General features: G+C 40.1%; 1 protein-coding gene across 1 annotated transcript; it reads right to left on the reverse strand.

Annotated features, from left to right (window-relative positions):
* Positions 1–56,137: 56,137 nt before the first annotated feature.
* On the reverse strand, positions 56,138–87,844 carry ZDBF2 (zinc finger DBF-type containing 2). Its single transcript, XM_045560259.1, has 4 exons — positions 87,830–87,844; positions 75,954–76,059; positions 71,479–71,606; positions 56,138–65,048 (listed from the first exon to the last, which is right to left on the reverse strand). The coding sequence occupies exons 2-4, from the start codon at positions 76,005–76,007 to the stop codon at positions 58,085–58,087; spliced, it is 7,146 nt and encodes a 2,381-aa protein (XP_045416215.1). The 5' UTR covers positions 76,008–76,059; positions 87,830–87,844; the 3' UTR covers positions 56,138–58,084.
* Between the last annotated feature and the right edge of the window lie 56,335 nt (positions 87,845–144,179).

A 144,179-nucleotide genomic window follows, 5' to 3' on the forward strand; every position in this document is an offset into this window, starting at 1 on the left:
AAAGAAGGAGAAAAATAAGAACAAACTAAACCCAAAGCTAGCGGAGGAAAAAAGTAATAAAGATTAGGGAGGAGGCTGGCTCACGCCCGTAATCCTAGCACTCTGGGAGGCCAAGGTGGATGGATCATTTGAGCTCAAGAATTCAAGACCAGCCTGGGCAAGAATGAGACCCCATCTCTGCTAAAAAAAAAATATAAAGAAATTATATGGAAAACTAAAAATATATATAGAAAAAATTAACTGGGCATAGTGGCGCATGCGTGTAGTCCCAGCTACTCGGGAGGCTGAGGCAGGAGGATCCCTTGAGCCCAGGAGTTTGAGGTTGCTGTGAGCTAGGCTGACACCACGGCACTCTAGCCCGGGCAACAGAGTGAGACTCTGTCTCAGGAAAAAAAAAAAAAAAAAAGATTAGGGAAGAGATAAATTGAATAGAGAATAAAAATATAAAAGAGAAAATCCAATAACCCAAAAGTTGGTTCTTTGAAAAAAATCAAAACTCACAAAGCTTTAGCTAGATGGACTAAGAAAAAAAAAAGACTCGAATTACAAAAATCAGAAATGAAAGTGGGGAGGAGGAAGATGGCGGAGTGGAGGTGACCTCCTGGATTTGTGCTCCCAGAGAGGAAGGCGTGGATCTCCACCTGCCACAACGCTAGAGGATTGCTTCTCCACAGGAACGGCGGTGTGAACCCACGGAGAATCACCGTGGGACACGGGGAACAGGAAAAAACAGAGGCGAGTGAGAAATCAGACCGAGATAATTTGGAGAGTGCCGGACGGAAAACAGACAGCGGAGTGCGGGACGGCCGTGCCTGCCTCACCGGCGAGTGGGGCGGGTTCGGCCCCACAGCAGAGCGGCTTGATCTCCCCACTGACCCCCACATCCACTCGGTCAGGGATCTGGCTGAAATTGGTGCAGAATCACCGCGGGAGACGTGGAGCTCCGAGGACAGGTGACATAGGCGGGAGAGAGCTTGGACTCGGGCGGGTCTCCGTGGTGCCCTATCTCTGAAAGGGACAGACGCGGACCTGCACCGAGGCGAGGGGCCGCGAGCGTGAAATATTAAAGCGGGACATTTTTGCTTTTTTTTTTTTTTTTTTTTTTTCTTTCCCGTACGGCAGCTCTCCGGCTGGGGAGCCGCTGCGGGCCCTGGCGCCTGCCGAGCTCTGAACGCTCTCGCGTGGTCGCCATCTCGGTTCCCACAGCTAAGCGGAAAGGACCTTGGACTCTGGCAGGCCTCTGCGGTGCCAGTACCCTATCTCTTAAAGGGACAGACGCGGACCGGCACCGAGGCGAGGGGCCGCGAGCGTGAAATATTAAAGCGGGACATTTTTGCTTTCCTCTTCCCGTACGGCAGCTCTCTGGCTGGGGAGCCGCTGTGGGCCCTGGCGCCTGCCGAGCTCTGAACACTTTCCCCTGGCGCCGGCGACCGACAGACGCGCGGTGGCCATCTCGGTTCCCACAGCTAAGCGGAAAGGACCTTGAACTCTGGCAGGCCTCCGCGGTGCCGGAGCCCTATCTCTTAAAGGAACAGACGCGGACCTGCACCGAGGCGAGGGGCCCCGAGCCTGAAATATTAAAGTGGGATTTTTTTTTTTTTTTTTTTTTTCTTTTTTTTCTTTTTATCTCTCTCTTTCTTTCTTTCTTTCTTTCTCTTTTCTTTCTTGTTTTCTCTTTCCTCTTCTTGTTATTCATATTGTTTCTCTCCTTTTTTTTTTTCTTTTCTTTTTTCCTTTCTTTTTCTTTTCTTCTTTCCGGTGTCCCTCCAGCCCAGGAGCTACTGTAAACTCCTGAGTGCTCCAGACCCCCAGCTGTGATTCCTATCGGACCCTGAAAATTACCCCCCAGTGCCAGTGATCTGCGGGGGGGCAGGAACAATTGTGCGGGCCAAGGTCTAATTGCTGCAGAGCCATAGGGTGCCAGGCGACTCCTCAGGAGGCTCCATCCCCTGATCCATAGACCCTCTCCAGGTCCCCTTCCCAGGTGCGAACACTGAGTGCTTCCCCAGACGCAAGAGTGTGGAGCCTGGACCTTGGGAACACTGGGACAGTGTAGACCTTTGCCCGTGGGAGCTGCAGCAGCTGGGGCACTGAGGGAGTGAGGGCACCGCCTCCTCCGCCGAGCCAGTGTCTTTCCTGCTGAAGGAGACAGAAACCACACATCCAGAGGAAGAACCAAAAAGCCAGGGGGAGGGAAAAAAAAAAAAAAAAAGAGAGAGGGAGAAGAGGCTTTCTGCTTGCAAATCGTGTGAATCCTGCCTACTAACTGAAAGTCCGCAACACAATGATTTAACTTGCCAAACTGGTCTTAGGTCAAGCCAACCCTCTGGGGGTGGACCCATCAGAAGCAGTCCCCCAACTGAGATAGAAAAAAGAAACTCTAAACAGCACACAACAGTCTCCCCCTATAGATAAAGGAAGCAACATTCCTAGACTGTTCCATAGCCTAAGAACAGAGTACAAGACGTGCTGTTAACTAGACTAAAGCTGTGAGAAAAGATCTAACGATAGAGCCAGATGGGAAGGGCTCAGCGGAAAAATATGGGGAGCACAAAAAACCAAACGGAAACCTCGCCCCCAAAGAGAAATACCAACTCTCCTCCAATTGGCACAAGCCAGTTTCAGAATACCAATATGTTACCAGAAGAATTTCAGTCTTGGGTTATGAATAAGCTGAATGATATACAAGAAAAAATTGATATCCACCGCAAAGAAACCGCAAAAAAATTCCAGGATTTGGAAGAAAAATTCACTAAAGAAATAGACGTATTGAAAAAAAACCAAACTGAACTCCTAGAAATGAGGGATTTATTCAGGGAGCTACAAAACACAGTGGAAAGTCTCAAGAACAGGGTAGATCAAATAGAAGACAGAATCTCAGAAATCGAAGATAACTCTTTCCAATTAAATAAGACAGTCACAGAGATAGAGCAAAGAAATAAGAAAAAAGACCAGAGTCTTCAAGAAATGTGGGATTATGTGAAGAAACCTAACGTGAGAGTTATAGGCATCCCTGAAGGTGAAGAAGATAATAAGCAAGGGCTGGATAAACTATTTGAAGACATAATAGAAGAAAATTTCCCAGGCCTTGCTAAAACTTTAGATATACAGGTTCAAGAAGCTCAAAGAACCCCTGGTAGATTCATAGCAAATAGGAAAACACCACGCCACGTAGTCGTCAGACTGACCAAAATATCCACTAAAGAGACCCTTCTTCGAGCTGTAAGGAGAAAGAAACAAGTAACATACAAAGGGAGGCCCATTAGAATTACGCCAGATTTCTCAACTGAAACTTTACAAGCAAGAAGAAGTTGGGGCCCCATTCTCACTCTTCTGAAACAGAATAATGCCCAGCCTAGAATCTTGTACCCAGCTAAGCTAAGCTTTCTATATGAAGGAGAAATTAAGACATTCTCAGATAAACAAGGACTGAGGGAATTCACCAAGACAAGGCCACCCCTCCAAGAAGTACTCAAAAGAGAGTTACACATGGATCATCACAACAAAGACCCACGAATGTAAAACCACCCAAGAGCTAAAGATCAAATTCTAGCCACCACAATGGCTCAAGAGAGAAAACATAGCAATGAAGTTCTACCCAATAAGATAAACAGAAATCTATCCCAATTATCAGTTCTCTCACTAAATGTCAATGGCCTGAATTCCCCACTCAAGAGACATAGACTGGGCCAATGGATAAAAAAACACAAACCAAGTGTCTGCTGCCTTCAGGAAACTCACTTAACCGGCAAAGATGCATTTAGACTGAAAATAAAAGGATGGAACCTGATATTTCAAGCAAATGGTAGCCAAAAGAAAGCTGGTGTGGCAGTTTTAATTTCCAATAACTTAGTCTTCAAACCAACAAAAGTAATAAAAGACAAAGACGGTTACTACATACTGGTGAAAGGCACAATTCAACAAGAAGACATAACCATACTTAATATATATGCACCCAATCTAGGTGCACCCAGATTCATAAAGCAAATCCTACTCGATCTAAATCAAATCATAGGCAACAACACCTTAATAGTTGGAGATTTTAATACCCCACTGACAGCACAGGACAGATCCTCCAAGCAGAAAATAAGTAAAGACATAGTAGACTTAAACAGAATGCTAGAACAAATGGGCCTGACTGACATCTACAGGACATTCTACCCGAAAACCACTGAATATACATTCTTCTCATCAGCTCACGGGACATTCTCTAAGATTGACCATATCCTAGGTCATAAAGCAAGTCTTAAAAAAATTAAAAAAATAGAAATCATACCCTGCATCTTCTCAGATCACAATGGAATAAAAATAATAATGAACCTTAACAGGAACTCTCATTCCTACGCAAAGTCATGGAAGCTAAACAACCTTCTCCTGAATAACAATTTTGTAAAGGAAGAAATTAAGTCAGAAATCAAAACATTCTTTGAATTAAATGACAAAGGTGACACAACTTATCAAAATCTATGGGATGCAGCTAAAGCAGTCCTGAGGGGAAAATTCATTTCCATAAATGCCTATTTCAAAAAGACAGACAATTTACAACTAGACAACTTAATGAATAGACTCAAAGAGCTGGAGAAAGAAGAACAGACTGACCCCAAACCCAGCAGAAGGCGAGAAATTATTAAGATCAAATCAGAATTAAATGAAAAAGACAACAAAAATACTATAAGGGAAATTAATAAAACAAAAAGTTGGTTCTTTGAAAAGATAAATAAAATAGACACACCACTGGCTAGACTAACCAAGAGCAGAAAAGAAAAATCTTTAATAACTTCCATCAGGAACATGAAAGGAGAAATCACAACCGAAGCCACAGAGATACGTGACATTATCTATGAATATTACAAAAATCTTTATGCACACAAATTGGAGAATGAGGAGGAAATGGACAAATTTTTAGAATCACACAGCCTTCCCAAGCTCAATCAGGAAGAAATAGAATTCCTGAATAGACCAATATCAACAACTGAAATTGAAACAGCAATAAAAAACCTTCCCAAAAAGAAAAGCCCTGGTCCAGATGGGTTCACACCTGAATTTTACCATACATACAAAGATGAACTGGTGCCCATCCTACATAAACTATTCTTCAATATTGAGAAGGATGGAATTCTCCCCAACACATTCTACCACGCCAATATTACATTAATACCAAAACCAGGAAAGGATGCAACAAAAAAAGAAAACTACAGACCAATTTCTCTCATGAACGTAGACGCAAAAATCCTCAATAAAATCCTAGCAAATCGTATCCAAGTGCTGATTAAAAAAATAATTCATCATGACCAAGTAGGCTTCATCCCAGAGATGCAGGGGTGGTTTAACATACGAAAATCTATAAATGTAATTAACCACGTAAATAGAAGCAAAAATAAAGACCATATGATCCTCTCAATAGATGCAGAAAAAGCATTTGACAAAATTCAACACCCTTTTATGATAAAAACACTTAACAACATAGGCATAAATGGGACCTACCTAAAAATAATACAAGCCATATATGACAAACCCACAGCCAACATCATACTGAATGGGGAAAAACTGAAAGCATTCCCACTCAGAACTGGAACCAGACAAGGCTGCCCACTGTCCCCATTACTTTTCAACATAGTATTGGAAGTCCTTGCGAGAGCTATCAGACAAGAGAGCAGAATCAAAGGTGTCCAAATAGGGACAGAAGAGATCAAACTCTCACTCTTTGCTGATGACATGATGTTGTATCTGGAAAACCCCAAGGACTCAACCAAGAGACTCCTGGAATTAATTAACGAATTCAGTAATGTCTCAGGTTACAAAGTCAATACACACAAATCAGAGGCATTCATATATGCCAATACCATTCAATCGGAGAACCAAATTAAGGACTCAATACCTTTCAAAATAGCAACAAAGAAAATAAAATATCTAGGAATATATTTAACTAAAGAGGTAAAGGACCTCTATAAAGAGAACTATGAAACGCTAAGGAAGGAAATTGCAGAACACGTAAATAAGTGGAAATCCATACCATGCTCATGGATTGGAAGAATTAACATCGTTAAAATGTCTATACTACCCAAAGTAATCTATAGATTCAATGCAATTCCTATTAAAATACCAACATCATTTTTCACAGATTTAGAAAAAATAATTATACACTTTGTATGGAATCAGAGAAGACCCCGTATAGCAAAAGCAATCTTAAGCAATAAAAACAAAATGGGAGGTATTGATTTGCCAGACTTCAAACTATACTACAAAGCTGTGGTTCTTAAAACTGCTTGGTATTGGCACAAGGGCAGGGACACAGACCAGTGGAACAGAACAGAAAACCCAAATATAAAATCATCCTCATATAACTATCTAATCTTTGACAAAATAGACAAAAACATACTCTGGGGACAAGAGTCCCTATTCAATAAATGGTGCTGGGAAAACTGGATAGCCACATGTAGAAGACTGAAACAGGACCCACAGATTTCACCTCTCACAAAAATTAAATCACGGTGGATAACAGATTTAAACCTTAAATGGGAAACAATTAGAATTCTAGAAGAAAATGTAGGAAAGACTCTTACAGACATTGGTCTAGGCAAAGAATTTATGAAGAAAACCCCTAAGGCAATCGCAGCAACAACAAAAATAAACGACTGGGACCTGATTAAATTAAAAAGCTTCTGCACAGCCAAAGAAATAGTCATGAAAATAAACAGACAGCCTACAGAATGGGAAAAAATTTTCGCATACTACACATCAGATAAAAGACTGATAACAAGAATCTATTTAGAACTCAGGAAAATCAGCAGGAAAAAATCAAACAATCCTATCAAAAAATGGGCAAAGGACATGAATAGAAATTTTTCAAAAGAAGACATAAGAATGGCCAAAAAACATATCAAAAAATGCTCAACATCCCTAATCATCAGGGAAATGCAAATCAAAACCACAATGAGATACCACTTAACTCCGGTGAGAATGGCCTTTATCAAAAAATCCCAAAACAACACATGTTGGCGTGGATGCGGAGAGACAGGAACACTCATACACTGCTGGTGGGAATGCAAACTAGTGCAACCCCTATGGAAAGCAATATGGAGATACCTTAAACAGATTCAAGTAGACCTACCATTTGATCCAGCAATCCCATTATTGGGCATATACCCAGAAGAACAAAAGTCATTCTTTAACAAAAACACCTGTACCCGAATGTTTATAGCAGCACAATTTACAATCGCAAGGATGTGGAAACAACCCAAGTGCCCATCAATCCACGAATGGATTAGTAAACTGTGGTATATGTATACCATGGAGTACTACTCAGCTATAAGAAATAACAATGATACGACATCTCTTTGGTTCTCCTGGAGAGAGCTGGAACCCATTATACTAAGTGAAGTATCCAAAGAATGGAAAAACAAGCATCACATGTACTCACCAGAAAACTGGTTTCCCTGATCATCACCTAAATGTACATCAGGGAAGGATACCAATTGGATATCAGACTGGGATGGGGGGTGGGGGGAGGGGATGGGTGTATGCCTACATGATGAGTGCGTTGCACACCCTCTGGGGAATGGTCATGCTTGAAGGTGCAGACCCGGGGAGGTGGGGGGGGGGAGGGGATGGAGGTATGACTACATGATGAGTGCCAGGTGCACTGTCGGGAGAATGAGAACGGACGCGCTTGGGACTCTGACTCGGGGGGATGGGTGGGACATGGAAAATGTATATAACCTAAACTTATGTACCCCCATGATGAGCTGAAATAAAAAAAATATATATAAAAAAAAAAAAAAAAAAAAAAAAAAAAATCAATGGCAGTTTATTCAGCCAAAGCTGAGGACATGCCTGGGAAAAATATGACAAACAGACTGTGGCTGTTTTTTTCCAAAGGGTGAAGAACAGGAATTGATAGTAGGAAACTGTGTGTGTGTGATGAATTGTTTTAGAAAAAAAATGTGCCCTCTTTGATTCTAACTGATGCTATTTACTTCTGTGACTGTGCTTGCTTTTAGTTGTTTGATAAATATAGTCAATCAGAATGAAAAACAGGTGTAAGAGCAAGGGCAACTCCATGATAGGCTAGGCTTCCTGGATGTGAGAAGCTAACAGCCTGGTTCTGCTTCTGTATATATGGCTTGCTGGCTTGGCGCTTAGCTTAAGTGGAGCCATGACAGGCTTCACTAAAGTTAAGGAAAACAAGGCCCCGGGGGGTAACCGCAAGTTACTACCTGATAAAGGGCTGGAGAGTCCCGGGGCCTCCAACCAACTAATCAGATAAAAAGGGCAAGGCATGATCAGCGCATGAACAGCTTGTGCAGGGCGTGTGTTCCCACTATCGCTTGTAACCAAAAACTAGAAGGTACGCAACAACAGTCCCCCGGCACGGGCCCTCCCCTTCCCCGAAATGACGCCGATGACCACCGGAGGATCCTGAGACTTGGAGCCAACCAATCAGGAGTTAATGTGACCATAACACCGACCAATGAGGAGCCGACACCGTCAGCCAGTCTTGAAGAAACAAACTGAGGGAAGGAGGGGGGATGGTGTGCACAACATATGTAGCCCACTAAAAAGTATAAAAGCTTAGTTTTACCCCAGGGCGGGGTCCTGGTTTGTAAGAGGCCACTGCGTCGGTGCTCTGGGACTTGGACCCTAGCTCGAGCTAGCCAATAAACTCCTTTGCCTTTTTGCAAAAAAAAAAAAAAAAAAAAAAAAAAAAAAAAAAAAAGAAATGAAAGTGGGAACATCACTACTGACTCTAGAGAAATAATAATGATTATAAGAGAGAGTACTATGAACAATTATATGCCAACAAATTGGATAAGCTAAATAAGATGGGCAAATTCTTAAAAACACAAAACTTCTCAAGACTGAATCATAATGAAATAGAAAATCTGAATAGCTCTGTAACTAGTAAGCATATTGAATCTAAAATCTTCAGACAAAGAAAAGCCCTGGACCTGATGGCTTCACCGGTGAATTCTACCAATTATTGAGGAAAAAAACAAAAACATCAATCCTTCTCAAATTATTACAAAAAGTTTAAAAGGAGGGAACGCTCTCTAACTGATTCTGTGAAACCAGCATTACCTTGATAAGAAAGTCAGACAATGACACTACAAAAACCAAAACTCAGTTCAATATTCCTTATGAATATTGATGCAAAAATCCTCAACAAAATACTAGCAAAACCAAATTCAGCAGCATATTAAAAGATAATATACTATGAACAAGTGGGATTTATTCCTGAAATAAATACAAGGATAGTTCAACATATGAAAACTGATCCATGTAAGATACTACATTCACAGAATGAAGGATAAAAACCATATGATCATCTCAACTGATGCAGAAAGAGCATTTGACAAAATTCAACACCTTTCATGATAAAAAAAAAGAACACTAAACAAATTAGGAGTAGAAAGAGACTTCCTCAGCATAATAAAAACCATATATGAAAAACTCACAGCAAAGACCATACTTAATGGTGAAAGACTGAAAGCTTTTCCTCTAAGATCAAGCACCAGGCAAGGAATGCCCTCTTTCACTACTTCTATTCAACATAGTACTAGAAATTCTAGCCACAGTAAATAGGCAAGAAAAAGAAATAAAAGGCACCCAAATTAGAAAGGAGGAGGTCAAATTATCGATGTCCACAGATGACAGTAATCCTTAATACCAGTGCTGTGCCAAGCCATACTGGAATATATGGCAAAAAGAAATATCAGTAATACTGAGCCTATCTTTATTTTAAAATTTGATATTTTGTTCATCATTAATTTTTTTTCAAGACTGAGTCTCGCTGTTGCCCAGCCTAGTCTTGAACTCCTGGGCTCAAACAACCCTCCCACCTCAGCCTCTTGAGTAGCTGGGATTACATGCCACTGCACCTGGCTTCATCATTGATTTTTTTGCATTAATTTTGGGTTTTTTATTTAGGTTTTTAAAATTTTTTTAATTGTTATTTATTTTTTTATTTCAAAATATTTTGGGGGTACAAATGTATTTGTTACATGGACAGCTTTTATAATGCTTGAGTCAGGGCTATCAGTGTGTCCATCACCCAAATAGTGTTCATTGTACCTGTTAGGTAGGTTTTTGCCCCTCCTCTCCTCCTCCCTCCCCTCTGCTTAATTTCCAATAACTTTTTTTTTCCTCTGTGCCCACGTGTGCCCATCAATTAGTTTCAACATATTAGAGAGACTATGTGCTCTACTGCAAATTAGTACAACCTCTATGGAAAACAGCATGGAGATTTCTGAAAGAACTAAAAGTAGACCTACCATTCGATCCAGCAATCCCACTGCTGGGTATCTACCCAAAGGAAAAGAAGTCATTTTATCAAAAAGACACCTGCACTCGAATTGCTAAGATTTGGAATCAACCCAAGTGCCCATCAATTCATGAGTGGATTAACAAAATGTGGTACATGTATATCACGGAGTAGTACTCAGCCACAAAAAACAGAATTAGTGTCTTTTGCAGCAATTTGAATGGAACTGGAGACCATTATCCTAAGTGAAGTATCTCAAGAATGGATTTTTGCATGAATATTGATTTCTTTTGATTGCTGAGTTTTTTAGTGCTTCCTTAAATTTTTCAACTGCAGTGAGTACCCCACATGCTTTACCCTAGTCTGAGTCTTATTTAGTACTCAGCAAGTTTCTGGTAAGTAATCTTAGTCATACCTGAAAATTATGCCATTTGCTTATAAGAATGAAAGGAAAAATCTTACCTCTGTGGATCATTTTCCAATCCATCTGGAGGCTCTTCCCCATCTAGAGCATTTGCACTTGCTGGTCCTTAAGCCTGGATTACTCTTCGCATCTTCACATGGTTGGCTGCCTCTCATCCATCTCAAACCAAGTGTCTTAGAGAAACTTTCACCAAACCACTTCTTCTGAAATAGGTCTCCTTTATTATTTTAAACCAGGAATCCTATCTGTTTATTTTACAGCACATAAAAATTGTATTTATTTACTTGTTTGCTGACTTCTCCTTTTTTTTTTTTTTTTTGAGACAGAGTCTCACTCTGTTGCCCAGGCTAGAGTGCCATGGCATCAGCCTTGCTCACAGCAACCTCAAACTCCTGGGCTCAAGCGATCCTCCTGCCTCAGCCTCCTGAGTAGCTGGGACTACAGGCATGCGCCACCAGGCCCGGCTAATTTTTTTTCCTATATATATTTTTAGCTGTCCAAATCATTTCTTTCTATTTTTAGTAGAGACAGGGTCTCGCTCTTGCTCAGGCTGGTCTTGAACTCCCGACCTCGAGCAACCCTCCTGCCTCAGCCTCCAGAGTGCTAGGATTACAGGCATGAGCCACCACGCCCGGCCAGTTTGCTGACTTCTTTATCAAGTGTTCCCCGCATTATTCTATAAGTTCCATGAGGTCAGGGCTCTGTCTTATTCACCATTGTGTCACCATCACCTAACAGAGGGCCTAGCACACAGTAGATTCTCAATATATATTCACTGAATGGACGTAGAAGGTAAGGGAACTTAGAAACGCCCAGATTAGTTGGAGACCTTCACGCGCAAGAAGCTTTTGTTCTGTTTCCTGTTGAACATCTGGAATGCCACCACCTGATCATTTACCCACCATCCACCAGAGACACCAGCTCTTCAAAGTTAATCAAGTGTTGAGTATGGTTTGGGAGATGTGCCCTGCATGGGATTCAGGTACAGTTGAAAGCCTGGTGGGGGTTTACAGAAGAAATTGCTGATCAGAGAAGAAGCTGCATGAGGAGGAGAGTTCTTGGGCCAGGGCCAAATGGAAGTCATAGCCAGACCTCAAGGAGTTTCCACGGTGTCTGGCAGGACTAGGGTGAGGCCCATTCGGCCAGGGAAACCACTGGGTCCTGATCAAGCCAGGGAGGCCAGAACACAAATCACATCAGGCAATGGCCTTAGCCTTGGATGCTTTCAGGCCTGGCTGCAACCAGGTGGACAACTGATACCACTAAGGAGCCAGAAGACACTGTGTGAACACAAGGACTGCCCATCTCCCAGTGCTACAAGGTTACATAAGCAAATACACCAAGACACACTTTGTCAAATGCTCTTTCTACATCAATTGAGATGATCATATGGGGAGAAAGGAGGCATAAAAACTAAGAAGTCAAAGATCAAAAAGACTATTTCAATCATCAGACTGGGCCAAATTTGTTTTTTGTTTGTTGTTTTTTTGTTTTTCTTCTCCTTTGCAGGAATTTGTAAAGAAGACCACTTCAGTTTCAGAGAACTACAGAACCTACATTTTCCCGACAGATTCAAGTGACAGTGTAAGAGCACTGAAAGATTTCACAGCAAGTGAATAAAACAATCCTGGTGGCCTGTGGTTTGGGAAACCAAACCAGAAACCGTGGGTCTGTGTGGCTTATTTGACGACTACTTGCTACTGCCTTATTGTCCAGTCTTAGAATGACTGGCTTATAGACCACCAGACCTGGGACAAACCTTAGTACTGATGTGTTTCACCCTTCCTCATTTGACAAATGAAGAAACGGACCTTATAATTTGTTCATCCCAGTTTGGCTCCTTCAAGAAGCCATCCCTGCCTCAGCAAGACATGCCAGAACGTAGGAGAAAGAAAAGCTCCGCCAGGTTACGTGGCTGCCCTCTGGCCTGCCCTGCACCCCGTCCCCGCTGCGGGCTCTCAGTCTCTGTTAATTCTTCCTCCAGACCCTCCATCTGGTGCATGACAAGGCAGCATCTCCCTCTTCAGTGTGTTCTGACTGCAAAGCCTGCTCCCTTTCTAAGCAGTTGCTCTCGTTTCAGCTCTGCGGTGACGTGATCTTATGAGTGGCTTTCTCGGTAATCTTCCTCCTGGTTTGACCTGGCCTTCAGGACCTCACACCCGTATATTGACCACTAAGCCACATTCGCAGGTCTGTCCTGACCTTAGCAATAAGACTAACTATCTTTTTTATTTTTATGCGTCTTGATCTCTTTGACTAGATAATAAATTTCTTAAAACAAGCATTATTAATCTTTCTATTCTTCCCCCATACTACCTAATGTAGTTCCTGATGACAAAAATGTTAATTAATTGATTTAAATTACTCCCTGACCACCAATATAACTCCCACATTATATTCTGAGTGAGCAGAGTAGGCAGCTGCTGGCTTGATATAAATTTAGAGTTTAGGAAAGCTCTCCCAGCCCAAGGACTATTTCTCTCTGCCAGGAGACCTAAAATAACCACATTACTCACTCCTTCGAGGCAAGGCCTTGAAAACTCTTGTTAAAATGCAAATGTCATCTGGGAGGGATAAATTGAAGCTATCAATACCTATTAATAACATAGAATATCATTAGCTTAGCAGGGAATAAGAAAGATCTAGACGATAGAAGGGCAGACTTAAGTCAGTTCAAAAATTTAGGACCTGGTGAAACCAAAAACAGCATTTTGGCAATAGGTGGATGTGTATTGAAAGGGACAAGGAAAACTTGTGTCTTGTTCTCAGAAAACTCAAATGAGATGATAGCAAAAAAGCACCTGGTATAGCATGGAAAAAAAAAGATTATTAATAATAATAACAGCTATTTTTTTTTAGGCGAGATCTTGCTATGTTGTCCAGGGTGGGGTGCTGTGGCCATTCACAGGCACCATCACGGCACATTGCAGCCTCAAACTCCTGGACTCCAGCGATCCTCATTCCTCAGCCTCCAGAATAGCTGGAACCACAGGCCCATGCCACCATGCCAGAATGACACTATCTATGCCAGATCTAGGTGCTTTGTATGTATTGCCTCACTTTTCATTTCTTCACCTATGAGATGGGTATAAGTGTTATTTCTCACTTTCAGGTGAAGAAACCAAGGTATAGAGAGACATTAAGTGATTTATCCAGTGTTGCAAAACTAATAAGGGGTAGAGCTGGAATTTGGAACAAGCTGTCTGGTCCTAAGGTCTCTCTGATGACCCTCCATGCCACAGGATCACTGTGTTTAATTGCTGCTTTCATTACTATGGTTCTGATTTTAATAACAGAAAGGGGCTGTTCACTCATCTCAGCCTCACTCGCCTACATTCTATTCGTCTCCCAGTCCTGAAGATTCTGTCTCCCAGTATGTCTGTTCCTTTCCATTTTCCTACAACCTAGCTCAAGTTTTCTAAGAAGTATTCACTGTATGCCAGGCACCATGATATCTTATCTCATTTAAGCTTTAGCTAAAGTGCTAATAATTTCTACATGAAGAAACTGAGGCACAGTAAGGTCAGTTACTTCTCTCAACCCCCAAAGTCACTCTGTAGGTATGAGCTCTGGGATTTGAACCCACAAAGGCTCATTCCAGAGCCCTTATTCATATTTCCCGCGTGATCTAACTACCTGGCTACCCTAAGAGTTTCCTATCAGCCCTCCCTTTCGCTGGTCTTTGCCCCACCCCTCTCCCCACATCACCAGTAATAAAGTCTACTTTCTCCCCGTTGACTCCTCATCTGTCATTCAAGGCTGTGGGTGCTGAGACACCCACCTCATGCTGCTGCAGCCCTATGAACCTGCAGAAAAGCCACTGATACTTTTGACTACATTGAATACGAAAAGATAAACATTTGAGTGAAGGAATATAAGGTCACAAACAGTTCAACAAGCAAAGAGAAACCTAGGGAAAATAAGTATGGCATATGTGACCAATTTTCTTAATTTGCAAAGAGCTCTTAGAGATATGTCCCCAGAAATAGAAAAATATTGACATAGGATATACACAGACAATTCAGAGGCTTAAACCCAACGAAAAATGTTTGTACTTCATCATAATTAAGGAAATGCTGTTTGAAACCACAATGATACTATTTCTTACCTCTTATATTGGACAAAATTTTTAAGATTAATACTTAGTCTTGGAGGACTTTTATAGACCTTTATAGTTCAGAAGATAAATTGGTGCAGCTTTTTTGTAGGGCAATTTGAGAGTATCTACCAAAGTATAAAATGCACTTACCATTTGACTCAACATTTCTGTTACAAAAAAAGTTCTCTATGGACATAGTCAATTAAAGTAGGATATCTGTCCAAAGATGTTCACTGTAGCATTTTTTGATAAGAAACCGCAATTACTGATAAAGTGGATCATAGAAAGTATATTGTGGTATGATGAATACATTTCCGAAGTTATCTATGCTAAACTGTGATGGTCTCCAAATTGGGTGATAATCACTAAGAAAATATTAGATGTAATATTTAATATATATTTATATATTTTAACTCATCCTTTTAAGATCTATTTTTATGTCTGCTTAAAAATGCACATAATAGGTCCAAGTAGTGGTGTATGTATATAATTTATAAATAAATAAATATACATATATTAGAGTTAAGTGACAAAAAAATGTTTGCTGTTGGGAATGCAACAACTCAAATTGGTGCTGGAGACTGGTGAACCCAAATGTGCAGGATAAAGATCCAACGCCATAGCATGCTATACAAGGCCCTTAGCTTTCAGTTACCTTAATTCTCCTGACTCCTTTCCCACTCCTTTTCCTCCTCACCAACACAATGCAGCCTATGGCCCAGGAAACCAACTGACATGGATTTTTACTTGTGTATGTTGGGAGACGCTCTCATGGGTCTCCTGTGCTGCTACATGTCTTGCTGGGTATGCTAGGAATGCAAGGCCTCGACTGATGTTCACCAGGGCTTTTCCTCAGGGTCGCGTCTGCAGCAAGCAACCTTCAGGGATGAGGCCATGCCGCCCTCTGGGACAAAAAGCAAGGATATGGGGCCTCACTCAGAACCCTAGAATTGGTATGAAGATTATTTTCAGTTGAAAACATTTGAGATTCAACAGATGCAGAAAGAAGCCTTCTCAGAGTGTCACTTATCTGACTAAAAGCAACAATTTCTGGGAAATGAGGCTACCATAATTCCTTCTTTGGGGTGAGTTTTACTCCCAGAATAAAAGGCTGAGAACAAATCTACCATAAATACCCTTTCCAGGAGACTTTTATGGCCGTGAAAGACACAGAAAAGACCACTAGCACTGGTATAAACAAACTTTATCACAGACTTTCTTATTTTCCATTTGTTCCCCAGAAACCTATTTGTTCTTACCATGGAAGCCCTTTCTCCTACTAAGTTAGGAAAGTGTACCTCTAACATTAACCATTCAGTGAGCTAGCTACTTCTTTTGTTAGTGCCACTATGAATGCAAATAAATCTTCTTTTCTCCTATTAATCTATCTTTTATAGGTTTAGTTTGCAGGCCTCCATTTTCTAACCTTAAGAGGGTAGAGGAAAGGTTTTCCTCCCTGCCAATGCTCACACTGCCTGCCGTGCTGTAAGCAATATAGTCCTTTGTATCTTACCCAGGAGTCCTTGTCTTCTGCCAACATCCATGAAACCGTAACAGGCTAAGTAATTAGTTTGTAAGTAGAGTAAAATCCAATCCCAGGCCCAACAATGGAGCCTCTTCCACACTTCTGCTACATTGCCCACACATTCCCTTCCCTTGAAATATCTTTCCTTAAGTCTTCTTTGTTTCTTCTTTTTGACTTTCTTTTATAGATATAACAGCTTTTTTAATTTCATTTTTTTCCTACTGACTTCAAAATTATACTTTATATATTTATTCTCTCATTAGTTACCCTTAGGTTATGCATATGTGTCCAACCTGAAAAAAATAGTTTAATCAATATCTCCTTACTTGTCCCAAACTACGAAGACTTCACAGTGCTTTAACACAAACCATATATCTTCTTTTTCCATATTATGGTTGTCCTTTATTCTAATTTCACCTCATTTTAATTTTCCTCTCCTTTCATTCATTTTTTAGTTGTTTTTTGTTCTGTTTTTGCTAAAGACAATTATTCAGATTCACCACATGCTTACCAATTGTTTTGCTCATCATTGCTTCTTGCATCCAAGCCTTCCTTCTAGGTTTGATTCCTTTCTTATGCTGAAGTATATCCTTTACTAGTTCTTTCGGCAATGAGCTGTGAGTGGTAAATGCTTTTGGCCATTTTATTCAAAATATCTTATTTTACCCACACTCTTCAGAGATTGCTAGCAAATGTTTTTCAATCTTTAGTATCCATAAAAATAATCTGGGGAGTTCATCAAATGAAGATTCCTGGATCCCTTTGAGATTCTACTTTAGCAATAGGGTGGGACAGGAATCTACCTTTTCAATTAGAACGTAAAGTGACCCTGATGTAACTATACAAAGGCTATCCTTTGAGAAGAAACAGGGCTGTAGACAGAGGGTAGGCATGGAAAAGATTTTTTGTTTGTTTTATATATTTTTTTCTTATAAAAGTAATGCATGGGCAGGGTGCGGTGGCTCATGCCTGTAATCCTAACACTCTGGGAGGCTGAGGCAGGAGGATCGCTTGAGGTCAGGGGTTTGAGACCAGCCTGAGCAAGAGCAAGACCCCGTCTCTATAAAAAATAGAAACAAATGATTTGGACAGCTAAAAAATATATATATATATATACAAAAAATTAGCCGAGCATGGTGGCACATGCCTGTAGTCCCAGCTACTCGGGAGGCTGAGGCAGTTGGATCGCTTGAGCCCAGGAATTCGAGGTTGCTGTGAGCTAGGCAGACGCCACAGCACTCTAGCCCAGACAACAGAGTGAGACTCCATCTTAAAAAAATAAATAAATAAATAAATAATGCATGCTCATTAAAGATGTTTTAGGAGAATAGAGAATAGGGAAGAAAAAGTCACTTAATTCTATCCAAATACACTTACTGTCAGTTGTGTAATACAGAGTTGATCTTCACAACTAGAAGATTCTGTATTTGCAGATTCTGCCTACTCCCTAAAATTTATTTGCACCCCAAAAATCAAAACTTGCAGTCATTGACGGACATGTAGACTGCAGTGAACAATCTGAGTCACCTGCCTGTCCTGTGCATGTTCCTAGTGGACATCAAACACAGCCACACTCTGCCTTCTTGTTTTCATACAAAGGTGAGCAGAGGACAGGGACAGTAGGGGGCAGGGCAGAGTAGTGCAAGAAGGCACAGCTCTGGGGGCCAGTAGGATGGGGTACACCTGTTATTGGGGCAGCCAGAAGCAAGTGACTTAATACTTTCGAAACTTATTTTTTTGACTTTGTAAAATTAAGCATACTCTACCAGGAATATACTTGTGTTTTTAGGATTTAAGATTATAATCTATATGAGATGTATGTATGTGATATTTCCTCTAGAAGCAACGATTCATATTCACTAACTCAGTGTTCCCGGACTTTATGGAAAATAACTGTCATCATGAGAATTGACTGTATTTCCTTCTAGACTTTTTAACATGCATAAGATTTTTGCAATATTGCTGTTGGTATTTATGTGTTATATCTGTTACCCAAGGTCAGCCTCTCCTACTCCTGATCACCTTCCTCTAATAGAATGGCTTCAACCTGGCTACACATTGGAGTCACCTGGGGAACTTGACAAACTGTTGATACCCAGACCCCATCCACAGAAATTTGGATTCAATTGTTATGAGGCTGGGTCTAGGCACCAGCAGCATTTAAAAGCTCCCAGGTGGTTCCAGTGAGCAACCTGGGGTAGAAATTCCATTTGATCTATTTGGAAAACAGCTCATGGTCTCAGTGCACTTTGGAGCCACCCGTTCAGCAGCCCCCTGTCCCTCTGACGTCCTCCTCCTCCAGCTCTACTCTGGCCACAGCTTGCTCCTCTGCTGCCCAGTGCCTGGAACTCGGGCCTACCATCTTTCCTGGGGCAATGGTGCTATTCATGCCACTGACCCATGGAGGAGCGGGGTAGGAGTGGCCCTACAGTGCCTTTGCTCACCCACCCTTTAATCTCCCCTCAACAGTACCACACAAGACTAGAGGAGAATAACTGGCTTTACTGGACGATTGGAGATAAGGGAAGGAAACTGCAGAGCAAAAGAAAAACTGCAAACTGTGCACCAAATATGACTCTCCAGTAGTCTAAGGAAAAAGAACCACTACCACAAGAGGAATGTTCACAGACCCAGATTCCTGCCTTCTGCCTCCTTCATTCTTTAGGCAATCCACAGGACACACCCTCAATAGAACATTTCCCAAAGTCTGAGTTTCTCAGTCTAAAATAATATTCCATGAAAGGTGGAAAGGGATATGCCATTGTAAGGTAAAGATATGCCTCTTTTTTCTTCCTGATAGTTCAGCAGGTAGCCATTGAATAAAATACACACATAGACATACACGCAGACAAAACTTCACAGATAAAATTCATACCAAGGATTTGGAGGAACATTTTCCTCAATGTGAGTTAAAATGGCCCCCATATATTCATATATTGAAGATAATGTTTTACCTTATTATGCAAATCAATCTCAGCCTCACCGCCCCACAACTATATCTTATACTTCTACTTACAAACCCTTCCCAGAGACCTGTTGGTACTTAACTGTCTCATTTCTGCATCTTTTTTCAGCATCAGAGCCACTGGCCTTAAGGGCCACACTCTGGATGAAACAAAGAAGAAGCAAAGCATTCATAAAATCTTTGCTCAAACCAATGTCCTGAAATATTTCCCCTATGTTTTCTTCTGGTCGTTTTATAGTTTCAGGGCTTATATTTAAGTCTTTAATCCATTTTGAGTTGATTTTTCTATATGATAAGAGATATGGGTCTAGTTTCATTCTTCTGCATATGGATATCCAGTTTTCCAAGCTCCATTTTTCAAAGAGGCTGTCCTTTCCCTAGATGTATGTTCTTGATGCCTTTGTTGAAAGTCACTTGGTTGTAAATACATGGATTCACTTCTCAGTTCTTTATTCTGTTCCTTTGGTCTACGTGTCTGTTTTTCAACCAGTACTATGCTGTTTTGGTTACTAGAGCTTTGTAGTCTACTTTTTTTTTTTTTTTTTGTAGTATATTTTGATGTTAGATAGTGTAGTACCTCCAGCCTTGTTCTTTTTGCTTGGGATTGCTTTGGCTATCTGGAGTCTTTTGTGGTTTCATACACATTTTAGGATTTATTTTTTCCTATTTCTGTAAAGAATGTCCTTGGTATTTGATAGGGATTGCATTGAATCTGTAGATTGCTTTGGGGAGTGCAATCATTTTGACAATATTAACTGTTCCAACCCATGCACATGGAATGTCTTTCCATTTTTGTGTGTGTCTTCTTCAATTTCTTTCATTGGTGTTTTGTAGTTTTCATTGTAGAGATCTTTTGCCACCTTGGTTAAATTTATTCCCAGGGTTTTCTTTTTTGGTTTTTGGGTTTTTTGTTTTTTGGTTTGTTTTTTTTTTTTTTTGTAGCTATTGTACATGGGATTGCTTTCTTGATTTCTTTTTCAGCTAGTTTGTTATTTGTTACAGAAGTGCTACTGATTTTTGTATGTTGATTTTATATCCTAAAACTTTACTATATTTGTTTATCAATTGTAAGAGTTTTTTGATGAAGTCTTTAGGTTTTTCTAGATATAAGATAATGTTATCTGCAAATAGTGACAATTTGCCTTTTTCTTTTCCAGTTGGATGCCCTTTATTTCTTTCTCTTGCCTAACTTCTCTGGCTATGACTTCCAGTACTATGTTGAATAAGCGTGGTGAAAGTGAGCATCCTTGTCTTATTCCAGTTCTCAGAGAAAAAGCCTTCAGCTCTTCCTCATTCAGTATGATGTGAGCTGTGAGTTTGTCATATAGGGCCTTTACTGTGTTGAGGTTCATTCTTTCTACATCTAATTTGCGGAGAGTTTTTATTATGAAGGAATATTGAATTTTATCAAATGCTTTTTCCACATCTATTGAGATGATCATATGGTTTTTGTCCTTCATTTGATTGATGTGATGTATCATATTTATAGATTTGCATATATTAAACCATTTTTGCATCCCTGGTATAAATCCCAGTTGATCATGTTGTATAATCTTTATTTTTATTTTTTAGAGACAGGGTCTCATTATGTTTCCCAGGCTGGCCTTGAACTCCCAGGCTCAAGCAATCCTTCTGCTTCACCCTCCCAAGTAGCTGGGACTACAGGCACTCCACCACACCCAGCTCATAGTGTATAATCTTTTTGATGTACTTTTGGGTTCAGTTTGCTAGTATTTTGTTAAGGATTTTTGCATATTTTCATCAGGGATATTGGCCTGTAGTTTTCTTTTTTTTGTTGTGTCCTTGTCTGGTTTTGGTTTCGGGGTAATGCTGGTCTCATAGAATGAGTTTAGAAGAATTCCCTCCTCATCAATTTTTTGGAATAGTTTGAGAAGAATTGGTGTTATTTCTTCTTTAAAATGTTTGTAAGAACACAGCATGAAGCTATCCAGTCTTAGGCTTTTCCTTTTTGGGAAATGTTTACACTGCAGATGGGTATATAAATTAGTCAAGCCATTAAGGAAACCAGTATAGAGAGTCCTCAAAAAACTAAAAATAGAATAACCATATAATCCAGCAATCTCACTACTGGGTATATATCTAAAGAAAAAGAAATCAGTATATCAAAGAGATATCTACATCCCATGTTTACTACAGCACTATTAGTTTACAATAACTGAGATATGGAATCAACCTATGTGTATATCAACAGATGAATGGGTAAAGAAAATGTGGCATAGATACACAATGGAATACTATTCATCCATACAAAAATGAAATCCTACCATTTGCAACAACATAGATGAGCCTGGAGGATATTATTTTAAGGGAAATAAGTCAGGCACAGAAAGACAAATATTGCTCACTTTTATGCAGGAGCTATAAAAGTTGTTCTCACTCATATCTAGGGGCTAAAAAGCTTGTGCTAATAGAAGTAGAGAGTAAAATTGTGGTTACTAGAGGCTGGGAAGGGAGGGTTAGGGAGAGGTTGGTTAATGGATACAAAATTACAGCTAGAGAGGAGGAATAAATTCTAGTGCTCTGTAGCACTGCAGGGTGACTATAGTTAATAATTTATTATACATTTTCAAACAGCTGGGAGAAAAGATTTTGTATGTTCCCAACACAAAGAAATGGCAAATGTTTGAGGTCATAGGTATGCTAATTACCCTAAATTGATCATTACACATTATATACATGTATGGAAATATCACACTGTACCCCATAAATATGTACAATTATTGTGTCAAAACAATAATAAAATTTTTAAAAAGAAATTGCAAAGCACTGAAAACACTTCTTCCCCACTATAGCAAATCATTTTCTTAGGGGATTGCCAAGACTAACTTCCGTCAGTGGTGGAAGGCAATGTGAGGATGTATTATTCTCCCATCTAGAGTACTTCTCTACCCCACCTCAGGGTGGATTGGTGGAGATGGGAGGAAGAAAAGGAAAGTGTCAACTCTTCTGTATTTTAGGCTTTTGGATTTTAGTACAATTTTGTATTTTAATATGTTTACCTAACATTATAGCATAAGCACTTTCCCACACTATAAAATAGTGTAATTTCTTCAAATGAACCACTGGTGCACATGTGAAAAAAAATAGTATAATTAAGTATTTTTAATTGCTACAAAATATTTTATTGAATGGGCATACTATGGCTACTTAACTATCTCCCTATGTGTATATTAGGTTTCTTTCCAATTTTTCATTATCTTAAATAATAATGTTTAGCTGCACTAAACATCTCTCATGTAGATCACTTTGCTTAGAACTACTTACTAAGGATGGATGCTTAGAAATAGAACCGCTGAGTCAAAGGTAAAAAAATTTATATATATTAACATATATATGTGTGTGTGTATATACATTAGAGACAAGGTCTCACTATGATGCCCAGTATGGTCTCAAACTCCTGGGCTCCAGTGACCAGGGATTATAGGTATGTGGCATGCACCTATATTTTTTAAATTCTTGGTAAATATTGGCAAACACCTTTTGTTCCAAATACATGTACAAATTTACACCTTTATCAGGAACATGTGAGACTATATGTGAGTAGTTTTTAAAGAAAAAAAATGACATGATCTGATCTGCCTTTTAAAGAGGTAAGTCTGGCTGCATGTCTAGGCCTAGCTGGATGTGGGCTATGGTAGTCCAGGTGTAGATGGTAAGGGCCCGGTAAAAACCAGAAGGAAGGCTTCTTTACACAGACTTAGCCACCAGACAACCGGGGAAGATGCAAGGCCTAGGCTGGCCTTCAAATTGCCATGAACAAACAATGAAGTTGAAAGGGACCTGGAGAAGTCTTCTTCCTCCGTATAATTAAGACATCAGACTGCTATATTTGCTTGGAGATTGCTGCAGCATCTGAGGACCCTGGAGAATGGTTTTTGTTCACATAAAGTTATAGAATGCAGAAATGCCTTGAAGACATCATGTCACATTAAAGCAGGAAGGAGCACACAAATGCTCATTTTTTACATTCAAGCTTTTGTTTTTTTAAAGAACAAAATGCTTTCCCTACTTCATTTCTTTTTGCAAAAATAAGCTATGCTCACTTTGCTACTTCTATTTATCATGCTGATTCTCCCGCATTCTAAAGAGCTTTAATGTCTTTTTGATAGTCCTACAGCCTCAGAATAAATTTCCCTCAAGACTATTTTAGAGCCTAAAAATAGTAGCTATGGCACTAATGTTACCTTTTGCTTGAGTAAGAAAGGTAATTTTTATAAATCATTTTAAATCGTCCATTTACAACTAACTAGAACTTAAATCTCTATTTTAAAGTCCTTAATGCTTGCCTTTTAAACCAAAATACACAAAATGTATTGATCTAAACCCTGACTCTTACTATTAACTCTAATTATCTACCACAGCAATAATTTACTCAGCTAAAGAGGATAATATTCATCCAAGAAGAACAAGAGAAGAAGGAGAAGAGGAAGAATAAGGAGTAGAGGAAGAAGAATGCTTATTTCAGGCAGTTTTATTTAGTTTGGCTTATCATTCATCTCTATGGAAATTTGCCTAGAGATTAAAAAAATCAATTCTGTCTATGGGGAAAACATGGAATACAATGTTATTGGGATAAATCTTAGTACACTTTCTAGCCACCTGTTATGTATCTACCTAAATTGGTTCCTGCATCTGTGCTGCTTTCATAGAAATTGGAAACAATTATTTGTACAACTAGCTCCCTCATTCTTGCCTTTCCCCCGCTATTGCAGAATCTGCTCACATACTTCATACCTTAAGTCTCTTGTAAGGATACACCAAAAGCTATGGAGTGTCCAGCACCTTCAAGAACACAATCAATTTCATCAGTTGATTTTCCACAGACTATAATTGGTTTTCTTCTAATACCAACTCTAGTGTTTATTACATTGAGGAGGAAGGGTTTCTGATCAAACTTTTAAAATGTCAAGTACCAGAAGGATACCTCACTGGCAATGAGGGAAAAAAGATCGTTGCTTCAGGCAGCTACAAATTCAATAAAAAAAGAAAGAAAAGAAGAGAGGAAATTTCAACTTCAAGTACTGAGCAAACACTAGATCGACAAACACAATGCTAGCCCTGGATTATTTACCAACTTAAAAGTAAACTCCTAAATATAAGGGGAGAAATTATTAATAAAAGTTAATTAAATAAACCATATATACACTATTTTAATGTTAATATATAATAGATACATTGTATCTATGTGTATATAATATCTAACTAAATTAAAACAAAGTTCCATAATTCGATCCAATTGGAAATCCAAAATTATATACTAAAGAATTTATATAACAAAAAGATTTTCAAAAGCATTTATTGGCTTTTGTGCCTCTACAACATAGGTTCTTACTCAACTTTAACATTTGCTAAAATATACTAGCTGACAAAACTTCACAGATTTAATCAATACTGGGGCTCAAATTATAGTTATATCTGGGAATTACACAAAATTTAAACATTGTGCTTCCCTATAATCTTGAGAAGGTAACTATAATAAATATAGTACAAAGAAAAAAGATGGGTATGCTTCACTTTAACTGTAGTCTTACCTAAATTTCCCATAGTCTTAGTACCCATTGCTATCTATATTGGGCATAGATGCTCTGACACAATAAATAATAAATTAAAATTAAAATAAGTTCTGGGCCAGGTGTGGTGGCTCACACCTGTAATCCTAGCACTCTGGGAGGCCCAGGCGGGAGGATCGCTCGAGGTCAGGAGTTCGAGACCAGCCTGAGCAAGAGCGAGACCCCGTCTCTACTAAAAATAGAAAGAAATTATCTGGACAGCTACAAATATATATAGAAAAAAAAAATTAGCCGGGCATGGTGGCGCATGCCTGTAGTCCCAGCTACTCGGGAGGCTGAGGCAGTTGGATCACTTGAGCCCAGGAATTTGAGGTTGCTGTGAGCTAGGCTGATGCCACGGCACTCTACCCCGGGCAACAGAGTGAGACTCTGTCTCAAAAACATAAAATAAATAAAATAAAATAAAATAAGTTCTGGCACTTATAAATTGGCTTGATAAAACAGGATGTCATGAACTCCAAGTTAAAATAGTTAATGTGGCCCAATATAAGTTAAAACTGGGTCTGTAAGGATTAAAATCTATCATATTATATATATAAAATGTAATTAATAAAGAGGTGATTATCCCCATTGCTTCTCCATTTGACAGCCCAATTTTACATGTGTTTTGTGTTGTTTTGTTTTGTTTTGTTTTGTTTTGTAAGTCTCAAAAGACAAGATATCACTCTTGCTCAGGCTGATCTCAAACTCCTGACATCAAGCGATCTTCCCAGAGTGTTAGAATTACAGGCGTGAGCCACCACACCCGGCCCCAATTTTACATGTTCTTAAATCTTTAAAAAAGGGGTAGGGGGGCTGGTGATGGATTGCTGCAACCTTAATGCTGTGCTCCCATCCATCAAGGCCTTATACCCAACATCCAATATTATTAAAATAACAGATTCTACTCAAGTCAACAACTGGTAAATAGTTCACTCTTATAGATTGGCTAAGATGTTCTGTTCAGCGCCTATTTCAACAGCCTCTCAGCTACAGTTTCCCTTTACCTCCAAAGGGACACAATATACCTTTTCCAGGCTGCCTACGGGCACCTCAACAGCTTTGTCATCACACATAATCTTTGCAGATAAGTTCTTGATGACATCCACCTTTCTCCAAGAGCACAAGTGTAACATTTTGATTGATCACATCCTCTTTCAAGGAGATTGATTTGATACATTCATTAAGGACATAAAAAGCCAACATCTTTTAGCCATTTTTGAGTCCTGGTGACAATTGACTCCACATTTATACATTATACTTACAAATAAAAATCAACAGGCACTCTTGGTAGTGCCTTCAAAGAACTCCTTTGCTATAGAGGCTTTAACCACCTCTTCTTAAGCCTCCTGGAGTCCCTCCCTGGACCACTTAGGATGGCCAAGGCAGGAGATATGTTCTCATTCTGTTGCTCAGGTTAGAGTGCAGTGGCGTCATCACAGCTCACTGCACCCTCAAACTCCTAGACTCAACTGAGCCTCCTGCCTTAGTCTCTCAGACATTTCACTTTTTAAAATATGCAATGATAAGCACTTGAAAAAGAAATTCACTAGAACTTTCATGCTCTTGATAGGTCCCTGATAACCAGTTTAACTGAGAGACATAATGATCTCCTTAAACAACTCCTTTCAAATTCTAGTCCAACAAATAAATTTCCATTTTGCCCTCAGATTTTAAACTATCTTTATAAAATTTCTTTTTTCTTTCTTTTTTTTTTCTTTTTCTTTTTTTTTTTTTTTTTTTGAGACAGCGTCTCACTCTATTGTCCCATGTAGAGTGCAATAGGTTATCACGGCTCACCACAACCTCAAACTCCTGGGCTCAAGAGATCCTCCTGCCTCAGCCTCCCAAGTAGCTGTGACTACAGGCATACACCACCAAGCACAGCTAAGTTTTTCTATTTTTAGTAGAGACAAGGCTTTGCTCACTCAGGCTAGAGTCTTGAACTCCTGACCTCAAGCAATCCTTCTGCCTTGGCCTCCCAGAGTGCTAGGATTCCAGGCATGAGCCACCATGTCCGATCTATAAATTTTCAATCTTGCCCCTAACCCCTAAGGTCTAGGGGCCACATTGAGGATGCATACTCTCCTGGGACTCATTAACCATAAATTGTCTCATAGGCCAGGTAGCTTCTTATCAGACATGGAACCCGTTTGAACCTAAACTTCCATACTCAAAACAAAAATCCTTCCAGGTGCAGCTACACATCATTCTATTAACGTTGGTCTTATTACTACTGCTTTAGGTACTTTTATTGGTTTGCAGTCCAGAGGCCCAAAACCTTCAGTAAGCCATTATGTCAACCAAACAGAGCAAATGCTGAAGCCCACATCAATTACAGTGGGTATTCATAGTAGAGAGCACAGAATCATTTTTTGCTGTAATGCTTGATGGTGCTATTGACATCGAAATTGAAAAAAGTTCATATGGGATCTTGCTTGTCATGAGCAGACTTTTGAGACCTAAGTGAACTCTATTCAGGACTCCAGGAAGTGGAGAATATAACTCTATTCACAGTAGTGCTTTATATTCAATGGCCAGACATTTTCAATTGTGCTTTTCAGAATTAAGTGTATCCTTCGAAATCTAAAAAGAGTCACAGGCTTTGACAAGAAGCCTCTCACTGGCTTCTAATGTCTGATTGGACAGATAAAAATTGTGAGGTATTCTTTCTCATAAAACATCCAATATTGTCAGACGATGATTTTTATGAGATAATTTCAGTGGGCTTTAAGATATAGAACTATCAAATTTTAAATGGAAATATTGGTCTAGTCCTTCCCCACATCCACATCGATGTTGCCTCTGTTATATTTTTGAATGCTGCAGAGATCCCATTGTTTGGAAAAAAAATAAATCGGTCAAAGTCTCACTTTCCCATTTCAGAATGCTTGCAGAGAGTGCAAAATGTCTCAAAGGGGAGTTGAAGAATGAGAAGTTGCCCAGTATTGTGACAATCAAAGAAGTCGGATTCCAATTACAAACTTTTATTGAGTATAGCTCTATTTCCAGGATTTTTATCTACTATGGACACCTCAAAATGTTCCTGGATTCTTAAAAATTATATATAATTTCTCTGCATTCTGTTCCTTTACATTTATCTTTACAAATCTGTTATTCTAAAAAATGCCACCATGGACCTCTGCTTCCTATCTCAAAAGCACACTTTCATTTGTCACACTGTATCACTTTGTTCCTGGTCATGATTTAACTCGCCATTGAGTTTCATTCTCAGTCATCTGTCCTACTTTGATTATAAACAGGCAATGAACGCACTAAAGATATTTCTAAGGATGAATGGGGGAAATCTAATCTGCATAATGATGGAAGAAATGTTATTATTCCATAAAAATCCACCAGCACTTCTATTTTCAGGAAGACTTAGTGGTTATGGGATTAACCATTAAGATCTGGGGTCCCGGCCGGGTGCGGTGGCTCACGCCTGTAATCCTAGCACTCTGGAAGCCCGAGGCGGGAGGGTCGCTGGAGGTCGGGAGTTCAAGACCAGCCTGAGCAAGAGTGAGACCCTGTCTCTGCTAAAAAAAAAATAGAAAGAAATTAACCGGACAACTAAAAATATATAGAAAAAATTAGCACATGCTTGTAGTCCCAGCTACTCAGGAGGCTGAGGCAGGAGGATTGCTTGAGCCCAACAGTTTGAGGTTGCTGTGAGCTAGGCTGATGCCACAGCACTCTAGCCTGGGCAACAGAGTGAGACTCTGTCTCAAAAAAAAAAAAATTGGGGGTTTGTGGGGAGGGAGTCACCACACAATGTCCACAGTGTCACAAAAAATGTCTTCTGTTCCAAACCTAATGCTACGTTTCTAGTTCTTTGAGAATATGACCTGCAAGAGTATTTTAATGAGCCATGTTGAAGATCCATGATGTTGGTGATGAGATCGCCCTTTGCCATCTCGATAGAAATGACAAAGACAATTATCAGCAGCAGGTGATGAATGTGGCAGCTGCGACGGACATTGCACCTGCTAGCTGTGACCACGCTGTGACAGAGGGCACTGCAGGTGATGCTGGAGCTACAGACACAGCAAGAGAGCTGTAACAGCCTCTCATGAGAAAACTCAAACCACCTGAGACTCTGCGTTGCTGATGGAGAATCTTAGGGGTACCTGAAGACCCTGTGAGTCTACCTGAGATGAGACATTCTGGGGCACCTCCATTGGCCCAGCAGTTCCAGAACATTCCATAGTATTGAGAAGGAATAAGACTTATCCCCCATTTCCTAGTAATAATAAGACCAACAATAATAACCCTAATGATGAGCATAGCTACCACACTGTGCTTACTACGAGCCAGGCACTGTTCTAAGGACTTTGCATCTGTGTTCGCTCACCCTTGCTGCCAGCACCTTTCCTTCTGGATCCCCCAAAGGCAGCTATTAGCCACTGTCAGCCTCTCAAGACCAGGAGGGCAGTGAGGAGTGTGGAGGGAGAGAGATTTATCAGGAAGAGCCAGTCAGTGAATTAGGGTCTTTCTTCATCCAAATCTACTCTTTCTGCTAAATTTCAAAAACTAATAAGAAAACAATTTTTCTTCAATTCTTCTCTCTTTATCCTAAGTAAGGAAGTAGTTTTCATTGGGAATAGCGTTGCTGAGTTCTGGGCAGTCATGGCTTATAGGACACATACTTTATGGGTCAGTGGTTTTTTCCAGAAGGACAACAGGGTTAGATGGTGTCTATAAAACAATGCAGGCAAATCATGCTTCTAAGACTGTAGGTAGAGTTTTCAATAGTAGCTGACCATTTCTGTTTCTATTCCTGTCTTAGAAAAAAACTTTTCTTTGTAAAGTGAAGTTTTTCCCTTAAGATCCCGGGCAATTTTACAGTTGCTATTTGGTAAAGTGTGACCCTTAGTATACTTTGCCAAGAAAAGCAATCATTGTATTTCACAATTTTGACACGATATGGGTCACTGCCTCCCTGGTATCTGACACTTCAAAAGAATGGTCAAAACCCCTCACTCCACCATGTAATGAAAATGAGTCTCCCTTTTACATTCTGCTAACCCTTGTACTGGCCCAGTGTCTACCTGACAGCCCCTTCGTGGTGGTTACCTCCTTCTGCCTCTCAGGAATGAGCCATTCCGGCCTTTGGAGTATAGTCAGTTTCACTCTGATTGGTATTTCCTGTTCTGGGAAGTGACAGCGACCATGGTCACTCCTCTTGCTCTACTAAGGCTAGCAATGGTGGATCACGGGGAAGACCCGAACTTTCTAGGACCCATCCAACTTAGGGAGGGGAGTTTTGGCAGCACTCAACAAAGATAACAGACAGCAGCACACAGCAGCAAGGACACATGTCAGCAAGGCAGGGAGTCTTCCCAAATGGTGGGAGCTAGGAGTAAGCGGAGAGCAGTCTAAAGGCATTTTGCCATGTCCCTCATGATCCTAACCACACACCCTGCTCACTGTGGCAGTTGTCATATTTTCTTCTAATTGGTCTTTCCTCTGATTTGGTCCTGAGAAAGAGCTTTCTGGGGAGTGTGGCTATAAAGTCCAGCCCTGCCCGGAAGGGGCTCCAGGGGAGGTGGTCGTGGATGTTTGCAGTGTGCCTTTCATGGGATACTTCTTTATCCTGGTCCAAGGCCTAAGTATCTGACCTATGACTAAGTGTCCCTCTCACAAGAAACTTGTTTATACTGGCAGATGCCCTCGTGGCTTCTGGCTGACCTGTGTCCAGTTTATTCCTACCAAGACAGCCGCTCTCTAGGCACACTCTGACTATGAGGAGAATTAGGTTCGGGTGTGTGGACCAGGTGAGACACAGAGGAGGCAGCAACAACAAAACACAAGAAATAAAAGAAGCATTTTATGACTCACAGCTTCTTTTGAGAGAAAAGCAGTGCCCATGAGGGTTGACAAGAAGTCCAGAGACGGACGGAGGGTGAGAAGACAGAGACAGAGAGACAGACCAATAATACAGGTACCTACAGCCTCATTATCTGTATGGAGTAGGTATTCTTTGGGGAAATGCAAAGAATCACTAAATCCTACTTTAAGGTTGGCAGTGACCATAACAGAGGCAGAGACAACCAACATCTGATTAAATATGTAATGCTTTATGGAGGTTCTGAGGAAGGAGGTGTGGAAGGTTTCAATGGGTAAAGTGAGAGTAGCATCAAAAACAGTGAGCAATTTTACTAGGAAGATAAATAACAGCAGGTACCTGTCAGAACTATTGCCATGTCCCAGAGCACTTTCAGAGGATGGCTTAATTTAATGGAATTGCTATTTTGGAGAGGATTTCAGGTCTCATGTCAAACTGGAATGGCAAAAATTGGGGGAGCAAATGGACCTTTCAGTATCTCTTAATTATACCGTACACATAGATGACAGATAAACAAAGGGGGATTAATAAGGAACACTCTGTTAGATCAGCCATATATTTAGTAAACATTTAGTAGGCATCCAAACATGAATAAACATAAGTCCCAGTTTTGAGAACCTCGTATTATATAGCCATCATATTTTATTTTGTTTTATTCTCATAAAAGAGTGTAGATGCTAAATAGCTACTAAAAAGCTCTCCAATGTGACCAAATTACTATGCTCTGAAACAGGCAGTCCCTTAGCTAAATTATAGCAGAGCTCCTTTGAGCTCTGAAGACCTGTGACCCAACCATGATCCAAACAGTTTATAATATACCCAAAAGATGATTATAATAATTGCATTTACTATAAAACAGGTACATCCTATCGAAACATATTTAATTCTGAATCATATTCCAGCCATTTTGTATCCCTTCCAAAACAGAGAAAATAACATTCCAACTCCCATTAGCCCAGCAATGAAGATATTGAATTAAACCAGAACAGTGAGCAAGACAGAAAAGACAGTTTCAGGGAGCTCTCATTTAAAATGGAAATGAGATGTTAAGCTGATGACAAGGGGAGGAAAATTAGTTCAAAAGACAACATTTGAGTTATGATAGCTCCAATGTGGTACCATAATGACAGACTTCTAACCCATGATTAATTTAACCAGTCACATGAGTCAACCTGCCAGTTATGTCAGAATGAGTTGGCCTGAACAATGAATTCTGAAAATAGTTCCAGCAGATGTGAGAGCAAGTGGAGAAGGGGGTGGAGAGAAGGGGGAGGGGAGGAGAGATTAGTAGAGAGAAAGGTGGGCCCTGGATGTGAAGCAGAATTCTATTCACATGCCAATTCACTGGCATTACTTCAGCACCATGAACTCATTGACACAGGCTCAATTCAGTGTGCCTCATAAAGGAAGAAGTACTTCTAACTCCCAGTAAGACATTGCTTGTTCAGATTTGAAACCAAGTGTTCATAAATGCAAAGTTAGCAGTCACCTATCCATATAGTGTGACTTAAAAGATACTGGAAAGTCCATTTTTCCCTAAATTTTTGCACTTCCAAATTGACATAGAATCTGAAATCCTCACAATTATAAACCTTCCATTAAATTATATCATTCCCTAGAAGGTCTCTGGAAAAATGTAAATATTAGTAATTCTGCCTGATACCTACTGCCAGACCACTTTGTTACCTATCTGCCTCAACATGCTTCTACTGAGCATGGCTGAGGCTTCCCCAGTTGCCTAAGGTAACTGTGTGAATGTGTAAAGACTACAGATTCTGGCTGGTCTGCAAATGACTAAGCAAGAGAGTATGCGTATTGTTAAATATGTGGCTCTTTAGAGACATAAGTAAAACAAGTTCCCAGTCTTCCTACCTCTTTTAAAAACTAGAGGGGCCAAGAATGGTGGCTCATACCTGTAATCCCAGCACTTTGAAAAGCCAAGGTGGGAAGACTGCTTGAGGCCAGGAGTTTAAGAACATCCTGGGCAATAGAGTGAGACTCCATCTCCACAAAAAAAAAAAAAGTTTTAAATAGCTGGGATGGTGGAACACACCTGTAATCCTAGCTACTTGGGAAGCTGAGAAAGTAGTATCCCTTGAGCCCAGGAGTTCGAGCTTACAGCAAGTTATGATCACACCACTGCACTTCAGCCTGGGCAACAAAGCAAGACTCTGTCTCAAAAAAAAAAAAAAGTTAAAAGCAAGATTGTGAATAATCAAGTTTTACAGTAATTAAAATGAAGAAACTACAACTACATGTAAAAACATGGCTGACTCCCACAAATAAAGGTGCAAAAGAAACCAGAAATAAAGAGTACCTACTGTGCAATTTCATTAATAAAAAGTTCAAAAACAGGCAAAACTAAGCTATAGTATTGGAAGCCAAGACAGTCATTATCTTTGAAGGAGTAAAAAAATGGTAATTTGGGGACAAAAGGGAGGCTTCTAGTGTGCTGGCAATGTTCTATCTCTCGAACCAAGTGATGGCTACCCAGGTGTCCACTTTGTTATAATTTATTGGTAATTCATTTCTGTTTCATGTAATATTCTTTATTTGTAATATACTTCAACTTAAAATAATTTTTAAGTCAACTGCCTATATGCTCAATCTCAAGGGTCCCCAAATAGCCAAAGTAATCTTGAAAAAGAAGAACTTCCTGATTTCAGAACTTACTACAAAACTACAGTAAGCAAAACAGTGTAGTACTGGCATAAAGATAGACATATAGAGACCAATAGAATAGAAAGAATATCGCAGAAATAAACCTTTGCATATATAGTCAAATGATTTTCAACAAGGATGTGTTGGGAAAACTGAATATCCACATTTTTTAAAAAAATGAAGTTGGACTTTTACTTTAGACCATATACAAAAATTATCTCAAAATGGATCAAAGACCTAAATAGAAGAGCTAAAAAATATATAACGTGTAGAAGAAAAATTCATGACATTGGATTTGGAAATTATTTCTTAGATATGACTCCCAAAACACAGGCAACAACAACAACAAAAAGACTGATTAAGTTGGTTCAAAATTTAAAACTTTTATGTATCAAAGGATATAACCAACAGAGTGAAAAAGGCAACCTATGGAATGGGAAAAAATATTTGCAAATCATATATCTAATAAGGAATTGATTTCCAAAATATATAAAGAACTCCTACAACTCAGCCACACACACACACACACACACACACACACACACACACACAAATCATGTTTTTTAAAATGAGCAAAGGGCTTAAACAGACATTTCTTCCAAGAAGATAAGCAAATGGCCAATAAGCACATGAAAGGGTGCTCAACATCATTAACCATTTGGGAAATGCAATCAAAACCACAATGAGATACTACTTTACGCCCTTTAGAGTGGCTATAATGTAAAAAAATGAACAAACTGAAAAAAACAGAAAATAATGATTGTTGGTGAGGATGTGGAGAAATTGGAACCCTGTGTATTGCTGGTGGATAAAATGGTACAGCTGCTATGGAAAATGTTTTGATGATTTCTTAAAAATATTAAAAATAGAATTACTATCTGATCCAGGAACTCCATCCACTTCTGGGTATATACCCCAGAGAACTGAAAGCAGGGACTTGAACAGATATTTGTACACCCATATTCACAGCAGCATTATTTATAATAGCCAAAAGGTGGAAGCAATACAGGTGTCCATCCGCAATGTGGTATGTACATAAAATGGAATATTATTATTCAGCCTTAAAAAGACAGGAAACTCTGACACATGATAAAAGAGGGATGAACCTTAAAGGACATGCTAAATGAAATAAAACAGTTACAAAAGGACAAATATTGTATGGTTCCACTTATATGAGGTACCTAGAATAGTCAAATTCACAGAGACAGAAAAGAGAATGGTGGCTACTAGAGGCTGGGGGAGGGAGAGAACGGAGACTGACTGTTTTCATAGGTAAAAAGTTTCAGCTGGGGAAGATGAAAAAGATCTGGCGATGGATAGCGGTGATGGTTGCACAACAATGTGAATGTACTTGATGCTACTGAACTGCACATTTAAAATGGTTGAAATATTCAATAGTAAATTTTTTGTTATGTATATTCTACCACAAAAAAAAAAGTCATCTACAACAAAATGTGGCCCTGCAGCTGAAGCTGTACTCTCTGCCAGCACTTCCCCAAAGTAAATGAGAAAACTAGACTAGTGCCTGGCTAGCTGCACGGGAATTACTCTGGGAGCTAAAATACAAACTCTAGGACCCATATCAAGATTCTAACCCAAAATATCTAAAGTGGGTCCTGAGCATTTTCTTTTTTTTTTTTGTTTTTGAGACAGAGTCTCACTCTGTTGCCCCAGCTAGAGTGCCGTGGCGTCAGCTCACAGCAACTTCAAACTCTTGGGCTCAAGGGATCCTCCTGCCTCAGCCTCCCAGGTAGCTGGGATGACAGGCATGCGCCACCATGCCCGGCTAATTTTTCTATATACTTCTAGTTGTCCAGCTAATTTTTTTCTATTTTTTTTAGTAGAGATGGGATCTTGTTCTTGCACTTGCTCAGGCTGGTCTCGAACTCCTGAGCTCAAATGATCCGCCCGTCTCGGCCTCCCAGAGTGCTAGGATTACAGGCATAAGCCACCGCACCTGGCCAACCTGGGCACTTTCTTACATTCCCCCAGGCAATTCTAATATGCAGCCTGGTTTGAAGGCTGTTATGCTGCAATTTTGCCATATCAGATTTAGAGGCAAGAAAGCAATTATCTATCTTTTACTTATAATTGACACAGTCCTAATTTTATCCTACTAATAAAAATTCTAATTTTACAGGATGAAACATAGATTTTTGGTTATTATTTTACATAATGCTATATTAATATTCAAGAAAAGTCTAAAATTGATTAAATCAAAGTCTAAAGACTTGGCTTCATAGACATTTATTATTTTTAAAAAAGAATTGATGATATAAGTCTTGTAAAATTATGCTTTGAGACGTATTTCCTCAACTCCTGTTAACTTTGTGTTGAAATTTCTTAGAGGTCTGTGGAATATTTTCTTTTTTTCTAATTTTTTTAAATATTTAATTATGGGTACATAATAGTTGTATTAATATATCTTTATAGGGTAGAAGTGATGTTTTGCTACAGGCATACAATGTGAATTAATCAAGTCAGGGTAGTTGGCGTATCCATCACCTCAGGCATTTAGCATTTCCTTGTGTTAGAAACATCCCAGTTTTTACTTTTTAGTTATTTTAAAGTATACCCTAACTTATTGTTGATTATAGTCACTTTGTTGTGCTATGACATATTGTTCATTCTATCTAACTATATTTTTGCACCCGTTAACTATCCCCACTTTATCCTCTCCTCCCTGCTACCCTTCCCAGCCTCTGGTGACCATCATTCTACTCTCTGTCTCCATGAGATTAATTGTTTTTAATATTTTAGCTCCCACATATGAGTGAGAACATATGAGATTTGTCTTTCTGTGCTTAGCTTGTTTTACTTAACATAATGTTCTCCAGTTCCATCCATGTTGTTGCAAATGCCAGGATTTCATTCTTTTTTGTGGCTATATAATATTCTGTTGTGTATATGTACCCCATGGAATACTTTCTAAGCTAGCAGAGAAATTTCCTCTCACATTTTGTCCTGGCAAATGCTGGTATTCTAGAAAGCTCTGGTTCTTTTCTTATGTGCACATCATAGTTCATATTTTAAGAGTCGGCTTCCACCTGAGATAATCAGTGTCTTTCCAGTGAAAGCACCACACAGTAATTATATCCCATTTGCATCTACATATTCATCCATTATTAATAACTTTATGAGTTTACATTATTGATCAGTATCTTTCTGGAGCCAGGAAATTTATTTAATTACATTATAAATCGAGAGCTTAAAGATATCTATTGAGCAATTCTTGATAAGTAACGATGTATGGTTTAATGGAAACACTGAAGTGAAATCCAAAGACCTGGTGTACTAGACCACGTGCCGCCCAGATCCTCTCTTCAGGACTAAGCACTCACTCCCTCAGCTGAATAAAAGCTCCTCAGCCAAAGGGTTGTGCCTCCTCCGGGAGTAGCCTGCACCCAGGGACTGGGAACTCAGCCCCCTTGTCTCCATCTGCATATCTCTGAAAGTTCATCCCACCTTTAGCTTCTGGGCTACGGCTGCATCACAGTTCAGCTTTTCTCTGCCCAATCCTGCTTCCCTGACTCCCAAGGACAAGTCCTAATAAATCAACTGCAACAGAATCTCCATCTCAGAGTCTGTTTCCAGGGAAACCGGATCTGCATCGTTTCTCTCAACTAATAATGTGACCATAGTAAAGTCACTTAAACCACAGCTCCTTCTGTAATTGAAGAAGTCGTACTGAGCTTGGGGCCGCCAAGAATCTCCAGTGCTGTTCTGAACAATGTCCTATGGTGGCAGAGACCCTACCCTCAGGCCTCATCAGCTGTGATCAAATTCATACATTTCACAACCTATCCCTTTATATGGCAAGGGAGAAAATTCTGTATCACACCAGGCACCTCTTTAAAGTTCATCAATATCAAAGGAGCCTAGAGCCTTTCACTGGATAAAAAATTTTTTGGGATGGGGATAGCTCATGTTGGTTTACCCAGGACCTCCCCAGTTTTAGGGACCTCCTAGAATATAGCAGGCTCTCAATTTAATTTTTTTAAAAAAGTGTTGGGTGTTATGTCTTATCTTTGGTTAAAAAAAAAAAAAAGTGCAGACCGGGCACGGTGGCTCACGCCTGTAATCCTAGCACTCTGGGAGGCCGAGGTGGGTGGATTGTTTGAGCTCAGGAGTTCGAGACCAGCCTGAGCAAGAGCGAGACCCCGTCTCTACTAAAAAATAGAAAGAAATTAGCTGGACAACTAAAAATATATATAGAAAAAATTAACCGGGCATGGTGGCACATGCCTGTAGTCCTAGCTACTTGGGAGGCTGAGGCAGAAGGATCACTTGAGCCCAGGAGTTTGAGGTTGCTGTGAGCTAGACTGTTGCCATGGCACTTGAGCCCAGGCAACAGAGTGAGACTCCGTCTCAAAAAAAGAAAAAAAAGTGTTGTCTGAATGACTGTGCCACATCACCATGTTGAAGGTCACAGCTTCAGATAAGCTCCTGACAAGGAGATTTTAAATTCTTAGACTCATAGCACTTTATCATAGCAGAGATTTGATTAAATGATCCAATTATTCTGCATAGCAAGGCAAATGCATACTACATCTTGTTCTCTTAAAGTAGTAGCATGTGAATTTCCCTTTTTTCTAACTGGCTACTACTAATTAATAAAGCAAGTACTTTCTTGAAAACACACTGAAACTCTCTTTATTGCACATCCTCATGACCATTCTGAAAATTTTTTAACTATAACTTTTCACTCACATAATGGCTTTTTTATTTTGTTGTTGCTTAAACTGAAACTGGCCTAAATTGAAACATGTGTTTTTAAAATATAGAATTGCTATGTTCTGTGAAGTTACTTATCAATGTGTTACCCATTTTCAACAGCAACTCATGAAACAGAATTCATATAATTCATATTGAAAATGCCATCCTTTTCGATTCCAGTATAATGATAACTAATTTCAGACTGTGAAAATGCACTTTCCCAGTATGAGATGCCAGAATTGGTTTCTGCCTTTTTCTCTATTCTTATAAGTGACTTTTATCTTTGGACCATGTAGAGCTCTATAGAAGCTGAACAGCTTTACTTTTCAAATGGAAAGATGATCTTTTATCTCATCAATCTTTTTCATACCAACCATAAAATATTTGTAAAATTTCGTTGATGAGTTTATTGCTACAGCTTATAATATAAACCATATGAACCAAATGATATAAATAAATAAGTAAACAAGCCGGATGACGAATAGTTGGTAGATTAAACAGTTCAAAGCCTTTTTGTCCACGTCTAACTTCAATGCAAAATTGTGGTGTTTGCAGCCCCCCATCTGCTCTCAGGGCTCCTTAACTGAGATGATGAAGGCTTAAAGCTCCTAGGAGTATTGCATTTGGAAAACAAGATGCTCTAAGTCAGCAGTCCTTGCATAACCCATAGACCATTCGGGATCTAAGAAACTGTTTCAGGGAGTTCATGAGATAAAAAATTAATTTCACAATATTGCTAAGACATTATTTGGGTTTTTCTCCCTACCAAATTAACATTTCTATTGATGGCACAGAGCAATAGTGAATAAAACTGCTGGCACCTAAGCACATGCCAAGATAGTGGCACCAGACTGTGCTAGTGGTCCTTATATTCTTTACCAAAATGCACTTATTGTGGGGGGAAAGCCAGTTTCACTTAATAATGCCCTTGATGAAGCACTAAAAATTGTTAATTTTGTTGAATCTGGACTATCAAGTACACATCTTTTAAATATTCTGTAACATGAAATGCAAAGTACACATAAAGAACTTCTACTCCATACAAAAGTAAAATAATTGTCTCCAGGAAGAGCATTTGTGCAGTTTATTTGCAAGCTGGACTAGCTGTTTTTTCATGTACCACCATTTCATTTGAAAGAACAACTGACAGGCAAAGTATGCTTATTGGGATTTGGATATTTGGCAGACATTTTATTGAAAATGAACAAAGTGAGTCTTTAATTTCAAGGATAACAACTGACAATATTGTTGCCCATGATAAAAGGCAAGCTTTTGTGTTTTTTTTTAATTTCAGCTTATTATGGGGGTACAAAAGTTCAGGTTATATATATTGCCCATGCCCCTCCATCCCCTCGAGTCAGAGCTTCAAGCGTGTCCATTCCCCAGCCAGTGTGCATCGCACTCATCATGTAGGTATACACCCATCCCCTCCCCCCACCCCCCACCTCAGTCCGATACCCAATTGGTGTTATTCCCAGATGTGCACTTAGGTGATGATCAGGGAAACCAGTTTACTGGTGAGTACATGTGGTGCTTGTTTTTCCATTCTTGGGATACTTCACTTAATAGAATGGATTCCAGCTCTCTCCAGGAGAACAAAAGAGATTCTATATCATCATTATTTCTTATAGCTAATACTCCATGGCATACATATACCACATTTTACCAATCCACTCATGAACTGATGGGCATTTGGGGTGTTTCCACATCTTTGCAATTGTGAATTATATATAATTCTATATATAAACTGCTATAAACATTTGGGTGCAGGTATCTTTGTCATAGAATGTCTTTTGTTCTTTTGGGTAGATGCCCAATAATGGGATTGCTGGATCGAATGGTAGGTCTACTTGAATCTGTTTAAGGTGTCTCCATATTGCTTTCCACAGGGGTTGCACTAGTTTGCAGTCCCACCAGCAGTGTATTAGTGTTCCTGTCTCTCCGCATCCACGCCAACGTGTATTGTTTTGGAACTTTTTGATAAAGGTCATTCTCACTGGAGTTAAGTGATATCTCATTGTGGTTTTGATTTGCATTTCCCTGATGATTACAGATGTTGAGCATTTTTTCATATGTTTGTTAGCCATTCTTATATCTTCTTTTGAAAAATTTCTATTCATGTCCTTTGCTCACTTTTTGATAGGGTTGTTTGATTTTTTCTTACTGATTTTCCTGAGTTCTAAATAGATTCTAGTTATCAGTCCTTTATTGGATGTGTAGTATGCGAAAATTTTTTCCCATTTTGTAGGCTGTCTGTTTACTCTCGTGACTGTTTCTTTGGCTGTGCAGAAGCTTTTTAATTTAATCAGGTCCCATTTATTTATTTTTGTTGTTGCTGTGATTGCCTTAGGGGTCTTCTTCATAAATTCTTTGCCTAGGCCAATGTCTGTAAGAGTCTTTCCTACATTTTGAGTAGAAAAAAAAAATTCCTTTTGAGATAACGTCTTGCTGTGTTGCCTAGGCTAGAGTGCAGTGGCATCATCACAGCTCACAGCAACCTAAACTTCTGGGAGCAAGTGATCCTCCTGCCTTGGCCTCCTGAGTAGCTGGGGCTACAGGTGCACGCCACCAAGCCTAATTTTGGGGGCAGAGGGGTAGGTGTAGATACAGAATCTCGTTCTTGCCCAGGCTGGATTCAAACACCTGACCCCAAGCAATTCTCCAGGCTCAGACTCCTGAAGTGCTGAAATTACAGGCATGAACGACCACACCTGGCCCCAGTGATCTTTTTATGCTTTGTTACATTAAAATCTATTGGATTTTCTTGTACTTTGAATGGATATTTTGCCTATGTATGATTTTTTAACATTATGCTTTGGTCATTTGGAAAATTCTGTTTCACTGAGTTATAGATCTTTCAAATATCAACACATTTCATTATACAATATCAAAAAATCCACATTTGTTTGGGTTACTACCAATCTCATCAGAAAAGTCTTTAAGTATTGGTAAAGTTTTAAGCTCACAGTGTTGGATGCAAGTTTCCAAAAATCTTAATTTTTACTAGAGGCCAGTAGTGGTGGCTCCTGCATGTAATCCCAGCACTTTGGGAGGCCAAGACAGGAGGATTACCAGAAGCCAGGAGTTTGAGATCTCGGTGGGCAATAGCGAGATCCCATCTGTATCAAAAATAAGAAAAATTAGCCGGGTGTGGTGGTGCACGCCTATAGTTCCAGCTACTCAGGAGGCCAAGGCAGAAAGATAGCTTGAGGTCAGGAGTTTGGGCTTGCAGTGAGCTGTGATCACCACTGCACTCTATTCTGGGCAACAGTGCAAGACCCCTTCTCAAAAAAATAAAAAACAAAATAACATCATTGATATGGTTTTAGATTTCACAATTCAATTAACCTTTAAAAAACTACCACTTCTCATGTTTGGTGTAGTTTCAAAGAACAAAATCCATAATTACGTAACAAAGCTACTTAAATACTCTTCCTTCATTCCAATTTATATGTGTGAGACCAAATTTTCTTCATAATTAACCAAAGCCACATATTGCAACAGACAATGCAGAAGGAGATATGAGAATCCAACTGTCTTCTATTAAATCAAACACTAAAAAGCCTTATTTTTTTATTTCAGCATATTATGGGGGTACAAAAGTTTAGGTCATGTATATTGCCCTTGCCCCCACCTCCCCCCCAAAGACTTTTTTAAAATGTAAAACAATGCCACTCTTCCCAATAATTTTTTGTTTTGAAAAACATAGTAATATTTCATTAAAAATGTGTTATTTATGTTAGCATATAATGGGATCATTATTACTATTTTTAATTGAATTAATATTTTAAGCTTTTCTCAGCTTTAATTTCTAATTCAATAAATATTGGTAGATGTAACCCAGAGAAACAAAAGTTCTTTGAGATCCTCAATAATTTTTAAGAGCATAAGAGGTCCTGAGCACAAAAAGCATGAGAACCACTGCTCGAGATGCTAATGTGCTTATTTTGCTTAAGCCAGTTTCAATTTGTTTTTTGTCACATGCAACAAAAGTCAGAACTGACACAGGAGAAAAGACAAGGACTTGAGTTCCAAGTCTGGAATCACACCAATACAGAGAAAAAGAATCAGCCTCAATATTCAGAGCAAAGTACAAGAATTCAGCAAATACAAAATACAGAAGCAAGAGGAGATCATAATAATTAAAGCCTTCCTCATTCTCCTCATTTAAGGATCTATAGAAATATTGAGAGCACTATGGACTTTCCACCAGATTTGGAATTTGGATTAGATTAAGAGGAAGAAGATTCAAATTTACATCTGGGTAAAACAAGGTTCAGCCAGAAATTTTTTCCCTATAGAAATGTAATTCAAGAAATTTTACACAAATGTTCATCACCAATGGACAAAATGTGGTGTATCTATACTATGGAATACTATTATTTGGCCATAAAAAGGAATTAAGTATTGATTTATGCTACAACATGGATGAATCTTGAAAACATTAGGCTAAATGAAAGAAGCCGAATCAAAAAGGCACATATGGTATGATTTCATTTATATGAAAGGTACAGAACAGACAAATGCATAGAGACATAAAGTGAATTAGTGATTGCTAGGAACCAAGGTAAGGGGGAATGGGAGCGACTGCTAACGGATATGGGGTTTCTTTGGGAGTGACAAGAATGTTCTGAAACTAGATAGGGGTAATGATTGTACAACTTGTGACTGCACTAAAAGTCACTTAGTTATATACTTTGAAGGAGTGAATTTTATGATATGTAAATTGTATCTTAGTTTTAAAAATGACGTAAGATAAACTAATTATAAACTTGGTATATTAGTCTCCATGGCTGCTGTAGCAAACAACCATACATTTGGGGCTTAAAACAACAGAAATGTATCCTCTCACAGTTCTGCGGGCCAGCACTCTGAGATCAGGGTGTCAGCAGGGCCCCACGCCCTCTGGAAGCTCTGAGAGAGTCTGCTCCTGGCCCTTCAGCTTTGGAGGCTGCTGCATTCCTTGGTCACATCAGTACAATCTGTGCCTCTGTCTTCACATTGCCTTTTGGGCGTGTGTGCGTGTGTGTGTGTGTGTGATCCGCCCTCTGTTTCTTTCTAGTGAGGACACTTGTGATGGCATTTAGAGCCCATCCAGGCCATCTCAAGGTCCTTAACATAATCATACCTACAAAACCCCATTTTCCAAACATTCACAGGTTCTGGAAATTAGGAGATAGACGTACCTTTAAGAGTTATCAACTTACCACATCTGGGTTTATATATAAATAACTGATGATGTGGTACGACATCCACTGATGTGTGCCATTTGGATTTTCCTTCAAGAAAGAACTTGCCCATCAACATGAAGATGTGGCATTAGCTGACAGCCTCCAGCTGTGGCACCTTCAGGATGTGCCACATCATTTGAGCTGAAGCCACATTCTTCCCAGGCAGCCCCAAGCCAATAACTGAGTACGGCAGATATGCAAAGAGCTAGTCATTTGCTTAACATGGGACCCCTCTACCAGCAGTCTGTATGCCAGAGCTCGTCACTGGGTTAGCTGACATTTAGTTCTTCCTACTTAATCCATCTTCTTTCTCTTTCTCCTTCTCCTTCTTCTCCTTACCTGCCTATTCTTATTTCTTCGCCCTTTTATATCTCACAGGGTTACCTCCATGGATCTCTTGCATTGCCAACTTGGGCTTGGCATCTTCTTCCCTCGGGGATCCAAACTCAATCCATTGACACTGAGAGTGTCAACAGCAGATAGCAAAGTGGGCTTTTGGGAATAGGTTACTCCCTCCTCAGCTGGAAATGATGACCCCATGCTGCAGTGGCACAAGGTGGAGGTCTATTTGCTAAACTTTTACGAGTGATGACTCAGAAGTGTATTCTGGTGGAGGCAACTTTTGTGGCCAGTGCAGTAATTCAGGCAGTTGAGGGTTAACAACGCATATAAGGACAATGGAATTGGCTGGTTATTATTAAATCGTATTGATGCCATTCAAAGAGGTACTGAGAAACTGAAGGCAGTTAACAAACATTTAAAAACTAAGAGTGAGAGCCAAAGGACCTCTCTGACAGCTTACAAAGAGGCCTTTATCTCCTGTAGTAAAAGAACAGACACAGCTGTGGAACAAATTCAGGGTAGCCAAACTTCAAAGAAAATTGAATACTCAGCCAAGACAAGTCTGTTATACTAAGAGTAAGCTCTGTCTGGAAACTTTGGGACCCTGAAACATGGGATAGGGATGGATCCTCAAATACTTGGACTCTCGGAGCCTGCTGAGGTCACCTACTCCTCCCTATTAAGAAGTTAGTGTTTCCTCCATGAGGCCCTAGTTTGAGTTAACACTTCCCCTATGCAGAAAGACACAGCAGAGATCTCTCCCCTGCAAGACAACTGATCCCCGACAGAAGCTGTCCCCACTTCTCACTTGGCTGCCAGATTGATAAGTAGGGTTAAATTCCAGCATGATACAATTGGGTGCATGCTGGAAATGATAAAGGAAGAGAGATTACATCCTAAAGGAGCTGCAAAGATTAGCTAGGATGTACTAGCAGAAGCCATAAGATTGGATTTTGAGGATGCCTCATCAACTCCTATACAAGAAAGAATTTATTAACTTAGGGGCACTCTCTCAAAACATAGATTAAACACCCTGGCAAGGACCCCAAAAGATGGAACAAACTCACTGGTAGGGTGGCTTTAAAACTTGAAGAAAATGATAGCCCATGCTGAGGGAACTTGAGATGCATGAATCACCATAGCAGGCAGTGGAGAAAATAATTACAAATCTCAGGGAATTGGGCCATGCTGGGATGTAGATACTATGCTGGGCCAAAAGACCAATTAGAGAATAATGCTTAACAGGAAAATGTTAAGGATACCCCATTCACAAAGGCCGTCGGAAATGCAGTGGGGAAAGGGACGCCAACATCACTAAGAAATTCATTGGTGGTCCTCTTCTGCAGGCCAGAGCTGACAAAAGGAGAGGCAATCACAGAGATTGGTGTATTAATAGCAGCAGTGATAATGAGTCCTTGAAATAGTAGAGATCAGGTAGTGGTACATAACTGCCCAGCAGAAGTCCCCCATAAGATGGAAAATGTCTACCTGGGATCGGCTCAGGTAGAACCAGCAGCATGTGTAAGCTGCATGAGGGGAGTCCAGACTCCTATTTCAACTCTCCTCCTTTAGCCTACTGGTCGTACAGAGGATCCCACATGACCAGTTTAAACAAGAGGAGAAAACCTGAGCTTCTTTTATAAATGGTTGGCTCTGTTTGTGGGTAAAAGCTAAAAATAGATGGAGGCTGCATTATAGTCCCATTCAGGGCTGACCTTGAATGACAGTGGTGAGAGAAGATCTGTACAATGACAGGAGCTTTGACTGGTATACCTGGTCATTTGCCTTGTGTAGAAGCAGAGGTGGCCCAAGGTGAGAATATATATGGACTCACGGGTGGTAACGAGTGGCCTCATAGGCTTGTCAAGGGCATAGAAGGCAAATACTGGGAGATCGATGCAAGGAGTATTGGAGTAAAGGCAAGTGGATGGATGTATGGGAATGGACACACAGTGTGAGCTTTTGTGTCACACGTTAATGCCCACTAGAAAACACCTACCACAGAAGAAGCAATAAGCAACCAAGTGGAGAAAATGGCTTGGCCAGTTGACATTAGCCACTTTCATCATCAATCACTTGAGAACTGGAAAGGTGGACATGTCAATGGAGTAGTCACCACGGCAGAGATGCAGGCAACATGCGGGCCCAACAGCATGGACTTCTACTTACCAAGGATGATTTAGGAACTATTACTGCTGAACATCTCACTTGCCAACAATATCGTGTTGAACCCATGATATGGCACTATTCCTAGAGGGGACCAAGTAGCCACTTGATGGCAAGTTGACTTCATTGGACCCATTATGTCAGGGAAGGGCCAGTGATTCATTCTCTCGGAATAAACACATTTCAAGCAAGGGCTTGTCTTTCCTGCCTACTCCTTTCCTTCCAGCATCATGATCTGGGGGCTTATAGTAGCTAATCTGCAGGCATGAAATCACACAAAACACAGCATCCAACCTACTTCACAGCAAAGGAAGAACAGTAGTGAGCCCACGACCATGGGCTCCACTGGTCCTATCATACACGATGCCATCCAAGAAGCAACCAGCCTGCTAGAGCCTCTGGCTGGTGAAATGTCCTGCCACGGTGCAAGCTTAGAGGCAGTACTCTGTAACAAACCATGAGGAAGCTGCTCCCCAAGTGTGTGGAGAAATGGATCCATGTGACACGAAGAGAGGACTGTAGCAACCAGAGAGGGGCACCTCTTGGATCTCCCTTCAAGAACTTTCTGGTCAGGCCGGGCGCGGTGGCTCATGCCTGTAATCCTAGCTCTCTGGGAGGCGGAGGTGGGGGGATCGCTCGAAGTCGGGAGTTTGAGATCAGCCTGAGTGAGACCCCATCTCTACTAAAAATAGAAATAAATTATCTGGACAACTAAAAATATATATATAGAAAAAATTAGCCAGGCATGGTGGCGCATGCCTGTAGTCCCAGCTACCCGGGAGGCTGAGGCAGTAGGATCGCTTCAGCCCAGGAGTTTGAGGTTGCTGTGAGCTAGGCTGATGCCACGGCACTCACTCTAGTCTGGGCAACAAAGTGAGACTCTGTCTCAAAAAAAAAAAAAAAAAAAAAAGGAAAGAACCATGTGCTACATTTTTTTTAGGACAACTAGAATGGCAAGTTATTGGAGAGGACTTTTAAATGAAATTCAATGAAGGAAGAAAAACAAACCCTCTTCTGCATAATAAGAAGCCAAAAGCAGTGTGGGAATTGCACAAGTGTCCTTATTGGAAAGGGACAGAGGGAGATCTCACTCACACACACACACACACACACACACACACACACACACACGCACAGAAGGCAATGTGAAGACAGAGGCAGAAACTGGAGTGATGTGACCAAGGAATGCAGCAGCCTCCAAAGCTGAAGGGCCAGGAGCAGACTCTCTCAGAGCTTCCAGAGGGCGTGGGGCCCTGCTGACACCCTGATCTCAGAGTGCTAGCCCGCAGAACTGTGAGAGGATACATTTCTGTTGTTTTAAGCCCCAAATGTATGGTTGTTTGCTACAGCAGGCATGGACACTAATATACCAAGTTTATAATTTATCTTATGTAATTTTTTAACTGACATATAATTTACATATCATAAAATTCACCCTTTCAAAGTGTGTAATTGAGTGTTTTTTAGTACAATCACAAGTTATACAACCATTATACCACTATCTAGTTTCAGAACATTCTCATCAGTCCCAAAGAAACCCCATGCTCATTAGCAGTCACTCCCCATTCCCCCTTAACCTTGGTGCCTAGCAGTCACTAGTTCACTTTATGTCTCTGAATTTGTCTGTTCTGCACCTTTCATATAAATGGAATTGTACAACATGGGCCTTTTTGGTCTGCTTCTTTCATTTAGCATAGTGTTTTCAAGGTTCATCCGTGTTGTATCATGAGAGAAATTAACGCTTCTAGAATCCCAGTGTCAGGTGTTTGAATTTGAATATGTATAAAGTATATATTTATGCATAATTTTATGTGTGTATGAATTTTTTTCAAGGCCAATCATAAAGAAAAAAGAAGCAAGCTGCCACCCCAAATCTGTAGCCCTCAGTGAATTTCCATCTCAGGACCAAATTGAAATTAAAAATTTGAAATTGATAATTAAAAGCTATTTTGGAGAAAGAACCAGGATCTGGGCTTCCGAGTCTTTGAGCTAAGTCCAGCAGAGGAAAGGAGGCACAGCCAGGTGAGGAGAGGCACTCCACAGGTCTGGGTCGAGAGGACTCCCACCCCGGGATCAGGGCCCTGAGACGTACACAGCAGCAAGCATGGCCAAAGCCAAGGCCTGGCTGGCAGATTCAACCAGGAGAGACACACGAGCCCTTTTTAGATTTAGACAAATTATTCTATTACTTACATAGACAGAGGGTAGCCAAAAGCTCCAGCTCCCTTTGGGCCTTGTCCCACACAACAAAAAACATAACCCAAAACAAAGGGGCCGGGTGATTGCAACGGGAGCTGTAGGGCATCTCATGTTGAGAAGCTATTTCCAGACTGCAGCCAGGCAGTTTTACAGTCTGCAGCTCTATTCCAAAGGAGTGAGGTAGAAAAATTCATACCTCACCAGAACCTGGGAGGCCATGAAAAACTCATGAGAGATGGCCTCAGAGCAGCTGATCACACATCTCCCAGCCTCCCCTGGTCAAGGAGACTAGCGTGGTGTTCTGCCAAGACTCCGCTTAGTTGAAGGTCCAGCGTTTGCCTGCGTGGCCTATGTGGATATGTGCACATATATGTGGATATGTGCACATGGGTCACCAGTGTGCCATAGCGGAGCTGTTCCCCTCCGGTCCCCAAATGGATTCTATCATTGTGAATCTGATGTAAAGACTCAGTAAACTTCTGGAGTTCTGTGTGTGCTCACTGGCAAAGAAAAGGAGGAGACCAATTGCTCAACCAGCCACATTCAGTGGGGGAAGCCAGGGAGACCGAGAATTCCTGGCCTACAGATCATCTGATTAGTAAACTGCAAATAGTCCCAATTTAACTAATAGTCTTTCCCACCTCCAAGATAAGGAAATTAGTGCCTGGATTATAGGAATAATGAGACCTAATAATATAGTCATGAACCATATAATGCATCATTCAACAATGAACTGTGTATATGAAGGTGGTCCCATAAATTATAATGGACCTGAAAAATTCCTGTCACCTAGTGATGTTGTAGCCATCATAACGTCATAATGCAATGCTTATGTTTGTGATGATGCTGGTGTAAACAAACCTACTGTGCTGCCAGGCCTGTACAAATATATTACATACAATTATTCACAGTACTTAATACTTACAAATATATTACATAATAAAGGTAATAAACAACTATGTTACTAATTTATGCATTTACTATACTATACTTTTTATTGTTTTCTTACTCATTCTACTTATTAAAAAAAGTTAACTACAAAACAGCCTCAGGCAGGTCCCTCAGTAGATATTCCAGAAGAAGGCATTGTTGTCACAGGAGATGACAGCTCCATGCCTGTTATTGCCCCCGAAGATCTTCCAGTGTGACAAGATGTGGCAGTGGAAGACAGTGATACTGATGATCCTGACCCCTGTGTAGGCCTAGGCTCATGTGTGTGTTTATGTCTTGGTTTTTAACAGAAAAGTTTAAAAAGTAAAAAAAAAAAAAAAATTAATAGAAAAAAGCTTATAAAGAAAATATTTTTGTACAGCTGTACAATGTTTTAAGCTAAGTGTTATTACGAAAGATTTAAAAAGTTAAAAAAGATTTAAAAGCTTATACAGTTACAGTAAGCTAAGCTTGATGTTATTGAAGAAATTTTTTTATAAATTTAGTGTAGCCTAAGTGTACAATATTTAAAAGTCTACAGTAGTGTACAGTAATGTCCTAGGCCTTCACATTCCCTCACTGACTCACCCAGAGCAGCTTCCAGTCCTGCAAGCTCCATTCATGGCAAGTGCTCAATCAGGTGTACCATTTTTTTTTTTTATTTTTTATACCTTATTTTTACTGTACCTTTTCTGTGTTTAGATACAGAAACACCACTGTGTTACAGTTGTCTACAGTATTTAGTACAGCAACATGCTGTGCATGTGTATAGCCTGGGAGCAACAGGCTGTACCACACAGCTCAGGTGTGCAGTTGGCTACACCATTAGGTGTGTGTAAGAGCACTCTGCAGTGTTCACACAATGACAAAATCATCCAACAACACATTTCTCATTCTTTATCCCCATCATTCTGATACATCCTGTGGTTGTGAAGACTAATTTAGATATTATATACAAGGTTAGCATAGTGCCTGACATGTCCCAGATGCTCATCGTGATAGTTCCTTTCATGCATTAATTTGTTTGTAATTTATTTATTCAATATATATTTTTTGAAAACTTGCTATCAGCCAGATATTGAGTCAGATGCTGAATGGAAATTGGTGAACAAAGTAAACAAGGTCTTGTTCTCATAAAGTCTCCATGCTAGTGGGGAAGACAGGCACACAATAAATATATATTCACAATTATGCTAACTACAAAAAGGAAAAACCATTTATTATGCCAGACATGTTGAAAGACACAAAAATGTAATGTACACTATAACTATTACTCTTTTAAGGAGTCTATATAACCTAATAAAAGGATAAGATGTATATATTTAATACATTTTTATAGAAAAATACATGAAAAGACTTTTCAACTCAGAATTTCTATTTGGTTCTTTTTTCCAATTTCTCTTTATTGATATTCTCTATTTTGGTGAAACATTATTCTCATACTTTAATTCTTTAGACATCATTTTCTTTAGATCTTTATTTTTATATGTTTGTAATGTTAATATTTATAAATTTTAATTTTTCTATTGACATTAATATATATTTAATAGCTGATTTGAGGTCTTTGTCTAATAAGTCCAACATTTAGACACCTGAGAGACAGTTTTCTATTGACTTTTTCCCTGTGTATAGGCCATACTTTCCTGTTTCTTGCATATTTCAAAACTTTTTATTGAAAACTGGATATTTTAGATAATATAATGTGACAACCCTGGAAATCAGATTTCCGCCACCCTCAGGGTTTGTCGTTATTGCTGTTTTGGTGTTGCTGCTGCTGCTGCTATTTGTTAACGTAGTGACCTTCCCGGACTAATTCTGTAGTTTTTATTCCCCATACCATACAGCCACTAAATTCTCTGCTCCATTAGCTTACTGGTCAGCTAATGATTGGACAGAGATTTGCTTAAATGCTTTGAGCCATCCCATTCTTTGCTGAGGAGTTCTGTATGTAAGTGTGTGAGGACATGCCTTGAACACTCAGGCAGCTTACACGTCAGCCGCAGCCTTCACTTCCTGCTTGCACAGGGCCTCTCGTCAGCCAGAGGTGAGAGAGTGGAGCCCTGTCAGGTCTTTCCGATGCATGCACACAGCCTTGCATAGTTGTGCTACCTTTTAGATCCTCAGGAATATATCAGAGCTTTTCAAAGCTCCTGTGGACACTGTTCCCCAGAACTTCCAGGCTCCTGTTTCCTCAGCCAGGCAGCTGCGATGTTAAACAATTGTCACTGGTTGTTTTCAACAAATGACCTAAGGATGGGGCTTTTCAGCAGAGTCAGTGCCAAGTCAGGACAAAAAAAAAAAAAAATGACAACTCCTCTCAAATAGGGCTTTTTCAGGGAGGTGCAAGACAGGTCAAATAGCATCAGCATTCTGGGGGTGAGACTTTTTGAGGGGCTCCATATTCAGTCCGGCCCTGCCAGTAGCTACAAAGCTACTGATTTTCACAGCTACTGTGATTGCACGATTGCTCATTTTCAAGGCTACAGCAAAGCTGGAGAAAGGATAATGGGAGCAGAGGTTAAAATGTCACAAAGCCCACTGTTCTTCCTGAGATTCATCCATTTTTCTTCAATAAACACTCCTCAGATTATAGCAAGCCTTTGGTTACTTTCCAGAGTTGTAAAAGGTTGATTTTGGCCATTTTTGCAAGTGTTTTCATTGTTTTTATAAAGTGGCAGATGTACCGAGAACCTCATTCCATCATTCCAGAAGCCCCAGCCTCTTTTAGGATAAATGTGTCATGAGATGATGTTCAAGACTAGTTTAGTGGCCACAGGAGTGAAGACAACCAATGTGAGAGAATTTTAATATTCAGTAAAATTTTGTGTTAGATATGGCACCAAGAAAGAAGTGAAGAAACAGAAATGATACTGAGCCTAGCCTACTGTGTTATTCTCTCTGACCCAACTGCAGTATGTTCATTTGGAGGCTGGCAATTCACGGGCAGAAGGGACTCTACTTAAGGAAAAGGCCCTCCTCCTTCACTCAGGATGAACTCTCAGTGAATGCCTCCACTTGTCATCATGCGCTGGCATCACCAGCAAATTTTTCTTGATTTCCATACAATTTTACTGTGCTTCAAGAGAATAAGAAAATTACTTTGGCATAGAATGTTAAGTCCTAAATACTGTATAATACAAACCCTTCTGTATGTTCAAGAGGAAGACAGGTCACATAATGAAGACTAAATCAGAATAGTTTTTCCACTGGACAGGCGGTTTAAGGAAATTAGGCTTCATGGCCATGCCATGGAGTAATTTTAACTCACGGTATCTGTACTAAAAATACTTTAAGCACTTACACTGTTATATAAAAGATCTGTTGCCACAACACACCTGCACATAACTAAAAGGAATTTTTGCCCATAGTTTCACCTGTGGCAAGTGAAAATAGCTACCTTGTGACTGAAAAGGATACAGAAAAAAATATATATACCTAGTCCAAAGTGTTTAAATTTACATGACTTAAAACACATCATTTAAGATCAGTGTAGTCAATAATATCTAGAGTTCTGAGAAGAACTAGTCATCCTTAAATTAGCACTTAAAATGTTGCAGCCATTTTTCTGCATACTAACTCTTGTTAACATCTTTAGCTCAATGGGAACCCATACATTTTAGTTTTGTTTTCATTCAGCCACTTATAGCCATCTTCATATTCTCCCAGATCCTACATGATCATCCAGGACAGCCCGAGAAATGGCCTGCCTCCAAATGCAACCTGGCAGTTGCTACTGACTACGCTAGGCAATTTGAGGTGACTGCAACTTGCTCCTCACGAGACTGTCACATATTGTCATGAAACATTCTAAGTTAGACTTGAGCTTCTTTCTCTGTAGGAACAAAAAGAAGACGAACTTTGTAGCTCTGCTAGGTTATAGATGTGTTAAGTAGTAAGCACAGGCTGGGCACGGTGGCTCATGCCTGTAATCCTAGCACTCTGGGAGGCCAAGGCGGGAGGATCGCTCGAGGTCAGGAGTTCGAGACCAGCCTGAGCAAGAGCAAGACCCCGTCTCTACTAAAAATAGAAAGAAATTAGCTGAACAACTAAAAATATATATAGAAAAAATTAGCCAGCCATGGTGGCACATGCCCATAGTCCCAGCTACTCGAGAGGCTGAGGCAGGAGGATTGCTTGAGCCCAGGAGTTTGAGGTTGCTGTAAGCTAGGCTGATGCCACGGCACTCTAGCCTGGGTAACAGAGTGAGACTCTGTCTCAAAAACAAACAAAAAAATAGTAAGCATAGTATGAAAACCTGAAAATTAGTTATCAGGTCAAAGTGTTTTCTGATTCTACGGAGCCATCAGAGCTACCTCGAAGACTAACCTAAATACACCCTAGGTGTAAGAAGGCCACTGTGTAAAAAGCAGTAACAATCGGTTACTAGGCTACCATTTGGTACAGGGAAATAACAGGTTAGAATTCAGATTTTCAGGTAGTCAATCACCTAGTAAACTAGTTGCAGCTCAATGGATGATAAGTATCACTTATTTTACTTATTTCATTATTTGTGACCAGTAGTAACTTTCCAAAAAAAATAGACCCTCTATTTTTCCAGTTTAAAAGAGCTGATAAAATCTCAACTCAAAAACAAAACATCTGATGAATAGACTAGCTTGTCCTTATGAAGTCATTTTTGTGCTGTGGTAAGATGATAAGTGAGTCTATGTAATATTTTATCCCGGAATATGAAGCCAATGTAGGAGAGACTACTCACAGTAACACAAACACAGGAAGACAATCTTTCCAGGCAATGATCAGAAATACCTTGCAATGGACCTCAGTGCAGAAAGTTGAGGAATTTTTCAATGTCAAATAGCAGTATCCCATGAGTGTTATCTATATGTGTTTATTAAATTATCTTTGGAAAGCGTAAGAATTATGTTGCAAGCCCACTGATTTAACCACTACTGAAACAGGCAATTGGGCCTGTTTGGTTGATACTTGGATGCCTGGCACCCACCATAGGGCCAGCATGTAGTAGGGGTAGAATATTGTTAAATGTATGAAAGTTATTATTGTCTTATCTATAATGAGTTAGATGATAAAGTCTCACAGTCCCGACTGCCACAACACTTAGTTGTAAAAAATGTAACTATTTGTTGATAACTCAATCAACCTCTATGAGAGCCCCCATTTTGATCTGATTATGAAAAACTGTTCCCCTAGGATAAGGACTTTATTCAGATTAACATTACATGGCTCCTATCATAATACACTGAGAACACAGAATTCCTACCCCCTCCTCAAAGGGCATAAATTATTTTAAAAAATCAGATAAACTCAAATTGAAGAAGATTCCACACACAAAATAAATCGTTTGTTATCTTCAAAATGTCATGCTATTAAATACAAAGAAAGGCTGAGGAACTGCCCCATACTGAAGAAAATTAAAAAGTCATGATAGTCTGAAGATATATTGTGTGTGTGTACATATATATATATAAAGTATAACAAAGGAAAACACACTAGATTATCATTTCTCTAATATCTATAGTCTAAATAAAGTATAAAAAAATTCTCAGACTCTTTCCCAGTCTCCCTATCTTTGTAAATTGACATTTTGGTGTGTAATTCCCTAATTACATGATCTTTCAGTATTTTCCAAATTTTCTATACATTAAAATCCTTTGCTGAAAATGGATTTCCATTTCACATTTTTACACTAGGAATTTTTTATTATAAAGAGTAGGATGTTGTTCTTCCTGACAATAACATCCAGACCAACAAACTCTGCAAGTCAATACTACTGGCGCCAAAGGCACCTACCTCAGTGATATCAACACATTCTTCCATGTTTTCATGTCTTTTACAACATACGTTATGGTACTAGAGGCACCAAAGATCTCCCTTCCTAGCAGGTATCAAATAGTGATCTAGATATTGCTTCATGAACCCACCCTGTATCTGACCCTTTCAATAAGTACACAAAATGAAGTTGCTAACCTACCACTCTACCAAATAAAGTTGTTTTATCACTTGAATAACTACCACAGTGAATATAAGCTGTGTATTTTTGGTTAAACTATTTTCTTACCAGCATCACATTTATATTCTCTAATTTATGATCACTCAATTTATAAAATGTACTTATGTTTTCATTATTCTCTTATTCTTTAAATATTCCCAGAAAAAGCTTCCAACAAGAGAATGGAGACAAACTTCAACATTTAATAAATTTTATCTTGATAACATCAAAAACAACTTTACCTTTTACACTGCATTAGAAAAAATACATTAGTCTTCACATTAGTTTCACATGGAAATATATAATTATTTGAATACTTAAATATAGCTTTTCTCGACCAAAAAAAAAAAAGTGTTACTCAGAGCCCTAGTTACATAAATAATTTAAATGCACAAATGCGAAAACACACTTTACACAATATTGTCCACATACTGTATAACTCAGGACAATTACAATAAAAATCTATGCAAGATACTGAACAAGAACAAGATTAATAAAATATCCATTATGATTGTAATTTGATTTCTTACTCTTAAAAGAATTTAATGCATTCTTGAACACACAAAAGCATCAACTGTTTTATCTAATCTGCAAATGAAGCCAACATTTATTTAGACAAAAGGGGCACATCTTGTATCCTACTGAATTCTGAAAGTAACTCATTTCCAACTTAACTTAAATTATAAGTTTTACAATTTCAAGTTTTCAAACCTGTCTAAAATAATAAGGACTTAGTAAAATTTCCAAAATGTTAAAAAAATCATCAGTATTGTCATAGTTTTCTATGTTTGATAATATGTATTTTAAATATCAGCTTTTTCCCTGTCCCCTTTCAAAATGGCAGACTTAAAAATGGTAAAGATGGTAAATTATATATTTTATATTAATAAAAAGAAATTTTAAACTTCCAATGTGAAAAAGGTAGTAACTTTAAATTTTGATCACTTAAAGTGTAAGAACTGGCCGGGCGCAGTGGCTCACGCTTGTAATCCTAGCACTCTGGGAGGCTGAGGTGGGCGGATCGCTCGAGATCAGGAGTTCGAGACCAGCTTGAGCAAGAGTGAGACCTCGTCTCTACTAAAAATAGAAAGAAATTAGCTGGACAACTAAAAATATATATAGAAAAAATTAGCCGGGCATGGTGGCGCATGCCTGTAGTCCCAGCTACTTGGGAGGCTGAGGCAGTAGGATCGCTTAAGCCCAGGAGTTTGAGGTTGCTGTGAGCTAGGCTGACGCCACGGCACTCACTCTAGCCTGGGCAACAGAGCGAGACTCTGTCTCAAAAAAAAAATAATAAACAAAATAAAGTGTAAGAACTGTCCTCTCTGCATGAAGACACATAATTACATAGTACATTATTTCCATATGATCTCTTTTAAACTTATACAGGTAGAATGCAGAACATCTATTAATAATACTTAGGGGAACTAAGTGTCTATTCCATGGGATAAAAGACACCAATACCCACAAATATAATATTTTTATATACTAGCCATTTACTTCCTCATCAGTAGGACAGAGCTTTCTTCCCAAATTAAAACTGGAGAATTATTTTGAACTAGTGGCCCACAGTGATATTTTAAGAAAGGAAACTAAAATATATTTGTATATGGGGAGGCAAGGTTGAAGAAATGCTATATATGCTGCTTTGCAACTAAAAATATAAATATTTGTCCATTTTTTTTCCAACATAATTACTGTTTAAATTTAGAAGGAAAGAAATTACAACAGAATTCCATCAAAACATACCCACAGGTTAAATGATGGCCCCTGAAATAACACCACATTTAGAAGCCAGATTTTACACTATTATTTCATTAATTCTAAGATAACACATTTTTAATTCTGAAATCAAGATACAGTTCACCACTGAAGCAAGTTTCAATAAAATAAGGTAGTTACACGATACAGCTAAAATTCACGTTTCCCCTTAACATGGACAGAGAAAGATCCAGGATCTTGGCTTAACACAAATGAATGATAACTGATTATATCTGTACCAGCTCAACCAGTGGCCCTGAATAAGGGTTCTGAATATATTCTTAGTACCACAAATTTAAACTGCATATCATCACATCTTTTATTTGAACTATCAAAAAATCAGTTAGCACGTTTAAGACAAACTAACTTACAAATACAGGTTTTCACGTGAAAAATGGGCCACCACATAGGTTACTGGTTTTACTCAATTTTTTGAAATTTTATGATACATAATTTACTAATGACAATTAACGACCTGCTCAAATAATATTACCAAACTAATAATTTTAGTTCAAGCTATTAAAAAATGATAAGATAAAGTCTAAAATACTCTTAAGAAATAAGGCCACAAAGTAACTTGGATTTTCACATTAAAACACCAACACTTCACGTAGAGGATGGATTAAGGTGGCTTAAAAAAAAAAAAGCCTGATCACACTGGCAAATCATTTTCCCCTTAAGATCTGATAATGCTAAAGAAAAATCACAGCCACTGTATGTGTGCATGTGTCCAAATGAGACAAGTTAGAGACTTGCAGATCCAATTTAAATGAAGCAGGAGTTTGTTATATACACGAAATCACCAGGCAGCTTTTAAAAACTGGATTAAAGATTATGGAATCTCATTCTCTGGAATGCTTTTAAAAGACAGATAAATTATGGTCTGTTTGTCATCATTTAAGTCAACCCCATTCAGAAGTTGAGATAATTCATTATAGTTCCTTCTTTTTAATTATCCAGTTAGAATACTGTATTAACAATGCCACTCTGCAACATAAAGAATGTAGACACGTGTGCATTGTTCCAATTTTTCAAAAGCAATATAAGATAGCATTAATAAGTTTGCTATATTCATTTTCAAAATATTATAACTTGCTGGCATGAAAGAGAATCACAAAAAATAAATAAGAGGGACATGATTTGAGGGGCAAAATTCTATATACTGTGCTAAATTATGACATAAATTAAGGTAAAGCTCTTCTACAAAAAATGATGGACAAAAGTTGCTTTTGAATCTTAAAAAAAAAGGACACTAAACACTAATTTCAAATGAATATAAAAGGTTTGAAAAATAATATTTATAGCAAAATAGTTCAAGGTTAGTTTTCTCACCAAAGTTGGGAAAGCTGTGTGCACTAAGTACTAAGTATATTTCAACTGCAGTACTGAATCCTCAACTATCCTTAACACAAAAGCTCCTTCTATTTTGTCTCACTGCGTCTCAATTTATGTGACAGCCGAGTATTCATTCTCTTAGCATGTGATGAAGGATGTGATAGACTTCTCAAAGCATATGGTTTAACATGTTCAGAAGAACTTTCCTTTTTGCTGTTGTATTTTTTATTACCATTCTTCCTTTTTCTTGCAGTATTACCATGCTTCTTCTTTTTTGCGAAACGGCAAAAACCCCGCACAGGTTGCTTCAGAGAAAAACTTGCTATAGCGCTTGACAGCTCTTCAGCACCAGCTGGTGGAACTGAGGAGTTCAAAAAAATTTTAGCTGGTCTCTTCACGTTCTTTAGGCTACTCACAACAGACTTTTTCTTCTTAAGATGCATTCCAATAAAAGTGCTCCTGGATTGATATCTACGACGTAAAAAAACAGAGTATTTCGAAATATACTTTCTAATTACATCACTTGGTTTGGTCCGAATCCAAATTGACTGCTTTTCTGAAGCTATTCCGGTTTTTTGCTGGAGAATAATTGGTTTTAAAACCTTTTTGGGAAAATCTGGCTTATTAGCAGTCGTCACCTTCCTTCCCTGAAGTTTCTTTTTACTTTTATTTCCTGATAACTCTTTTCTAACCAATTTTGGAGACATATTGGCAATATCATGCTTTAAAGTAATCAGCTGGAAATTAGCTCCCTTTGGAACCTCACTAGCATTGGGAGCCTCTGAGTCTTCTGGCAACAGAGAAGAGTCATCAGTCCTGTTTTGTAAACTTAATTGGGATCTTGCAGGCACTGTCATTAAGGGGCTTGAAGAAGAGCTCTGTCCATTAGCATCATCACCTCCTGCGCTGGAGTTTACATTGTTCTTGTTAAGATAATTTTTAACCCAGTTAGGATTGTCATCCTCTGGTACTATTATGTTCAGTGGAGGATTAGTTATAGTGTCCTTAACCCATGAGTCACAATTAAGCGCGTTCATATTATATTTGCATACAAACTGCATTTCATTATCCCAACTCGTTTTGGAGAAGTGAAGGCATTCACCTTCCTGTAGTTTAATATTTAGAGAAGAAAGAACATAGACCAAGGCTTTGGATTGCATAGGCCTCAAAACTTTAGTACATGATTCAGGAAAGTCAACTGTCTCACAGTTGACTTTGTTTTTTGCTTTTCTGTTAACCTGTGAATGTAAGTGCTTACTTTTTGGTGAGGCCTCCTCTTGTCTGCTTCGTTTTCTTTTCCGTTTTGGGAAATTCACAAAATTGGTTTGAGTTCCATGGCTAACTTTCACAGTCTCGCATGGAGAAGGTACATGCCTCTCTTGTTCAGGATGCCTCTCTTGTTCAGGAGGCCTCTCTGCTGGAGGAGGAGGATGGCATGGTTTATCTAAGGCCACTGAAGAGTCAACAGTTTTTGAAACACTACTTGCAGTATCATTACAATCTGATGGAGCTTGAACTGATGCAGTGTCCTGAAGGTCAGCCCAGGTAACCCTTTTTTTCTGCTTAGTCGCAGAAACCTTTTCGGTCTTAGAGTCATCATCAAAGTAACAGTGGAAACGACCTTCTCTAAATTCCTTCACAAGAGTGTTAATTTTTATGTCATCTTCTCTCATTATCTGAGACCATGTTTTCCCCACAAATGAAGGAGGGACATGAGGCAAGGCTTCAAGAACTGGTTCATCAGGATTATCTTCTACGACTTCCTTTGCTTTTTCCAGGTTCTTTACAGAATCAACCACAGGAACAGAGCTTGGTTGGGAATCATGGCTCTTTTCTTCCAGGTCAAAAGATACCTTCTTAAATAGGTCTGTTTTATTAATAGCTTCTTGAGGCTGATTAGCGTCAGACTGAAAAGAGGGATCACATTGAAAGTTCACCTCAGACCCACAGGGTTCACAGCTCGCACTTTCTAGACGTCTAAGTTTTGACTGCAAACGGGTCCCTTTAGCAGGTATTTGATGTATCATTGACTCAGAAGAGGCATCAAAGTCCTTGGCAGAAACACTAGATTTACAGCTCTTACCTTTCTGGCCAGTATTTCTTAGACCTTTCCTATCTTTTTGAAGGTTGACTTTTTTGCGAGCTTTCTGCCGGCGGCGAGTTGCTGGCCGTCGTTTACGACGATTAGATTGACGGCCCTTATTACCTGGGTTAACATATTTCTCCATTTTTTGATCAGGCTCTTCTGACTGGTAAGTCATCAACTGATCAGAGGCATCAGCATTAAAAGTTACTTCAGAATCACAAGGCTGACAATTACAATTGCTCAGAATAATATAGTCTTTCTTCCGGTTTATTATTTTAAAAGTCTCTTCAGATTCACTTGTGACTGATGGAGGAAAGGCTTCACAAACACATCTTACTTCAGGACCAAAAGAGTCACAGCTCTCCTCTTCTTCATCGATACATTCTGCACGTATACAGTTGATTTCTTCGACAGTCATTTGAGGTGGGTCAGTCACTAACTCAAGAGGGATGGCAGGATCAGAAATTACCTGACAATCACCATTACTGGGCACAACGTCCACAAGTACTACTTTCGGAAGATCTGTTTCTTTGACTGACGGTGGATACTGGTTAACTACTATTTCAAAAGGGCCATCAGCATCACACATTTCAGAATCACTAGGTTCACCAATCTTTTCTTCCATGCCAAGATGGTTTTCCTGCTGAAAGTTTATTTCTTTGCAAGCCACTTGACGTTGGCAAACTTCAGACTGAAAATGAATACCAGAACCACACTGTATTTCAGAACCATAGAATTCGCAGTTCTTATTTTCTGGGTCATTATGATATGCCTTTTGTAAGTTTATTTCTTTGACAGACACAGGAGATTGATCAGGCACAAAATGAACAGGAATAGCAGAATCACAATTCACTTCAAAGCCACCTAGTCTATAGCTATTATCTTCCAGGTAAACATGATCTTCCTTCCAAAGATTTATTTCTTTGACAGCTTTTTGAAGCTGGGTAGTTGCTGACCGAAAAGGATCACTGGAATCAAAGCTTACGCTAGGAGCACAAGGATCAATGCTCTTATCTTCCAAATTAGGATGCATCTCTTCCAAAATTTGTGGTCGCTTAATTACTGACTGAAGAGGAATATTTGAAACATAAATTATTTCAGAATCATGTGGTTCATAGCCTTTATTATCCAGATAAACATGTCCGTCCCTCAGAAGACTTCTTTCTTCAGTAGCCCTTTGAATTTTGTTAGTCACAGACTGAAGAGGTTTATCAGAATCAAAATTTGCTTTAGAATTACCAGGCTTAACAATCTTATTTTCCAAGCTAACATGCTCTTTCCAAAGGTTAACCTTCTTTACTTCTTCAGTTTGGCCAGCCATTGACTGAAGGACATCAGAATCATACACAATTCCAGAACTCATAGCTTCATGCCTCTGATCTTCCATGTCTACTTCTTCATCCTCCCAAAGGCTTATTTCTTCAACAGTGTCTCTAACCTGCTCTGCCACTGATTGAAGGGGGTCATCAGAATCAAAACTTACTTCAGAACCACAAGAGCGATTGTGCTTACCTCCTAGCTCAATGTGCTCCTGCTCCCAAATAGTTACTTGAGGTTGATCAACTATCGGCTGCTGAACCAAGCAATCAGAATTCAAACCCATTTGAGAACAACTACCCTGGTCGTCCTCAATTTCTGACTCCGCACTCTCTTCATTTCCAAGGTTTACTGATTTAACATCTGCTTCAGCTTGATCAGACACAGACTCAACAGAACCATCAGAACTAGGTCTTGATTTAGAAGCTCTATATTCCTCAATCTTACTTCTCAGGACGGCAACCTCTCTCTTCCACCTGTTTATTTTTTTAATCGCTTCCCGAAGTTGTGCAGACTTAACAGTTACTTTACCATCGCTTGATTCACTGCTTCCGTCTTCCAGAGATTGGTCAATGATTGAATCAAAAGAGCTATCAATATCCATTTCAAAACTTCTAAGTTCAATGCTTTCATCGTCTGGGTCAACATTGTCCTCCTCCTCCAAAACAGCTACTTGAGGACTCTCAGTCATTGACTGAGAAGCAACATCAGAATCCAGAATTATTTCAGAACCACTACATTTATCATTCTTATTTTCTAGAACACGCTTCTTCTTTCTGGTGATTTTTTTAATAGCTACTTGAGGTTCAGCTCCTGAATAATGAGGAACACCAAGATCTGAATTTGTTTCAGAACCACTAAATTCAGCACTTTTACCTCGGAATTCAGCATGCTTTCCTTTTTTAAGCCGTATTTGCTTAACAACTACTCCACGTTTGTGAATCATTGACTGAAGAGGGATATCAGAGACCACATATGTTTCAAAATCAGTCTCGTTTTCTAAGTCTATGTGCTCTTCTTTCTGAAGGTTTCTTTCTTTAATGAGATCTTCAGAATGTCCAGTCATTGAATGAAAAATCATATCATAATTTGAACTTAATTCAGAATCAGTAAGTTCATTTTCCTTATCTTCTAAGTATACCTGGTCTTCTTGTTGAAGGCTGAATTTTTTAACAGCTATTTCAGGAGAATTAGTCACTGAATGAAGAGGGCTGTAAGAATCCGAACTTATTTCAGAACTACTGGGTTCATCACTCTCCGTTTCTAAGTGTGCATACTCTTCTTTCTGAATGATTACTTCTTTAACAGCTACTTCAGGTTGATCATTTCCTGAATGAAGAGGAACATCAGAATCAAAAGCTATTCCAGAAATGTAAGATTCATTATTTTTACTTCTCAGATCAACAGGTTCTTCCTCATAAACAGCCATTTGAGGTTGGTCAATTATTGAAGCAGAAATATATGAATCAAAAGTCACGTCAGAACTATTAGACTCATAGTTCCCATCTGCCAGGCCAATGTGTTCTTTATTTCTTCCAATAACCAGCTGAAACCGCTCAGTAACTGGCAGAAGAGCGGGATCGGATTCCAAAGTGAAGTCGGAACCGGAGTATGCACAGCTATTAACTTCCATGTCGATATTTAGCTCTTTAAGATTTACTTCACCCAAAGCCTCTTGAAGCTGATCATTAGATGACTGATAAGAAGCAGCAGGAGAATCAGAGCTTAGATGAGAAATGCTACACTGAACGCTCTTATTGTCTAGGTCAGTATCTTTTTTCCGAGGGTTCACTTCTTTAACTGCTACTTGAGGATGGTCAGCCATGAATTGAGCATCAGTGTCAAAATCCATTTCAGGACCATGATACTCATAGTTCATATCCACAAGGTAAGAACTCTCCTCTCTGTGAAGATTTATTTCTTCCATAGCCCTTTGGGGTTCATCAGCCACTGTCTCAAGAGAGACATCACCATCAAGACGTGCTTTAGTACTACTGGGTTTACGTTTCTTATGTTTTGGGTGGACTCGTCTACTTTTCCGATGTCTTTCTTTGACAATCAGTTGGGGATGATCAACTCCTGACTGAAAAGAAACATCACAATCAAAACCTGTTTCATAACAACTTGATTCACAGTACTTATCAACCAAGCCAGTGCGAATCTTCTTCCGAAGTTTTGTTTCTGTGACAGCCACTGGGGGTCGGTCAACCACTGACTGAAGTGGGAAAACAGAATCAGCATTTATTTCAGAGCTACTAGATCCATAGTTCTTATCAACCAAACCAATGTGCATCTCCTTAGAAAGGTTCACTTCTTTTACAGGCTCTTGAGGGTAGTCATTAGTGGACTGAAGTGAGGCATCACAATCGAAATTCATTTCAGAACTACTGGATTCATAGCTTTGGTCAACCAGGCTAATACGCGTTGCATTCTGAAGACTTATTTCTTTAACAATCACTGGGGATTGGTTGGTAACCAACTGAAGAGAGTCATCAAAATCAGAACTTATTTCAGAACCATAAAATTTATTATTCTTATCCTGTAAATCAGCATATACTTCCCTAGAAAGGTTTATTTCTTTGGCAGTCACTTTAGATTGGTCAGTCAGAGGATGAGAAGAACTGCAATCAAAACTCATTTCAGGATCTCTAGATTCACCATTGTTATCTTCTCGGTCAATCTCCTTCCAAAGGCTCGAGTCTCGCATAGCCTCTTGAGGTTGAGGAGATGCTGACTGCAGAGAGCTACAATCAAATTTCGATTCAGAACTCATTAAGCACTTCTGTTCCAAAAAGGCTGACTTGTTAACCAAATGCTTTTCTTTTTGGGTACAATCCACATTAGAAAAGAATTCCTCATGGTACTTTGGAATGGCAACCTCAAAGAGTCCTTTATTAGATGGCATGTCAGTTTTATTCAGGTTTACTGCTGAGTTTACTTCTAACTCACGAGGGGAATCAACTCTTAAGGGCCCCTCAGTACCCCTATGTTCACGGACTTTAAAGCCAGCTAAGAAAGTTTTGCTCTGAGCCTTTACATTTTTCTGTAAAACCAATTTATCTGAATTTATACCTAAAGATTTATTGTTTGATTCTTTAGGCTTCTGATATGAAACTGAAGAAGTTTCTAGATTGAATGATTGTGTAGGCTTTCTAGAGACCCTGTCTAGCTCCTCAAGGTATTTGTCAACTTTTTTGGGGTCACATTTGTTAACTGAATCCAAATGGGCTGCTGGTGTTAACTTAGTGATATTAGTTTCGACTGGTCTATCATGAGAACTTTCAGGTAAACGACTAGCTGGAGCATTAAAAATCACTGGGGGACGTGTTAAGTTGTTTCCATTATTTGTAGCTTCACCAACATCTACTGAATTACATTTTTTCCGAGCAGGCCTAACTTTATAAAAAAACTGCAAGGGCTGCTGCTGTCCTTTCTCCAGTCTCTGAATAACTGACGGTCGAATTGACACCACCAGTGAACACAGCTCAGATTTACTAGGTATGGAATGTGACGCTTCACCAGGTTCAGAACTCTCAGGGCATCTATCTTGTCCAGTTTCAGCATCGTCTCCTTCCTGTTCTTCAGCAGCAGAATCATCCAAGTGAATGACTTCAGAAGTTGATACAGGATTCATATGTTGCACTGATCTAAAAAGAAAGGGGGAAAATACAGAAAAATATTCTAATCTCAATTTAAAATGTTAAAATAAAGGCACAATAAATGTTATTTTCTTTCTGTTCTGGGCTATCCTTAAAGGATCAAGAATCAAGGCAATCACATCAGGCTATATACTATATGTACTTCAGGGAGGTAATTAGTGCAGAAGGTGGGAGAGCTTCACCAATTGCTACTTAAACACAATGGCTCATAAACATGAGAAAAACGCAAATAAAGCCATATATCATTTTTCAGTTATCACAGTGGTAAGTAGCAAAAAGTTTGACACAAGTTACTTAACCTTGCATGTCTCAGATTCTGCCTCCAAAAAAGGAAATAATATACTATTTTTCCTCACGAGATTGTTTTGAAGAGTGAAGAATAAATTAGTTGTTATATGTAAAGAGTATTAAAAAGAAAAAACAGCCTGGCACATAGTAAGCATTTACAAGTGTTAGCTAATATTATTTTGACACGTCATTTTGGCAAGGATATAGGGATGTGAGCACTTTTTAATACGTTTTTGGTAGGAATACAGATTAGTTAACATCTGTGAAGATTATTACTTAACTTCTATGTAGATTAGTAACCTCTATGAAGAAGAATTTGGCAATGTTTACTAAAATTAAAAATGTACATAGCCTCTGACCTAGTAACTCCACTTTTGTTTTTTTCTTGTGTCTAACGAGGAAAGTACCAGAATATTCACTGCTACTTTTTTTTGATAAGAGCAAATGACTGAATCAACCTTAATGCCCATCAACTGGATATTGGTTAAATACTCAATGGTACTTAATAATAAGGCAACTCTATATAGACAAAAAAGATCAATTACTATAAATATTGTTACTCAAAATCAAATGTACACAGAATGCTATCATTTATGTAAGATAGAAGGGAAAAAACTATACACTATACACTACAGAAGGACATGTAAGAAACACTTGTTACCTCTAGAGAAGTGATTACAGGATGGCAGCAATGCAAAGAAGACATACTCTTGAAAGTGCCTTTTGAATTATGCCTACATGTTTGTATTTCCTATTCAAAATTTTGAATTATGTTGCTTTTTAAAAGATCTAAAACTTTTATATCTAAAACCAGTCTATCAATCTCTTCTACCAGCATCAACACAACATGCTTGACCCAAAGCATTTTAGGGATTGCTCTTTCATATATGTAAGCAGCTGACCTAATGATATTGCCATGCTCTGGATTCTTAATTAAAGAGAGGCAAAATTTCAGTCATACAACCACCACCCACTAAGGACTTACGACTATGTAGAAAGAAGGTCCTATGCTATGTAGTGAGGCAAAGAAAGATAAGCTGTCTCTTAAGGACCATTCAAGTAGCCGCAGTGGTAGATACATAAAAAATACTTATAATTCAAAGTGCTAAGTGTCATCATATCTAGACCTATTAAAAAAAGATTAAACTGTCACAGCCAAGAGGAGCCTGAGGTGACATGGTAAGTTAATGTAATGTGGTATCCTGGAGGGGATTGTGAAACAGAAAAAAGAGATAAAACTAAGGAAATGTTAGTTTAGAAAAACTTAGATTAGGTAAAAACTAAAAAATATATGAATAATCTATAGATTTTAATGTATTAATATTAGTTCATTACTTCTAATAAATGTACTATATTACAATAAGATGTTAGCAATAGGGAAACTGGGTGAGAGAGCATTATAGGGATGCTATACTATTTTCTCGATTTTTCTGTAAATCTAAAACTGTTCTAAAACTTAGTTTATAAAAATAAATAAATAAAAATAAACAATAGATTAACACCTAAAAAATTAAATATTTTCCAATTTTGAGCGATGCCACATTTGTCTAAGAGAACATGCAAACATATGTTAGCCACATGCAGTTTTTTCTTAACATAAGTGTTACTGTTACTATCTTTCCCATATAAATTTATTACCTTAATTAATTTTTAACTTGGAATTTGGAAAATAAAATATTTAACTCTGCACCACATGCTCACTTTGGCAGCACATATACTAAACCCTGCACCAAAATAATATCATGATGGCACCAAAAAATCCATAATTTTTCATACTTCTGAATTCTAATCGATGAAATTGCAGTGCCATAACCACTGTACCACAGTTTTTTGGAACATTAGACTATCTTCATTTGCCTTAAGGACTATCACAACATTCTCAAAATAAAACTAATTTTGTAACATGTAGCTAAAAACAAAAAAAAAAAAAAAGAAGAAGAAGAAGAAGAAGGAGGAGAAAAGAAAAGAAAAAAGGCAGAACCATGCAATCAAACAAGTGGGTAAAATCCCAAAAAAGCTCAGAAACTGTCATTTGGATGCTTTGATTTGCATCTGTATATGTGTATGTTTAACAATTAAATCATAATCTCTATTTCCAATCATTTGTAACTAACTTTGCAACAAAAAAAGGCCTCCAAAAATCTAACCATTAAAGGTTAAAAATCACTTTCATACAACTCTTGAGCTAAAAATAAAAAAAAATTTTAAACTATAAGTAAACAATTATTTAATATATATCCAAATCTATGCGACATGACCAAAACGAAAACTTCATACTTTTAAATACTACCATTAAAAAAAGAATTAGTAAACACAACTAAGTGAGCACCCAATTTAAGAAGATGGAAAAATAACCAAATTGCTCCCATTAAAAAAATAGAAGAAATAAGAAAAAGGAAAAAACTAATGAATAGGAAACAAAAACAAGGCAAGAGTTGATTTTCAGGAAGGCTAAAAACAAGAGAAAAACCTGCAATGTCTAGACAGGAGGAGAACAGAAAGTAAAATTTTAAAAAACCCCATGAACTTATAATTTAGATAGCTTATAAATAAAATAATGTAGTGTTGGCATGGGATTTTTAAAAAAATCAAGGGAACAAAATGGTATTCAAAATTAAATATATATGCACAATACACAAATACAGGAATTTAAGTTATAACAGAGGTAGTGACATTTTTTATCAGTGGGGACAATTAGAGATGCATTTATAAAAAATTAAGTAGAAGTCCTGCCTCACACCACATATAAAAACAAATATTTACTTATTTATTTTGAGATAGGGTCTCAATGTTGCCTGGCAGTGGCGTCATCAGAGCTCACTGCAACCTCAAACTCCTGGGCTCAAGCAACCCTCCTTCCTGCCTCACCCTCCCAAGTAGCTGGGACTACAGGTGCGTGCCACCACACTGGGCTTATTTATTTTATTTTTTTGAGAGACAAGGTCTATTTGCTCAGGCTGATCTTTTTTTTTTTTTTTTTGAGACAGAGTCTCACTCTGTTGCCTGGGCTAGAGTGCCATGGCATCAGCCTAGCTCAGAGCAACCTCAAACTCCTGGGCTCAAGCCATCCTCCTGCCTCAGCCTCCCGAGTAGCTGGGACTACAGGCATGTGCCACCATGCCCGGCTAATTTTTTCTATATATTTTTAGTTGTTCAGCTAATTTCTTTCTATTTTTTAGTAGAGACAGGGTCTTGCTCTTGCTCAGGCTGGTCTCGAACTCCTGAGCTCAAATGATCCGCCAGCCTCAGCCTCCCAAGTGCTAGGATTACAGGCATGAGCCACCACGCCCGGCCTCAGGCTGGTCTTGAACTCCTGGCTAGCCTCAAGTAATATGCTCCCCTCGGCCCCTCAAAGTGGCAGGTAGGGTTGAAGGCAGAAGCCATTGAGCCCAGCCTGATTAAAAATATTTAAAAGAAGAAACAAGGGCATCAAAAAAAGACCTGAAAGAAGCCATTAAAAAAATTCTACTTAGAGCTGATTATGTCAAAATGTTCAATTTCTGTATGATAAAATACAACATATACAATTAAAAGACATATAACAGATTCTAAAAAAATATTTGTAACATGTTTGAAATACAAAAGACTATCATCCATACTCAAATACTGCTTACAAATCTAAAATATACAAATAACTCAATAGAAAAACAGGCAAAGTATATGAATAAATAATTCACAGGATAAAATACAAGGTCTGTCCGGAAAGTATCCAGCCATTGTTAACGTAATATATAATAGTACATGGCTAGATACTTTCTGGACAGACTTCATCTGGCCAATAAATACAAAAAAAGTTCCCCTTTACTGATAAATAAAGACAGGCTAATTAGGAGATATACTTTTTTGGTCTATTATATTGGTGGTGGCGGAAGAGGTAGATAATCCCAGTGTTGGCAAGAATGACAAGAAATGAGCATTCTCTTATATTCTTCATGTGAGTATAAATAGGTATAGCCTTCTAGGAAGTGTCCAGCAAGGATTTAAAATGTCCAGCAGAGGGGTGGGGCTAAAAAATAAAATAAAGTACAATAAAATAAAATATCCACACACAACTTGAGCAACAAAATAAATAATAAATAGTATCAGATTAAAACACACAGAATAGGCTGGGTACAGTGGCTCATGCCTGTAATCCCAGCACTTTGGAGGCCAAGGTGAGAAGATTACTTGAGGCCAAGAGTTCAAGACCAGCCTGGTCGAGATAGCCCTGTCTCTATAAAAAATAGAAAAATTAGCCAGGCATGGTGGGGCACATCTGTAGTCCCAACTACTGGGAAGGCTGAGGCAGGAGAATTCCTTAAGCCCAGGAATCTGAGGTTGCACTGAGCTGTGATGACACCGCTGTACTCTAGCCCAGGCAACAGAGCAAGATCCTGTCTCAAAAATAAAACAAAATCCACACAATAAAAGAAATATATTCATGAGTCTATAATGTTATAAATAAATACTTGAACAAATAGTCAGGGAATAAGATTTTGATTAATAAATGTAATACCTGTTTCAGGGAAGAATCATCAATGGATGCTTAAAATAAGTCAGTGAAAGTAAGATGAGAAACAGGATTATTTACATAGTCAAAGTTCTTCCCCAAAAGATTCCTATTAATTACAACAGGAAAAACAATAGCTTTACACTTGAGTAACTTTGCAGACACAACCTTAATCAAGTGACCCAAGTTAACATTGCCAGCAATGACATGGCAACATCATGTGTCTCCTGGTTTAATACACTGAGAAGGGTACAACATCAGTTCTGAGATATTCTTACCCAAAATTCATAAACTAAGTTTAATCATAAAAAAATATCAGGCAGACAGAAATTTGAGAATATCCCATAAAATAACTGGCCAGTACCCTTTAAAAAGAATCAAGGTCTTAAAAGCAAAGAAAAACTGAGGAATTATTCAAGATTAAGGGAAACCAAAGATATACGACAACTAAATGCAATGATCCTGGACTGGATCCTGGTCCAAAAGGAGGACATTAGTAGGACAACTTAAAAAATTTCAATACGGTCTATAGATTAGCTAATAGCATGGTATCAGTGTAATTTCCTAGTCTTGATCATTGTACTTCGGTTACTTTAGATTTAGTATCTGGAGAAACCAGGTGAAGATGATACCAGAATTTCTTGTACCAGTTATGTAATATTTTTGGTAAGCCTAAAATTATTCCAAAACGGAAAATTAAAAAATAAAGTAAATTTTTAAGGTCCATAAACCCTGACCCATAAATTCAAATTCTGGAAGTTGTATCACAGAAATAATTGCATGTATAAATATGTTTGCTGAAGCATTATTTAGAAGGGTTATAAACTGGAAATTTACACTGACCCCAGAATAGGCTAATTCTATTCTAATCACATTTTTTTCCCTCTGACTTTTCCCCATTAAAACATTTTCACCATTCCTAAATTCTAGGTTAGTGACCTGCAAAGTAGAGAAATTTATCCCTTTCTCTACTTACTGGTGCACATCTCAGCTAAATCTGCACAGATGTGCTAATAATTTTTTTTGCCTTATCTTGTACAGCTGGAGCTGCTAACTCACTATAGTGTTTAATTTTCTACCAATGTTTTTCTTTAACACAGGACATTAACTCTTAAATGTTTTCAAAATAACTATTTTTATTAAAACTCCCAAAACAAATTGATACAAGAAAAAGCTATCAAGGTATTGACAAATTATAACAGCCACTTCTATTTGATATCTCTTCTATTGAGAATTAGTAAATAGTTCCATTAAGGTGGAACTGACTTAGTTTTGACTTTGACTACCCTTATTCTGCTACTGTCACCAGCATTTCTGTTAACTAATCTTTTAGAAACTATTTTTGTTCCCATCTTCCCCCTGTTTAATCTATGACATACTTATAAAACACATCAATGGTATAAATCATTTATTGGCCTAAGATTTTTATTTAGGCAAAAACATAGTGTAATCATATCTTCTATAGTGGAATTTCTTATTTAAGCTAAGAAAAACTAAAAATTGAAAATGGAAGTTACTAGATAAAATTTCACTTTTTATTTTTTGATTCAAGATTCACTTTAAGTAGTATTGGGACATTAACACAAACACCTACTGTAACATATAACTATGTACAAATATTATTCCAATTAGCTATTTTACCTGTTTGCTCGACGATTAGATGGGTGGTGTTGCAGTACATCTTGCAAGAAACGGTCCATTAGGCTCTTGGTACTTATCTCATTTCTTCTCCGTCTGATCATGCTTCTGTGCTGAGCAGTGAACAAATGCTATAAAGAAAAAAAGAAACAATATTTTTAAATGAGTAAGTCTCATTAGTGGGGAGAATTTCACAAAATGGACTTATTTATATATGCCTGGTAGGATTATATTGATAGCTTTTCTATAAAGCAATTCTGAAATATCTAAAAGCCATAAAATTATTTTTCCCTTAAATATAGTAATAATATTTTTCTACATATATCCTAAGGAAATCATCTTAAATGTGGATGATTAATGGAAAAAAAGATATTATCACAGCATAACAAAAAACTGGAAAACGCTCTGAGTATCTTAACAGTAAAATCCTTTAATTATAGTATGGGCTAAGATGTGTTACTATGCAGCTATTTAAAATAATACAAAGACTTTTTTTCTGTAGGTATAGTTATTGCTGAATATAAAGAATTTTTAGTAACATGGAAAAATGTTTTATATAAAGAGAAAAAATGGAGGATGCAAAAATCACACGTATGGTTTTATCTCAAACTACGATTTAAAAATGTACAGACAAGTAAAGGGAAGACAATACAGCAGTCCCCCATTTATCCACAGCGGATATGTTCCAAGACCCCCAGTGGATGTCTAAATCCAAGGATAACACCAAACATTATATATACATTTTATTCTATACATACATCCCTATGATAAAGTTTAATTTACAAATTAGGCACAGTAAGAGATTAACAACAACTGATAATAAAACAATTATAACAATATACTGTTTTTAAAAAAGTAAAATAAGGGTTACTTGAACACAAGCACTATGACACACGACAGTTGCTCTAATAACCAAGACAGCTGCTAAGTGACTAGTGGGTGGGGAACATATCCAGAGTGGATACACTGGACCAAAGGAGGAGTCACATCATGGGTGGGACAGTGCAGGACGGTGTGGGACAGCACAAGATTTCATCAGGCTACTCAAAACAGTATGCAATTTAAAACTTATGAACCATTTATCTCCAGAATTTTCCATTTAATATTTCCAGGTCGTGGTTGACTGTGGGTAACTGAAATCAACAGTGCAAAGGGAGAAACTACTATATAACAAAACTGTAGAAGCATTTATATCTGTGTGGTAATTATGGGTAATTTTTAAATTTTTCTTATAAATTATATTTTTCAATGAGCAAATTTTTTAAAATAAAAATCTGTTAAAAGAGAGAACAGGGTTGGATCGCTATATTAAAAGAGGTCAAAGATTAATTCACAAAAAGGCCTTCATTTTCCTTCAGAGAATAAAAATCCTGCCTTAAACAGAATATTAAAACAAATACACTAAATTTTTCTGTTTTGCAATTCTCTCCACAGTTAGAAAGATTTTGCCTTTATTAAGATTATTTAGTGGACTAGCAAGCAGGATGAGAAAGAAGTCTAATACTTACTGAGCACCTATGATGTATCAACACAGTGCTATTCCATTTACATGGCAACTTCATTGAATTTTCAGAAAGAATATTGTCCTCTTTTGACATGAAGAGATTAAGGCACAAAGAATTAGGGTAAACTGCCTCAAGCTGTATACCTAGCAAGCAGCAAAGCCAGGATTCGAATCTGAGTGTAACTGTAAAACTTACGTTCTTTCACTGTATCATGCTAGCATTAATGGCATATTTTTAATACATGTTATTTATAATTTAATAACACATTTTAATAAAACTTGGAAAATTAATGTATTAAATACCATGATAATGGTGTCAAAAGAACTTAAATCAGGTTGCTAGTTCCTGACTACTATTACAATTCTTAGAATTATTTCCTTCTATGCTGACTTCAGAGTCTACTCTTGTACTACCATAGCCCCTGTAACAATTTAAATTATGACAGTCTCAAAATCCTCCTGCTACAAAACTCCCCACCATCCAGTAACTATCACCAGAGTTAGACTGCCTAGTGTAGTGGTTGAGGGGGACAAGTACACACAGAAACAAAGCTTCTATTAAAATCCAACCTTGTTCTCTCTCTGCCAAGGCAAAAAAAAAAAAGCAATCTGAATGGAAAAACTGTATTTACATAAACTGTAGTAACCACCATTCTATATATCCCAGAAGGTGTCAGTTCCTTTAGATTATTTTTGAATTGACATATAACATAAACAAAAGTATGCAAATCATATGCAGACAGCTCAATAAATTATCGCAAACACATCCACACCATCTATCAAGAAAAATTAATAAGCACCCAGAAATCACTCCAATGTCCTATTCCAATCTAATATCCCTTCCCTCTTCCCCAAAGTTAACTATTGCCTAATTCTTAATACTATAGTTTTGAAAGTTTCTGAAGTTTACATAAACGGAGTCATACATACAACATTCTTTTGCATTTAGCTTCTTTCACTCAACATTATAATTGTGATATTCATCTACATTAGCTATAGTCTGTTTTCATTTCTACATAATATTTCATTCTATGAATATACCAGTTTTATTTATCCATTCTACTCTTGATGGACATTTGTGTTTTTTCCAGCTTTTGGCTATTACAAATAATCCTGCAAAGAACCTTCTTAAATGTGTCTTTTGGTGCTGATGTACATGCATTTTTGTTGAGTGCATTATTAACTTCTGGATCATAAAATTTGCATATATTCAACTTTAGTATTCACTTCTAACTATTCTTCCAAAGTAGCTGTACCAATTTATATTCCTACCGGCAGTGTATCATACTTTCCATTACTCTACTTCCTCATCAACACTTGGTATTATAAGTCTCTTTAATTTTAGCTATTGCAGAGGGTGTTTAATATTATGTCATTGTGGCCTTAATCAGCAATTTTTGTGACAGCTTTTCATATTTACTGGCCATCTGGATATCCTCTTTTATGATGGGTCTGTTCAAGTCTCTTCCTGTTTTTCAAATGGATGTTTAGTCTCTTACTGACTTGTAGGAATTCCTTATTTATTCTGGACACCAGTTCTTTGTTCAGTTATACGTGTTTCAAGTATCATTTTCCTCTCTGTGGCTTGTCTTTTCACTTTCTTAATCATCTTCCATTGTTTCTTAACTTTATTGTACCCCACTTTAGCATTTATTTTGTCAGTGCTTTTTGTGGCCAGAAATCTTTCCTTATCCCCCAAATCATAAAGATTTCCTATTTGTTTCTAACAGCTTTGCTGTTTTACCTACAACATTTACATCTACAATCTACTTGGAAATGATTTTTATATACAGGGTGATTTAGCAATAAAGTTTTGTTTTTTTTCCCCACATGAATATTCAATTGACCCAATATCATTTATTGAAGAAAGTTTTGTCCTCAATGCTCTGCAGTGCCACATTTGTCACAAATATCGATATATGTTGCTGTTTCTGGAGATTCTGGTTTCCATGGTCTTTCTAACTTTGCACCAAGACTGCACTGTCTTCATGACTATAGTTTAATAAGTTTTAATATCCAGTAAAGGACATCCTCCCATATTGTTCTTCCCTAAGATTATACTGGTTCTTCTTAGCCTTTTACATTTCCATATTTATTTTTAGAATTGTCTTAATTTTCATTTAAAAAAAAACTTTTCTGAGAATCTGACTGGAATTACATTGGATAAATGTAATGATTTAGGCAGAATCGAAACATTTACAATATTGATTCTTCTAATCCATGAACATGGAAATTTCTTTCAATGTTTATAGTTTCTTGTGTAAAGACCTTATACATATTTTGTTATATTTATTCCTTCAAAGGTGATGTTCTTTGATGCTATTATAAATGATGTCTTTCTTAAATCTCATTTTCTGCATGGTGTTTGTGTATAAAAATACAATTTCTTTTTATGTTGGTCCAATCTTTATAAACTCACTTATTAATTCTAATAGTTTATCTACATATCTTTGGGATTTTCTATATTCACAATCATTTTGTGTATAATTAATAATAGTTTCATTTCTTCATATCTAATCTGTACCATTTTTAACTTCTTTCCTTATTTCCTTGGCTAGGACCTCTAATACAGTATTGAATATAGTTGTAATTCAAGCATCAAGTCTATTTTCACTTAATATATTAGTGATATAATTGGATTTAAATCTTTTTCTTTTTAAATCTGTTATTATTCTTGCCTTTACAATATCCCTTTTCTCTTCTTTCTTCCTTTCTTGTGGACTATGTTTTGTTATTTCAATTATCCCCTTTCTGTTAATTTAGTGGTTAGTCTTTTCCCAGTCTCTTAGTGGTAAAAGATTACAACAAGCAATCCTAACCTATCAAAGTGTAAAATTACTTGTTACTTTTATTCTCTTCATGCACAATGCAAGGTGGTCCTTAGAAATGAACTCCATTTACTCCCCTCCCAATCTATATGCCATTGTTGTTAATCCCACAAGACATTACTTATTTAGATTGTCTACATATTTACCTTTCCAATGCTCTTCATTACTTCCTGTATCTTTGAGCTTCCATCTGGAATCATTTTCCTTCTGCCTGAAGAACTCCTTTTTAGTTTTTCCTTTAGTGAAGGTCTGCTGGTGACAAATTCCCTTAATTTTTATTTCCTGAAAATATTTTTATTTCACCTTCCTTTTAAAAAGATATACTTATTGAATAGAGAATTCTAAGTTGGCAACTATTTTCTTTTTTTTGGCTTCCACTGTTTCTGTTGAATATTCCACTAGATTTGGGCCCCAATTTCTTCACCGCCTTAATAGTTCTCCAAAGCCTTGAAACGCAAGGCTGCAAAAATCCTCAACAAAGTATTAACAAAGCAAATCCAGCAATATACAGAAAGGATTATATACCATGACCAAGTGGGATTTATCCCAGGAATGGAAGATTAGTTTAACATCTGAAAACCAATCAATGTAACTGCTGCAGACTGAATTGCATCCCCCCAATTCATATGTTGCAGTGCTAACCCCTAATGTATTTGGAGATACAGCTTTTAGTAGGTAATTTAGGTTAAATGAAGTCATACGGGTAGGGTCCTAATCCGATAGGATTGGTGGCCTTATAAGAAGAGGAAGAGAGAGAACCCTTTCTCTCCACCATGTGAGGAGACAGTGAGAAGGTAGTTATCTATAAGCCAGGAGAAGAGCCTTAACCATCAACTGAATCAGCTGGCACCTTATCTTAGACTTCCTAGCCTTCAGAACTATGAGAAATAAATTTCTGTTGTTTAAGCCACCTAATCTACAGTATCTTATTATGGCAGCCTGAGCTGACTAATAAAGTAATTTATTAATAGACTAAAGGAAAAAAACAATTATCTGATGCAGAAAAGCAGGCCAATAAATTTAATTGCTCTAGACTGAACTGCATCCCCTCCCAAATTCATACATCAAAGTTCTAACCCTTAATGTGATTCTATGTGGAGATAGGGCTTTTAGTGGGGAACAGAAGGTTGTTCCCTACCCCTCCCTCTACCCCTCAGGCCAAAGTTGAAGCAGTATCTTGCCTCCTGGAAAAATAGTACCTTGGTCACTCACAGCAATCATACCTCTCCAGTGCCTAAGGTGAAGTGGCACCCTGCAACTCAGGAAAGCGTGCCTTGGGTGCACAGTGCAGTCACACACTCCAGTGTCTAAGCTGAAGTTGCCCCTTGCATCCCACAGAAATGGCCACCCAGAACAGTGATGCCCCCCATGCCTGTGCTGAAGTGGTATATCACCTCCTGGAGAATCAATGCCCTGGCCAAGCTGAGGGAGGAGCTGTGCATTCCAGGGCTGAGCTGACGTAGTACCCCATGTCCCAAGAAAACAGAGATGTGGCTGAGCTCAAACATCCTGTCCTACAGGCCAAACAACTCTAGTATCCTGCTCCTCTGGAGCTGGACTAGCTCCCCGAGACATGCCTCTCCTTGGGGAGTGGAGGCATCACTGTGCTGTTCCCTGCATCCCCTCCTCAGGGACCAAACAACAGCTGTGCTCCACTACTCTAGGGTATTTCCTGTCATTGTACCTAGACTTACAGAGTCTGGGATACTCAAAACTTCACCATCTCAGGGTCTACAGTCACTACTACATGGTGCCTCATCCCATGGGATCTCAGTTGCCACTGAGCCCTATTTGCTTAGGTCCCTGAATTGCACCTGTACCCTACTCATCAGGCTCAAACCTTCAAAACACTCCTTCTTCCCCAGAGTCAGACCAGTGCTATACCCTACCCTCCAGAAGTAGAATCACAGATATAAACCGGCTCCCTGGACCCAACCTGCTAGGGGGTGCCTGAGAGTCACAGATCCTGGCTCCACATGCAGCATACACCCAACCCTGCCACCGAGAGTGAAATTTTACCCCCAAACCCAGATGCAACGATAGGTTCACGGTGGACCCTAGTCCCACAGCTGCTCCAGGCACCTGCACCCGGAACACAGAGCCACTGTAGCTGCTTACAGGCTGTGTCAGACCTGATGTCAAGAAGGATCCACCCAGCTAAGTCTCTCCATTGTGGAGAAATCAAGAATAGGTGGACCCCAAAAGCCCTTGACACTGAGAACATTAATAACCTATAACAATGACACTGCTAAGAACTTCTACAGTGTAGGCCATTGAGGTGCCACAGTTATTGCTGATGGTGAACAAAGCTGTAGAAGCTGGATAAAAACTATTAACATTGCACCTATCCATAAACAGAGTTACAATATCCTCCCAACTGGCACACTAACCCCAACTGCAAGTGAAGTCTTTGTCTGCGAAAGCCACTCCAGAAAGTATGGAAGAGACAATAGTTCCACCATGTGCAAGACATCAATGCAGGGACACAAGAAATATAAAAAAGAAAAGAAATATGACACAACCACAGGAATATAACAACTCTCTAGTAACAGACCCCAATGGAAAAGAAATCAATAAACCCCTGGAAAAGGAATTCAAAATAATGATCTTAGGGAAACTCAGTAAGATACAAAAAAATATAAACAATTCAAGGAAATCAGAAAATGAACTGATGACATGAACAATAAATTCAACAGAGATAAAAATCATAAAAAAGAACCAAACAGAAACCCTGTAGCTAAGGAATTCAATGAATGAAATTCAAAATGTAACAGAGAACCTCAATAGCAGACTTGATAAAGCAGAAAAAAAAGAAACTCTGAACTTGAAGATAGGCCAATTGAAATTATCCAGTCAGAGGAAAAAAAAAAAATAAGAAGGAAAAAAAGTAAAGAAAGCCTACAAGACTTACCAGACATGAATGAACAAACAAATATTCATATTATGTGAATTCCCAAAGGAGAACACAAGGGCAAAGGCATATCATGAAATAATAGCTGGAAATTTCCCAAGTCTACGGAGAGATATGTACATTCAGATACAGGATGCTCAAAGATCATCAAATAGATTCAACCCAAAAAGGTCCTCCTGCTAGGCACATTATACTCAAATTGTCTAAGATCAAAGACAGAGAGAATTCTAAAAACAGCAAGAGGAAAGTGTCAAGTCACATATAAGAGAATCTCCACTAGACTATTAATAAAAGGATATTTCTTTGCAGAAAATTTACAGGCCAGCAATGGATGGGATAACATACTCAAAGTGCTGAAAGAAAAAAAAGAAATTTCAGCCAAGAATAGTATACCCAGCAAATCTATCCTTCAGAAATGAGAAAGAAACAAAACCTTGCTCAAACAAAACTTGAGGGAATTCATTACCACTAGGCCAGCCTTACAAGAAATGCTCAAAGGCATCCTACATCTGGAAGAAAAAAAGACAATAATCACTATAATGAAAACACACAGAAGTATAAAACTCACAGGTAGAACAGACACACAAAGGAGAAAGAGAAAAGAATCAAACGATCCCTGCAGAAAACCACCAAACTACAATGATAAATACTAAGATAGGAAGGAAGTAACAAAGAATATAAAAACAACCAGAAAGCAATTGACAAAAATGACAGGAGTAAGTCCTCACCTATCAAAAATAATCTTAAATGTAAACAGATTAAATTCCTTACTTAAAAGATACAGACTGGTTAAGTGAATTAAAAAAAAAAAAAGACCTAACCATATGCTGCCTACAAGAAACTTATTTCACTTGTAAAGACACACATAGACTGGGCCAGGAGCAGTGATGCATGCCTGTAGTCCCAGCTAATTGGGAGGCTGAGGCAGGAGGATCGCTTGAGCCCAGAAATTTGAGACCAGCCTGGGCAAAACAGTGAGACTCTCATCTCTTTTAAAAACAAAAACAAAAACACAAATAGACTGAAAATGAAAGGATGGAAAAAGATATTCCACGAAATGTAAACCAAAAGTGAACAAGAGTAGCCATGCTTATAGTAGATAAAACAGACTTTTAAGTCAAAACTATAAAATGAGACAAAAAAGTCATTATATAATGATAAAGAGATCAATTCAGCAAGAAAATATAACAATTATAAATATATATGCACCCAACAATGGAGCAGCCAGATATATAAAGCAAATATTAGATCTAAAGGGAGAGATAGACCCCAACACCATAATAGCTGGGGACTGCAATACCGACTTTCAGCACTGCACAGACCATCTAGACAGAAAATCAACAAGATATTGGATTTAAACTGCATTTTATACCGAATAGACCTACTAGACATTTACAGAACATTTCATCCAACAGTTTCCAAATACACATTGTTTTCATTAGCACATGGAACAGTCTCCAGGATGGACCATGTTAGGCCACAAAACAAGTCTCAACAAATTTAAAAGAACTGAAATTATATCAAGTATCTTTTCTGACCACAGTGAAATAAAACTAGAAATCAGTAACAAGCAGAACTTTCAAAATTGTGCAAATACATGGAAATCAAACGACATGCTCCTAAATGACCAATGGGTCAATGAAGAAATTAAAAAGTAAGTTGAAAAATTTACTGAAACACTGGCCAAGTACAGTGGCTTGCTCCTGTAATCCTAGCACTTTGGGAGGCCAAGGCAAGAGGATCCCTCAGGCCGGGAGTTCAAAACCAGTCTGAGTAACATAGAAGATCCTGTCTCTACCAAAAAATAAAAAAAATTAGCTGGGCATGGTGGTGCACACCTGTAGTCCTAGCTACTTGGGAGGCAGAGGCAGAAGGATTGCTTGAGCCTGAGAGTTTGAGGTCACAGTGAGCTATGATGATGCCACTGTACTTTAGCCCAGGCTCAGAGTGAGACCCTGTCTCAAATAAATAAATAAATAAATATTGAAACAGATGAGAACAGAAACACAACATACCAAAACCTATAGGGTACAGCAAAAGCAGTATTAAGAGCAAAGTTTATAGAAATAAACACCTATATCAAAAGAGTAGAAGGATTTCAAATAAACAATCTAACAATGCATCTCAAGGAACTAGAAAAGCAGAATAAACCAAAGCTAAAATTAATAGAAGGACATAACGATCAGAGCAGAATAAAATTTACAAAAAAATTCACAAGATCAACAAAACAAAGGTGGTTTTCTGAAAAGATAAACAAAACCAACAAACCATTGACTAGACTAACCAAGAAACGAAGAGAAAATACCCAAATAAATTAAATCAGAAATGAAAAGGAGACATCACAACTGATCTTTTGTATTTCTTCAAGACAGAAGAAATATAATTTCTTCTGTTTTTCCTCTAAGATCTCAAGGCCAACTTTCACCATTTTTATTCAACGTGGTACTTGAAGTCCTAGCCAGAGCAATTAGTCAAGAGAAAGAAATAGCATCTAAATTGGAGAGGAGAAAGTCAAATTGTCCGTTTGCAGATGACATGATCATACATAGCTGACCTCTGAATAACATAGGTTTGAACTGTATGGGTCCACTTCTACATGACTTTTCTCCTGCTTCTGCTGCCCCCAAGACAGCAAGACTAATCCCTTTTCTTCCTCTTCCTCCTCAGCCTACTCAACATGAGGACAACAAGGATGAATACCTTTATGATGACCCACATCCATTAATGAATCATAAATGTATTTTCTCTTCCTTATAATTTTCTTAACATTCTCTGCCTTACTTTATTATAAGAATACAGTAAATAATATATAACATATACAGAATATGTGTTAATCAATTTTTTATGTTACTGATAAAGGTTCTAGTGAACAGTGGGTTATTAGGAGTAAAGTTTTTAGAAAATCAAAAGTTATACATTGATTTTTGACTGCACAGGGCATCAGTGTTCCTAAGCCCTGTGTTGTTCAAAGGTCAACCGTAAATAGAAAACTGTAAAAGCTCCACCAAAAACTCTTAGGATTGATAAACAAATTCAGTAAAGTTGCAGGATATAAAATAAACATGCAAAAATCAGTTGTGTTTCCATATGTCAACAATGAACTAAGGAAAACGAAATCAAGAAAGCAATCCCATTTACAAGAGCTAGAAAAAAAAAATCTATGAGTAAGTTTAACCAAGAAGGGGAAAGATCTACAGGGAAAACGACAAAATACTGATGAAAGAAACTGAAGAGGACACCAAAAAATGGAAACATATCTCATCTTCACAGATTAGAAGAATTAATACTATCAAAATGACCATACTGCCCAAAGCAATCTATAGATTCAATGCAATTCCTATGAAAATCCCAGACATTCTTCACAGAAATAGGAAAAAATCCTAAAATTTGTATAGAATCACAGTAGACTCCAAATAACCAAAGCAACCCTAAGCAAAAAGAACAAACCTGGAGGCATCACACTACCTACATACACTCCAAAGCTACAGTAACCAAAACAGCATAAATAGACATACAGAGCAATGAAACAGAACAGAGAACCCAGAAATAAATCCATGTATTTACAGTCAACTGAATTTTTTTGTTTTTTTTTTTTTTGAGACAAAGTCTCACTCTGTTGCCCTGGCTACAGTGCCGTGGCATCAGCCTAGCTCATAGCAACCTCAAACTCCTGGGCTCAGGCAATCCTCCTGCCTCAGCCTCTGGAGTAGCTGGGACTACAAGCATGTACCACCATGCCCGGCTAATTTTCTTTTTCTATATATTTTTAGTTGTCCAGATAATTTCTTTCTATTTTTAGTAGAGACAGGGTCTCACTCTTGCTCAGGCTGGTCTCAAACTCCTGAGCTCAAATGATCTGCCCGCCTCAGCCTCCCAGAGTGTTAGAATTACAGGTGTGAGCCACCGTGCCCGGCCTACAGTCAACTGATTTTCAGCAAGAGTACCAAGAACATTGATTGGGGAAGGGAAAGTCTCTTTAATAAATGAAGCTGGGAAAACTGGATATCCATATGCAGAAAAGTGAAACTAGACCCCTATCTCTCACCATATATAAAAATCAACTCAGAATCAAAGACTTATATGTAAGACCCACAACTATGAAACTACTAGAAGAAAATATAGGAGATATGCTTCAGGACATTGGTCTGGGCAAAGATTTTATGGAAAAATCTCAAAAGCACAGGCAAAAAAAGCAAAAAGAGACAAATGAAATTATATCAAACTAAAAAGCTTCTGCACTACAAAGGACAATCAACAGTATGAAGAAACAACCTGCAGAATGGGAGAAAATATCTCTGAACTATTCATCTGACAGGAGATTAATATCCAGAATATACAAGGAACTCAACAACAAAAAAACAAATAATCTGATTAAAAAATGGGCAAATAAGCTGAACAGACATATCTCAAAAAAGACATATAATGTTCAACAGATATATAAAAAAATTCTCAACATCACTAAGTACTAGGAAAATGGAAGTCAAAACCACCATGAGATACAATCTCACCCCAGTTAGAATGGCTACTGTCAAAAAGACGAAACATAATAAATGCTGGCCAGGATATGGGGAAACGGGAACTCTTATACGCTATTAGTGGGAATCTAAATTAGTATGGCCATTATGGAAAATAGAATGCAGATTCCTCAGAAAACTAAAAACTGAACTATAATATGATCCAGCAAACTCACTAGTGGGTATTCACCCAAAGGAAAGAAAATCAGCGTATCAACGAGATATATGCATCCCTATGTTTACTGCAGCATTATTCACAACAGCCAACATATGGAATCAATCTAAGTGTCCATCAACAAATAAATGGATAAAGAAAATGTGGTGTGTAAACACAATGGAATACTATTCGGCCATAAAAAAGAATAAAGTCCTGTCACTTTTGGCAACATAAATGAGCCTGAAGGACATTATGTTAATGGAAATAAGTTATATGTTAGTAAGTTATGTTCTCTCTCATATGTGGGAGCTAAAAAAATTGTACTCATTGAAGTAGAGAGAATAATAATGGTTACTAAAAGTTGGAAAGGGTGGTGGGGAGGGTTAGGGAGAGGATGATTAACAAATACAACCTCGAGGTCAGGAGTTCGAGACCAGCCTGAGCAAGAGCAAGACCCCTGCCTCTACTAAAAATAGAAAGAAATTAGCTGGACAACTAAAAATCTGTATAGAAAAAATTAGCCGGGCATGGTGGCGCATGCCTATAGTCCCAGCTACTCAGGAGGCTGAGGCAGAAGGATTGCTTGAGCCCAGGAGTTTGAGGATGCTGTGAGCTACGCTGACGCCACGGCATTCTAGCCTGGGCAACAGAGTGAGACTCCGACTCAAAAAAAAAAAAAATACAAAATCACAGAGTAATAAGTTCTACTGTTTTACAGCATGGCAGGGTGCCTATAGTTAGCAACAATTTATTGTATATTTTCAAACAGCTAGAAGAGAGGATTTTGAATGTTCCCAAAACAAAGAAATAATAAATATTTGAGATGATGGGTATGCTAATTACCCTGATTCGATCACTACACATTATAGGTATACGTGTATCAAAATATCACACGGTACCTCATAAATATGTACAATTATTGTGTCAATTTAAATAAAAGCAAATAAATTATATACACACATTAAGTCCAATATGGCAGCACAAGGAGAACACTGATAAGCATGAATTTCAATAGGATTTGCGTGAAATAAAGTTAATTTTATAGACTCAAAAATAATGAAATTAGACCCCATCTCATAGCATATATAAAAATTAACTCAAAATGAATCAAAGACCTAAATGTAGGAGCAACTATAAAACTCTTAGAGGAAAATATAGGCATAAATCTTCATGACCTTAGATTAGGCAATCCTTCTGACACCAAAATCACAAGTAACAAAAGAAAAAAATAAATTCAACCGTAGTGAAATTCAAAACTTTTGTGTATCAAAGCATACTATCAAGAAAGTGAAAAGACAACCCACATAATGGAAGTATTTGTAAATCACGTATCTAATGAGAGTCTAGTATCCAGAATATATAAAGATTTTTATAACTCAACAATAAAAAGACAAATAACACAAAAATTGGCAAAAGATTTGAATAAGCATTTCTCTAAAGAAAATATACAAATGGCCAGTAAGCACATGAAAAGATACTAAATGTCATTAGTCATCAGGGAAATGCAAATCAAAGCCACAATGAGATACTACTTCACATCCACTAAGATGGCTATAACCAAAAAAAAAAAAAAAAAAACTCACATAATAACGAGTACCAGCAAGGATGTAGACAAACTGTAATTCTCATGCATTGCTGGTGGTAAGGTAAAATAGGAAGAACAGTATATCCATTTTGGAAAACAATGAAGTAGATTCTCAGAAAAGTTAAACACAGGGTTACCACATGACCCAACAATTCCACTCATATATATATATACCTAAGAACTGAACATGTATGTCCACACAAAAATTTGAAGACAAATATCCACAGCAACATTATTCATAATAGCCAAAAAGTAAAAAACAACCCAAATATCCATCAATTGCTGAATGAATAAAAATGTAGTATGTCTATATAATGGAGTATTATTCAGCCATAAAAAAGCAGTAAGGGGCCGGGCACGGTGGCTCACGCCTGTAATCCTAGCACTCTGGGAGGCCGTGGCGGGTGGATCGCTCAAGGTCAGGAGTTCGAGACCAGCCTGAGCAAGAGTGAGACCCCGTCTCTACCAAAAAAAAAAAAAAATAGAAGGAAATTAGCTGGCCAACTAAAATACATATATAGAAAAAATTAGCCGGGCATGGTGGTGCATGTCTGTAGTCCCAGCTACTCGGGAGGCTGAGGCAGTAGGATCGCTTAAGCCCAGGAGTTGGAGGTTGCTGTGAGCTAGGCTGACGCCACAGCACTCACTCTAGCCGGGGCAACAGAGCAAGACTCTTTCTCATAAAAAAAAAAAAAAAAAAAAAAGGAATAAGGTAGTGATGCATGCTACAACAGATAAACCTTGAAAATATTATGCTAAATGAAAAAAGCCAAAAACAAAAGGCCATACAGTATATGATTCCATTTATATGAAATATCCAGAATAGGCAAATCCATAGAGACAGAAAATAGATTAATGGTTGCCAGGGGCTGGAGGTAGAAGAGAGTAGGGAATGACTGCTTCATTGGTACAGGGTTTCCTTTTAGGATGATGAAAATGTCCTGGAATTAGACAGCAGTGATGGTTGTATCACTTTGTGAATACCTAAAAATAATTGAATTATATACTTTAAAAAGGTGAAATTTATGGTATATGAATTATGTCACAATAAAAAAATAAATTTAGGCTGGGTGTGGTGGCTCACACCTGTAATCCCAGCACTTTGGAGGCTGAAGTGGAAGGAATGCTCAACGCCAGGAGTTCAAGACCAGCCTGGGCAACATAGCAAGATGCTATCTCTACGAAACATTTAAAAAATTAGCCAGGTGTGATGGCAGGCACCTGCAGTCCCAGCTACTTGGAGGCTGAGATGGGAGGATCATGTGAGCCCAGGAGTTTGAGGCTGTAGTAAGCTCTGATGGCAACACTGAACTCTAGCCTGGGTGACAGAATGAGACCCCATTTCTTTAAAAATAAAAAAAAAGATAAAAAACAGAAACTAAATAAAAAAAAAACTCTATATCAACTATTCTTCCTATAACAGCCAGAATGAATTGTTTAAAATACAAGCTTGATGATTTAATTCCTCTGCTTGGAACTTTTGAGATGCCTTCCCATTTCACTTGGAATAAAGTTCAAAGTCTTTACCTTAGCCTATGATGCCTTACAAAATCTACTTCTCTGAATTCTCTGCCTATTATCATCATCTACCTCTGTACCCCCACTGCAGCCACACTGGCCTTCTGGCTTTTGGTTAGCGTGCCAACCACTCTTCAGCCTCAAGGTCTCTGTCCTTATTCTCTCTTTCCTCTCCCTGGAAACTCTTCCTCAAAATAAATGTAAGCCTGGCACCCAAACTTCATTCAAATCTCAACTCAATGTCACTTCCTTAAAAAGGCCTTACCTGGCCACCCTACCCCTTTGTTAGGAAATAGGCTAATAGACGTGAAAAGTTTCAGAGGTTTTGCCGGGCTTTGCCTTGAAGGAATCTGTGGACAAGTTAGTTCACAAAACAGAAGCTGCTTCCAACAAGGGAGGCATTGTCAGAGGACGTTTGCAAAGCAATGTTTCTTCTTTGCTGCCGGCCATCACCTTGAGCTTTTTTGCAAGGCAGAAGCTCCGTTTGGGTCCTTGGTGGAGAAGCTGATTAAAAATGCCTGCCCAGCAGATAACATGCAGCTGGAACTATCCTAGACTTCAAGGCTATTCCTGCTTCACTCCTGACTACATGTCTCTGTGTTTAGAAGAAGTAGATTAGAGTAGTATACAGACTCAGTGTTCCCATTTTATACATTTTATCTTTTTAATTTGTATGCTCAGCTAGGTCTGTTTCTAACTTAGGGCTTAACATGCCTATCATAGAAAAATTTTATAACCGTCTATTCTTGTAGACAGAATTAGGTAAGGCTCCCCTGGAAATCTCAAAAAATGGGCTGTACACATAATTCTCTAACAAAAGACAACTATTTGCTGTAACAATAAATACTGATGTGGGATTTCAGTCAGTGTCTCACAGCTCACAGGAAGGCTGGAGACCCCCTAATTGCCCTATTATTTAAACTGCACTTTGTTTCCATCTCAATCATTTCTCCGTCTATATTATTTCTTTATTTCCTATTATTTCCAAATCCCTTGTGACAATCCTGACTTGGGGCCTGTTTTGCTGGGAGAGTAGCTAACTCCTGGCACTCCTTCCCTATTTTATTTTCCTCATAACATTTATCAAACTCTGACATATTATATACTCAATCAATATAATTATTTATTTTCTGTCTTACTACATTATATAAGCTCCATGAAAAGAAAGCTTTGGTTTTGATTATGGTCACATTCCCAGAACCTTAAATGGTGCTTGCCAACTAGGAGCTTCTCAATATAATCTGGTCAATGAAAGAATAAATGAATTTGATAAGATATAAAAGAGAAAGTCGTAACTAGGTCCTTGGGATGTCACCATATTAACAGATACCTCTCACCTGCTCCAGGTTAGGATACAGCACACGGCAATAGCTGCAATATCCTTGTTTCCTCTGCATCTTGAATAACCAAAGTCAGAAGACTACTGTCCTTAATACTCAAACTGAAAAAAAAGAAAAATGGCCAAATCATGGTAATTCCTTACTATCATGAGGAAAATGGCTATGATAATTATCAGGAAACAGAAATTCACTCTTGGGTCCTTTCAACTCCTGTTTCCAGTGAGCTATTGAATCAATCAGCAAGTCCGGAGTAAAGATGAAAACTATCCACCTTCTGAAAGAACAGCGTGTTGCCAATAAGGGAAGATTAGATAACTAAATTTTTTTAATCAATTTTCTGATAACTCATTAGAAATATTAGAAACTGATTCAAGGGGGGGAAGGTGGGAAAGGAGTGAGGGATAAAAATCCACCTATCAGATACAATGTACACTATTCTGGTGACGGGTACACTGAAAGCCGATACGGGTACACTTCAGCATGATACAATTCATCCACATACCCCATAAATTTTTTGAAATTAAAAGAAAAGAAATTGATTCAGTAAAAAATACAGTATTCAATTTGTAAAGATAATTACTACTGCTAAAATATTACTATAGTGTATTTTCTAGACTCTAATGGAGCTCATTAATTTTCCCATCATGTTTCTATACAAAATTCCAGATTATCTGAACTCTGAGTGTCATATATAATATCTAATTCTCTGTCATAAGAGTAAAGATACCACACAGCATCTTCTGCTTCGTTCACAAAGACGCAGATTTAAAAATAATTTATCCAACAAAGGTGCTAAAAATCAAAATAAGTTAGCCTCTGAAATGAAAGACATTTCTGACAATTACATACGCCAAATATATATGAGAAATTTTTTCCTACCGGTGTTTTGAGATTTCTCTGCAAATAGTTTCCCAGTTTCTACCTATCTAAGATTATAATCCTTCAACATAACATACTGCAGTGGTTCCCAAACCAGGCTGATGCCAAAATCATCTCCCAAATTCTGAGTTAATAGAGCTTAGAGCCCAAGATTCAGAATTTTTAAAATTCTCCAGGTCATTTTGATGCTCAGCCAATTTATTAACAGATATGATGTATGTATAGTTTATGATTATTGTAAGTAAAAAATTTAATACAATGCAGTGGGTTTTTTTTTTTTGCTGTTTTATTAAACTGAAAATAGAACTGCAAATAATTTTGTCAAGTTTCTAATCCTAATTATTTTAAACATTTTTTTCTGTTGGAAAATATCTAACAATCATTCTGTAATGTGTTATGACTGTTCCTGAATAAGATTTTTCTGTAATGAAAAAATTTAGTCATTAAAACCAATAACTAAAAAATGAAATCATAGCCTTAAAACCAATAAGATGAGAATATAAAAGCTTCATTAAGTCTAAATCTTATAACAATCACTTACCTATTACTTTTTATTATGAGAACGTTTGATGTTCTGACTTCCCACATTTATGGGGAAAATTAATCAATTAAACCAGTCTCTGAAATAAAGAATATGTAAGATATTACTTAAAATTTGGTCTTTTTGCCCATTAATTTACTTCACTTGTTAACCTGAAGCAACAAAAAGAAACGAAGTTTTATTTTATTTTTTTTTTTGCTGCTTCTCACGTCCTGCTCCAGGGAGAAAGGAGCCAAAGTTTTATTTTAAGTTGTAATTTATAGATAAGGCAATTTTCAGGCTAAGAGAACCCTAGAGCTTAAACCTAAACTTTGAAAATCACAAATTAACGAACTTCTTAATTATTTACTGAAAATATAATTAAAATTTGAATGAAAGACAAAATGAAACTATGAGTCTACAATCACACACATATAAATTAAATACTTAAAATTTATTTTTTATATATATTTAGCCCTTATGGCCTTTAAACTCTGTGGCACTATCACCTGCTCTATCTATCATTTCTAGTGCCACAATGACAGTGAATTACAACGAACCAGAAGCATGTGTTGGCATTTTAAAAAATTCACTACACAGTGGCTCACGCCTGTAATCGTAGCACTCTGGGAGGCTGAGGTAGGCAGATCGCTTGGAGCTCAGGAGTTTGAGACCAGCCTGAGCAAGAGCAAGACCCCGTCTCTACTAAAAAAAAAAAGAAAGAAAGAAAGAAATTAGCTGGACAACTAAAAATATATAGAAAAAATTAGCTGGGCATGATGGCTTCATGCCTGTAGCCCCAGCTACTTGGGAGGCTGAGGCAGAAGGATTGCTTGAGCCCAGGAGTTTGAGGTTGCTGTGAGCTAGGCTGATGCCACAGCACTCTAGCCCGGCAGCAAGAGTGAGACTCTGTCTCAAAAAAAAAAAAAAAAATTCACTTGTCAAGACCCCATGTACTTACCAAATTAAAATCTAGGAGCAGAAGGGGGCAGGTACATGCATATTATGCATATGCCCAAGGTGATTCTGACATAAGTTGATACAATGACATCAGTTATCATTCTTTATGAACTAGTAAAATTCCTTCTTATTAAAAGGATCATTTCTTTAGGGTCTGGGATTATTTTACTTTGCATGACTGAATGGTTCTTTTTACACAAACTCTGAATTCTATTAGAGCCTGGTATTTTTATAAAGTAAATTATTTACCTTGAGCAGAAAAGGTCAGGTATTTCATCAGCTATATTAGTCCTGGAAAATATCTGTAAATTAAAACAAAACTATTTTTTTAAAAAGTTAAGTCCCACAAGTGTTTATCATTGACCCAGGTACCCCTAAGTCATATGTAAGTTTGAAAAGGGACACAATTATGTTTCCAATAATAGAAGAAAACATATAACTTTTGAACTCAAAGCACCTTACATACTATCACTCACTGAACCTCATACTATGACCTCCTAAGGTGCTCTGTAGTAGAGTGACTATGGGAGCCTACCTAGTCCACCAACAAACACGGAAGGTCTCTGGGTTCCTGGGACAATAGCTATAAAAGAATATAAGGCACAACTGTGCCTCTGATAAGGTTAAGAACGAAATGTTGTCAAATCCAAAGTAAGCGTCACGAGAAACATTTAATTTCATTTAAAAATATATGAAATTAAGTTTGGGTCCTGGAACAAGCACCCAACTCTCAGGTATCATGTTAGTTTTAATGAAAAATATTGTCAGTTCTTTATCATCTGTCTCTAGCAATGCACAATTAAGCAGAACAGCGGTTTTTTTTTTTTATTCCTCTGCATTATTGTGGGCAAAGTGTTGCCCCTTATCCAGATCAGTGGTTAACAAATTCCAACATTTGGGCTCAAAATTTTAAGCACCTACCCTGTGCAGAGCTCCATGCTACAAGCTTTAAGGGATGAAGACAAATACGAGACAAGTGTTCTTGCCCTCAAAATTTTTAAAATGAAATTGGGTAATTAATGCAAAAGGAGGTGCTGCCTGAGAAATGCCTAAGCAAAAATATTAAGCGTTAATGGGTTCGACTGCAAAGTTTAGTTTTAGCTGAAGTGACCAGAGATGCCACAGTGGATATGGTTTTTTAACCAGATACTGGAAAATAGGTAGGATTTGCTTACACAAAGGTATGCCAATTAACAAACAAGCAAAGGTACAAAAGCAAGAAAGCGGGAGGTACATTTGGAGATAAGTCAACAAGTTCAGCTGAATCTAATAAGGTTTTATATAAGAATTTAAGGGGCAAAAAAAAAACAAGAAAAGAAGATTGAGTTTTGACAAGGTAGGATTCAAAAGTAGACTAAAGAATTTAGACTGTATCTTAAGCAGTGTGGAATTTCTTTTGTTAATAGGTATACCCAAAGAGTGCTTTAAGAAAATTCTGGAACAATGATTCTCTCCCATTCAAAGGAGCTTTTCAAAGGGCAAGGAATGTACTGTTAACTACTCAGCACCATTTCCTAGAATACTGGAGAATTAGTTAATACGCAAAATATCCAAGTTCAAAGAGTCAGTATCCCTTAAAGCCGAGCCTCATTTATGCTTATAAAATAGGAAAACACACATTTTAATTTTTTCTTTAGAAATTACTTTTATTAATTTTTATTACAAAAGTAAAATATTATAGCACAATTATAAAAATAAAGAAGAGATTAAAAATCAGCCATAATCCCACTACCTACTATTAACATTTGTCATATATTCTTCTTGTTCTCAACATGGTTTTACAAAAATGGAATGGTACTGTATATTCTATTCTGTAAGCACCCTTTCTCATTTAACCATATACAGTGAGTCCCTTTATATGTCATTATATATATTTCCAAAACAAAATGTTTAATAATTGCAGAGTATTTCATTTAATCGGGGTAAGATAAAAGCCCTCTTACTTGAAAAGAACAGGTAGTTGGCAAATTAACCTCTAAAAGTCAGTCAATAAGATGATTTTTAAAATACTTAGACACATAACCTTAATATTTTATTATTTAACACATACAAATGTATATATGTTTGATTTAAGGTCAAGTTGGGCTTTTTTGTTTCCTTGGTATTTTGGGTTTCGGGTTTGTTTTTTTTGTGTGTGAACAGGTTAGCTAGCGTTCCAAGTCATGTTTTTTCATAAACTACATCGTAATTCACCCTAGAGTTTTCCATTTTCATTCCTTTAAAGCAGGGCAAGAATCAAAAGACATTTTCAAATCTGAAAGCAGAATTAGGACTAAGATTTTTTCCCAACCTTTTACAGCTGTCACACCCAGTTAAGTACTTTTACTGTAACAAAGCCTTTTTTTTTGGTCCAAAGCATTCAATTTATTTTTCATAAAAATAATAATGTATTTAAAATGATAGTGTTCACTCTCTTATTTCCCTGGTTTATGAACCACCAGAGATGACTTCAGTACAACTGTCTCAGAAATGAAGTTGCATTTTGTTTTGTTAAGGAATATTTTTTGCAAACCTGAGATCTGTACCAACTACAGAGGTAAACACCAATAAAAAATATTGCTGAAATGATCTTGTAAACCTGAGATCTGTACCAACTACAGAGGTAAACACCAATAAAAAATACTGCTGAAATGAGTCTGAAGTTGTAGTGTGTTTCTCAAACTGAGTGCGACACTGTAATAAAAGCTAACAAAATCCAGAATCCTCATGGGAAATATTTTTCAATTGCCTGACTAGGGAGACATGAACTTAATAAAAAATAAGTAAGAAAGACAATAGTAGGGCATTCGGGTTTTTGAATAGGGCAATCTAAATTACGTCTAGCAGTAGGGGAATAACTGCAAAGCAATCACAAAACAATGGCCAAATGATATGAAAAGACCATTTTTATTCAGCGTCAGTTTCTCTACACAACGCTATTAACTAATTTTCTGTTTTCCAATTTTTTGGATTATCCACACTATGCTGGCTTTCCTCTGGTGACAAGCATTATCCTGGACACCTCCATTCAGTCTTAATAAAATAATAATAGCTAACACTTAGTGGGTACTTAATCTGAGCCAGGCATCCCGTCAACAGCTTCATAATGCATTATCTCATCTAAATAACAAATAGCTTTATAAAGTAGGTGCCAAGATAATTCCCACTTAACAAATCAGGAAACTGTGGTTTAGAAAGAATAGGTATCTTGTCACAGGTCTGTCTCACACCAATAACCAGTGTAGCTGGGGTCTGATCCTAGCTCAATTTAAGCAGTTATGTTTTAACACCTCTTAAATTCCATAAAAGGTTTCCTTTCTGTATTTTTAGGAATGCTAATTGATTGTTTTAATATTAGGTGAAAACAAATAATTAGGAATCTAATTTGCCTCAATAAACAGTGTCACTATTTCAGAGAAAAAAATAAAACCTACGTTTATTTTAATTGCATCATTGCTCTCATTCTAAGTGCTGACGGTACCTTGGATTATTGACTTTCAAAATTATTTAGCATTACACACAGGAAGCAAAATATTTTATATTACAACCCAGCACACACACACAGGCACACATGCACAGTTAAAATATTTTTCACAAAACAATACTCTCGCTACATGTAATGCATTCTAGTATTTTCTATGCTATCTTATTTCTTTTTTAAAAAATGCTCGTCATTACCCACTAAATTAATTTCAAAACTCACTAATGGATTGAAAACTGCAGATTGAAGAAATAACGACTTCAAATTTTTAAGCACAGTAAACAATATTCTACAAAAATCGATTATCATCCCCGAATTCAGCTTACTTGTATCCAAATCACCAACCACTGCAGTAATACTTTATCAGATCTCTAACGAGTTGCTTTCTTGCCTTCTGTGCTTTGGGTTCAAATGACACAGAAAAAGTCTTCGATGTATTAAATGCAAAAAGGTCAAATAAATATCCCTTATGTAACACACGTATATATGTTTATATATTCATCAAAGAGAAAGGAAAGATACACCCCGAATTGTTAATAATTTCTCTTGAGGATGAGATTGCTACAGGCTTTCTCCGTTCCCCCAAGCCCCCAGCATATAATTGCTGTTTAAAAAAAAAAGAGAGAGAAAGATAACTTCCATTTTGAGAAATAAAAAAACGTTTTAGTCCCTTGAGCACCAGTATCTTGTTATGCATTTCTTCCACGAACTACCAATAATCATCGCGTCGGGTAATCGCAGGAGCTGGAAAAGGGCCTTCTTAGAAGCAAGTAAAAACGATGGCGTAGTATGACCAGATTTACACAACTGTTGCACGACGGTAGTAAAATTATCATTAACACAAAAATCGAACGTTTCCAAAATAAACTCTACTCGCCAGAGACTGGTAAAGGCCTAAATCTGGGGACAGTTGGACACAACACAGGGCACTGGGGGAAGGGGGTGTGTGGACAGGTGGCTCCGGACCGCGGCCCCACAGGTTGCCCAGACAACTCTCCGCGGGGACGCAGCCCTAAATCCGATCTCCGCAGGCCGCCCCGTCCCCAGACCCCGGCCCAAGGCCTGATCCTCTGGCCCCTCCGACCGCGCGCCCCTCCGACCCCTGGCCCCAGACAGAAGCGCAATTTAGCCTGCGCCCACCTTCTCCCCTCGCCCCAGCCACCTCGATCCCGGCCCGGAGTCGCCAATCCCGCTCACGCAGCAGGGGCAGAAAAGAGACTCGGGGTGAGGGGAAGCCGAGGACCTGCGCAGCGGTGCTGGAACCCGGCAAGCGATCGGCGCGTCTCTCCCGAGGCAGAAGGCGCCCGGGGCGCTAGGCGAGCAGGCCCCGCCCGCGGGCGTCGCCCCGGTCCGCGCCGCCCCGCCCCGTCCCGGCCCCGGCACTCACCTCCGCGGAGGCCGCCCTGATTCCTTCCGGGCCGCTGTGGAGACCGAAGACCAGGCTGGGTGCTCGCCCTTCTGATTCCGGGTCCGCGGCGGCGCCTGGACCCCCGGCCGTCCAGAGAGCCGCGGCCCTCCGTCCACGGAGCCAGGGCTGAGAGCCGCCGGCCACTCCGGCCTGGAGGGGAGCGCAGAGCCGGAGCGCGTGTCGCAGGACACGAGCTCCCAGTAGCGACTGGACTCACGCAAGCATCCAAGGCAACGTGGCGTTGCAGCTCCGATGGAGGTTTGACGTCAGGCAAGGTGCGAAAACCGGGCCCCTTCTGACGCAGGAGCAGCGGGACCGCCCCCTGCCCGCCCACCCACTCACTCGCCCCGGCGGAGGAGCCCCTTTCCTCCCCGCTAGGATCTCTTAAAGCGGACACTTCCTCCCTGGTCAGGGCCCCACTCCGGAGCTTATGAAATCAATCCTGTTCCAACCACAACGACTAGGCTCATAGCGCAGTTAAGATGCGAGATAAAGACCAAGGTTTTAGCATTTAAGGCCCGAATAAAAATTGCTTGCCAATTCAAAGCAACATCTGAATGGAGAAAAGAAAATGGGGCTAAGGCTGGCTGTTTGCGCTGTTCCCATGCGTTGCACAGTGAGGTGCATCTCACAAAAGCTCCTGTTGAATGAGCGCTTACTCTGTTGTAAGGCGCTGTTTAAGGTTTATGTATACATTCCTGCATTTCTCTTCTGAGTAACTCTACGATGACTGCTATTATTATCCCTGTTTGGCAAATGAGAAAACCGAGGCTTAAAGAAGTTAGGTATTCAAAGACCTACACTGCACATTAAAGTGTTCTGAATATTAACAACCATTTGGTCATACAAGTGTATTTTCTTGCTATCCATTATGAATGTATGAGCAAAAACAAACAGTTTAAGTGTAATGGGGACACAAGCCTAAATCACGCTACTGAATATATAATCTTTGATAAGAAAAATAATCATATTTAAAATGCAGAGGGCTCTGTTGGAGAGCTTATATCTAGTGTAAAAATAATCTTAGAATGAGCTACTTTGTTCTTTGGTTGTTGCTGTTATTATCGTTTCCCGTTTTTAATGAGCGTGTGATTTTTTTCCCTTTTTTCTTTTTATTAACTTGTCCGTTGCTTTTGCTTCCATTGTTTCCATTCTTTGTGTATTTCTCAGCTGTTGCCTCCCCCACTACATCTTTCTTTCACTTTAAACCTGGGCTGTTTCAACCGTTTGACTCCTTCAGATTTAACACATCAAAACGTACTGATTTCTTTTAAGGCAAGCTCTTTCCACATCCCAACCTTGGAATTAGTGAAAGAAAACTCATTTACATTAAGCCAGCCACCATGATGTTACGTATTTCACATGTGCTTTTAACATCTCTGAAACTAGGATGCATATTACAAACTCTGATCTCTTAATGTTGTTGACCTGCTAGCAGTACACATAGTTGTCATTACCTCCACACACTAAAACTTGGATGTTGCTGTGCGGATTGTCCTCATTTCAACAGAGTTTTAAGCGCATTGTTTAATAAAACCGACAACCCTAAGAGGAAGGGAATTAACAGACTTAGGAGTCTCTCAAACTTGAAGAGAGATTTTCCTACAGAAAGAAGATTTTCCTGGAGAAGATTATTTTCCTAGGACCAAAAAGAGATTCCTCAGCATTTAGAGAGAGATGGGACTGGCTAAGAGCTATTAGACTTCTGGGAGCCCTGAGTTGCTCAGGAAGTACATTAGTTCTTAATGCATTTTGGGAACCTGTATCTAATAGTTAAATAATGAGCCTAATCACCCCTTAAAAAATGTGAAATAACGTGGGTATTATTTCTGATAGCCCGATTAGTCAATTACAACCCCCTGTAGGTTTCAGTCCAAAACACCAGGAAGAAAGAAACAAGTCTGGATGTTACCTGAAAACCTGCAGTTGACATCTTCAGGCTAGATCAAGAACATGCCAGCATCAAAACGTAGAGAATAAGGTCAACTACTTGGAAGAAATCCTGGATTCAATAATGGAGCACTCTTAAGATGTGCTGCATCACCAACATTTTTGGTGACACAGAAGATAGAAAACCATAGCCATCAACAACTGATTAAAAAAGTGGTTCATTTCCCTGTTCCACGTGGATGACAAAAAAAAAAAAGAAAGAAAGAAAGAAAAAAAAGTGATTCACAAAAGTTGAGCTCGGAATGTGAAGAAGTTTCTGGAATACTTTTAACCAATTTTACTTATATTCCCCCCGTTTGTATTTTTTTTTTTTTTTTTTGGAGACACAGTCTCACTCTGTCGCCCTGGGTAGAGTGCTGTGGCGTCATCTGGAGCCACAATGCCCAGCTAATTTTTCCATTTTTTTTGTAGAGACGGGTCTCGCTCTTGCTCAGACTGGTCTCAAACTCCCGAGCTCAAGCAATCCTCCCCGCACTGGCCGCCCAGAGTCCTAGGATTACAGGTGTGAGTCACCCACCCGACCATATTTCCCTTTTAATGCATGCACAAGATTGCTACGTAATAAATAATCTGTCTCAAGTCTGAGAGAGCTCTTTTATCAAGTATGAAATAAAAATGCTAAATTACAAGAAATCACTTTTCTTCCAACATGATGTTATCATAAAACATTGGAATACCATCCTGCATCAGATTATCAGTCTAGTCAGACCAGATTTCTGTCTAGTGGCAATGGGTACATTTTGTGGGAGAGCATAATTACCTATAAGGTTAAGCTCAAAAAGTTACAATTTCTCCCTAATCTTTTATTAACCCATTACAGATATAAACACATTTACTCAGCAAATACTTATTTAAAGGACCCTAGGGATCAAGACTGGGCTTGAATGGACCCTATTTCCTTCCTAACATAGTTGGTCTAAGGAGAAAAAAGCCTCCTACTTACGTGTTATTTCATGTTCTTCCTTCTTTAAAGGAACAATAAAAGCTGCTCTTTTATGTCTAGAAATCATTCCAATAATGCCTATATTTTGTAAGCTGTTTAAATTGACGTTTGGCTAATAATGTCTTAAGGAAAAGGATATAGGGAAAACCCAGATCTCACTGCAGAGTCATAAAAGAATTTAAATTCCATCAACTTAGAGTTTGGGTTATTTTTCCCCAAAATTCTATTACTCTGTACTTCATTTTGCCTATTCACAGTCAAGTGAGGTCATTATGAAGCTTCTACACATTAGCATTTCACCTCTTTAAAAAATACAGTGTCATCTTTAAGCATAAAGGGATTCAATCATATTTAAATCATAATTTAAAAATTAACACAAATGATCCCAAAAATCTCCATTTTTGTCTTCCTGATTACTCCATATAAGATAGTCAAAAATTTCATTCACAACATAGAGGGAAAGATGGTAGCGCTAATGTCCTCACATTACTGGTTGTTGGAACAAAAAGGATGATGGAAAAAATACAAGTTAAAGTATATGGCTGGAGGTGGCTCACGCCTGTACTCCTAGCAATCTAGGAGGCCAGTGGGAGGATCGCTTGAGCTCAGGGATTACAGATCAGCCTGAGCAACAGCGAGACTCCGTCTCCACAAAAGACAGAAAATTAGCCAGGCGTTGTGGCGCGCGCCTGTAGTCCCTCCCAGCTACTCGGGATGCTGAGGATCGCTTGAGCACAGGAGTTTTAGGTTGCTGTGAGCTACAATGACACCACTGCACTCTACCAAGGGCGACAAAGTGAGACTCTGTCTCAAAATAAGTAAATAAACAAAGTATATGCCTTAAAGTTGCAGAGGTATACTGTGGATTATATGGAGAATGGCAGTATAACTAGTGTGGGGAGGGGAGTGCAGAGGGAGATTGTGCAAATGAATTAAAGCCTCATCTATCATATAGAAATTTAATATGTAATGTCTGTAAAGTCAGCAAATCACTAAATACCAATATAAATCTTTTTTTAAAAATATAAACATAAGATGATCTACCAGAACTAAGGACAAGATATATTTTTAAAATAGTTGCTACTGCTTATCAAGAGTAGATAAGATAGATCACCTTCTTGGCAATCATTTGCGTGTCTATGTGTCTTACTATACCTGTACAAGACAAGCCCAGGGTATACATTTCTAGAACAAATGGTGTGGCAGGCAGAATATGTGGACACCATATGGAGATGGTCAGTCCTTAGACTTCTCTGGGCTTAATAACTGGCCCCAGCAGACAGCGGCCACTGCCTGAGATGACACCGTGGGTGTTGGCAGCTTACTGCTTGATGGCTACTGCTTGATGGCTACTCCTTGTGCTGTTTTTTGTCAGCTATTACCATGATTTCCCAGGAGCTGGAAAACCAGCGTCCTCTCCCAGCTGCCCTGCAGAGTGCTGCGAAGAGCGCCAAGCTGTGGAGATTGCCGTATAGATCACCATGTACAGTGCCAAGCGGCAGTGGGCAAAGGAGTAGCAGGAGCGAGGGACTACAATTGTAATATCACGATAACATTTTCCCCCACATCAATTTAAAATTACACACAGTGAAATTTTATCTTTTCCATTACAGTCTCCCCATCCTATTCTTCCTTCAATCTAGGTCTTTTCTACTTTTACATTTTGTGGATATGTTTGTAATACACCTTCACATAAAAACATAGCTGGGGTATTTGTTTCCAATAATTCTTTACCAATGCTTAACGTATTCTATTCCTTTCTCTTTTTTCTTTCTTTCCTTTCCCTCTTTTGCTTCTACTCACTTGTTTTTTTCTCCTTTCACTTTTCTTGCTAGTAGAAACAATCTGTAGCCCTCAAAGATAGTGCTTTTAACTTTCTGGTGACAATCAGGACTGAAAATGCTACTAACTTCCACTTGTTCAATTCTTTTATTCAAAAGTCATCCAAACATATGTCCTCTAGAATTTTAACTTTACAGAAAGAACTACTATTCCCTTTTTATATGATGAGGTCACCAATATGAAAACTATATTCTTTTTCTCTATTTAAATTCCCAGATGTTTTCTTTAGTTAACTTGGAACAATGTAGGTCGGGCACAGCAGCTTACGCCTATAGTCCCAGCCAATCCAGGGGGCTGCAGCAGCAGGATCACTTGAGCCCAGGAGTTCAAGATTGCATTGAGCTATGATCCAGCCACTGCACTCTAGCCAGGGTCACAAAACTAGATCCTGCCTCAAAAAGAAAACGAAGCAAAACCAAAAAAAACTTTGCGACAATATAAAATTATCCTATTTCAATATATGTTGCTATTAAGGAAAAACTTAGAAGCCAATGTGAATTTCACATATCTTATTTTCAAAAATTAATTGGTGGCATTCAAATATTATGATATGGAAAGAGCTCCAGAAATTTTTGTTAATGTCAAAGCACCACAGGGTCAACTGTATTAGCTATATTTTTTAATTTTCTTTTTTTCAGACAGAGTCTTGCTCTGTCCTCCCGGGTAACCTACAGTGGCGTCATCGTGGCTCGCTGCAACCTCAAACTCCTGGGCTCAAGTGATCCTCCTGCTTCAGCGTCCCGAGTAGCTAGGACTACAGGTGTGCTCCACGATGCCCAGACAATTTTTCTACTTTTAGTAGAGACAGGATCTCGATCTTGCTCAGGCTGGTCTTAAACTCCTGAGTTCAAGCAATCCTCCTGCCTCAGCCTCCCAGAGTGGTAGGATTATAGGCGTGAGCCACCACACCCGGCCAATTTTCAGTATTCTTGATGCAGTTGAAGCCTTTTGGAACTGGGGAACTGCCTCTCTCAGGTTTAACCAATTCCCAGAGATAACAATTTGCCTGCCAGCACACCTTTGCTATGCAAACCAACCAATCCCCAGTCCTTAGTTCCTAACCATCTCCTTTATCAGACCTCTAGAGTCCAGGACTCTATGCCCTGTCCTGATCACTACGGCGCCAAGTACCAGACCACCAGGGGCCAATCCTATAGCTCAGAATCCTTTGAAACCACTCAAACTATCCAATCCTCAATTTATACCACTTGCTTATTTTGCTTTGCTCACTGCTTCCCAAGAAAACTGCAATAAAAGCTGCAGTAGCACTTCCCCCCTCTCTCTCTTTGCCTGTTCATCTGGCTTTGGCATCTCCCCGTGTGGTGTGCCCTGCCTCCTGTGTCTAGGGGAATGAGCAAAATAAAAAACTTCTTCTGTCTTGGCAATCATTTGCGTGTCTATGTGTCTTACTATACCTGTGCAAGACAAGCCCAGGGTATACATTTCTAGAACAAATGGTGTGGCAGGCAGAATAGGTGGATACAATACGGAGATGGTGAGTCCTCAGACTTCTCTGGGCTTAGTAACTGGCCCCAGCAGACAGTGGCCACTGCCTGAGATGGCACCGCGGGTGTTGGTAGCTTACTGCTTGATGGCTACTGCTTGATGGCTCCTGCTTCATGGCTACCTACTGCTTCACGGCTACTGCGTGTGCTGTTTTTTTGTTTTTTTTTTTCAGTTATTACCATGATTTCCCAGGAGCTGGAAAAGCGGAGTCCTCCTGAAGCTGCCCTGCAGAGTGCCGCGAAGAGCACCAAGCTGTGGAGATTGCCATATAGATGGAGATCACCATGTACAGTGCTAAGCAGCACAGAGGGAGAACAGCAGAACTCTCGGCACATGACAAGCCCGTCTCACCGCCCGCCCCCCCACACTAAGAGACCTGACCAAACTCCAGCATGGCTCCTAGCAGAACAGCCACGTCCCTAAGGTATCCCAGTCCCGCTTATAATGCCTGCCTAAGAAAGCGCAACACTGACAGGAAAATTTACTATTTGTTCTAGTCAGGTTTCCTGACCTCCCTTTCTTAGGGCATTTACTAAAAAGGACTCATAATTATAAATATGTACCTCTTGCAACTCAGAAGCATTTTTCTCAAGGACCTGAGAGCCATTCCTTTGAAATGTAATCATCAAGAAGGATAAGGCCCCAGTCTCCCAGTCTCTATGGGAAGATAGAAGCCTAACTTAGATACTTGTTGGCTAGAAGACACAGCTGGCCTAATCACGTTTATATTGAACAATGCTTTGTAATTTTTCTTAGGAGCATGGAAGTAATTTAATCTGGCAACATTATTAAGTATATAATGTACATACTTAAATAACAAACATGTTCACAAGTGTACATATATTGTTTCCTGAATAACACACTGAAGAGTCAAAAGCGATATAAGTCCAGGCATGGTGGCACATGCCTGTAGTCCCAGCTACTCAGGAAGCTGAGGCAGGAGGATAGCTTGAGCCCAGGAGTTCAAGGTTAAGGGGAGCTAAGATAACCCTGTCTCAAACAAACAAACAACAACAACAACTCACTGACTCCCCTCCAAGGAAGTAAATTTCCAACACCCTCAACTGCCATCAGACTTGAAAGGGGAAGTAACCCTACAGGTTGAAGGGAACCTATCACATTTCTTACGATACCACCGGGGGCAACACCATTTACCCTTAACAGCAACTCATTTCCTATTCCCCCTCCTCAGAGTCACCAGACTTTACCAATGGTGGGTTTTGATCATTTGCCTCATAATTTGCCTTTCTCAACGTCTTTCTATGGCATCTTTTAAAGCTCAGCACAATTTCCTTCTCAGTTCATCCACCACCGTAAATCTGTTAAGAAGGGATCTACTCACGAACTGGGGTATTGAAATTAAAGGATGAATGAATCCTAATTTACAATATCTAGTCTTTCTAGATAAAGAGGTTGCCTGTGTATGACAAAAGTAGAGTTTAGTAAACTAATACATTGGGTAGACTTTTGAGTTAAAATTCATAGAAAAGACTGTTCTTAAAAATACTTACTGAAGTGAAATTGTTAAAATCCCCTCTAAGCATTACAGATGTTTAGACCTGTCCCCTGGGTTGACAGAGGGTAGGAAGGGGAAGAGTTCTAGGCTAGAATGTTCCTACTTAGAGGACATTTTGAAATTATAGCTTTTGTTATGAGTGTGCATTCAATGCTACTGTGTATAGTAGGAAAAAACTTAAGTCCTATTTGAAACATCTAGTCTTTCTAGACGTTTAGAAGTGCACAACAGGCTGGGCGTGGTGGCTCACGCCTGTAATCCTGGCACTCCGGGAGGTCGAGGCGGGCGGATTGTTTGAGCTCAGGAGTTCGAGACCAGCCTGAGCAAGAGCAAGACCCCGTCTCTACTAAAAATAGAAAGAAATTGTCTGGCCAACTAAAATTATATATAGAAAAAAATTAGCCGGGCATGGTGGCGCATGCCTGTAGTCCCAGCTACTCGGGAGGCTGAGGCAGGAGGATTGCTCAAGCCCAGGAGTTTGAGGTTGCTGTGAGCTAGGCTGACGCCACAGCACTCACTCTAGCCGGGCAACAGAGCGAGACTCTGTCTCAAAAAAAAAAAAAAAGAAAGAAAGGAAAGAAGTATGCAGATGTGTTCATATTTACATTTTGATGATAGCCATTGATGTGCATCCTTTTGACTATAAGAATATATTAAATAATTCAATAGAAACATACCTTCTTGCTAATACTTTAAATGGTATAGATCTGATAATGAATTCTCTTAGAAACATTGCACTAAGTGTACTCTGTTGCTTTCTGTTTGATTTTAAATTGAGCATTAAGGGAATGTAGTATTTTAATCGGAACTCTGCCAGTACTTTTATCTAGAGGCCTGTTACCATTTTTGTCTTCTCTGAAATTTTCATCCCAAGAAAGGCAGGATTACATTTTTTTCCTAACAGATTGAGTTGGTGTAGTGTATTCTTGGTTATCAAAATACTCACACAGCTTTGGGATTTTCAATTGGTAAATATTCATGATGTGTGAAAAAGCATGATGCATACTGTACTATCTCAATCCCATAAAATTAGATGTTGTGTATGTGTCAGGATCTAGAAGGACACGTCCAACTGTAAACTGCTTGTGATTGTGGATGACTTTGTTCTTTGCTTCTTGTGTTTTTCAGTTTCCTATATTGCATATATTAACTTTTAAAAAAATAAAGGTTATTTTAAAAACTTGAAAAAAAATTCATTATGCCCCCAATGAACTCCTCCCCAACTCCTCCCCTCATGTCTATGTTCCTCAGTGATTCGTCTGACTTCCTGGAGTTCCTCTTCCTTCTTCAACCTTGCATTCATTCAACTAAGGACTTAAATCAACTATTAGACAAAATTCCTTCTTTTGTGGGCAACAAACTCCACAGGTACTGGACCTACATGAGATGCAGATTTACTTAAGGTGGAAACAGATCTTTCCATACTCCTCCTTAAGTTCCCCAGTATCATTTAAAACCAGAGGGGCTGGGAGAGCCACCCAATAATCCAAGATTTATTAGACAAAAAAAAACCATTTCTAGTCTTTGCAACACTCCCATTCTGGCCATTACAAAGCCAAAAGGAAAAAGGTATTGGTTTGTACAAGATCGGAGATCTATCAATAAAATTGTCAAACACAGATTCCCTGATGCCTAACCATATTACTACCCTGTTTATGATCCCTTTCAATACCCGGTATTTCACCGGTCATTGATTTATGTTCAGCTTTTTTCAGTATTCTCCTTTATAAAGAGTCTCAGTACTTGTTTTTCTTTACCTGGGAAAATCAACAATATTTCTGGACTGTTTTATGCCACAATTATTTACTGAGGCCCCTACTTACTTCTCGTGCACAAATTTAAGGGACTTAAATTCCCAGGAAACTCCACAGTACTCCAATATGTAGACGATCTTTTGTGTTCTGACAGTTATGACAGTGCTCTTTCTGAACAATGAATACCTTCTCAAGGCATTAGCAAAAAAGGACCACAAGGTGGCTAAATACAAAGTTCAATTATGCCATCTATGTGTCTGATATCTGAGTCATGACATTGCAGCCTCAGGAAAAACTATCCCCACAGATGGAGCTTCTACTATTCAATAGTTTCCTCTCCCAGAAACAAAAAGATAAAAGAGGATTTTTCGAGCCTTGTGGAAACTGTAGAATGTGGACACCTAATTTAGCTATGATTGCCTCACCCTTTTTTGCCATGACAAGGGGATCATCTCCCCATCCAGTCATCTAGGACCCCCTACCCAAGGATCCTTCTGAGAATGTTAAAAGCTCTCTATTTTCGCGTTCCATGTTTGTCCCTCCCGAAGCTGTGAGCTCACCATGAGCTCAGTCAAAGACGATTGCGGTCCCGATAGAGGAGGATCATTTCTTTGTTCAAGAATATATGAGCTTCTGCACTCCCCTGCTAGAACCTCGCAACAGGGTCTCAAGGGCTCTCTATTTTCACCCTCCTACTCTTGGGCTTCCCAATTTGTCTCTACGTTTTTCTGCGTGGCAAGCCAGCTTCAAGAAGGCTCTTGGCGCTCCAAAGCCCACAAGCACCCAGCACCCTTGAGCATCCTCCCTGCCACCAAGACACCCAAGAGTAAGGTCAGCACAGCCCAACGGACACTGAAGGAAGAGCCCAAGAGAAGATCAGTGTGGTTGTCAGCCAAATCTGCTCCTGCAAAAGTGGAAACAAAGCCAGAAAAAGCAGCAGGGAAGAATAAATCTTCAAACAAAAAAGTGCAAAGGAAAGGGAAACGGGAGTATAGGACAAACAGACCAAAGTAGCTAACCCAGAAACTAAGCATAACGAAGATACTAAAAATAAGGAGTGTCCAGCCTCTAATGAAGCAGGAGAGAAAGAAGGCAAGTCTGATTAATATCACATACCCTGTCTTAACAGTGGTCCCTGTCTCCCTTCCTGTACCATCCAGAGGAATATGTTTATCAACTACTGTATTTGTAGATACACAAGTAACTCTAGAAATATTTTTGAGGAAGGAATCCCACCTCATTCCATCTTTAAGTAGAAATTGTTTTAAAGGCAAAGTCATTTGCTGTTTGTTTATTTTGGGGGTACAACCAGAAAATTATGGGGGTATTCAATTCTGCAAGGATTTGACTGTCTCAGGTGCCAGCTTGACAAACCATAGGTGGGGGGTGGTAGTTTTTATATCTTGTAATACAAAGCTGTCCTGAATTCTTATCATTTTATGTTGCCCGGCATCCCTATTGAATATAAATTGGACTTTCTCATCATGCCTGAGGCTTCCAGTTCTCAACCCTCAGCCTCCTCACCGTTCCTTAAGGTGGCTGATCCAGAATGTCTACCTAATACAACCTCCTCCTGAGGACCACCCCCCCATGGGACAGCTGGACACAACCTACTTGACCCACTGATCCTCACTCCCTGCATGGAGTACACAGACATGCCACCATTATCGCCTCTCAGTCAAGTGTGCCTCCACGGAACCTGTGTCTTCCTTGCTCTAAACCTACCAACTGGAACTCCCCACAGGGAACCTTCTCAGGTAACACCCCGAACCCCAGTGAAGTCTCTGGCCCATAGGTCCTCGCTCTCTCTCCCACTCTTGCTCCCCCTTTCCTGCTGGTCCTTTGAGGTGTGCTGCCCTCTTCTCGCTGGGATCTGTAATTAATACACTGCATGAGTTTTGCTGTGCTACCTCTTCTAGGTCTCACCTGACTGAAACACCGGAACCTACCTCTCCTCCCGGTCAAGGTCTCCTAGAGAGTAGCTAACTTCGTAGGAATAAACTGGACACAAGTCAGACGAGAGCCACAGGGGCATCTGCCAGCATAAACAAGTTTACTATTAGAAGGACACCTGGTCGTAGGGCAGGCGCTTAGGCATTGGGCTAGGGTGAAGAAGTATCCCATGAAAGGCACACTGCAAACATCCACGACCACCTCCGCTGGAGCCCCTTCCAGGCAGGGCTGTATTTTATAGCCACTCTCTCTCTCGGGACCAAATTAGAGGAAAGACCAAATTAGAGGAAATACAACTGGTGTAGCGAGCAAGGTGTGTGGTCACAGCCATGAAGGGCATATAAAATGTCTTTTGCCCTCTCTGGGCTGGGCTTGCTCTATGGCTCTGCCACGTGACTAGCACCCTGTGTAGTTGCAGCGCTGCTTGCTGGAACAGGCCCACTGCACTGCTGTGCCACCTCTACCTGTGCCATCCACCCTAAAGTGTCACTGTTGCCATTATCAGTGAAAGTCCTCCCAAAGACAGCAAAGAGACCCGGGGCCTCTGATCTAATGAGAATACACCACACTGAGACTCCTGATTGATTAGATTAAAGACAAGATAAGATTAAAGACCAGACGCTCCTCCCCGCGTACCATCAAGGAGCGCTAAAGTGCCTGGATCAGACTGCGAAGTTATTTCCTTCCTCTGCTCAAAATGAGGCTAAGGGCTATAGGGACAAGGGAATGAATTCCCACAGCAAGGGAAGAGGGAGACTTTTCTCTGCAACCATTGAGATGGTGGGTCACACCCGGACGACATGTCTGAACCCTGACAAAGGGAATAATCTCGCAACAAGAACCCAGTGGCACCACCAAAGGGGAAATATGGCCAAGGCCTGTGGTCACTTCATCCTCCTGACCCAAATGAGGTCCATCAGGGCATCCTAGAGAGGGAGGCGGCTGCCCATGAAAGAGCCCCCTGGAAACCACTAATGGAGCTTGCCGCTCACAACAGGGGCTTATCAGGTAAACATCCAAAGACAGAGGCAAAAAAAAAAATTTTTTTTAGCCACTTAGAAATACAAGACATTCTAAAGATTTTACTGTAAAAACAAAGGGGGGGGTGGTAGCTTGCGCCTCTAATTCTAGCACTCTGGGAGGACAAGGCAGGTGGATCGTTTGAGCTCAGGAGATCGACACCAACCTGACGAAGAGTGAGAGCCCATCTGTACTAAAAATAGAAAGAAATTAGCTGGACAACTAAAAATATATAGAAAAAATTAGCCGGGCATGGTGGCGCATGCCTGTTGTCTCAGGTACTCAGGAGGCTGAGGAAGAAGGACTGCTTGAGTCCAGGAGTTTGAGGTTGCTGTGAGCTAGGCTGACGCCACGGCACTCTAGCCCAGGCAACAGAGTGAGAAAAAGAAAGAAAAGAAAGAAAAGAAAAGAAAAGAAAAGAAAAGAAAGGAAAGGAAAGGAAAGGAAAGGAAAGGAAAGGAAAGGAAAGGAAAGGAAAGGAAAGGAAAGGAAAGAGAGAGAGAGAGAGAGAGAGAGAGAGAGAGAGAGAGAGAGAGAGAGAGAGAGAGAGAGAAAGAAAGAAAGAAAGAAAGAAAGAAAGAAAGAAAGAAAGAAAGAAAGAAAGAAAGAAAGAAAGAAAGAAAAGAAAGGAAAGAAAGGAAAGAAAGAAAGAGAAAAGGCGGGGAAGGACGTGGGACTAATTATCTTGCAAATGGTGCCATGCCAGGGAGAGGCTACTGCTTAGAGACACCAGATCCCCTTCCTTTTACCCCCTTCCTCTTATTGACCAAAGAAGGAAACTAAGAACCTGGGCTTCAGGGCTTCAGGTAGCTGGAAAGCATAAAACAAAAAACAAAACAAAACAAAACAAAAAAACACAAAGGGAATAAAGGATTGTGGGTCAGGTGACATCAAGACCAAATTAGAAAGAATTTATATTTACAAGACAAAAGCATACTAAACAGCAATTTGGAGTCACAGTTGTGCGATGAATACGTCTTGAACATTTTAAGTTACTTCTATTGCCATGTTGTCTTTAGCAAAATTGATTCGAAAGAAAACCACTCCTTAATCTTGCCTCTCCCTGTCAAAACTGTGTGCATTCTGAAACGTCTTCGGTTGTGGTAGTCCAGTTTTCCTTATAATTTTGTTAATGTGCTGTGAAAGATTGGAGATTTGAGCATGTAATACACATGATATTAAATTGCGAATTAACAGCTTATGAACATTCAAAGACATTGGTATTTGAAATCCTCTTAAGGAAAATTTGCCTCCAATTTTTAAGCTGGAAAGTCATTGGAATAGCTGTTTAGAAAAGGATCACAACTACGTGGCTTTTTCAGATTTTCGTTATGGTATGTTAAGAATTGGAAACAAATTGAAATGTGTGTCAACTGATCCTCTACGTAACCAATAAAATCTCAACTACGAAAGGAAAAACAAACAAAAATAAGTTTTAACAAGAAAATGGGGAAGTTGGTACCTTTGTGCACTGTTGGGGAGAATGTAAAATAGTGCAGCCATTATGGAAAACAGTATGGAGGGTCCTAAAAAAAAAAGTCACAAAAAGACTCCTATGAAGTAGTCAAAATGATAGAAACAGCAGAAAAGAGTTACTACAGGCTGGAAAAGGGAGCAGAGATAATCAATATCTACTGGCTACAGAGTTTCAAATTTGCAAGAAGAAAAAGCTCTCGGGATCTGTTGCACAAAAATATGAATATATTTAACACTACCAACTGTACACTTAAAACAGTAAATATGATAAATTTAACGTTTTATGTTTTTTACTTCGGTAAAAAAAAAATCCTGCGGAGGAGGGGCAGAAAATGGAGAACAAGGGGCAGACTCTAGGGTCTTCACCACCAGCTCCAAGCTAAGGTTCAGTGCTGTGGAGAAGCTGCAATTTGCTGACAAGGCACCAGACCCTAAAATTCATGATTTACTACGACTAAGACTAAAACTAAGACTAAGACATGTCTACTCAGATTCTCTAAGACTAGCTTTTACACAACTGGGGACCCACCCTATAACCCAGAATCTTCTGAAACCACTTCAACTATCCAATCCTAAATTTGTACCACTTGCATACCTTGTTTCGCTTTCCCAAGAAAACCACAATAATGGCCCTCCAGCGGTTTCCCCTGTCTCTCTGCCTTGCTCATCTCGCTTTGGCATCTCCATCTGTGATGTGCCCTGCCTCCTGTGTCTAGGGCACCGTGAGCATAATAAAAAACTTCCTCCTTGGCGATCATTTGTGTGTCTTACTATACCTGCACAAAACACGCCCAGGGTACATTTCTAGAACTGGTGCAGCGAGCAGGGTACATACAAGACATGAGACGGAGACGATGAGTCCTTAGACTGCTCTGAGCTCAGTAACTGGCCCCCGCCGCTGCCTGAGAGGGCGCCGCCAATGTTGGCACAGTTGCTGCTTGATGACTACGGTTTTTGTTGTTTTTTGTCGGGTATTGCCATGATTTCCCAACCTAAAATTGGGAGGCTGGAAAAGCTGAGTCCTTCAGGAGCTGCAGCAGAGAGTGCCGCATGCAGTGGCACAGACAGTCCCCGGACGAGCCTAGGGCATACACTACCCCAGAGAGGTACAGGACGACCAGACAGGGGCGGACTATACTGCAAACTGTTCCGAGATGAGCAGACTGGGGTGTAGCACCCCAGAAAGTTCCAAGATGGGAAAACTGGGGCATATAGTACCACAGAGGGTTCCAAAATGAGAAGAGCGGTGCATACATATGGGGCCGCCAATATTTAGGTCATTAAATATGAAGTGTTCGATTTCTAATTAAAAGTTTAGTTTATTATATCTAAAACAAGAGGCAGTATAACTAATCAAAGTATGCAGCGAAACAATCGATAGTGTTGCCACCTTAATGATAGCTAGTTTATGCCAGCAGCCAAGAAGCCTGAAGAGCGAGTGGTGATGAAATCCCAAAAGGCGTTTTCCACAGCTTGTTGAGAATTGAGTATTTTTCTCTGCAAGAAGTGGTCCAAAGCCTGGAAGAAGTGGTAGACAGTTGATGCAAGGTCTGGTGAATACGGTGCATGACAGAGTTTCCAAGTCCAGCATCTGTAGTTTGAGCAGCGTTGTTTGTGCGACATGTGGTCGAGCATTGCCTTGCAAGAGGATTGGCCCGTTTCTATTGACCAATCTTGGCTGCTTAATCACAAGCATGCTCATCATTTTGTCCGACTGGTGGCAGTAGACATCCGCTGTAATCGACTGACCAGGTTTCATGACGCTGTAGTGGATAATACCAGCGCTGGACCACCAAACAGACATCATTAGCTTTTTTTTGATGAATATTTGGTTTTGTGTTTCGGCACTCCAGCTTTATCCAACCAATGTGCCGAATACTTGCGATTGTCAAAAAAAAAAAAGAAAAAAAAAAGACCATTTTTCATCACACATAACAATACACTATAGAAATGGTTCATATTTGTGTCTTGACAGCAAAGAAAGGCAAGCTTTAAGACGATTTCTCTTCTGATGTTCGTTTAATTCGTGCAGAACCCATCTATTGAGCTTCTTTACCTTGCCCATTTGTTTCCAAATGGTCCAATATTGTTGGAATAGTAATGTCAAACCTTGCTGCTAATTCACCCGTAGGTTGAAATGGATTCGCTTCCACTACAGCTTTCAGCTCATCATTATCCACCTTGGTCTCAGGTCACCCGCGTGGCTCATTTTCAAGATTAAAATCACCAGAATGGAACTTCTCAAACCATTGGCATACCATGCATCCATTAGCCACATCCTTCCCAAACACTTCGTTGGTATTTCCAGCTGTCTGTGCTGCATTGTTTCTGACGGGACTCATATTTGAAAATAACTTGAATTTTTGACTTATCCATGGTTTCACAAAAATTGCTCTTAAAAAATTTGAAAGATAATCACAAGCCAAAACGTGCGTTTGAAAGAATGACGATGTACCTTCACAGTAATAGTGACTGACAGCTCCAAGACAAGAAGACCGGGGCATATGTTACACCAAAGAGTCCTGAGACGAAAAGGGCCTCAAGACCACATGTGGCCCTCCAGATCCCCAAGTGCGGCCCCTCAACCTGAATCCAAACAGCTGCACTCAAAGATCCAGAAGGCCACATATGGCCCCAAGGCGGCAGGCTCCCCACCCTTGCACATAAGGTACTACAACCGGTTCGAAGACAAAACGATTGAGGTGTGCGGTACCCCCAAAAGTTCCATGACAAAAAGACTGGCGTGGGCAGTACTGGAAATGGTTGCAAGAAGAGAAAACTGGAGCATGCGGTACTGCAAATGATTCCAAAAGGACTGGAGCATGCGGTAGTGTGAACGGTTCCAAGAAGAGAAGACCGGGGCATGGTGGTGTGGTACTGTGAACGATTCTAAGACAAGAAGAGTGAGGGGTTTGGTACCCCAGAGAATTCCAAGACAAAAAGCTGGGGCATATGGCACTACAAAAATGATTTCAAGATGAAAAGACTAGGTGTGGGGTACCCCAAAGAGTCCCGAGACGAGATGACTGTGTTGTGCGGTACTGCAAATGATGCCAACACGAGAAGACTGGGGTGTGTGGTACTGGGAACAGTCCCCAGATGAGAAAAGTGAGGTTAACGGTACCGCAAAGAGTCCAACATGAGTAGAGTGCAGCATAAGGTACAGCATACAATAGAGTGCCAAATAAGGTAACACAAACAGTTGCCAGATGCTTAGAGTGCCTGAAACCATGCCGCATACAGAACGAAACCCCAGCTAGAGACTGCAGGGAAGCTCCGCGCATTCTCCCACATGCCTTGCCCTGTGCTTTGCTTCCATCTGGATGTTCCTGAGAGGCAGCCTTTGTAATAAAACAGTAACCTAGGAAGTAGACTGTTTCCCCGAGTTCTCGGAGCTGATCTAGCATATTAACTAATGTGAGGGGGCAGTCATGAGTACCTTCTATATCTAGTAGGTTAGAAGCACAGGTAACAAACCTGGACTTCTAATTGGTGACTAAAGTGGGGGCAGTCTTGTGGGACCAGTGCTTGAATGTGAAGGCGGTGCTATCTCCAGGCAGATAGGGTCAGAACTGAGTTAATTTGTAGAACACCAGTTGATGTCCATAGAGAACTAGGGAATTGCTTGGTCTGGGAAAAACTACTCAGTTTGATGGCAAAAGTGAAGTATTGAGAATATTGTGAGAGTATAGAAAAAACCAGTTGGTATATCTTATCATAAATGCAGTGTCTGGTGCCCAATAATCTATTACTATAATTTTCTACCTTCCAGTCCCCCCAAATTTCCTAGCTTTCGTCTTTTCATTGTCCTTCTGGTTCCTACTTTCTTATTTGTAGGTACTGCTCTGTATTTTTTTTTCTCAGCTCAACATAGATAACAAATAAAACATACCAGTCACACATACCCTATAAATTTTTGAGTGTGATCATTTCCCGTTTCATCATCTCTGATCTGGGGAAGAAACACTTGAGTAAACAATTCTAGGTTGTCTGTATAAGTGACACAAAATAATGTATGTAAGTGCCTAGCACAGTGTCTGGGTCATAATAAGAGATCAATAAATGTGTGATATTGTTATGATCTTACAGGATTAATCATTTTATTAGGGTGTATTATGGAATAATTCATATGACCAATGAAACACTTTGTTGAAATGTAGCTGATTCTTGGGCTTCTAGCTAATTTAATAATCAATAAGTCTAATCAGAGAGCTGATTTGATGGTATTAATATTATTTGTGGTTAGTTTTGAGAACATCTTGGATTCCTGTTTCATCTGAAGAGAAAACATCAGCTGACATAACCACTGTAAGCAACAAAATACAGGTAATGGCTTCCTGCTGCTGCAGTAAAGCTACATTATGCTCATTCCTTCTTTGATAAAGTGGGACATTCTGATCTTGTAATAATGTTCTACTAAAAGCGTTTATTTATTTTACATCAAATGATTCTTGTAGATGAGTTCATTTCTTGTGATGAATATCAGTACAACAAAACTAGGCTGCTTCTTATGATCTCACTGACCTGCTATAATCCAACTAGCTATAGAACTCATCAACTGTATGCCTCAGCAGGAAAGAACCCAGATTTTCCAAAGAAATTGTTTCGGCACTCTTTTAAGTTTGATTAGTACATTGTTATATTTAATGATTGCTTGAGAAGAATATAAAAAGGAAGAAATAGTCATCCAATAGGAAAATACTGAAGAGCACCTGAACAATTTGAGTAGATTCCGTTTATGATAGCTAAAAAACAGTCTTTATTTTTTTTTCAAATCAAGCCTTTATTTATTTCAGGCTGAAACAAATGACTGAGAATACCCTTGCAAATACTCTAATAAAAAGGTAAAATAGCTAGATATACTCTCTACTATCACTGTTTTTCCTCTCTTTTCTTTTTTCTTTTCATCTCTGTGTTTTAGGAGATATAATGCATTTCTCAGGAGGAAATCAGAAAACACTTTTACATAGTGTTTAGTATATTATAATCCTTTCTATAAGACAAGCTATTTTTTAGAGAAGGGTTCTCACTATGTTGAATAGGCTGGTCTCAAACTCCTGGCCTCAAAAGGTCCTCCCACTTCAACCTGCTGAGTAGCTGGGACTACAGGTTCAAGCCATCCTACCCAGCTAACACAAGCAGTTTTGAATGTGTGCTGAAATTCACGAAGGGAAGACCATGGAGAAATACCATGTTTAAACATTACATATCATTCCAGACCAAGGTGTCCCTCCTAGAAAAGGAATAAAGAATTTATCTAGGGTCATTTTACCATCTTCTTAATTTTTCCCAACTTCTTGTTTAGTGCATCTAAAACACTGTAATTAAGTATACATTATGCGTCTGTTTATGTTAATAATAATAAAATCAGGCCAGCGCGGTGGCTCACGCCTATAATCCTAGCACTCTCGGAGGCCGAGGCGGGTGGATAGTTCGAGGTCAGGAGTTCAAGACCAGCCTGAGAAAGAGTGAGACCCAGTCTCTACTAAAAATAGAAAAATATCTGGCCAACTAAAAATATATATATATAAAAAAAATTAGCCGGGCATGGTGGCACATGCCTGTAGTCCCAGCTACTCGAGAGGCTGAGGCAGTAGGATCGCTTAAGTCCAAGAGTTTGAGGTTGCTGTGAGCTAGGCTGATGCCATGGCACTCACTCTAGCCCGGGCAACAGAGTGAGACTCTGTCTCAAAAATAAAAAGAATAATAATAATAATAATAATAAAATCACTCCAGAAGTGAATACAGTTAATAAAACGAAAGTCCTTATGGGAAAGAATGACAAACATAAAGGTCATGGTGATGCTACCAACACACTTGGGTGATAGAACAAATGATTTATATTAAGATAGCATTTTCCATATGGTAACTAAAACATTGACTTGACTAAGATGCTATTTCCTGAACTTACTGGTGGTTTTGGAATTAACATCACCAGCTCTTCTAAAGGGTAAGTGGTATTGCAAAGGAAAACCCCCACCTTGATACTTGGTGCCTCATCCACCTGAGACCTCTACCCCTCACGGAAGACCCGAATCAGCATGATACTAAACTATTACCTAGCACATCACCTAACCTACTACCTGACATATCAACTAACCTATTACCTGGCGGCGCATTAGCCACCAGAGACCCCACCACTCGGACCACCCCAACTTAATAAAAGTGGGAAAAATCGAATGGAGGGCGCTCAGAATTTGGTGGTGAGAACCCTCTGAGCCTGCCAGCGAATAAACTTTGATTCTCCGACTCTCCCTGGGCCGCTCCGTTTATCCTCCGAAACACCCGCTTTAACACTTGCGGTAACATTTTGGTTCCCTGACCAAGAAAATCGACCGCGCTGGCCCCATGAAGCCACGGGTCGCAGATGGGCACAGCGACCTGTGGGACCTCGCCGACAGAAGCCAACTGTCCCCAACCGCCATTTTACAGAATATATCCGCTCCTCGGGAGCTCCCACCAGCTTCAGGATTCTGAACTCCCCTGCTGGAAGCCCCTGGGCAGGTTCCTGTTTGGTGGTGGGTGGTTTCTTTCGTTGGGGCATTCATGCTTCCAGAGACCAAACTCCTCACAATAGGCGCACTGGTCGGGCTTCAGGGTCCCTGGTCCCCTTGGTCCTCCTTCCCATGGCAAGCCAGGTATCCCGGCTGTGTCAGGTCTTCCGAGGGCAGTGGCCAGGAGAGCGGCTTTCCGTTTTATTTTCTGGTCCTTCTCCCTCTGGGCGGTCCGGTCTCGATTAACGTAGTGGCCCTCTGGGCGACTTCCATCAGCTGCGTGATGTTCATTCCTGCAAACCCGTCAAGTTGCAGGAGTTTCCTTCGGATGTCAGTACAGGACTGCCTCACAAATACAACAGCATCCACCATCTGCTGATTTTTGGCCGCCTCTGGGTCGAAGGCTGTGTAGACTGGGTAGTCCTCACAAAGATGCGCGTAGAATTCGCTCGGCGATTCCTCTGGCTTCTGGGTGATCAGAGCGACTTTGTTCAGTTGCTTGGTTTTCTGGCTCCCTCCCGCGCCCCATGGAGGAGAGCTTCCCGATACCTTCCGAGTGCCTCTCCTCCACTCAGGGAGTTGAAATCGCAATCCGGGTTGGTCTCGGGTGCTGCTCTCTGTGCCCACTGCTCCACGTCCAAGATCCCTGCTGGAGCCTGGTCCTGGAGCCCCCTCCGGGTCCCAGCTACAATCCGGTGTCATTCTTCCGTGTTAAAAACGGTCAGAAGGAGCTGGCGGCAGTCTTCCCAAGTGGGACGGTGGGTCTGAAAGATGGATTCTAGGAGGTCAATGAGGGCCTGAGGGTTTTCGGAGTAAGGCGGGGTGTGGCGCTTCCAGTTCAGAAGGTCAGTGGTGGAGAAGGGCTGCTAGTACAGGACTGGCTGCCCTGGCTGAACAGCCTCGTCGTCCGTAACCTGCATCGGACCTGGCACCTCACGCAGGGGCATCTGGAGGGCTGAAGATGGGGCCTGAGCTGACCGTAGCCGGAGGGTGATGGGAGTGTTGGCACCTGGTTGGTCTGGAACTGGCGGCAGGGAGACTGACAGTGGCAGGGTGTCTGGTGGATTCGGGGGTACTTCAGGAGGTGTCACGGTAGGGTTGTAGGGTGGCGGTAGTGGATCCTCTTCAGGAGCTTCCTGATAGATGGGTTTGGACAGCTTGGAGTCTCTGGTCCTTTGGGCCACAAAAATCCTGCTCTGTCCCGTATGAGCACAGAACCGGACCCAAGGGGGCATGGTCTGAGCAATCTCTAGCCATGAATCTGTGTAAGGGAATTGGTCGGGGTGGCCCGGAGTCCCGGTCACGATTCTCCAAACTGCTCGCAGGGTGGGGAGGTCTAAGGTTCCTGCTGTGGGCCATTCGTGTTCACAGAGGGCTCTAAGTCTACTGGGACTCAGTGTGACGCTGTCATCTCCTGTGAAACCCTTCTTAAAGATCTTTAACATGCATTTAAGTACTGTAGGCTTAGATTCTACACTACCCATCCCTTGAACGGTGGCCTAAACCCTTGAGTGGTTCCGCAGCTTAACAGACAAATGGGGGGCGTTTCTCTCAGGTGTCCGGCTGGCTGCGTCCCTTGTGGGAACCAAGGCGCGTCATCTCGAAGATGTGCCCGTATAAATCCCGGGCCTGGCCACTCCCTTTACGGGAGCGAATCACAGTTATGCCGTATGCTGCTGCCGCAAAATCACAGTTGAGGGACCCACTCAAGTTCCGTGGCCGTAGCCGTGGAACCACAGTCCCTCTTCACTCATTCATTGAGACAGGCAGAGGTTACACGTTCCCGCCCTGGGAATTCCCTGTACTCGCACTCAGGAGGTGATCAAGCTCCTCTTCCCTCCTGTGACGCGCCTGACTCAGACGGATCCTGGGACCTTAACTGGTCCGATGCCTCCAGACTTGATTTCACGGGCACTTCGGTTGTTTCCACATCCTTGCAATAGTGAATTGTGCTGCCACAGTAAATAAATTTAATGTCAGTCTTAGACTTTCCGTGACCCTAATACATAAAAAGTTAGTTTAAGGCCAAAAGGCTGCATTTAGAATTTAAGTTTTGGAAAGTTTGTCAGATATCCAAGGCTTAAAAAAACATTTGTTCAAATACAATCAGAGGCCGGGCGCGGTGGCTCAGGCCTGTAATTCTAGCACTCCGGGAGGCCAAGGTGGGTGGATCGCTCAAGGTCAGTAGTTCGAGACCAGCCTGAGCAAAAGCGAGGTCCCCGTCTCTACTAAAAATAGAAAGAAATTATCTGGCCAACTAAAAAAATATATAGAAAAAATTAGCCGGGCATGGTGGCACATGCCTGTAGTCCCAGCAACTCAGGAGGCTGAGGAAGTACGATCGCTTAAGCCCAGGAGTTTGAGGTTGCTGTGAGCTAGCTAGGCTGACGCCACGAGAATCACTGTAGCCCGAGCAACAGAGCGAGACTCTGTCTAAAAGAAAAAAAAAAAAAGATACAATCACAAACACTATAAAATGAGGGTCATTTATTTAACCAAGAGAGATAGTCATTAAAAGATTCTAAAGTTGATAAAGTTACATGGGTGTAAATCTCAACCCTTTTATTTTATTTATTTTATTATTTTTTGGCCTCAACCCTTTTAAAGTTTAATTATTTTATTTAGTCAAAACTTAATAAAGAGGGCCGGGCACGGTGGCTCACGCCTGTAATCCTAGCCCTCTGGGAGGCCGAGGCGGGTGGATCTTCTGAGCTCAGGAGTTCGGGACCAGCCTGAGCAAGAGCGGAGACTCCCTCTCTACTAAAAAATAGAAAGAAATTATTTGGCCAACTAAAATATATATAGAAAAAATTAACTGGGCATGGTGGCGCATGCCTGTAGTCCCAGCTACTGGGGAGGCTGAGGCAGTAGGATCGCTTGAGCCCAGGAGTTTGAGGTTGCTGTGAGCTAGGCTGACGCCACGGCACTCACTCTAGCCCGGGCAACAAAGCGAGACTCTGTCTCAAAAAAAAAAAAAAAAAAAAACTTAATAAAGAGAGTACAGGGATTACCTGATATAGCATAAAATCTTTGGTTGTTTTAGGTCAGTTACCAAAATTAAAGAAACACTTTCTGTAGTGTGATATTTTTTTAATCAAAAAGGAAACATGTCATAGAATCAGAATGAGTATATTATGTCATTTCATTAAGAGTAAATTAATATCTATAGAAATCTTTGGTTTAGTAAAAAAAATTTTTTTTAATCATAGCCAACTGGACCACATACAAAATTCCTTAATAAATTGCTTTTTATAAACATTATCTCAACGTACACATACTATCTATAAAAAATGCCTAAAAACTTTTCCTTTTGTCCTAATATTCCCTTTTTCTAAATAATCAGTCATTTTAGGACAAAAAATTCCATGCAAGATCCTTCCTTTACATTATTCTTTCTGTTTAACCTTTCTTACCAAAAAACATATTTCTATATTCATTGTCCTTTTACATCTTTCTCTTACTCAAAAGTGGAATTTTGTTTTTATTTTCTTTCTAAATTTATTTTGATTCAACCTTTAAATCACCTCTAGACAAAGTTATATAGAAGACCACATCTTGCTTTCTGCTTTTTCTTGCTAAAAATGTATCTTATTCTTTGGTACACCTTATATACAATTACATGTACTGAGCAGAATTCTTATTTTTAGTAATGTTAAATTTTACTGAAAGCTTAAAGAGCAGGAAGTCATGAATTGTTCATCATAAGACACTTGTTGTCATGAAGCAAGATTGCAGGTTATTATAAAATTATAGCCAAACTGATAATTCAAATATTTTTCTGAAATGCAAAAATCCTATTCTTTGAGAGAGGAGACTCAATTTCTCAAACAAGTATAGGACCCAAGAGACAGACTGAAGTACAAGTTAATAAGGAGGCTGAATCTGTGGGGTTTTTCTCCTTCCTTTCCATTTGTAGTTTATTAAAAGGTGAATAAAAAATCTTTTGTTATCTGTATTAGTATATGAAAATCTAGTTCAAAAGAGAAAACCGTATTTCATTGTATTAGTGTATTAATGATAAAGTTAATTTTAATAAAATCTTATAAACAAATACATCTAACTTTAACCAATTTCACTGTAAGTTAAAACTTTTGTGAAATAAGCACCACATGTACTCACCATCAAATTGGTGTCACTGATCACCACCTAAGAGCACATTTAGGAATAACATTAATCGGGTGTTGGGCAGATGTGGGAGGGGAGGGGATGGGTGTATACATACATAATGAGTGCGATGCGCACTGTCTAGGGGATGGACACGCTTCAAGCTCTGATCTGGAGGTGGGGGGGCAAGGGCAATATACGTAACCTAAACTTTTGTACCCTTATGATGTGCTGAAAATTAAAAAAAGGGAAAAAAAAGATTTTTATGAATCTTTTATAACCTTTAACTTTTATATCCACTTAATACATATTGAATTTTAAAGTTTTAAAAACCAATAAATTAGACAAAATTATCTTTTAACAAAACAAATATTTATGTCTTATAACATTTTTATTAAAAATTTTTATATAGAATTGATTCCTTTTCATGTAGAAGTTTCAATTACATATATTAATCATAGTATCAACTGTTAGAAAAACCTACCAAGTTAAAGTGACTTTGAACTGTTAGTCACCAATTTTATCAGTATTCCTAAATATAAAAATAAGATATCAAGGCCAGGAGCGGTGGCTCACGCCTGTAATCCTAGCACTCTGGGAGGCTGAGGCAGGAGGATTCCTGGAGGTCAGGAGTTCGAGACCAGCCTGAGCAACAGCGAGACCCCGTCTCTACTAAAAAATAGAAAGAAATTACCTGGACAACTAAAAATATATAGAAAAAATTAGCCAGGCATGGTGGCACATGCCTGTAGTCCCAGCAACTCGGGAGGCTGAGGCAGAAGGATTGCTTGGGTGCAAGAGTTTGAGGTTGCTGTGAGCTAGGCTGATGCCATGGCAATCTAGCCTGGGCAAAACAGCGAGACTCTTGTCTCCAAAAAAAAAAAAAGACCTGTTATTTTAAACAAATATAACATCATTTCTAAATTTTATAAACATAATAGACATCTTAGAATATCCTGTTTACAGGTATTAGTTAATTAGATCCTTCCAAAACATCACATTCCAAAATAAAATCTATTGACATCATAGGGATCAAAGTGTCCCTGGCCCCCAAAATTTGGGAGAAAAGGCCACTGTTCCCATAAAGAACTACTGAAAATTTACTGACATGAAGATTAATAGGAGAAAGAATTAAAATTTATACATGGACACCTTCAGAATGAACACGCAAAGATGAAGGGGAAATTGTCCATGTTTTATGTTTAAAGCATGGACAGCCGTGTAGAAATATGATTGGACAAAAAGGGTGGGAGCTAATTCTAACAGGATGACTGGCAGAATCAGCAAGGCTTTTATATTTAGATTCTGCCTGGCCTGTCTGAGTGTGCATTCCTCCCTTCCGGGTGCAGGGCAAAGCCCTTTCTGGTATGGGGTTTTAAAGTAAAACAAAGTAGGTCAGATAATTACTTTATGGCCATTTTACATAGAATAATTTTAGGTTTTATCGCTAGCTTTCAGAAAAAGGGGTTCTGGTCTTTACCACATGCATTGGTAGAGGGATTCTGGTTTTTCTGGCTAGCTTCAGGGAAGAATTGGTGCAAGAGGCAGGCAGACAAGGCAAGGTCAGAAAATTTTTGGTTCTGAAGCCTTCATTATAAGTTAGTTTTCTGAATTCCATCAACATAAGATCACCTGACTAAAGACTGAGGGGGAAAAAAAAACTTCAGCGCCAATCCTTAGCACCTGAAACAATGGTACAAAGTGGTAACATGCTTTCTACATAAGGATCAAGATTAAGTTGTTTTAATAACAATCTAAATAGTCTCAAAACAATTTTTTCTTTGAGTGTAAACTTGAGTACATGCAATATTTATAAAGAGTAAGACTGTTTTGAGATTCTCTTTGGATTTTAACCATCACTCACTTTTTATCTTAAAATAAATCATTACACAAAAATTAATAATTTAGAAATTTTTTCTCTAAGCAAAAACTTTGTTACAGCAACATAATGTACACATAACCTCCAAGCTTCTAATGAGTAGCACAAAAACGGACAAGACCAAGAAAAAACTGAAGCTTCCAATTTAAGCTCTTCTAACTACAACTTCTAGGACAACTTCGAATCCCTAACAGTACTGTTAATATCAGATGATAGTGAGTTAGAAACACATTGTGTGTACCTCTCTACAGACACTGAATCAGTGGAAGTAAACTGTACCTGTAGTTAGGATTAAAAGACTAAAACTAAAATATTTTCATAAACCTTTGACCATAAGTTTGTTTGTTTTTTTTTTTTTGAGACAGAGTGTCGCTTTGTTGCCCTGGCTAGAGTGAGTGCTGTGGCATCAGCCTAGACTCCTGGACTTAAGCGATCCTACTGCCTCAGCCTCCCGAGTAGCTGGGACTACAGGCATGCGCCATCATTCCCGTCTAATTTTTTTCTATATATATTTTAGTTGGCCAGATAATTTCTTTCTATTTTCAGTAGAGACGGGGTCTCGCTCTTAATCAGGCTGGTCTCGAACTCCTGACCTCCAGCGATCCACCCGCCTCAGCCTCCCAGAGTGCTAGGATTACAGGCGTGAGCCACCGCACCGGCACCATAAGTTTGTTTTTTTGTGTGTATGCTGTACTTGGTATTGTATTTATTCTAATTTGCTGATGGTAAGGAAAACCCCATCTATTGCTTGCTACATCACCCATCTGAGACCCCCGACCCCTCACGGAAGACCCGCATCAGCATAATGGTAACCTGTTACCTGGCTAGTTAGGCACCTGAGACCCCACCACTCCGACCACCCGAACTTAATAAAAGTGAGAAAAATCGGGTAGGTGGCGTTAAGAATTTGGTGGCCAGATCCCTATGAGCCTGCCTCCAAACAAACTTTGATTCTCTAACTCTCTGTTGCCACTCAGTTTGTCTTCCGGACAAACCGCTGTAACACTTGCTGTAACATTTTGGTTCCCTGACTGGGAAAACCAACTGCGCTGGCCCCTTGAAGCCACCGGTTTGGGGAGGAGCGCAGCGGCTGGCGGGACCTCAGCGACAGAAGCCGATCAGCGCTAACTGCCATTTTGCGCCATATCCTCGCTCCTCGGGAGCTCCTGCTGGCCGTGGGGTCCCGAATTCCCCTGGATATGCCACAGAGAACCACCAGTCAAATCAGGTCTGGAGGCATCGGACAATGTAAGGTGCCGGGACTCGTCAACGTCAGGCCCCTTACAGGACGAAAGAGGAGCTTGATCACCTCCTGAGTGCGAGTACAGGGAATTCCCAGGGCGGGAACGTGTAACCTCTGCCTGTCTCAATGAATGAGTGAAGAGGGACTGTGGTTCCACGGCTACGGCCACGGAACTTGAGTGGGTCCCTCAACTGTGATTTTGCGGCAGCAGCATACGGCATAACTGTGATTCGCTCCCGTAAAGGGAGTGGCCAGGCCCGGGATTTATACGGGCACATCTTCGAGATGACGCGCCTTGGTTCCCACAAGGGACGCAGCCAGCCGGACACCTGAGAGAAACGCCCCCCATTTGTCTGTTAAGCTGCGGAACCACTCAAGGGTTTAGGCCACCGTTCAAGGGATGGGTAGTGTAGAATCTAAGCCTACAGTACTTAAATGCATGTTAAAGATCTTTAAGAAGGGTTTCACAGGAGATGACAGCGTCACACTGAGTCCCAGTAGACTTAGAGCCCTCTGTGAACACGAATGGCCCACAGCAGGAACCTTAGACCTCCCCACACTGCAAACAGTTTGGAGAATTGTGACCGGGACTCCGGGCCACCCCAACCAATTCCCTTACACAGATTCATGGCTAGAGATTGCTCAGACCATGCCCCTTGGGTCTGGTTCTGTGCTAATATGGGACAGAGAAGGATTTTTGTGGCCCAAAGGACCAGAGACTCCAAGCTGTCCAAACCCATCTATCAGGAAGCTCCTGAAGAGGATCCACTACCGCCACCCTACAACCCTACCGTGACACCTCCTGAAGTACCCCCGAATCCACCAGACACCCCGCCACTGTCAGTCTCCCTGCCGCCAGTTCCAGACCAACCAGGTGCCAACACTCCCATCACCCTCCGGCTACGGTCAGCTCAGGCCCCATCTTCAGCCCTCCAGATGCCCCTGCGTGAGGTGCCAGGTCCGATGCAGGTTACGGACGACGAGGCCGTTCAGCCAGGGCAGCCAGTCCTGTACTAGCAGCCCTTCTCCACCACTGACCTTCTGAACTGGAAGCGCCACACCCCGCCTTACTCCGAAAACCCTCAGGCCCTCATTGACCTCCTAGAATCCATCTTTCAGACCCACCGTCCCACTTGGGAAGACTGCCGCCAGCTCCTTCTGACCGTTTTTAACACGGAAGAATGATGCCGGATTGTAGCTGGGACCCGGAGGGGGCTCCAGGACCAGGCTCCAGCAGGGATCTTGGACGTGGAGCAGTGGGCACAGAGAGCAGCACCCGAGACCAACCCGGATTGCGATTTCAACTCCCTGAGTGGAGGAGAGGCACTCGGAAGGTATCGGGAAGCTCTCCTCCATGGGGCGCGGGAGGGAGCCAGAAAACCAAGCAACTGAACAAAGTCGCTCTGATCACCCAGAAGCCAGAGGAATTGCCGAGCGAATTCTACGCGCATCTTTGTGAGGACTACCCAGTCTACACAGCCTTCGACCCAGAGGCGGCCAAAAATCAGCAGATGGTGGATGCTGTTGTATTTGTGAGGCAGTCCTGTACTGACATCCGAAGGAAACTCCTGCAACTTGACAGGTTTGCAGGAATGAACATCACGCAGCTGATGGAAGTCGCCCAGAGGGCCACTACGTTAATCGAGACCGGACCGCCCAGAGGGAGAAGGACCAGAAAATAAAACGGAAAGCCGCTCTCCTGGCCACTGCCCTCGGAAGACCTGACACAGCCGGGATACCTGGCTTGCCATGGGAAGGAGGACCAAGGGGACCAGGGACCCTGAAGCCCGACCAGTGCACCTATTATGAGGAGTTTGGTCTCTGGAAGCATGAATGCCCCAACGAAAGAAACCACCCACCACCAAACAGGAACCTGCCCAGGGGCTTCCAGCAGGGGAGTTCAGAATCCTGAAGCTGGTGGGAGCTCCCGAGGAGCGGATATATTCTGTAAAATGGCGGTTGGGGACAGTTGGCTTCTGTCGGCGAGGTCCCACAGGTCGCTGTGCCCATCTGCGACCCGTGGCTTCATGGGGCCAGCGCGGTCGATTTTCTTGGTCAGGGAACCAAAATGTTACCGCAAGTGTTAAAGCGGGTGTTTCGGAGGATAAACGGAGCGGCCCAGGGAGAGTCGGAGAATCAAAGTTTATTCGCTGGCAGGCTCAGAGGGTTCTCACCACCAAATTCTGAGCGCCCTCCATTCGATTTTTCCCACTTTTATTAAGTTGGGGTGGTCCGAGTGGTGGGGTCTCTGGTGGCTAATGCGCCGCCAGGTAATAGGTTAGTTGATATGTCAGGTAGTAGGTTAGGTGATGTGCTAGGTAATAGTTTAGTATCATGCTGATTCGGGTCCTCCCTGAAGGGTAGAGGTCTCAGGTGGATGAGGCACCAAGTATCAAGGTGGGGGTTTTCCTTTTCAATACCACTTACCCTTTAGAAGAGCTAGTGATGTTAATTCCAAAACCACCAGTAAGTTCAGGAAATAGCATCTTAGTCAAGTCAATGTTTTAGTTACCATATGGAAAATGCTATCTTAATATAAATCATTTGTTCTATCACCCAAGTGTGTTGGTAGCATCACCATGACCTTTATGTTTGTCATTCTTTCCCATAAGGACTTTCGTTTTATTAACTGTATTCACTTCTGGAGTGATTTTATTATTATTATTATTATTATTCTTTTTATTTTTGAGACAGAGTCTCACTCTGTTGCCCGGGCTAGAGTGAGTGCCATGGCATCAGCCTAGCTCACAGCAACCTCAAACCCTTGGACTTAAGCATGAATGCCCCAACGAAAGAAACCACCCACCACCAAACAGGAACCTGCCCAGGGGCTTCCAACAGGAGCTTTCTTGCTGGGGTCGACTTGGAATACGACCCACCAGGTTCCCTGACTCTTGGCCCCCCGGAGCCTATGGTCATAATGGAAGTGGAGGGCTGACCAATAACGTTCATAGCGGACAGTGGGGCAGAACACTCCATGGTAACAACCGCAGTGGTTCCACTTACAAAGCGGGAAACCACCATTGTGGGAGCCACTGGAACTGGAGTAGCTCAACCCTTTTGCCATTCTCGAATACGCCAGATGGGGGCCACCAGATAAAACATGAATTCCTATACATACTGGACTGCTCCTTCCCCTCCTAGGTCAAGATCTCCTGAGCAAACTGAAAGCCCAGATCACCTTCCACCCAGAAGGGACAGTGAGCCTCACGCTGGGCGCCCCAGAGACTCTCATAATGGCGGTCGCCCTGCCCGGGGAATCGGAATGGAAGGTATAGGAATAGGCGAAACAAAAACAGAACCGCCTGACTTGTGGCATGATTTTCTGTTGGTAGGGGTGGAGGACAACTCCCCTCACCCCGCCCTCCCATCTTGCACACCAGCATGCACCCCTGGTGATCAAGATGAAACCGGGTGCCCAATAGGCCAGGAGATGGTAGTATCTCATCCTAAGGAGGTTCCAGAGGGAATTCAGGAACACATTGATAGGCTTAAGCAGGAGGGGATTTTGGAGTGCCAATCCCCATGGAACGCTACCCTCCTGCCAGTGAAAAAGCCCAATGGAGGTGGATACCGGCCTGTCCAAGACCTGCAACTGATTAATGAGGCTATAGTGACTCTCCAGTCAGTGGTACCAAATCCATACACCCTCCTGGGCCTCATTCCTCCTGATGCTGCCTGGTTCTCCTGCCTGGACTTAAAAGATGCTTTCTTCTGTATGTGTGTTGCTCCGAAGAGCCAGCCCCTGTTGTACTTCAAGTGGGAGGATCCTCAGACTAGAAGGAAAACCCAGCTGACCTGGATGAGACTGCTACAGGGATTTAAAAATTCACCAACTCTGTTCAGGGAGGCTCTAGCCACTGACCTCATCTCCTTTCTGCAAGAAGAAACCCATTGCACACTTCTACAGTACATCGATGACCTCCTTCTGGCAAGCCCAACCACAGAAGACTGCCATCGGGGAAGCCAGTGCCTGCTCCAACTGCTCACTGACAAAGGATACAAACTCTCCTGGAAAAAGGCACAGATCTGTAAGCAACAGGTAAAGTACCTCTGTTTCCATATCATTCACGGGCGCTGGACACTGGGACATGAGTGTAAGCACAGCATCTGTACAATTCCCAGGCCGACCAGTCGGAGAGAACTCAGGGAATTCCCTGGCGTAGCCATAGCCGGATTCTGCCGCATCTGGATCCCAGGTTTCTCCCTGAAGGCCAAGCCTCTGTATGAGGCCCTACTCAGGCATGAAAACAAAGAATTGGGATGGGCCGGGAGTCACGATAGGGCTTTCCAGGAAATAAAGAACTTACTAAAAAGAGCCCCCACACTAGGGCTACCGGACCTCACCAAAGACTTTAACCTGTTTGTACACAAGAAGAAACAAGTGGCTTTGGGTGTTTTGACTCAAATTGTGGGCCCATGGCAGAGACCAGTTGCTTGCTTGTCAAAACAATTGGATCCAGTAGCAGCAGGATGGCCACCTTGCCTCCGCACACTGGCAGCCACCGTCCTGCTAGTCAAGGAAGCAGACAAACTCACACGGGGACAAAACCTCCATGTGCGAGCCCCTCATACGGTAATATCTCTAATGAACACCTCAGGGCACCGGTGGCTCTCAAGCAACTGGTTAGCGCAATACCAAGGACTGCTATGCAAAAATCTGCTAGTCACCGTGGAGACTGTGCGGACCTTGAATCCCGCCACTCTCCTACCCACCGAGCCAGGGCCTCCGGACCAGGATTGCACTGATGCTGTAGAGGAGGTCTATGCCAGCCAGCGGGATCTAAAAGATAGTCCTCTACCGGCACCGGACTTAGAACTCTACAAGAATGGCAGTAGTTTTATCCAGAATGGGAAACGACTGGCGGGTTTCGCAGTCACCACAGTGGATGACGTCATCGTGTCAGCCCCTTTGCCCCAAGGGTGGTCGGCACAAAGGGCGGAGCTCTGGGCTCTCATCCAAGCCCTCAGGCAGGCCCGGGGTAAGAAGACAAATATATACACACACTCTAAATATGGCTTTGCCCCATTACATATCCACGGGGCAATATACAGGGAGAGAGGACTGCTGACTGCAGGTGGAAAGGAGATCAAAAATAGGGATGAAATCTTCCAACTGCTAGAAGCAGTTTGGGAGCCAAAAGAAATTGCGGTCATCCACTGTTGAGGGCACCAAAATCGCACAGATCCAATTGCCACCGGTAATGGCCTGGAGGACCAAGCAGCCAAAAACGCAGCCACCCGAGAATGTTCAGAGGACAACACTCCAACCCAATGCCAAATCTTGTTGGCACCCGAGTGGCCTAAAGAACCAAAATGTACTCCAGAAGAGAACCACTGGGCAGAGTAGGAGAAGGCCAAGAAGGACGTAGATGGGTGGTGGCACCTATGGAACCATAACATCTTTATCCCCAATAAATTAGCGTACCCTATTGTCTCCCAACATCACAGCTTGACTCGCTTAGGGGAAACAGCCCTCATGCAGCTTCTCGCCCGGTACTACTACATCGCCAAACTTCCATCCATTGCAGCAGCATTCAGCGCCCGCTGCCAGATCTGTGCTAAAAACTGCAGCGATCAGGCTGAGACCCGGCCCAGGAATTCAGTACAGCGGAACCTCTCCATCAAGGATGTGGAAGTTGATTTCACAGAAGTAAAACAATGTCGGGGCTATAAATACCTGCTGGTGGGGGTATGCACCTTCTCAGGCTGGGTCAAGGCAGTCCCTACCCGGACTGAAAAGGCTAGGGAAGTGGCAAAGTTTCTATTAAGAGAAATCATCCCAGGTACGGTCTACCACTCTCCTTTGGCAGTGACAATGGATCAAGCTTCACTGCAGAGGTCATACAAACTCTCACCAGGGCACTAGGAATCAAATGGAAACTACATACAGCCTATAGGCCACAGAACTCAGGGAAAGTAGAGCACATGAACCGGACCCTCAAGACCACTCTAGTAAAGTTATGTCAGGAAACACAATTACCCTGGGTAGACGATGCTAAGCCTAGCCCTGTTCAGAGTCAGGTGCACACTGGGGCTCACAGGATATTCACCCTTTGAAATTCTGTTTGGTAGACCTTCCCCACTCATCAAGCGATTAAGGGAAGACATCAGACAACTAGGAGAATTAAATATAAATACATATCTCCAAGCCTTAACCACAATTATGCACCATATCCACCACACTGTCCTAGAAAAAAACCCTATTACCCTGGATCTCCCTGTCCACCCCCACCAACCTGGGGATCTAGTCTGGGTAAAGGACTGGAAAAGAACACCCCTAAAGCCCACCTGGAAGGGTCCCCATACTGTGATACTAGTTACTCCCACTGCTGTTAAAGTTGCAGGTATCACTCCGTGGATCCATCATTCCCGGGTGAAAAAGGTTGAACCAGACAACGAATCTGATCTCTGGGCTGCACATCAGTACCAGCAGAATCCGATAAAAATCCATCCTAACCGTCTCCCAACGAACACAGCCACACCCGGGACTGAAGAGGAGTAAATGGGACCACTGGCCTGGCCCTCACTGGGCTTGTAGTGACTTTACTGGGGATTGAACTATTCTCGGTAACTCCAGGGGATTGGACTGAACTGCAGAGGGCATCTCTAACTGTGGTGTTTTGGCTCATTATCGGATGTCTACTCCTGCCTCAGGCCCTACCCTCCTCCTGGATGGGGCACTCGTCCTAACAACTATGGCAGAGAAACACTGCCTTGAGGCTTGTTATGCTAGGACTTGGATTCCCTCCACTAACGGGATTACTAGAGGCTTCTGGACCATGGGAGGTTTCACAGTCCACACCTACAAGCCAAAAACATGTTATAGTCAGGCTCCAGTGTGCCACAGCAGGGGAAAGAAATACTGGACTGGCACCATTACAGGTGATATTTGAACCTGTACAGCCCCAAGGGACAAACCAGCTTGTTGGACTTATTACACTCACGGGGGAATGTCTGATGGGGGGAGGAGTCCAAGACCAGGCTAGAATCAAGCAGGTCGAAGACACAAAGGCTCAGCTTATTAAGATAGCCTCAGTAACAGAGTCAACCGAACTTACTAGCAGCAGTCACCTTACAGAATAGACGGGTCTTAGACTTATTCACTGCTGAAAAACAGGAAACCTGTACATTCCTAGGGGAAGAGTGCTGCTACTACATAAACCAGACAGGAATAGTAACCACAAAAGTCAGGGAGCTAACAGAAAGAATCCAGAAAAGAAACAAGGAATTAGAACAAACCTGGGGTTTCAACTTAGGACAATGGCCTTCATGGCTACTACCTCTGGACAGGCCACTAATAACTGTTCTTCTTCTTGTCACTGTAGGCCTCTGCATACTCAGTGCAGTTATAAAATTCATAGAGACAACTAACCTGGAGAGCAACAGCTCATATAAAGGCCTTATGAGGCTATCACCCACTGGGAAATGATGCCCTACAATAGACATATAAGGGCATCAAAGGGGGAATGATAAGGAAAACCCCCATCTATTACCTGGCTCATCAGCATAACACTAAACCTATACCTGGCGCATCAACTAACCTATTACCTGGCGCATCAGCATAACACTAAACCTATTACCTGGTGCATCAACACAATACTAACCTTATTACCTGATACATCAACTAACCTATTACCTGGTGGGCATTAGCCACCTGAGACCCCACCCCTCGGACCACCCCAACTTAAAAAGTGGAAAAAATCGGGTAGATGGGGCTCAGAATTTGGTGGTGAGACCCCTCTGAGCCAGCCGGCGAATAAACTTTGATTTTCCTACTCTCCCTGTGCCGCTCCGATTGTCCTCTGAACCACCCGCTGTAACATCTGCTGTAACCGTATTTTAGATGCTGCTTCCCTAAATGACTCTTCCCCGACCTTCACAAACCTATATTCTAGTTTAAATTAGGGTCCCTGCTCAACACTCTTCATGTAGAGCAATTTTTAGTTAGATATCTGAAAGCTTATGTCATGAATGTCTGTCTCCCCCTTGAAGCTGTAGTTTTGCTTACTTTTGTACTCCCAGAGCCTAGCACAGTGCCTGGCAAATACTAGGGCACAATAATGTTTATTGACCAACTAAAAGACTATTCAGTGGGTTTTGATAAAGGCATTCACGCCCACAGGCAGGTTGGCAATAACTAACATTTATTTTTACCTGAGAGGGCAAAGGTGCATTTGAGAAGAGAATTGGATTTCTTAATTATCATCAAATCCATTAGTACTTGTTTCAGTTCATCTTTTTTTTTTATTAAAGGTGTTAAAAGAATGTTGAATACCTAGGAAAGCCAGCCTCACTCCTGAGAGATGTGTTAAATCTGTTCAGCCACTTAATTAGATCAGGACTTTTGACTGACAACAGGCCCCACTTCCAGGGAACGATGATGAGATTTTTCTCCAAACTATTATCAGGAACAAACAAGTTCACCATAAACCACTGTTCTCTAATCATATTGATAAAGAAAACTCCCATCTATTATTTAATATAACAGCCACCTGAGACTCCCAACCCTCACGGAAGACCCACATTAATATAATACTAATTTAACATCTGACACATTAACATATTACTAACTTAACACTTGGCACATTAGCATATTACTAACCTAATACCTGGCACATCAACATAACACTAAACCTACTACCTGATGCAGACACTAACTTAACTTATTACCTGGCGGGCATTAGTCACCTGAGACCCCTCCCCTTGGATCACCCCAACTTAACAAAAATGGGAAAAATTGGATACACGGGGCTCAAAATTTGGTAGCGAGACCCCTCTGAGCCCTCCGGCAAATAAACCTTGATTCAGCGACTCTCCGTGTGCCGCTCGGTTTGTCCGTGGGACCACTCGCTGTAACACTTAATATAACATTTTGGTTCCCTGATCAGGAAAATCGACCGCGCTGGCCCCTTGAAGCCACCGGTTCGGGGACAGGCGCAGCGACCAGCGGGACCTCAGTGACAGAAGCGAACCCATGCTAGCTGCCTTTTTGCCAAATACCTTCGCTCCTCGGCAGCTCCCACCGGTCGCGGGGTCCCGAACTCGCCCGGACACGGCGGAGAGAAGGACAAGTCAAATCAGGTCTGGAGGCATCAGACCAGGTAAGGTCCCGGGACCCGTCGGAGTCAGGCCTGTCAGACGACGGAAGAGGAGCTTGATCACCTCCTGAGTGCAGGGAATTCCCAGGGTGGGAACGTGTAACCTCTGCCTGTCTGAGTGAGTGAATGAAGAGTGACTGTGGTTCCACAGCTACGGCTACGGCTACGGAATCTGAGTGGGTCCTCACCTGCGGTTCTGTGGCGGCGTCGTAGGGCATAACGGTGATTCACTCCCCTAAAAGGAGCGACCAGGCCCGGGGGTTATACGGGCAAACCTTAGCCAAGACGCGCCTAGGTTCCCGCGAAGGACGCAGCCAGGCAGACACCTGACAGACTCCCCACTTTTGTCTGTTAAGCTGTGACACCATTCAATGGTCAAAGATGGGTAGTGTAGAATCTAAGCCTACTAGTTACTCCCACTGCTGTTAAAATTACAGGTATCACTCCGTAAATCCACCACTCCCGGATGAAAAAGGCCAAACCAGACAACGAAACTGATCTCTGAACTACACATCAGGACCAGCGGAACCTGCTGAAGATCTAACTTAACCGTCTGCCAACGAAGACAGCCACATCCAGGACTGAACAGGAGTAAATGGGACCACTGGCCCTGGCCCTCATTGGGGATGTAACTTTACTGGGGATTGGACTCTTCTCGGTAACTCCAGAAAATTAGACTGTACTGCAGAGGACATCTCTAACTGTGATATATTGGCTCATTGTAAGATGTCTGCTCTTACTTCAGTCCCTACAGTCCTCCTGGTTAGGACACTCGCCCTAACGACTATGGCAGAAAAACCCTGCCCTAAGACTTGTTATGCTAGGACTTAGATTCCCTCCACTAACAGGATCACTCGAGACTTCTAGACCACGGGAGGTTTCACAGTTAACACCTACATGCCAAAAACATGTTATAGTGAGGCTCAAGTGTGCTACAGTGTAAAAAAAAATTAGACTGGCACCATTACAGGTGATACTCAAACCTATATAGCCCTAAGGGGCAAACCAACTTGTGGACTTACTACACCCACTGGGAAATGTCTGATGGGGAAGGAGTCCAAGAGCAGGCTAAAACCCAACAGGTCAAACACACAAGGACTCAGCTAAAATTATAATAGCCTCAATAACAGAGTCAACTTATAAGAGGCCAGATCTTACAGACATACAAAAGATCACTAAACCCCTAGAAACCTCTCCCCTAATAACTCGATTCCTCAACATGACCCTCCAGGCCCTACCCAATCATACTTCATGTTAGGTCTATTTACCCCTCCAGAAACGAGTCTATATTGGGGTCCCTGTACCTCTAGGCTAAAACTCCAATATGTTAAACCCAGGCCCAAACAAAACATCCATGATGGGCCCAATAACATACAATGTTGGTTTAGCCACAACTTCCCACGTACATATCACTTACATTACTAACAAGAGAAAAAATAAAATATTGAGATTCATACCGGGTGAATGCTATACAAATAACCAAACCTTACCCAGTAATGCCACTGCCACCTACTCCTGGGATGGCATATTCTTTCTTTGTAGAGACATTGCCTACCTCTGCCTCCCAAAAAACTAGACAGGGACCTACACCCAGGTCTTCCTCACCCCAGATGTTTCTATCTTTAAAACTCAACAACTAAAAGCTCTACTAAGCCCCCACCCAAACACCTGGAAAAGGTGGGCCTTACTAACATCAGTTCTCATAGCAGGAGAAATTACTACTGGGATAAGAACAGGAGTAAGAGACATAAAAACATCCCTAAACATCTACCACAAATTATCCCAAGGATTAAATAAAGACATAAAACAAATAACAAATTCCCTACTATAGGCCGGGCACAGTGGCTCACACCTGTAATCCTAGCACTCTGGGAGGCCGAGGCGGGTGGATTGTTTGAGCTCAGGAGTTTGAGACCAGCCTCAGCAAGAGCGAGACCCCATCTCTACTAAAAATAGAAAGAAATTATCTGGCCAACTAAAATATATATATAGAAAAAATTAGCCGGGCATGATGGCGCATGCCTGTAGTCCCAGCTACTTGGGAGGCTGAGGCAGTAGGATCACTGAAGCCCAGGAGTTTGAGGTTGCTGTGAGCTAGGCTGACGCCATGGCACTCACTCTAGCCCAGGCAACAAAGCAAGACTCTGTCTCAAAAAAAAAAAAAAAAAAAAATTCCCTACTATCCCTCCAGAGTCAACTAAATTCACTAACAACAGTGACCTTACACAACAGATGGGCCTTAGACATACTCACTGCTAAAAAGGGGGGGGACCTGTATATTCCTAAAAAAAAAAATGTTACTACTATATAAACCAGACAGAAATAATAACCACAAAAGTCAAGGAACTAAAAAAAAAAAAATCCAAAAAAAAAAAAAAATTAAAACAAACCTAAGATTTCAACTTGGGACAATAGACTTCATGGCTACTACCTCTGGCTGGGCCACTAATAACTATTCTTCTCCTTGTCACTATAGGCCCTTACATACTCAACACAGTTATAAAATTTATAAAACAACTATAACCCGGAAAACAACAGCTCACATAATGGCCTTACGAGGCTATCATCCACTGAGAAATGATGCCCTATAATAGACATATAAGGACATCAAAGGGGAGAATGATAAAGAAAACCCCGATCTATTACTTAACACAACAGCCACCTGAGACCCCCACCCCTCACAGAAGACACACATTAACATAATACTAACCTAACACCTGACACATTAACATATTACTAACCTAACACTGGGCACATTAGCATATTACTAACCTAATACCTGGCACATCAACATAACACTAAACCTACTACCTAGTGCAGACACTAACCTAACCTATTACCTGGGGGGCATTAGTCACCTGAGACCCCTCCCCTTGGATCACCCCAACTTAATAAAAATGGGAAAAATTGGGTACACGGGGCTCAAAATTTGGTAGTGAGACCCCTCTGAGCCCGCCAGCAAATAAACCTTGATTCTCCGACTCTCCGTGTGCAGCTCGGTTTGTCTGCAGGACCACTCCCTGTAACACTGTAACAATATGTTGCTTATAATTAAAACCAGTTTTCCTCACTCCACTCAAAAGGAAGCAAGTACCAACCACATCTAATTACCTAAGTAGCATTTAACACATATGGTAATACCTAACATTTCCTGAGTACTTGATAAGTCCAACACAATGCTAAGCAACTTCACATGCACTTTCACATTTAATTCTCACAACAATCCTGTGAAGTACTATTATTTCCAGGAGACTGAGAGAGGTTGGACAATTAGCAAAGGTGGTGAAGACCAGACTAGACCTCTGGGTCTCTCTGACCTCAGGACCTTCCTTCTTACCCTGTACATGAAGTCTCTCTAGTAATCATCTCCCTTACTAAACTGTGAGAGCCTAGAGGGCAAGGACTACCTTTTACTCATCCTTGTGTCTGTAGCATGGGGCACAGTGCAGGAACATATAATAGTAAGATTCAGTAAGTGTCTAGTGAATGAAGAAGGAAGTGCTTTCTCAATCATCAAAACCATATTACGGGCCAGTCGCGGTGGCTCACACCTGTAATCTTAGCACTCTGGGAGGCTGAGGTGGGCGGATTGCTTGAGCTCAGGAGTTCGAGACCAGCCTGAGCAAGAGCAAGACCCCATCTCTACTAAAAAATAGAAAGAAATTAGCTGGACAACTAAAAATATACAGAAAAAATTAGCTGGGCATGGTGGCACATGCCTGTAGTCCCAGCTACTCGGGAGGCTGAGGCAGGAGGATTGCTTGAGCCCAGGAGTCTGAGGTTGCTGTGAGCTTGGCTGATGCCACGGCACTCTAGCCCAGGCAACAGAGTGAGACTTTGTATCAAAAAAAAACAAAAAAACAAACCAAAAACAAACTATATTATGTTTAGTATGGTTTTAATGTTAAATATACTTAACTATAATATATAATGTATAGAAATAAAATACAGAAAAACATTTATATAAGATAATTAAATATATAAATGTGTGTTACTATTTTTATTAAATTATTAATCCATGTGTTATGTTGACACAGAAGAAACTGCCATTTTGTTTGGTCAAACATGGTCAAGTTCGAATAACAGCACTTTTATATTTTACAGCCTAAGAAAAAAAGCCATGTCAACTCTTACTTATATAAATAAAATGCTTCATTACCAGATTTTTCCACTTAACTAGAGGTTTATCATTATAAACTGCTAAAGAGAAAGTTGTATGAAAAAATAAGGACATCATATCTATAAGCACTTTCTTTTAGGGTCAATGATCTACGTTTATGTTTTACATTTTTCATGCCATTAGGGACAATTTAGTCCTAATGAAATTCAAACAGGCACATATATAAGACTTGGCTTAGACTCTCCATCTTTTTTAAGCTTCCAGGTTGCACACCTCCTTTCAAGCTCCTTCTCTAGGAAGTCCTCCCCTTTTAATATTAACTCCACCTTTATTCCACACCCTGACTCACCCAAGTGTTCCTCAAAGCGTTTTTGTAATGATTACATTACATATGTTTATAGTGATTGTTTTGTTGAATATTAGTCTCTATTGTACCTGATTATGTAAAGTATTAATATTTGAAATGGAGGAATTATTCCCAACTCATTCAGTTATTATAGTAGGTGACTGGATAACTATGGATTGATAGTGACTTTTTTGTTTTTGCATGAAAAAGAAAAACACAAAATGAGCACTTTGGAGAGTAATTTTGGATGCCGTTTTAAGCATATGTGAGATCTGCTTTGCTTCTGCATGATTCCAGAGGGAAGACTGTGACTGCTCTTTATTGAATTCTTAATGTGCTAATCTTTATGAAATGAATTACTTTCTTTGTTTTACCACGCTTAGAACTTTGTCATCTAGGGATTATCTTTTTGCCAGTAATACTAACAAGGCTTCCTGTTTTTGGTGTTCCAAGAATACCTACCTAACCCACTGGTGGGCCTGAGTGGAATTTTAAAACTCCATTCAAAGCAAAGTTCACTTGGGAATGTCCTGATCCTAACTGGATTGGCCTGGCTTTGAGCACAGCTCTATTATCAGGCTTGGTTAAATTCTGAAATCCTATATGTATATCGGCAACACTGAGATTACTGGTTTTGAAGACTTAAGCAAGAACCTTCATTGCATATTTGAGCTAGATGTGGATTCCCAAGATGACAATAATTGGCAGTGTTGTCAAGAATAGAGTAGTGAAAAATGTAAAGGGCAGCAGGGTGCGGTGGCTCATGCCTGTAATCCTAGCGCTAAGGAGGCCAAGGTAGGAGGATCACTTGGGGACAGGAGTTCAAGACCAGCCTGGGCAACATAGCAAGATCCCGTCTGTACAAAAAATAAAAAATTAAGCTGGGCATGGTGGGTTGTACCTGTAGTCCCTGCTACTTGGGAGGCTGAGGCAGAAGACTTGCTTGAGCCTAGGCGTTTGAGGCTGCATTGAGCCATGATCATGCAACTGCACTCCAACCAGAGCAACAGAGTGAGACCTTGTCTCCAAAAAAAAAAAAAAAAATGTTAAGGGCAATATAAATGTATTTTTGTTGTAACCTGAACATTTCCCAGTTGACTGTGGGTAGAAATCAGGTAGTATTCAGAGTTGTAACTCAGGATTCATTGGGGCATCCCCATTGGCTAGTACATTGCCCACCGTGTTTAACAGCTCAATACATATATCACAACTTCTTATTTGTAAACTGAAATTAGCAATGCCTTCTAGTGATAATATGTTGTGATTCCATAACATCATTCTAAAAACATGCTGTTGAATATTCCAGAGTTAAAAGTATAACACTTAGAACCATTTTAGTCCATAGCTATGATGGCATTTCTATTTTTAAAAATCAAAAGTAGCCTTTAGTCATCTTCATCATCCCTGTTTTCATCCTGTACTATCATCCCTTATTTCAGGAAAAAATATCCTGCAGTATATCCAACATATTTTGTTGTCCTACTGACTAATAAGCTCATGTTCCCAACCATTTGCCAGGTTTAGTTTGTAAGAAGGATGACAAGGAGACAGTTATAAGATGATTGATTCTGTCCCTGGCTGCAAAGTCATCTGTTTCCCACTTGTGGTTTGGGGTAATCATACTATCTCTTGAACCCTGCCTTTTAGAGTAGATAGAAAGAGAAAGTCCATTCTCAGATACATTTTTGAGAAAGTTAATACCATATTACAGCTTAGATGAGGTTATTTTACATCCAGTTGTAATTTAGGCTTCACAACACCTCGAGCATCACAGATATCTATTAGATTGTGTCTGAGTAATGAGTATGGGAAGTAATTGATTATTTTAATACAGAATTTGTAACTTTTTCTTTGAGGACTAAGCACTTGTTATTGGTTTATGGTAGGTAATATACAATATGAAAGTTCTTTGTGTTGATTTAAATTGCAAGAGTGTGAGTGATTTTTAACATTTTAATTTTTTAAAATAATTTTGGAATATTCTAATCTGTTTAATTTCTTAAGGAAGTTGCAACATTACTTATAAATTAAGCCTATACAGTTGTTGGAGCAAAATATAGTTGTTTCTGCTGGAAAAACTTGTCAATGTTCTAATGATGGGGTCCTATTATCAGAATATTTCTCTACTGTTTTTATTTATTTATTTATTTATTTTTTTGAGACAGAGTCTCACTCTCTTTCCCAGGCTAGAGTGCTCTGGCATCAGCCTAGCTCACAACAACCTCAAACTCCTGGGCTCAAGCAATCCTACTGCCTCAGCCTCCCGAGTAGCTAGGACCACAGGCATGTGCCACCATGGCCGGTTAATTTTTTGTATATATTTTAGTTGTTTGGCTAATTTCTTTCTATTTTTAGAAGAGACAGGGTCTTGCTCTTGCTCAGGCTGGTCTTGAACTCCTGAGCTCAAAGGATCCACCCACCTCGGCCTCCCAGAGTGCTAGGATTACAGGTGTGAGCCACCGCACCTGGCCCTCTACTATTTTTAAAATATTGCAAAGGAAAAAAAGGAAGGAAGGTAGGCAGTCAGGAAGAAAGGAAAGAAGGAAGAAAGGAGGGGGGAACTACATGAAAAGAAGGATTATAGAAACATAATGAAATAAAGTCAGCCTTAATAAGTCACAAAAGAGAAGCTTAATGGAAAAGGAAATAAAAAGCAAAGCAAGTATTTGACAAAAATTTTCCACATAATATTTAGTCATTCCCACAACAAACCATGAAGTAGTAATTATTATCACTATTTTAACCACAAGTAAACTGAAACTCAGAAAGTTAAATAACTTGCTCAAGGTCACTCAGAGAGGAAGAGTCTGAGTATGAGTCCAACTTCAGATGTAAATGACTTCAAAACAGCCCTATTCTGTGCACCTCAGATAAAGATGATTCAACTCAAGCTCAGAACTAGTAGTAACTACCAATTTTGAAGGTTGGATGCCTTACTTACATAGCATAACCCTCCATTTGAACCTCATCTGTACATTTCTGCTCTGATTCATACATTTGGAAAACCATGGGGAAGTTCTTGCCAGAAATCTGTTTGTATGAGTCAATGAGGAGCCTCCTGAAACAAAATTGGTCCTAAGGGGGGAAAAAGCAGGGATGATAAGATTTGTCCAGTTGCAAAGTCTTAGTCCTCACAGTGGAAGACGGAGCCAGAGACAACTCATTCCAAGCAATAAGAGGCAAGGCTTTATATATAAATACTGGAAGATTTTGGCACATGGCAGCCCAACATTCCTACCATATCTCTACCAGACACATGGGAGAGCAGCACCCCGACCAACTCACCACTGCCACAGCACTGCTCTGACCCTAGGAGAGTGCCTGTTATGGGTTGTAGGAAGATTCAGATCCTAGTGGAGAACAACAGTGGTGCCTACAAGAAAGCCCACCTCCCAGATGGGAAAAAGAAGAGGAAGTAGTTGCTGGAGGAAGGTCAGAAATGGTAGTTCTCAGAGAAGACAGCCCAGAGTAAGAGAGGGAGAAAGTGGCTAAAGCCATGTTTTAATTAACCAGCTTGATGGTTAAGCAAATGTAAGGCACCCCCAATGACTGCATGAAATGGATCTGGGCTTCTGCTCCATTGGGAGTAGAAGCCAGTAATGCCCACAGGAAATATATACACCTCATTTAACACTCATCGCAACCTAATGAGGTCTTAATATGCCACCTCCACTTTATAGATTTATTTAAAAAAAAGAAAACTGAAGAAATGAGGCTCAAAAAGGATAAGGAACTTGCCAAACTGACAGCAAAATTAAGTAATTCAGTGAGGGCATTACATCAGCAACATGGTGATATAGAAAGTCCTAGATTATCCTTCTCCCCCCTCCCTGCAACATACCAATTCAGCAAAAAATTCACTGAAAAATTCTCTTTATGGAAAGTCAGAAATTAATTGAAAGCTTCTGTACCCCCAAAGAATGTGACATCAGACTCACTGAAGCCAGTAGGGAGATTCGGGATATTCTCTTACCAGAGACCCTGCCTCCAGCCCAGCACCATATGATCAGGAAAAGACACGCTGGCTCCCAACTTCCAGCAGAGGAGGGGAGGGTTGGTTCATGTGTCCAGCACCGGAGCTTTTGTGGGGGCTTCCCAGAGGATTAGCTTTTGTCTTGCCAGTCCTGGAGGTCTCATGGCCAGGTACACTTTGGTTTAGCCACCCAGGAACAAATGGAGGCAGGGTCTCGGGCTGACAGTTGCCACTGATCCTTCCACCTGTGTAGCACAGAGTAAGTGGAAGAAAAATTCCAGTTCTCAGTTTCTCCCAGAGGAGGGAGAGTTGGTCCATGTATCCAACATTGTAACTTCTCCCATATGTCCAAAAAACCATCACCTGTCTCATCAATCTTAAAGTTCTAATGGATCTGACACAGTTTGGCCACCCAGGGAAGAATGCAGGGAGACCTGGACTGATACACACCACTGATCCTTACCCCGGCGCACTCCATTTCAACAAACAACAACAGATCACACCTTTATCTGAAGTTCATGTGGAATATTCTCCAATAGAGATCATATCTTAGGTTACAAAATATGTGTTATATTTAAGAGATTCAAAGTATCATACCAAATCTCCTTTCTGGACACGAAGGAATGAAACTAGAAATCAATAATAGAAGGAAAATTGGAAAATTCACAAATATGTGGTTTTCACATTTTTAAATGTTTTCTTGTTAAAGAAAAATAGCAACAAGAAAACAGAAGAATATGTCACAGAGACTTTATGTGGTCTGCAGAGCCAAAGAAAGCCTAAAATATTTACTATCTGGCCCTTTACAGAAAGCTTCCTGACCCCTATTAGATCTTTATGTCCAAACCTGGAAAGATTTCCAAGCAAAGTTATGGACTGGTATTATCGTATTTATGTTTTTTTAAATTCTTAGATATATGTGTGTACCTATATCAATAAATATAAGTATACACACACACACTCACACATACATAAATACATGCACAGATAAGAGACTGAACCAATAGCTGGCAAATTGCTGTCAGTGATTTCCTCTGGGGAGCAATGTGGGAACGGATCGGATCAGGGTGGACATTCACTCTCTGCAGATTTCTGTTTCGTTCTTACCTTCTGCAAAGAATATATTCATGTATTACTTTTTAATTTAAAATGAGTAAAAAGATAATAATATTTTGACAAAAGTTACTAGCAGATTAACTCTCTATATCCACTCTAATCTCTTTCTAGTGTGCCCTCTTACACTGGAAAGAATGAAAGATTAATAGAAAAAATCCTAAATTTTTCAGACTTCCTCACAGCTAGAATGCAACTGGATGAGATTTAGGTTCCTCAGATCAGATTATGAGGTAGGAGCCCTGCTTTTTTGTTTCTACATTTCTGCTTTAAGAGTGGTCACAGAAGGGCCGGGTGTGATGGCTCATGCCTTTAATGCAAGCACTCTGGGAGGCCACGGCAGGAGGATTGCTTGAAGTCAGGAGTTGGAGACCAGACTGAGCAAGAGCAAGACCCTGTCTCTACAAAAAACAGGAAAATTAGTAGGGCCCTGGTGGCATGTGCCTGTAGTCCCAGCTACTCGGGAGGCTGAGGCAGGAGGATCACTTGAGCCCAGGAGTTTGAGGTTGGAGTGAGCTCTACCACTGCACTCTACCAGGGCAACAGAGCAAAACTTTGCCTCACAAAAAAAAAAAAGAATAGTCAGAGAGGGATGTGGTTTCTCTGAGGGAACAACAGCAGCATCCAAGCACTAGCTCCCCAGTCACTGTGCAGACAAGACTACCACAGGTGCGGCCCGGTACTTACTGGAGCTGGTAGTTGTGGAGGCAGGTTTCTCTTCATGGTGACTTCCTGACTGAATGAGTGACGGTATGACTTCATGGCCAACAACTGCTATGGCAGATTCCCAATTCAGCAAATGGCTTCCTGACAACAGAACATACAGCAGCTTCCTTGGGGGCCTGATTCTGCAGTGTGGCTTTGAGATTCATTTCTGAACACTGAGCCTAGAATCTGTTTTTTCAGCCCTCCAAATTGTGATTACTTTTCTACTTAAACCAGTTTGAATAGATTATTTTCTCTAAAAGTAAACCCCAATCAATGCAGTAACCTGAGTCCTGTAACAGAGGGCTATGAGGGTAAGGAAGGAATTCCAAGGAGGTCATATATATTCTTTCTATTAACAATTCTCACAGCAACATATGAGGTAGGATTCTCACTTTAGAGGAAAGAAAATAGGCTAAAGGAGATAAAGTCCCTGGGTCAGTGTCATATAATTATTAAATAGCAGAACTAGGACTTGAACCCATATACATCTGAGTACAAAACCATGTTTTCCATACATACAAAAGCACGTATGTCAGCTTGGCAATCATGATCCTCAGGCTCATTATGGAGGTGGTGGTGGCTGTGGTGGTGGTTGTTATCATTATCGCTAAGTGCAAATCTACATATGAATAATAACAGGTCAGGGGTTGCATGTTTGTATATTTAAGTGACCCAGGTATTTCTCTTCGAGTACACCCATGGTTTTTAATCTTTTGGGGGGGGTCACAAACCCCATTAAGAATCTGATGAGGCCAGGCGCGGTGGCTCACGCCTGTAATCCTAGCCCTCTGGGAGGCCGAGGCGGGTGGATCACTCGAGGTCAGGAGTTCGAGACCAGCCTGAGCAAGAGCGAGACCCTGTCTCTACTAAAAAATAAAAAAGAAATTATCTGGCCAACTAAAAATATATATATAGAAAAAATTAGCCGGGCATGGTGGCGCATGCCTGTAGTCCCAGCTACCAGGGAGGCTGAGGCAGCAGGATCGCTTAAGCCCAGGAGTTTGAGGTTGCTGTGAGCTAAGCTGACGCCACAGCACTCACTCTAGCCTGGGCAACACAGCGAGACTCTGTCTCAAAAAAAAAAAAAAAAAAAGAATCTGATGAAACTATAGATCCTTTCTCCAGAAAAAGTTCACACTCAATTTTAGGGAGTTTATGTACACAAGTTAAGAACACATTCTATAAATGTTATTCCTTTGGGCTTCACTGAGTCCTGAAATTGTAAGAGTCTGCATGATCTTAAAGCAGCTCTTTATGAATTTCATCCTTCCAAAGAACTGAGTCAAACAATCTCCCTAATGAACTTTTCTTAGCAGATTCATCTCTTCAAATCATTCCCAATTCTAGGCTTTCTTCAAGGTGTCAGATGCCCTTATCTCTGTGTCATTCCCACTTATAAGGTTCTACCCAAGTTCAAATATGACAGAACATCTAGTCGCACACAGTATCTGCCATTATGCTTTTGCTTTTTGGGAAAATATCCCTTTGTGCCTGGTTAGTCCATGAATGCATTAGCGTGCATCTACTCATTTGAATGAAGCAACTTAGAGAATGTGGAAAATAATCACAGCTGTGTCAACGTCTTAGAATAATGCATATTCTCCAGGCCACACAAGCCTGGAGGTTAAAAATTGTCAAAAAAGAAATAACCTAAAAGCATAGCCTCTATTCCATTCTCATCTGTGGGGGAGATCCAACCCTCCTTCAAAATCCTCCCAAACAGTGTCACTTATCTGTGGTGGGTGCCTCCAAGGTATCCTTCAAGCAACCTTCCATTTACCTTACTCAGCATTTATACCTGGTGCCAGGGCCTCTGAAGCTATGAGAATGTTGCAAGGCCTGCTATCCTTCTTGCTTTCATTCTATGAGTTCCTGTGTCCACTGCCTGCTCCAAAAGCATCCAATAAGAAAAGTATTCTCCCACTGGATGGAAGTAAAAATACATAAAAGCAAGCTTACTACAGTCACTTCTGCCCTCCAAGACATCACAGTACGTGCACAATTCTCATCAAAGGGCAAAGAAATTTCTTTATTGCTTTCATCGACAAACAGACACTGGTGGAGGAGAGAGGAAAAGGA

Source organism: Lemur catta, chromosome 8, assembly GCF_020740605.2.
Source record: "Lemur catta isolate mLemCat1 chromosome 8, mLemCat1.pri, whole genome shotgun sequence".
In the NCBI taxonomy this organism is placed as follows: domain Eukaryota; kingdom Metazoa; phylum Chordata; class Mammalia; order Primates; family Lemuridae; genus Lemur; species Lemur catta.

Bases quoted from the DNA above. Each gene is read 5' to 3' on its own strand.
- ZDBF2 (XM_045560259.1), bottom strand. From the start codon at position 76,007: ATGATTCCAGATGGAAGCTCAAAGATACAGGAAGTAATGAAGAGCATT. The intron at 71,607-75,953 runs GTAAATATGTAG...TTTTCTTTATAG, and splicing joins TAATGAAGAGCATTGGAAAG to CATTTGTTCACTGCTCAGCA. The intron at 65,049-71,478 runs GTAAAATAGCTA...CTTTCTTTTTAG, and splicing joins TCTAATCGTCGAGCAAACAG to ATCAGTGCAACATATGAATC.